The 142,151-nt window shown below is 46.7% G+C and overlaps 4 protein-coding genes across 15 annotated transcripts in view; 3 read left to right on the top strand and 1 right to left on the bottom strand.

The window, feature by feature from the left end:
* rbms3 (RNA binding motif, single stranded interacting protein) overlaps window positions 1-14,923 on the top strand; it is a 253,173-nt gene extending 238,250 nt beyond the window's left edge. For 4 of the 8 annotated variants that reach the window (XM_076011886.1, XM_076011893.1, XM_076011890.1 and 1 more), the window contains 4 exons: window positions 3,699-3,809; window positions 11,714-11,803; window positions 13,216-13,328; window positions 14,205-14,923. In XM_076011886.1, the coding sequence (XP_075868001.1) occupies window positions 3,699-3,809; window positions 11,714-11,803; window positions 13,216-13,328; window positions 14,205-14,268 (378 nt within the window). In that variant the 3' untranslated portion in view covers window positions 14,269-14,923. Of the gene's footprint in view, window positions 1-3,698; window positions 3,810-11,491; window positions 11,676-11,713; window positions 11,804-13,215; window positions 13,333-14,200 lie in introns of those variants that run through there. The other 4 variants (XM_076011888.1, XM_076011894.1, XM_076011887.1 and 1 more) reach the window with 3 other exon arrangements.
* Window positions 14,924-30,321: 15,398 nt separating this feature from the next.
* tgfbr2a (transforming growth factor beta receptor 2a) lies at window positions 30,322-52,905 on the top strand. Of its 2 annotated transcripts, none has more exons than XM_076011885.1 (7): window positions 30,322-30,433; window positions 38,728-38,869; window positions 39,961-40,151; window positions 42,671-43,449; window positions 44,561-44,702; window positions 51,086-51,210; window positions 51,868-52,905. In XM_076011885.1, the coding sequence occupies exons 1-7, from the start codon at window positions 30,427-30,429 to the stop codon at window positions 52,045-52,047; spliced, it is 1,566 nt and encodes a 521-aa protein (XP_075868000.1). In that variant the 5' UTR covers window positions 30,322-30,426; the 3' UTR covers window positions 52,048-52,905. The 2 variants fall into 2 exon arrangements, with proteins under 2 accessions (XP_075868000.1, XP_075867999.1); XM_076011884.1 differs by lacking the exon at window positions 30,322-30,433 and adding an exon at window positions 35,344-35,611.
* Window positions 52,906-67,946: 15,041 nt separating this feature from the next.
* Window positions 67,947-133,440, top strand: LOC142905032 (dolichyl-diphosphooligosaccharide--protein glycosyltransferase subunit STT3B). 2 transcript variants are annotated; one of them, XM_076051492.1, is made up of 16 exons: window positions 67,947-68,520; window positions 93,316-93,424; window positions 101,611-101,898; window positions 107,598-107,663; window positions 112,369-112,468; window positions 113,743-113,841; window positions 116,215-116,361; window positions 120,013-120,061; window positions 120,696-120,850; window positions 122,897-123,108; window positions 124,463-124,650; window positions 125,490-125,661; window positions 126,388-126,561; window positions 127,010-127,123; window positions 128,729-128,935; window positions 130,733-133,440. In XM_076051492.1, the coding sequence occupies exons 1-16, from the start codon at window positions 68,252-68,254 to the stop codon at window positions 130,805-130,807; spliced, it is 2,424 nt and encodes an 807-aa protein (XP_075907607.1). In that variant the 5' UTR covers window positions 67,947-68,251; the 3' UTR covers window positions 130,808-133,440. The 2 variants fall into 2 exon arrangements, with proteins under 2 accessions (XP_075907607.1, XP_075907608.1); XM_076051493.1 differs by lacking the exon at window positions 67,947-68,520 and adding an exon at window positions 69,037-70,177.
* A 1,417-nt stretch (window positions 133,441-134,857) lies between these two features.
* The window catches only part of osbpl10a (oxysterol binding protein-like 10a), a 51,025-nt gene continuing 43,731 nt past the window's right edge, over window positions 134,858-142,151 (bottom strand). For all 3 annotated transcript variants that reach the window (XM_076051495.1, XM_076051496.1, XM_076051494.1), the window contains 5 exons: window positions 141,294-141,792; window positions 139,365-139,551; window positions 137,369-137,551; window positions 137,128-137,281; window positions 134,858-136,414 (listed from right to left, as the gene is read on the bottom strand). In XM_076051495.1, the coding sequence (XP_075907610.1) occupies window positions 136,370-136,414; window positions 137,128-137,281; window positions 137,369-137,551; window positions 139,365-139,551; window positions 141,294-141,792 (1,068 nt within the window). In that variant the 3' untranslated portion in view covers window positions 134,858-136,369. The remainder of the gene's footprint in view (window positions 136,415-137,127; window positions 137,282-137,368; window positions 137,552-139,364; window positions 139,552-141,293; window positions 141,793-142,151) is intronic.

The following is a 142,151-nucleotide window of genomic DNA, read 5'->3' as shown; positions in this document are numbered from 1 at the left end:
CTGCCGGAAACTGTAGTGGAGCCCCTTGTCGGATTCATTTATTTATTTCACAATCTTTTCTCACAGCCTTATCTCTCAGTGTGTGTGTGTGTGTGTGTGTGTGTGTGTGTGTGTGTGTGTGTGTGTGCGCGCATCCGTCACAGAGTTCCTATCAGCATATTTAACCAGCCAAGCTGTGGGTGGGGGAGTTTGTCTGCCTCCTGTCTGGTTCAGGGATCAATATCTTTTCCGGTGTGTTGGGTTCTTTTCCTCCTCCTGGAGACTCGCGTGCACGGAGGAGACGTGCACACTGATCATCTCACCTTGATGTACAGCGTTCATTATTTTTTTCTATCCTTTTTTTCCCTCTTCCTGGAAGAGGAGGACAAATCAAAACGCCACATTCTCCATTTGGGTCAAACCTCTCCCTCATTTTTCTTCTCCCTATTTTGTCCACGAGGCATCGGACATTGAAGGGCCACGCGCACACACACACTAATACCAACCGCTCCCCCGTTCCTCACCCTCCTCTCTCTCTCTCTCTCTCTCTCTCTCTCACAGCCACTCAGTCTCACAAACACAGAAAATCGAAATCACAAATCGGCTTAACTCTCCCTGACACGTCTGTGAATTAAGCCTTTCCGTTGCTCCCCCTCTCCCATTATACAGGCATTGTCAGAGGCTGAATCGCTAACAGGTAGCCTGCAGCTCCCACCGCTTCCTCCTCCCCCTCCTCCCCTTCTCCCCTCCCCCCTCTACCTCCTTTCCTCATCTCCCTGCGCTTCCTTTTGTCTTTCCCGGCTCTTCCGCCGGCGTGTCCTCTCACGCTCTTCGCACTAATTCGCTCGCCTCTTCTTCTTCTTCTTTTTTTCTCACCGCGACCTCCATCGGCTCTCTACTTAATTATCCCATCCTCTTCCTCCTCGTCCTCTTCCTCCTCCTCTTCTTTTCCTCACGCAGTCCCTCCGTCCATCTCCCCGTGCTCTATCCTTCTCCCCTTCCTTCTCTTCCTCCTCCTCCTCCTCCTCCTCTTCCTCTTCCTCTTCCACCTCCTTCCCCTCCTCCTCCCTCCAGCCGGCGGTGAGACAGGGCTAAGTAGCGGGTGTTTTCCATTTTCTGCTGCTTTAAGCTGAAAATTTGCCCTCGTCTCAGTAGGGAAATAGTCCATTTGTTGCCTCACTCAATTTAAATGACAGCTACAGGCGCTAATTACTTAACGCATTCAGGTTCCCACTGAATCAATAGCGTTCAAAAAGACTTATTTCTATTGCCTCCCTCAGGATTTGGATCGAGGTGTCTAAGATTTCCTTAATGCCGCACTAAAGCTGTTATTAAGTCACAGAAATAAATTAATAAATAAATAACACCAGTGACATCAGGTTATTCGAAAACTTTTCATGTGACCTTTTTGTTAGTCATCGTCTCAGCCTCATGATGTCAGAATGCGACCACCAAGAGGTTTAACTTTAGATACAAAGTGGGACTGAAACAGTCGCAACATTCACGAGTCAGAAACTGCGTGTGTCTTTGTGATTTTTGCCGTCAGTCACCTCGTTACATAGAGAGCAGCGTGTCGTGCGCGACGCACTGAAGCGCTGGACGGTCAGACAGCTGCATGGAAAAGTTCACAGAAGGTCAAATTAAATTCACCTGTAAAGGTTGCACTGCGTTTTAGCCGCGTTCTGAAACCTCCGAACGAAAGCCGAATGTCCCTGATTTTTCTGCGAGTACTGTGAGTACATATGTGTGTGTTTATATATGTAGATATACTGTATATATACATATATCTGTATATTTGTCTAGTGTCGTATCTTTTTTTTCTCCCAGAGCTGCAGATCTAAGTCGCTAACAAGCAGCAGCCGCTCGGCTTTTTTCTCACCTCCTCTGACGGCGGCACCTGCATTCTCCCCCACTGTGCATCTGTCACAAAGAATCAGCGATCGTAACGAGCCGCGTACATTTTGATCTCGGAAAAGCTCTCGCCGGCGCCGCTGCAGTCCCGCCGCCAGGCCCTGATCTCGGCATTGCGCTCCCTTCCTGTCGAGGTTGTAACTCGGGGAAGGAGGACGCTGAGATTGCGAGCGGAGCGGCAGAGCTCCTAGCCGAGCGCTTCTGACAGGCTGCGTCTGCGCGGTTTAGTTCTCCAACCCGCCCCACACGGTCGTTGGCGGTGGGGGGTGCACACGTGCACGCTCATTCGCGCCCGAGCCTGCTGTAGGCGCAGCGGCGCCGGAACAGGCTGCTGCTGCTGCTGCTGCTGCTGCAGCACATGGCGTCGCTTCCAAAGGAGGCTCACCTTCAAAGACAACGTCAAAGACAGTAAACACACACACGTGCACGCTTACGTGCACGCACAAAGCGAAAGAAAGGAGAGGGGCTCCTCCCGAGGCGTCAGCGCTGCAGAGATGGAGGCATCGTGACAAGAGATGAAAGAGCAACAACGGTTTCCATCGCTCCGCCTCATGTTCCGCTGCACACTGGAAAGCGGGGGGCGGAGTTGTGAGGGTGAGGGGGGGTGACGGGAGGGGGTGAGGCGGCATCCTTTCCCAGCATTCAGTGGGAACAAGACCGTCGATTCATCGGCTGCAGGCATCGATCGTTGCGCCTGTCGAGAGACGCGGAGCGGATCGATCCTCTTCCTCTTCCGGCCGTCCGTCACCTTGGATTGACCACACACACACACACACACACACACACACACACACACACACACACACACCCCACCCCACCCCTTTTGTTTGTAATTGCTTTTCTTTACTTATAGTTTGTAGCGTTAATTCAGCTGGATTATTTTCTTGCATCCATCTGGTTTCAGACGGCAGGGAGAGCGCTCGGAAATGAGAGAAGGCTATTCCAGGGAGTGAAAAAAAAAGGGTAAATAAGGACGATTGGACGAACATTTGTTCACTCACGTTCCGAGTGGAGCGTCCAGGTTGTTGCTGGCAGGCGGCTCCAACTCAGGGCCTCCTGCTGATGGATGGTACGTCTGCTCGTCGCTGCCCCGCGGCGAGCCGCTGTGTTTAGCAGGAGTATCCACAGTGTTGTTTTTTTTTTATCGTATGGATGTTTCAGCCACCAGGAAGCTGCATTTTGGGAGCCTGAAAGCACCATTAACAAAAAAAAAAAAAAAAAAAAAAAAAAGCCTTGACTCAGAGTGATCAAATGTTCCTGGTTTATTTTACACAATCCCATTTATTGATACAAGGGCATGTTTTCTGGAAAGCTTCTTTAAAAAGCTAAAATAAAGTATTGAGTGAGCAAAAAGAACCTCAATTGCTGTTTTTTGTTAGTTTTCAAAAGTGAAAAAAATATATTTTGGTTCTGTTGCTAATCTCTTTAACAGTAGCTAAGTTTGCAGTCACTTCCTGTGATTCTTCTTTGTCTTCTTCTGCGGTTTGCAAGGATGTCATGGGTAGCTTGTTCACACCTAGATGGCCAGTTATTGTTTGCCAAAGACCAAGACTGAAAATGATTCAGATTTAGTTCTTCAACAAAGTTTTTTTTTTTATTCATCTTCCACATATTGGTTTCATAAGGAAGCTCCTTCCATACACTGAATTAAAAAACTTTTTGGGCACCTTATCTCGTGATTACGAGATCTTTTCTCGTAATTACGAGGTGCTTAAAGAAATGTTTATCCAGTGAATGCAACACGCAGGCACGATGAATTCCTCTGTGCCCAGATTGAAAACAGGCCATTTCTTCTCTGTCTCCACCAGGGTGCAGTGATCACGCCATCCATGGACCACACTATGTCCATGCAGCCTGCCAGCATGATGGGCCCGATCACCCAGCAGATGAACCATCTGTCCCTGGGCACCACAGGAAGTGTGAGTACTCACAGTTGTGCCTTTTTTTTCCCACCAAAAAAAAAGGCTGCGAGCAGACAGGCCCAACTCGCCTCTCTCGAGAAAGGAATTGAATATACAAGCTTTTTCTTCGTTGTCGACCTTGTGCGTGACATTGAGAAAAGCAGTTCTCCAACGTGTGCTGGGCCCTGCAGTTCAACTCTTTTAGGTGCTTGATTTGGGATTTGTAAAACAAAACATTTTTTCACGGCATTACTCACTCAAAAAAAAAAGAACTGATAGCATCCAGCTGTTAGCCGCGAGCTCATATAACACATTAGTGAAGCACTAGAACACAATCAAAGCTGCCTGTTCTCTCTCCAACATCCACATGCTCCAAGACAACCTCTTCCCTCACATGTGTGACAAAAGCTGCAGTTTTGAGATCACTGGTCATGTGACAAAAGTCCACATGTTGTGGGGTTTCTGACCAAAGTGTGCGGACGGACGCGGCAGCTACGTACTCAATAAGTCCATCGTCGCTAAGTGCTACAGCACACAAAGATATTGATTTAGGGAAAGAAGCACTTCAAGTATTTTTTGCTCACAACAGTCCAGTAAGACCTGATGAGCAGGAGTCAGTGTGTCTGGTTCCTCAGATCCTGGCTGAGAGGCACCAAGAAGAGGCCCGCTTGGTCTCCGGGGGGGGAAACATCACACACATTCAGCTCGGAGCCAGTCGTCCTCCCTCCTCCCTCCTCGTGCGCTGCCACACTCTTATTTCCTCCCTCCCTGATCTCACTGACATTAAACAGATTTCCTGGCCGCCTGCAGCTTTACGGAGCCCTGACGGAGCGCCGCCTCCTCCACCTTCCCTTTCCCCTCCTCCACCTTCCCCTCCTCCACTGCGCTCTTGATCTCCGTCGCGCGCCCTCTCGCCCGGCCACTCCCCCGAATAGCTCCATCACTCGATCTGATTCCACACGCGCTCACGTGCACATGCACGCGCACGCTCCGACGGGGAACCCCCCCCCCCTCCTGTTGCAGGATCAAGCCGACTTAGAGGTGTCGCACGGCTCGGAGGCTTGACTCGGTGGCCTCGCCCTGCTGCCCCGGGGCCACACCAGCAGGCAGCTTTGTTGTGACACTGTGTTTGATCTGCCCGCGCGCGTGTGTGTGTGTGTCTGTGCTGCGTCTGCCTGGAACAGAGCCGTATTGTACACCCTCCCCACCACCGCCACCACCACCCCATGTGTTTCCAGGTGAGCTGTCAGCGGCGCTGACGCCACGTCGGCCCCGTTAGGAATAACAATAATCTGCCCCAGCTGTGCTAACAGGCGGGATTAGAGGCGGGCTAATCTGCGGCGATGGCTCCTGATGTCTGACGGCTTTTTGTTACAGTAGAAAGTGGGTTAAGGCGCTCTCTCTCTTTCTCTCTCTCTCTCTCTGTCTCCCTCCCTCTCTCCTCCTCCCCCTCTGATTGCCCACACATCCTCAGGCGCTGCGCTCCGTAGCGTGCGCTCGACGTGCCACACTCGATCATCTCTGGGAACTGAGAACTTTGCCCCTGTAACCCTCTCTCTCTCTCTCTCTCTCTCTCTCTCTCGCTCTCTCTCTCTGTCTTTCTCTCTTTTCAAGCCAGATGTGACGGTTTCGGTTCTCGTTGCCTGATTCAGACCAGGTTTTTTTCGACAGGAGCTAAGAAAAACAGCTGAGGTCTTTCCTCTTTTCCAGGCTGCAGTCAGTTGAAGGCACGATGACACACACCAGGAGCAGCCCGGGTTAGACGTCACGAACTGGTGTGTGCTGTTGCATGTTCGAGCCGGGGGGATCATCTGCATCGGAATTAGCTTTTACTAGCGAAGTTTGCACACGCAATCAGAGGATTTGACTTTGACAGTGATACGACCTGGCTTAACGGCCGTGCCAAAAAGGTGGAAGAACACGGTTTAAGAGTTTACAAAAGAAACCTTTTTGTTTATTAACATAGTCAAAACTAAACTGAATGTGCAAGAAATGTGACAAGTCCAAGGATGCTCCAATCAGCTCAGGATCTGAGGAGAGAGAGAGGGAGAGAGAGAGACAGAGACAGAGACAGACAGACAGACAGACAGACAGACAGACGGACGGACAGACAGGCCCAGCACAGGAGGGGCTGTGACAACAGCATATCGGCTCTTGCCTGCAGTGTTTGAGAAAGCAAAGTACCAAATGAATAAGACAGGATTCCTATAGAAAGGGAAAAAAATGTGCAGGTGCAACAACAGAATCACAATTTCCTGTTTGTACATTAGGATTTGGGCTGGAAATGCTAACCACAATGTTGCACCAGATGCATGTGCGTTGCCTTCAGGGGGCAAAAAACAGAACAGAAACGCAGGACTCCTGTTTCTGTGGGCCCGTCGAAGCGCAACGCAACAATTTGGCACCAAACAGATGGAGGACAACAGGATGTCAGGCAACCAGACAAAGCATCCGTTTTATTTTCAAGAATCACGCAAGAAGTGTTCCTCCTGGAGAGATCAGACGCTACCAACACATCAAATCCATGAATAGTTGGGAATTTATCTTAAATAATGCAATTCCCTGCGGTGAAAGTAAAAAAAAAAAAAAAAGATCAGCAGCAGAAACTTTCCCTCGTCTGACCAGAAAGAGCATCATCATCAAAGGCGGAACCAAGAACCAGGAACCGCTGGTGCTGCTCGCACGCGGCATGGCCTTGTTCTCTCTGTTCTCTCAAAAAGAGAAAAAGCATGTGGCCGTCTGGTGGCCGTCACCAGTTTGGAATGTGGCCGCTCCACCGAATACAACACGCACCAGCCATTTGGACCGGGACAGCCCGGAAAAAAGAGGCGCGGCGAGGAATTCCTGCCCGCAGACGGCGCCCGTGAACACGTCGGCCGTCACATCGCGCTGCTAATTAGATTTACCGTGTTTTTGAACGCACCGCCTTGTTAGAGATTTATTAGTATGTTGGAGCCGCCGCCCCTCAACCGCAGCCCATCTGTCATGTGCACATGCTCTGGCATTTTGGTCTCTTATTATTATTTTTTTTCCCTACCCTCTCTCTATTTGAGCGCGCACGTATGTGTGTGTGTGTGCGTGTGCGTTTGTGTGCGCAGCACTGTTTGACATGACAAGAGGTGACCTTCCCGTTGCGTTCCCGGTCCTATTCCTGTCGCAGCACGTAGGAACCAGGTTCTCTCTTGTCATGTGACAGCGCTGATTGACATCTTCTCTGCGGCTCCGAGACAGATGTGTGCGTGTGTGTGCGTGTGTGTGTGTAATGTGCTTTCTTCTTTTAACTGAGATTTTTTTTTTTTCATTTTGCCTGCTTTTGCAGTGAGGTTACAGCCTACAGTGGGTTTTGGGTTGTTGCTGTTTTTTGGCACGTTTCCATGAGTGTGCATGGTTGTGTTTAACCTTTACACACCCCAGGTGAATTGGTTGAGCGTGTACTTTCTTCTCTTGTTGCATCGCAGTTTGTTTTTTTGTTTTTTTTAAACAAGAAACACATGTGGGGGGACTTGGGAGCCGTTGAGTCTTTGCAGCAGCGACGGGCTGATTGTTGTGGCTGGATGTTTGAGATGCCGATGAGGAATTTGTTAGTTTTGAGGTCCAAGACTTTTAAAGGCTGCGGCAATCAGCATTTTAATTTGCAGTCAGGTAAAAGCAGCTCAATGAAAGTTCAATTTTGTCATTTCAGCGTCTTTTCTCACTGGTTTTTTTCTCTACTATATTTTAACAATAGTGCATATATATATATGTTTTTTATTATTAAAGCGCCTGCTAGTTTGGAAATCGGAAATCAGGCCTCCTGATGTTGCACAGTAAGCATCTGCAGGAATTACTGCTTACTGCACTGCTGTAACTGAGTCTTCTGCTCCTGTGAGGTCGTTTCCTCCCAAAATCCCCTCCAGAGAAAGATTAATGCTGCTCTTTGCATCCATATTAGAACACATTTCCTTTTCCTATGGAAGATTTAAAGCGTCGGCCTCTCGCTGTAGCCTGCGTTTTTGCAGGAGGGCCCGTACACTGCATCGCCTCGCATCCAACACGGCACAGTCCGTTTTGCTCTTTCTATCTTGTGGAAGCAGCTCCGACCCAACAGGTTACACCCAGAGGAAACAACAAAGACGGGGAACCCTGCGGATACAAGTACGTTTTAAGCGATATGTGGAAGATGAGGCTGATTTAGCCGGGAGGTCTAATCCCCCACACACCCCCCGCAGGCGGGTTCTAACAGAGCCTCGAGGACCAATACACAGGGAAGGAGGGGAGGGGCCTTTTTTTTCACGGTGAAGTGATTCACGGCCTTCTGCCGCCGCTGGAGCCCCACAGCGAAGATCAATAGTCATCAGAGCTCATCCCCCACGCCGCTCGGCCATTAATAACCGGCGCCGAGTGGCCGGCCGGGAGCTCCAGCCTTGGCCAGCTGTTTATCCTCCGCCTCGCAGCGCGGGGGCGACAGAGCGGAGCGGCATGTTTAGCGCTGGACGGATGGGCAGCGGAGCCGTGACGCCGGCGTGATTTATTTTAGCCGTTTAGACGTTCGACAGTCACGACCGTTGCCAGAGAGGGGAGGGGCTCGCAGGGTCAGTTTACCCAAAAACTCAAAACTCCACCTGCGCATCGCTCACTGCGGCACTCTTGTGCTTTTCCATGTAACCATTCAAGGGTTTCACAGACAGAAGGAGCTCAACCCAGTGGAAGATTTTGGTCGTCGAAGCATCCGGAAATATTCAAGGTTCGTCTTGGAACAGCAACATTGACGCAAGGTGCAATTGGCAGGGACTCTTGTTTTGACCATGAAGCTGCGGAATTACGAAAAATAGTCCCGGCTCAAAAGAGACCTTCACAGCGTTCACAACATCCTTAATGGCGATTCTGGCAGAACGAGCCCTTTAAAGCCGGCCGCTACGTCATGAATCCTCTTCCCGCAGCGCTGGCCGAGCTGAAGTTTGTTAAGTGTCACCGAGAAGCGACGGCCGGGGACGAGACTCGAGGAGTCCTTTTTGCACCGGCCTCGTTAAGGAAGCGTTCAAGTCCTGCTTTCATCTAGCATACGCGCACGCCATCTGTTCCGGGGACAGGTGCCCTACGCATGTTCCTGAATATGTGTGTGTGTCTGTCTCTGTGCGTGTGTGTGTGTGAGGAGAAAAGTGAATTGCCATTTATTACCAATTAGGGATGCTTTCTATCAGCCCAAACCTGTCCCCCGACCATATTAAAAGAGCTGGAATCGGGCAAAAATCATCTTCATCGCCATGGCAACCAATCACTGTGGTGCCTCCCAACCCCCCCAACCCCCTTGAAACTTGCCACCACGGCGACTCCAGAAATATGCCCCGCGCACCGCCTGCCACATTAAATAGGTTAACTAATGGTTACGGTAGGAGGAGAAATCTTATCTTATTAAATTTCCCTGTTAAATCTAATTTGAATTCGCCGGGTTCTGCCCTGCCAGAGGGATATAACATTTCAAATGGACAACTCTCCCTTTGACAAGGGGGTGGGGGTGGAGGTGGGGGTGGGCGGAGGGGATTTTGATATTGCTAATTATCTCCTCCTTCCCCTTCATTTGCTTTCACGCCGGCCCTCACAGGTGAGCGGGCTGAATAAGTCGGCGGTGGAGGAGTGGAGGAGGGAGTGGGGGGAATTGGTATGCACGGATTAGATTCGCCGGGGAGAAGGTCACTCCGACAATCTGATAGGCCCCTTTAGACGAGAGCAGGTCGTGGGGGGGGGGGGGGGGGGGGTGGCGAGCGACGGCGCCCAGAGGTAATGCGCCAAACGTGTCAGGAAGTCTGGACGTGTCACCCCTGGATGTGCGATAACCCTCAAAATTGGCCGTCGCGTGAGCCTGCGTCAACATCCATCCTGTAGTGGGGGGTTCGGGGAGGGGGGGGGAAGGATGTCTTAGTCTTCGGGCCTCGTGTAGTGGCGGTGGCGGGGAGACTTAATCACCCGTGTCCCTGGCCTTTAGCTGCTCTCATTAGCGGCGAGCGGCGGAGCCGTACCCGATCCATTAGCTGCGCTGCCGCTAATGACACTTCGCCGGCACCGTAGGGCCCCGAGCCAAGAAAAAGGCTCCGGCACGGCCCCTCCATTACCGCCTCCCACTGCCTGTTTGCCACCAAAAGGGTGGCGGCAGTGGTGGGTGGGAGGGTGGACGAGGAGGCAAAAAGAAAAAGGATAAAGGATCGTGCTTCCCCTTTTATTGGTCGGTCCGGAAAAGCAGCAAGAAGACGAGGAGGCAAAGAAGAGGAGGAGAGGAGGAGGAGGTGGGGTGGCAGAGGAGAGGAGGAAGAGGAGGATGACAATGAGCAGAAGCAGCCTGGTGGCTTTTATCTGGAATCACATCCGCTGGCACGGCACTGCAGCATTATCATTGCAAGCCTCTTTGTCTTTGTCAGTTCCTCTCGCACATGCACGCACGCACGCACGCGCCTTCCCAACACTTCAGCTGCACGCACGTGCGCCACGTCCTCCTGCACAGTTGGACGGGCAGGTGGTGAAAGCGGGCGTTAATTAAAATTTTTAAAAAAAGAAAGAAAAAGGAAGCGCGCTGGAAAACACGCGAGCGCATCGCTCTCACAGTGGCATGTGTGTTCACTGACACACACACACACACACACACACACACACACACACACACACACACTCCATTCAGCGGCAACTCTGACAGAAAGCCTCTCACACTGAGTGTTGCTGCATCCTCATTCATGTTCCACGTCAAAGACGCCCGCGGTGGCTGCAGTGACATGTGAAGGAACTTGTGTCGTGTTTGTTAAAAGAGGAAGAAGAAGAAAAAAAAACGGAACCGTGGAGTGAACAAGTGCCACCGCTGAGGAGGGAAAACAGAGGTTTGGAGGCAGCGGACCCCCTGTTTTTTCCTTTTCCTCTTCCTCTTCTTCTTTCTCCCTTCGGTGCCTCCGGCTTTTTATCTCCCTCTCAGCTGTGGCCCGGTAACGTCTGAGCGCCTGTGAAGTTGTGCAGCAGCAGCAGCAGCAGCAGCAGCAGCGAGGTGTCTCCTTCCTCTGCACTGCTCTGCTTTGCTCCGTCTTGCGCGCACATGTATACTTTTAGCGCCCTCTAAAGGATAGCGAGGGCATAGCACGCCACCTCCACAGCACCTCTGTCTCTTTTCATGAAGGTCTGCAGTGAATAAGTGGGACGTTGGTCGAGGTGCGATATGTCCGGGTGAATGTAATGCTGCTGTGAGCAGATGGCAATGGGTCAAAACGGAGTAGAAGTTTATTTATATTATATTAAAATATTTATTTTCGAATTCATGTTTAATCCATATATTAGTTTCAGTTTCTCTCCAATTTACTTTTAGATTATATTTAATTGTACAGTTCATGCAATGAGAATAATAAATTCTACCAGTCTTATTGTTTTTAAGATGAGGAGAGAAGAAATGCAGCTAAAGGGGCTTCATCTGTTATGGTAGTTATATTATCACACATAAAGTTTAAAAAAAAAAATAGAAACACAGAAACTGAGAAACCCATACTAAACAAAAAAAAAAAAAGAAAATAAAGCCTCACTACTCAGTTTTGATGGTGTTGGGGGGGAAAGCCTCACACTACGGCAAACACTTCACTCTTCACTCCGTAATGAGCGGCAATTAAAAGGAAATTGTTAAATCTATGTACCTCCCTGCCCCCCCTCCCTGCACAACCCTGCACCATATCATATCACCCTGGCTGAGGTTGCAGGGTGGAGCTGGAGGAAGTTGGAGGATGGCAGGTGCACAGGTCGAGTTCTGGGGTGGGCGGAGTCAGCGCAGCATGCACCAATCAGAGTCGAACTGCAGGGAGGAGCTTGAGGAGCAGCCTGGGGAGTCTGCATCTGTGTGTATCTGATTTGTTTGTTTTTGGTGTATGGCATCCCTGACCTGTGTGTGTCTGCCTGTCTGTCTGTGTGTCTTTTTGTTTTAGTACATGACTGCTGCAGCTGCCGCGGCGCCTATGCAAGGGACCTACATTCCCCAGTACACTCCTGTGCCTCCAGCAGCCGTCCCCGTTGAAGTAAGAGCCACACCAGCGCCTCACCTTGACAGTGAAAACAAAAAATGTATTATAACAAAATAATAACACAGTAACAATGATAATAATAATAATAATGATCATAATAATAAGCTGGAGTTTACTGGCCTGATCACATCATTACTCCTAACAGCTCACTCGCCCACTCGCTCGCTCACCAGCTCTCAGTTCAACCGTCCCTAAACATGCTGAGCCAAACATTCATTAACCAGGCAGATTAAATTTGAAACGCGTCGTAAATCTCCCTTATTCTTCTCCAAACTAACGGCTTCGCAGCAGCAGCGGCCAGTAACAAGGTCGGTAAGCAGGGGTGGCATTTGCCAGCGAAGCAGGATGAGTCACAAGTTCTACTCCGATTTTTGTTTTTTCTTTTTGCTAAAGACATTGGAAAAATGTGCAGCGGAGATTGTCGCATTTTCCCGTTTTTTTTCTTTTCCCTTTTTTGTCTTTTCTGCTGGAGCTCCTGTCAGGAGTTTTGGGGGAGGAATGAAAGGCAGACGGACAGATTATCAGTCGCGTGTCAGCCAGCGGAAGTGAGACGCAGCGCTGTAGCGGTGTAGCCGGAGGTGGCCGCGCACATCCTTCAGCCGCCGAGCGCCGCTTCGCACCGCGGGCGCGCTCGGTGACAGCCTGCGCCGTGACAGGCCCATTAGTCCCGCCTCCGCCCCCTCGTGAAGATGGGGGAGGTGGGAGTGGAGGAGGAGGAGGAGACGGAGGAGGAGGAGAGGGATGTAGCTGCACGGCTCGGCCACAGGGCCGCATTCCATCCTGGATGCCCGTCTTCCTGTCAGGGCCGGCGTCAGTGGGAGGGGCCTACATCCTAGAGCAGAGGGAGGGAGGCAGTGGGGGGCCGCTGATTAGATGAATGGGCGAGAGGCTCCGTCCTTGAGAGCTTGTTAAAGGTGATTGAAACGCCCTCCGCCGGCAACAACAGACGCTGGTGCGGAGGCCAACAGGTTGCGCTGATGGATTCCGTCCACATTCAATCCGTGGGCGACTTTCAGGTGTTTTCAGTGCGCTTTTTCTTTTTTTTTTTTACCTTTGACACCAGCGTTTCTTGGCAAGTCTTCCCGTCCTGATCCCCTCAAGTTATTGGACTGCTAATGATCACGTTTGAGCGGATTACCCAAAGATGGAACTGCACGAGATTTCTCTTTTAAAACTCGCCAGTGATCAAGATTTCTCAATTTTCAATCATTTTTCAGCCAAGTTTTAAAAAGGCCTTTCAGTGAAAACAGCATTTTGGCTTCACAGCGGATTGTTACCTGAATCAGGGGAAATTTTTATATTTGTTTATTCAATAGTTTATCTCTGTGCCCCACCATGAGGCCTTTGCTCAAGGTCAATTCGCATTGAGGGTCGTGAGTTCATTTCCTTTGCGTGTGTGTCTTCAGGGAGTCGTGACTGATGCCTCCCCGCAGACGGTGGCGCCCTCGTCACAGGAGGTGACTGGCCAGCAGGTGGACGGTGCTGCTGATCACGTTCCTGCTTACTCATACCAGTCCAAGTAAGTCACACAGCTGAAAGGATCAGAGCTCTGAAACCGCCACCGCGTATCCATGGAATTCTTTTTAAGAAGTGTGTTTTTTTGAACAACGTTATGGAACTTATGGGACTCAGCCCCGATGTGATGTCACAAAGGGAGCTGATACCTCCCCAAGAACTCCCTTAACCCAAGGCCTACTATTATTATCATATGGGATCTTTAATTGTTTTATGTTTGAGTAATATTTTTAATTTGTGAATTTTTCCCCAGATTTATTTTTTTCACCAATTTGAAAAAGTAGTTTGTGTTTCTTTGTGTTGTGCCCATTTCTTTCATTTTGGGTCACTTTCTCATCAGACTTCCTCCAAAATGTGAATTATTGAACAGATATTATCACCCAGAAAAAAACCAATTTTCCTTCTCCCACTCGGAGCTGCGCTGGATTTCCTCTTTGATTTTCCACTTTGCTTTAAGCAGTACACTGCAGTGGCAGCAGGAAGTGGGGGGTGGCGGGGGGGTGACATGTAAATGTAAATGAAATCAAATGAGAGCCGCTCGCTGCGGCAGGTGTGTCGTGATGAAATGAAGGGAGCGAATCTCGGCTCCTGCTGTCGCTCTCTCGTCATTTTGGCAGCTTTTGTTTTGGTTTTGGGTTTTTTTTGTTCCCTTCCTTTTTTTTCTTTTCTGACCTGATCAAACAGTCGTAACGTGCTTCACTTTGCCTCCGTCATCTCAACTGCGCCGTCAGCTGTCGGCTGCCTTTTTCCCTCTGTTTGTAATATCGTGCTTTGATTACAACTGCAACCCCCCCCCCAACTCCCCCTCTTCTCCTCACCTCACTTTCCACCCCCTACCCCCACCCCCTCCTCCCCTGTTCTCCCCTCTTTCATCAGATAGCAACGGCCTGAGCGAATGTTCATGTGACAGCGTTGCCTTGAGACAGAAGGTGGCTGCACTGTGAATGTGAGGAAAAGAGAAAAGAAGGAGATTGCTTCCAGATTGCCCAGGCACCAAAAAAGAGACACTTTTTTCATTTCCTACCTGGCCTACGAGAAGAAAAAAAAAAACAGAAAAGAAAAGAAATGCAAGACGGAGGTAAAGTGTGCTGAGGATGGAGCGGAAGGGGAAATTGTTGCTGGGCGCAGTGCAAAGAAGTGAAATTGTTTTTGGAGGGAAAGTCTGGGGGGAAAACCTGCCTAAAGGGCTGGGCTGAAGCTTGAAAAGTTTCTCAAAGAAAAGCTAAAACAAACTAGAAAAAAAAATATATAAAAAAAAATACAAATACAAAAAAAACTGAATAAAAAAACACTCATTGAATGCGCAGGTAAGGGGATGAAGTTTATTTTGTAATTAGAAAAGAGTCCAGTTTGAGATACGCTCTGAGATTGTCTTCCTCAGATATTAAGCTACAGTTTCTTTTCACTCTTTTTTATGTTCTAGTGTTGAATTTTTAGTTTTCTAGATATATTCAAAAAACAAAGTGTTGTCTTTTAGTTTGTTGTTGTTTCTGTTTTTTTTCTTTATTTTTATTTTTATTTTTTCAGAATCTTCATGGCCTTAATTTGAAAGGGCGCCAGAAACTTTTTACAGAGTTTAAAGTCTGACGTCTGGTCCGGGGTGGGGGGCAGGGGAGGGGTCGGTGGGAGGGGTGGGGGGGGTGATGTGTGTCTGGGGGGGTTCAAGACTGGACGAGCGGCTCTAAAGAGGAAAAAAACGAAACAAAAAGAATCTATCACATAAGCTGTACAGATTTATTAGAGAAGAGCTTTTTTTCTGTTTCTTCATTAGAAGAAAACTTTGATAATTATTATGTCAGAGGTAACTAAGTGTCAGAAGAAAACAAAAATGTCTGTTGGGGAGAAAACATTCGGGGAGGGTGTGTGAATGTGTGTGTGTGTGTGTGTGTGTGTGTGTCTGCGTGTTTGTGTGTAGGAGTGTGTGAGTGAGTGTGTGTGTTTCGGGGTTGGGGGGGTGTGGCTTTGAAGAGATTTTTCACAATGAGAGAAAAAAAATTGAAAAAAAAAACATGAGAAAACATGCTGCATTGTGGATGCAGTCTGTTGCAAAATGCTGAACTTGTTTTTTTTTTCTTATTATTGTTATGATCATGATTATTATTTTACATGCTGAGGTTTCTGTCAACCATATTAGTGCTTTTTATCTGCCACATTTTACCTTTTTTATGAGCTTTAAGATGTTTTTAGCCCGCTTTGCTTGTCACACTGCAAAAAAAAAAAAAGTAGAAAATTTTTAAAACGAGCAAAAAAAAAATTAAAAAGAAAATAAAAACATTCTGAAAAAAAATCTGGCAGTGGAATTTAAAAATCTGTAGATTCAGTAGGAGCTTACGGTTTTAAACCAATCAGTGCAGAAGCAATAGAAGAAATTGTTGACAATTTCTGTAGTCTTTCCTAGTCGTGGATCAAATGCAGCCCATGGACGGCCATTTTTATACCAAAGATGAAGAGACACTCTGAAGCAGAGTTTTTGTTTTGTTTTCGAATTCCTTACCATTTCTGGGTTTCATTTCCTCGTTGTTGATGTTGTTGTCGCTGATGATGTTACCGTTGATATTGCTGTTGGTGTTGTTGCTGTTGTCGTTGTTTTGATTTGACCGTGACGGCCGGACCAGTCCTCGCGAAACCTTCTCCACACACCTCCGCCACGCCCGTTTTAAGCTAGCTTTCCACGGTTGTTACACACACACACACACACACACACACACACACACAGTGGCACAGAAACACTAACTCACATACACACCCAGCAGTATTTCAACCAGTGGCTGCCATACCAAAAGTCAGCTTCACTCTTCTCTTTTCCTATGTCCTCATTCACTTTACGTCTGGTGTTCACACGCCGTGGGCGGTGCGCGCCTTTTCTCGTCAGACAGTGCAGGGAAAATATATATTTTTTTTTTTGGAAACGATGTAAGGATTGTTTCGATGCTATTGTTTCTGTCTTCAGTCTCTTTATCTCTTCAGTTCAACCACAACAACGCAGCTGTTCCCACAAACTGAGCTCCAGTGTTGAGCCTAGCCATTTGACCTCATGTGACCTCTGTCGTGTTCACTCCCCTCCATCTTTGTCGCTGGTTTCAAGCAGAACCAGATGAGTGATTTATTTTGTTGTTGTTGTTGTTGTTGTTGTTTTGTTTTAGTTTTTTTGCTGCTTTTTACTGTAGTTTCATATCATACATGTTGACCCAAATCTGATTCTTGGCATTTGGAGTAATGATTGCATAAACTTCTCACTGTACTTGCTGGCAAACCATTCTGTCTTCTTTTTGTGCGTCAGACAAGTAAATTTGGCGCTGAATGCTTGAAGCTAATTTGTTTAGCTTAGCACAAAAAAAAGCCTGAATGACTCAAAGAAAGTCCACCTAGCTGCCACTCTTAACGTGACCATGTGACATCAGCCCTGTTTGGTCACAAATGAAAACTTGTAGGGTTAGAAATATGAAAATATGGCTGATGGTTAACCAGCAGAGTCTTTCAAGTCGTGGCTCAGAAAAGAATTGTCGCAAAATTCCCAATTGCTCGTTTTAAGGTGCAAGTTGAATCCAGAGTTTATTTACAAGATGGCTGAGTTGCCATTTAAAATCTGAAAAAAAAAAAAAAAAACGTGAAATCCTGGATCGAGTCATGTCATGCTGCGCCCATCGAGCGACGTAAACCTAAAACACTGCAGTACATTCAGCTCTGACGAGGACCTGATACGCACTGAGGAGAAGATCCTGCTGGCTCTGATGAGACTGAAGGCCGTCGGGAGGCGTCTTCATTTCTGGCAGCGGTCCGTCTCTCTGCTTGCCGCTCGCTTGCACCAGCTTCCGCTCCAGTTACGGACACGAGGAACAGAGACGGAAATCTTTCCTGTTACTGCCGACGACGGCCGTGAGGTCGAGGACAGGGAGCCAATCCCGCTCGCGGAGTTCAGTCACGACTCCCCCAGTGCACCGTTTTTCAAACAGACAACAGTTTGGTAGTTTAGCTCTGCAGCGGCGATCCTGGACTTCGCTCCGCGTAGCTTGAATTGGTGAATCGGTGTTACAATGTGAGTCAAGATCCGGTGAGAGAACAATTGCTCACCTGGATAACTGGTGAGACCTGGCATAAACTGCCACGTCTTGGAACCAGCAGACCATGCATGATAGGAGCGTCTTTAAAGCTGGGAGTGACAGATTCAGACCGCAGTGGCTCAAACTGCCACCGCCGTCGCTCTCCAGGCTGCATGAAGCCGTCCATGTTTTCCTGTCTGAGCACAGCAGCCATTTGTGCCCCCCCCCCCGCCGTTGAGCTGCATGTGTTGAGTGTGTGTGTATTCACCTTTGTCTATAGAGCTCTGCAGACCCCCGCCACGCTCCTCTGCTTCTCATTTTCTCTTTTACCCGCCTCTTCCGACTGAGGTTTCCTCTCTTTATTGTGCGCCGCGGAAGCAGAACCGCAAAAAACAATTTCAGTCATTCTGCCAATGAGGCTTGACAAGGCACAATTTGTCTCCCTCTGGGGGCAATAGGATCCACTCCAGCGCCGCCCCCCAAAGAAAGGGACCCTTTTCGGGTTGGACGGCAGCGCGTTTGACGGCACGTCGCAGCAAAACAAGCAAACCGTGCACACTTGGAGTGCCTTTATAAACTGAGCTTCCAAAGAAAAGATCCCAAATTAGGCGTCACGCTTTAATACACACGTTCAAATAAAGCACACCACCCTAAATATAATACTACAGCCAATTTAATGGTGCTAATGAGTAGGCGGCGGCAGCTTCAGGTTTGTGCCTTCACTGAGTTGGCCGTGGCCACCTGTCCACTTGGAGTGAAAGAATCAGGAAGAGCAATGCTGCTCTCTCTCTCTCTCTCTCTCTCTCTCTCTCTCTCTCTCTCTCTCTCTCTCTCCCTCTCTTAAAGCCATACGTCCTCTCCATCCTCTTCCTCCACCCAGTGGTAGTCTCCAGAAGAGCCGGGGTGGATGTTTCCCAGCAGCTCTTTAGCAGTCGTTGAGTGGCCGAGTCAAGGTACATAGTCCAGTCTGACACCCATAGCCTGTTGTGGCTGTGGCTCCGCCCCTCTGGGCCAATGGCAACACCCTGAAACCGGACTCACCGCCACCGTCAAACAACCTGTTTTTCCGACATTGTTGAGGGAGGTACAAAAATGAGAAAATTAGACTGAAATTGAGCTGCTTTTAAACTAAAGTGCATCCGCCACGTTCACACGTGAAGAGTGGTGTCACAGATGCAGCTAGCCCTCGAGACCTTTGTTTCATGGAGCACACAGGGATGGGGTTTGTTTGACACTCGACAGCGTCAGTAATGGACGAATCGCACGTCGGTGAGCGAACGCCGCGTCCTACAAATGGCCTGAGATCCGATGGTAACGGCATTATGGGAAACAGGATTACAAAGAGCCAAGACAGGGGAGGAAGGGGGTTGGGTGGAGGGGGGTGCACGACAACAACAGCTCTATTTGGCTAATGGACGTTCAAGAAAGAAAAAAGATGTCGGGGCAGGTGTTTGCTACTACCGATACATCACAGATGTGAAAGATTACCCCACTGGGAGGAAAACACACAGAGAAAAATGGTCTTCGTCTTAACAGCACAAGGGCAAAAACAAAAACCACTACCTTTTTGGAATATCAACTCCTTTTTTTGGAGGGGGAGGCGGGTGATTCAGGAGGCGTGGCTGCGATTTCTGCATCAGCACAGAACAGGAGTCTGAGGAGTGGGGGTGAATGACAGGGATCATGATGATGATGATGATGATGATGATGAACTCAAGATGGAGTCTGTGGAAAAGCGTCTCGTTCGGCTTTTCGGCGAAAAGGTCTTTGAGCCAGAGGTCTTTTATCCTGGTGCTCTCTCCCTCGCGACGGGACCGTCTTCGCTCTGTGAAGAAATTTGACAAAATCCTACGAGCTCAGCGGGAAGTCATCCTTTGTGACAGATGGCGCTTGCGTCAGTTGTCGTCGTCCTAATTGTGTGTCGCCTTCCCAGTTTTGCGTTCATCGCAGCCGGCGGGTTGCATCCACTCCGCCAGCAAGAACCTCCAGACGTTTATGCAATCATAGCTAAAAAAAAAAAACAAACAAACACAACGGTGCAAATCTCACTCATCTGGATCCCGAACGGAGCCTCCTCAGTTGCAACGAACCAGTTGCCGTCTTTTATTTGAGGAGGGCGCTCCTTTTTTGTTTTTTTGTTGTTGTTTTTTTCTGGTCAACCTCCTTCAAGCTGCTTCACCTCCGTCCTCCATCAGGCATTTTTTTCAGTTTCTTTTTTTTTTTCGTCGTCCCATCTCATGGTGTCCACTGCCATCCTCCCTCCAGCCCAAAACATGACTGTGTGTCTCCCAGAGAGTCACTTTGTGCAGTGTGTGCGCGACTTCCCCCGCTGTGGCAGGAGTGAACTCATTAGACGTATTACACGTCAAAGGCAGCCTCGGCGTGGCTCTCGTGGAGCTGCGGCCATTAGCCATCGATTGCAGTGTGTTGGAAAAGACAGTAGTTCAGGGTTACTCACAGTCCGCCTCCCGCCGAGTGCAGAGGAGGACCGCGGCTCAATAACTCATCACGGGAGCAGCACATAGGCACTCACACACACACACCCTAACACACACACACACACACACACACACAGCCTCTCCACACACTTAATGCAGTGGGAAAATTGCTCACACCGTCCCTTCCTCCCACCCCCGCCACCCCCACCGCGAGAGCGAGGCCCTGCGCTTTTTAATTGATGCTCCGCTCCACCTTTGATGAGAGCTATCGATTGGCCACACAACCCCAGGAGCGCAAGTCGTCCAGCGCCGGCCGGCCCAGCGGAGCCGCCCGGGCGGAGTTCAAAAGACTCCTGGAGGAAATACAAAATCCAACCATAAGCAGGAAAACGGCTGAGCAAATTGTTTAGAGATACGCGGGTAAAAAATAAAAATAATGATTTTTTTTTTCTCATTGTGGGAGTCATTTACCAGATCAAAAAGAAGAAGAAGTATTTATTAGGACAGCAGAGCGGTTTTTAATTTGATTTTTTTGTTTGTTTGTTTTTTTAGGGTTTTTTTTAGATTTCTTTTTCCCTTTGGGTTTGTTTTTCATTTTTCTTTGGGGTTTTTTTAGCGCCGAGGAGGACATGGTCACGCCTGGCACACACGCGCACACACTCGGCTCGGGTGTGTGCGTGCGATCTTTGACAAAGCTTATCTGTACATCCGTGGATGTTAGATTTGACTTGGGTTTTATGAGTTGTTGTTTTGTTTTTCTCTCTCTCTCTTTCTCTTTCTCTCTTCTCTCTCTCTCTCTCTGATGAAGCTTTCAATAAAAAAAATGTGGATTTAAAAAAAAAGCACAGATGAGCTCTTGTTTTCCTTTCATCTCCTGCCCAAAGATGCTGAAAAGTGTTTCGCGCCAGCTCATTGAAGACCCCCCCCACACACACACACACACACACACACACACACACACACACACACACACACACACACACACACACACACCCTCCCACCCGTCCTCGAGTCGTTATTAAGGAAACATTTATTATGCAGGGAGCGTCCTCGGAGGAACACTGGCGCGCACGCAAAACACACCCTCCCAGCCCTATTATCCATGTGGCTAAATTGCAGTAGGAAGTGAAGAGGAAGCCCTGTTATTACGATGCGCTGCCTGATGGCACCTGCTGCGGCTTGACCTTGGTCCCTCGCATCCCCCCACTCATAATTACGGCCCCTTGCAAATGGAGCTAATGCCCCTCGATGGGATTTCCCCGCCCCGCCTCCCACACATCACGGCTTGCGCGCACTTGATTGGGCGTAAAGTGGTCATAATCAAGGATGGAGGAGCCCGCCGGAGGGAAGAGCGGATCGATTGCAATCAATCTCTCGCTTCGCTCTCATTTAGGCCCAATCCATCGGCGTCCTTGTCACCTGTTAGGGGTCCGCCTGCGACGTCGATACCAGAGGCCGCGCCGTCGCCAAGTTTCCCCGCCGCCCGCAGGATCAAGGCAACATGCTGGTTCTGCAAGACAAAGGACGTCTTGATGGAGAACAATTGACTACCTGGCTTGGACCATGTGTGTGTGTGTGTCTGTGTGTCTGTGTGTGTGCGTGTTTAATCAAACATGCATGCTTTTGCCAATCGGGACTCCCAGCATCTGTGAAAACACACACACAGGTTTAGTTCCCGAAATTAATTTTATTCTGTCTCCGCAAATGCACTGCATGTCTGTGAAAAATCTGGGGGGAAATGCAGTGGATTCCTTTATCAAGTGAAATGCCACCGATTGTAATCTGGTTCCCTCGGAGCTGGGCTGCCTCCTTATCTGGACTTATAGAGATATAGCAGCTAAGCACCACAAGGGTGCAGCATACCAACACAGATGTTATCTGGCTGTGTTTATTTCACACAGGAGCGGGAAGCCCTCCTCACACACACACACACACACACACTGGCATCTTCCCTGCACCACTGCCGCCGCCACTGGATAGAGATCAAGGACATCTCCACTGGGTGAGACGCGACATCAAGCGTTTGCCATCTGCTGAATGCATGCCGAGATAGAGAGAGGTGGGGGGGGGGGGGGGGATAGCTAGGACAAGCAATGAAATATATCCGTTTCACTTGCAATACAAATTTCGATTTTGATGTGCATTTATATCGGACAAAGTTGCTCTTTGAAGCCCCTCCCTCCACAGCAGCATTTGCTGGTGATAAGGGAGGCCGATGGTAAATCCTGCCAGGAGCTTCACTTTGGCATCTGTGAATTATACAGCCAGAGATAAATCTTGCAAGTGTGCCTATAAAAGAGGGTGGATCCAGAGTTTGGCGGCGCTGAAAATGACAGCCGGGGAATTGCTCCACTCTGGATGAATATGGCCGATTCGTTCTGCCCGGAAACTTATCCCAGCCCCAACATACTCAAGTCATAGCTATACACATGACCTGAGCAGCGCAAAAGAAAATAATAAAAAAAATAATACCTGAATGTGTGTTTGCCTGCAACAGATAATATTTACAGGCACCTCTGGGTAACAAGGTTTCAGGCCCCGGCTAGTTGAACATCATTGATTTTATTGCGGGACCGGTGCAAACAGAGGATTCAGTGAAATTGGCCTGATTGGTCCTGGGACCTCTAACGACCCCGACTTACCAGGTGCAGACCGAGTGCTCTCTCTCTTTTTTTTTTTTTTTTTTGCATCTAATCAAGAATTTGTGATCGTCAGCAAGTGTAAGACACATCTGGTGCTCCCTTATTAGCTGGCGCTGCGCTAAGAGAGGCGTAATTATGCCAAGGATGGCTCCGCATTACAGGGTTCCATCTCAATAACGTCCCACGAGGGGCCCCACTGTGTTTTGAGAGGGCGGATTTATTATCTCTGTAATCTAGTAATATGCGAATGCAACATTAGGCCTCCAAATCTTATTATAAGAAGGTAAATGTGGATCTCTCATTAGCGGGGAAAATGCATGACTCCTATTTCTAAAACCATCTCATGTCATTGGATTACAGCCATTTTACATGTTGGTGATGTGATCCCGTGTGTTCCTGGATGTAAAACATGTGTTGGGATAATGGTGTTATCTCTATCATTTTCTTATTTTCAAAGGGGCCCTTGTTATGGCCATTTCCAGATTTAATGAATTCATTTTGGTGGTTTACTTCCAACAATAAACACGGTTTGGTTGGTTTGAGCTGTGAAGACCATATAAAACACTCAGCCTTCCCCCGTCCCCTACATGTTCCACGCTTGGCTTCACCTTGGAAGTAAGAACATTTTCAATATAATCTAACTTGTAGAGTGATATTACAGCTCTGCTGTCTCTCAACTAAGTGACCCCAACTGCTAATATTGTTTTTAATTTCCTTTTCATCAACATTGAAAAAGAAAGTGTGCTCTTATCAACTTCCTTGAGCCTTTGAATCAATTTCAGGCATTCTGTGGAAGTTTCCAAGCGCCAAAGTTTGAAACAATCAAATAATTACCTGTAGTGCCTCTTATTCCTGTTGCATCAAAGGCTGGACCAAATGTAGCCCCCTTTAGCACGTGTTGCGAGACAAAAGTGTAAACATCTTGGCCAGATGCGTCCCATTCCATGAGAACAAGTGAAGGATACAGATGTCTCGCCTTGCATCCACAATGGAATCCCCACGGCAGCCCACTCGAGTCGGGCACTGGCTCCGTTTCAATATCCCCATGATGAATTAGCGCCATTGTGTTGCAGGAATTGGGAGCTGAGCCAGAGCAGAGCAGTTGTAGTTTACTGTGACATGAGGGCGAACATTTGTATCACCCCCAAAGATCCCCGGAGGTGCAGCAAGCAGGTTCATTGTTCCCCAGGTGGCACAGCTGCGTGTCCGCTCCGAAAGGTCCTGCTGTGCTCTGCACATTATTAATGTGTAGACGACCAAAAGTGTGAGATGAGGATGTTAGAAAAGCCAAACCACATTGTTTTGGACTTCCTGCCAGGAACCTGCTTGAAACAAGTCGTGCTGAAGAATTTCTTCCTTTTTTGTTGTTGATTTTACCAGAAAAACTGTGGAACAATCTTACCAAATCAGTGGAAGACCTAAATATTGATTGAGGAAATGGCAGAGAAAGATTTCCCCGTTGTAGGACAATAAAGGCTCATCTTCTCTTCTTCTTCTTTAGGCTTATTTTCGTAGAAACTCACTGTTCCTCATCACGTCGGTTGAATAATTTACCAGAATTAACGCAAAATGAAAGTCTCACTTCCTGCAGTGGTGCATTCGAAAAAGTTTTTTTTTTTTTTAATGGTGTCGCCTAAATGAACATGCCGAGCTGTTCAGAAGTTGTTTGTTCGGATCCCTCGCTGATCCACAAAGTGGCAGCAAGAGGAGCCTCGCCAGTCTTCATCTGGCACTGGCAGCAATATCTGACAGGCCAGCAGAGACACCCTGGAGCTGCCAGAGATATTTAGATAGCAAATCTCACTCAGATTATGGGAATAATACGATTTGGACAGCTCTTGTACAGTGAATAAATCTGGAGTTTTCCCAGCAGGCGGAACTGCACGACCGACTGTCGCACTCTTTCCCACTGAAGCTGAATTGGTTTCAGCGTAGAGGGGCTGACTTTATCATTCTTTAACAAGCTTGGCGACATAATAAAAGACCATCCTGACCAAAGGTCACTGTGCACCACCAATGGTGCTTCCGATAACTGAGGACGCAACTTATCATACCTTCCTTTTGGGTCAAAAGAGGTTACAAGGGCTAACCGCTGCTAGCCAAAAGCTGTGTTTCCAAAGAGTAGAGATAGCAGTGGGTGTGGAGGAAAGAGAAAGCAGGGGAGGAGGAATTTAAACAGCAGCACCAGGAAGTGGGGGAGAAAAGGTCCAAAAACAGCAGAGCAAGAGAGAGAGAGATAAATAAAGTAATAATAATAACAAGAGATGGATGAGAGAAGGAGGAGGAAAAATAAAGAACAGAGAAGGAGTATTTCATTTTTCATCTCCTCTCCCGCCCTCTCGGCGGAGCCCTTTGGCCTGCAGGACAGTGCTCTAATAGCAAACGATGGCCTGCGGGCCTGGGAGATTTGATCTACCGCCGTTCCCCTGGTAACAGGACCGGGACCACACAGGCTCCAGGGACCCTTTGCCCCACCGCCTGCCGCAGCAGCAGATTTGTGGGGCCTGTAATGGGAACGTATGTAAGCTGCGAACATATGCGGTCGTATAAAACACCGTCCAGATGTGACCCCAATGGGTTTGTGCGTAGATCCCCGGAGAGCCGTGAAGACCCTAATCGAGGTAAATATTGAATGATTTACATTTTAACGTGCCGGCTATGGAGGCTGTACGTACATTTTTGCTTTGTCACTTGGGACTCGTCGCAGAGTCAAAGGCGGATGTGTGAACGACACTCCTGTTTGGACTGTGAAATCCTGGAGGTCAGTCAGCGGGGGAAAACGCTGCCAAGCACAGCAAAGAAAGGGCATTTATAGAATCTGCAAACGGGGCAAACTGCTTATTCGGATGTGTCGAGACAGACCTGAAACAGGGCAGACGTTGTTTACTGAGCCCATATTGGGATCTTACACATCATAAAAGTAGCTGCTAGATGCACAAATGTACAACTTGTGCTCAGTTTTCCGCTCTTCGGCCTCGCTAACATAATGCTAACGTGCCTCTGAGTCGTTGATGTTGTTGTTGTTGTTGTTGTTTCTTTAAATGAATTTGTCCATCAGCTAGCTAACCCTGGCTTGCCCGGTCAGGCTGCATGTTGTGACAGCGTTACTCAAAGAATGGTCCCCCAGACCCTCACCCCAGCCGGTACTATGAAAAATGTCATGCCCCACTCTGGAAGGAACAACAATAGAAGGTAGACTTTGGTTCGGGTGAACAAACAGGGGAAATACCACAACTGGTGCTGCCACTGAGACCCGCCGACACGTTCTGCTGATTTAAAAGGCCTGCGAACAGACGGGCGTGCTTGCTTGTTTGAGTCAGCCCCGAGTTGCCCTCAGCTAAATCTGATATTAGTGCTCGGGCGGCCGGGCCTCTTTGTTTTCTTTCCCCCAAAAGTTACAACCCACGCGCTGGGAAGAATGTTTGAGTCTCTCTGGCCGTGATGGCGCATTGCGTATGTTATGGCTGCTGCTCCGGCCCCTCAGAGACTCCACTCAGGTGAAGCCAAAGTCAGCATGGGGGCCCTCCAAACTCTCTTAACTAGTCCCACATGTGCTGCGCTGCGCGAGTATGTACGCTTTTTTGGCCAACTATTGTTCATGGATGCATGTCAACAATCACAGCGCACTTTATTTCTGACCGGAATGAACGATGAAACAAGGTCATTAGTTTGTGCCTGTGTGTGTGTTTTCCCTGAAAAATTCCCACCACAGAGGGAAATTCTGACCGACAGAGAGAATATATTTAGTCAACGTGGGAATGTTTCGGCGAGTTTCCTCTTTTTCCTGACAACTTTAATGTAATAATTTACGGGCAAGGTACGAATTGAGGTTCAGGTTGAGGTTTGGGTTAAGATCTTCAAAGAAGTCAAGGAAAGTCCCTCTCTCCCTCTCTCTCTCTTTCTGTGGAAGTCTGTCTGTCTGTCTGTCTGTCTGTCTGTCTGCATCTGGATCTGAGCTGAAACTGAAGTTGAGCAAGCAAAGCCGCCAACAGCACAAGTGCACAGGAAGGCTCGTTAACACTTCCTGTTTCAGTCTGACTCCTCTGTCGTCATCTCATCTTACACTGAATGTCTAAAAAAAAAAATCCATCCCTGAAAAAAATAAGAAATTTTCAGAAGCAAGAGAGATCGAGAGCAAGAAGGACGGTGAATCCATGGGACTTTGCCAGTGTGCAGCACTGGCTCTCGGAGTGCAGTGATCTTTTAAATTTAAACACAAGCCTCGGCCCTTCAACTCCGACAACAACTGGAGATTCGCCAAGAGCCCCGCTCCATTTAGCAGGTCATCCGAACCCGGAGCTCGAATGAATAATGAATGAGCCGCGCGGACGGTGAAGGTTCAGCCGAGCGTCCGCCGTTTGCCCCGCGGCGGGAGCTAAAAAACATCTGTAAATTATTTGGGAAAAGCGCTCAGAACTCCTTTGTCTCCCATCGTCTTCTCTTCTGTTTTGATCTCGCCTCAAAGCGAAGCTGCAGCCACATCAAATGGAATTCGCTTGAGTGTGGCGGGATGGGAGGGTGGGGGGGTAATCTGATATCCCCCCCACCACCACCACCACCTTCCCTCTTGTCGCTCGGTGAACGGCTAACAACGGGAGCTGACGACTGAGTGTCTCGGCCAGAGGAAAACACGGCTTCCCTCCTTCAGCGCTCTACTTTTGGGTCCAGTCTGGCATTTTAATGCCCACTTTATTGCTTTCCTCCGCGTTGGTCGAACTGATTTTGTGCGCGCGGGCCTTTTTTTCAACCCCTGACACCGTAGCAGAGGTCTGCGGCCAAGTTGCCATAGCTCCGGCCGGAGATGAAGATGTGTGTAGTGCTGGAGGTGGTGTTTGGAAGGGAAGCGACATCTTGAGTGTTGACTTACAGGTTGTTTTTTTTCCAGGAAAGTACACAGGAAGGACAAACATAAAAGCACTATTTAAGCCGTATATATACAAACGGGAGAGTGTGTGACAGGGAGACGCAGCGTCGGTGATTACTTTGCTGAGAGTTTGAGAGAGACTTTGATTCAACTCGGCAGTCGTCCAGTAGAAAGTCAGGGAAGAAAAATGGACCGGGTGCTGTGGTGTTGTTGTTGTTGATGCATTGTTGATATAGCATTGTCAGCAACATTTTGTTGTCACAGCAAGCGTACAGTTTTTTAAGACACGCTGAAGAAGGGCTTGACGCATCCCCTTTGTGGATGGGCCTGTGAACTGCAGGCTGCGGGAGCGTCAATGTTAGGACCTTCTCTTCTCTTCTCTTCTCTTCTCTTCTCTTCTCTTCCACTTACATTAGTCTTCCTGGCACCTTCTCACACTGTGCAGCTCATTTATTTTTGTTTGTTGTGCATTTCAGGTGAGCACTCTCTCTCCACAGGCCCTGGACATCATCTAGCCAGCAGCAGCAGCAGCATCTACAGGCTCCCTCCAAGCACAGCGCATCCACCCTGCAACACACAACATAAAAACGTTCCTATTGTTTACGCTAGATAGCGAGGGGGCTGTGCTCACTTTTTGATAACACAATAACCACTTTACACAGACGTCAGCCAACTCGCCCGTCTTTGCCAGGCGGCCTTGCATTGTTCCACATCTTCACCTCCTTCAACAATGTGCTTGAAGTGACCATCCTCCTGCCGTGAAGGGGAAGAACCCCCCCACCACCACCACCACCACCACAACCCCACCCCACACACACACACACACACACACACACACACACACACCACCAGGCTGCCGAGCTAAAAAACAAAGCGCTTAGGCAGCAAGTTGAGGTGCGAGCTGAGGCACGGCGGCAATGCATTTTAATGAGGCTGAGCCATGGGAGCTGCCCTGGAAATGGAGGCGGCGTGGTCCATTTCCTCCGCACATTCTGAGAACCGGGTCGACATGCATGAAAATGGGCTGCTGCTGAGCAGGAGAGGCGGCCTTTCAAAATTCCACGCCTGAATGTATCCCGAAACGCTGCCAGTGTGGCTTTGCCCGCTTGCACAGCTGAATGCATATTGAAAGAAACGTATTAATATGGGTGCATCTCACACTGACCTCGGCTGTGCATTTTGTTTTTCAAACTGAACCTGCCCCTGCACCTGTTTGTTGTTGTTTTTGTTTTTGCTTTTTGATGCATCTCTTTCTTCGTTCTACAGGAGAACTTGTAATCAGTGGCAACTTGAACGAGCAAATCTCACAAAGGCAAAGAGAAGCAGCTCTGTTATCTACGTCAACAAAAGGCCAACACACCAGCGGCGACAGGCTCGGCACTGTGCTCGCACGCAGCTGTGTTGCTGTGTCGTAGGGTGTTGCTCATCGCTGTCTGTCTTTCTCCCCTCTGTGCTCCTTGGTGACGGACGTGAGCAGATGCACAGGAAAATATTGGGAATTCATGTTACCTGGTGAGTTTTGAGTTGTTTTTAAATTAACAATAAAGATTTTTTCAACTCACTAAACATAACTGAGTAAATTCAAGACAGCCAGAAACTAATAACTGTGATTATAAATGGAGATACAAACTCAGCGGGAACCAATCATCACACTTATGCCTGATATTTTTCTACGATATTTAAATCAGCTCCTCGTCAGAGGAGGCGGCAGGAGCTCCAGTCAGGAAAGTTCATCCAGCGTGAAATCTAGTTTTGTTTGGGCGAGCACGCTGGGATCTGGCAGAGGGTAAAAGAGTTACTGTGCTAAGCTCCAACAGACCTGGTGAGCAAAAGTGACATTACTGCACATCGCCCTCTGCAATCCCTGGTAGCACGTATTCACTGGAGAGTCAAATATACGATCCGCCGCCTTTGAGCCTCATTAGCTGCCCTGTGTGCGACCCCCCCGACACAGCCAAGCGGAGTCGAGCGAGAGCAGCGACGCCTCCGGTCGACGCAGGCTGTAATTTGCCTGTCATTGGCATGCTGCGCCGATGGACGGCGTTCAGCCGTTTCGAATTCTCGTCGGTTCTCGCGCAGTTCGCTGAAAAGGCAGACGAGGGCGAGAAGCAGGTTTTCTTTTCTTTTTTCTTTTTTTTTTTACTCCAGTGATCAAAGTCATTGACGCGAGCTGAGCCAAGTCGTGGGCCACTGATGTTCACGGTCACGCTAAATTTACAGACTGGTCAGGGAAAGTGACTGTTCCAGCTGAGGAGTAGCTGGAGGGTTTTGGGGAGGGGGCGCTTACGAAATGAGGCGTTAAATCAAATCCATTTGGAATTCAGCTCAATCCCAAAAATGTTTCTCACAGGGAGCGCGAATGATGAGCATATCACGGAGCGCTTGGCTGTAAACAATATTACTGTGTTTATCTGGTCCATTTTCCACCATCTATTGTTAATTGGAATGTATTTAAAGAACTGAAGCAACACACTTGACCGGCCGCAGCGAGAAAACCTCCTGCTTTTGCATTATAACGCAAACAGTCTGAAGTGATGGAGGATTTATTAGTTGCCGATTTATTCTAACAACGTTTGGTATCCGGCACGTGTGAGGGAGTGTTCGCTTAGTCCTGTGCATTATCTTAGACATCCATCTGGAAAAAGCCAGCGGTGCGTGTTTGCAAAAGACAGGCAAAACTTCCAAATTTTTCATTCTGTAACTCAGAAGCAGACCAATCGCATGAATTTGTGTCTCGTTGCAGTTACTAGATATAGCTCCAAGTTCAAGGCTTCCTATTGGTCCAAATTAATCTGCATGTGACCGCTCTTATTGTAGTAACAACCCCAAACAACAAAGAAAAGATTTGACTGACTTTTAGTCTTCCTCTTTCTTCCAGTAACGGTACCGTACTTTGATTGGAAATGCCACCGCTGCAAAAAAAAAAACGTTTTTCTGTCCTGTTTTTCTTCCTCTTTGAGCTTCGTCGCCTGCTCGCAGCAGTCGCTTCCTCATTCTGCCGTGACCAAACGCAGCCCACTGGTTGCGGAACCTACGGAGATTCAGAATGTTCTCTGCTGGAGGCCGGCAAGATGGATGAGCGAGGCTTTCTGGCTGAACTCTGAGTCAACCAGTCGCCATGCAAGGTTGGAGGAACTCTTTCTTTCTCTCCCTAATAGTATTTCTTCCCCCCCTCTCCCTCGTATACACAAACACAGAGTAATATAGTGCCTCCATTGTCAGGCGTCATTTGCCACATGGCCGCGGCTCAGCATCTTGCCCTTATCTGTGTGGGGTCGTGGCCGTGTTTCCTGCCTGGAACAAGAGCAGAAGGTGGCACAGGATGAGTGCTGTTTCCTGCGCTGGCACACCCAACGTCTCCCCGCCTGTGCTCCGACCCTCTGCGCCGCAGCCAGAGGAAGTGAGGGGCATGTGAAGTCGCTCCTCCACCCCGGCGTAAAGCTCACGTTTTTACTGCTAATGGTTCGGCACATCTGTTCACCACAGATCAAAGATAGAGCTGCACGGTGCTGCTGCTGCTGCTGCTGCTGCTGCACTGGCTGTTAGCGAAAACCAGCTCATTGGCAATTCATCCGATGTTTACTTGGGTAATGGGTTTTTTAATTTTTTTACGCATCATAAAAGGCGTTTGCATTAGATTGTATTGGAAATAAAAAGAAGGGCGTGAGGTCAAATAAAACTTTCCGCCAGGAGGCAAAAGTGTAAATTTATGCAAATACGCAGTAATGCAAAGTATCTGCTAAAGTTTAAAAATTCTATTTGTTGTTTCTTTTCTCTCTGAAAAGGAGAGTTGTTTGACAACAGTTTAACCCATGATTAGATGTCTGTGATGCAAGAGACACATTTGTAAAAATAAAAATTGCCAGTAAGCAAAACAAATTCTATCTCTGCTTCAAGTTTCATCAAGTTTTCGATGGAAAAACTGGCTGTACAAAACTAAATCCAATACATGTAGATGCAAACTAATCCATTACTTCTACTTTGTCCGCAACGTGTTTTGACATGTTGTTTTAGCGTTTTTCATTAAAGCTCCGCATCAGGTTCCAACCTCTCCAGGGGTCCTTGAACGTTGCTCTGGGAAGAAAGCGTTCTTTGGCCAACATTAAAATATTGCCTTCCTCCGTGACATATTTATTTTATTTTTTTCGCTGTGGAAACCTTGTTTGGCTCCATCCAGCCTTTCCCATGGGAAAGACGAGGAGGAATCTTTGGTCTCATCAGGAGCCGAAGCTGCTGCAGATGTTTGCAAATGCTGCGTGTGGCTGCTGGGCCCCTGCGGGGACTCACCCTTCAAACGATCCAATGCTGAATATTTATCAGCGGTGGCTTTCTGAGGAGGCAGGGATCACTGGGCTCACTCACTGAACATACTTGGCACACGGCCTCCCGTGTGTCATTGCGGATTGGGTTCTTCTTCGGTTCGCCCATCGCCTTCATTCCCCAAACTCGAGGCCCAGCGTGAGCCAACTTTCAAGCAGTTGATGTCGTTTGTGTACATGAGCCGCGCAGACGCCACCGACGGTTTTACTTCTAAGAAACGATGTTGGCAGCATTTCCATTTCTATTTATCAGAGAGGAGTCACAGAAGTGTATTCATACCGGGGGATATTAAATATATTTCAAAGTGCTGATTTGTACACATGGAAAAAGTATGTACGTGAATTTAAAGGACTTTATGGAAACAGTTATTTTAACTTGGTAGCTCACAGGAAATAATTTTATATTACCTTTAATTTAACAATAAAAAAAATTAATAGATATGACTTTTTAATTTCTAATTTACCGATTTAGTACAAATGTTTAATGAGGCCTTCTTAAAAGAAATCTCCCTTTGGGCAAAAATATTGTTCTTATACTTACCACATTTTTAAATCATGCATGTGCAAAGTGTCACCAAATGAGGCTACAAGTGTATTCATTAGGTGTCATCAGAGGTTATAATAGTTTCTTTAAAATAAATGTGCCTTGAGGTCCTGTTCTGTCCGGTCATTTTGCCAGGACTATCTTATGTCTCTGTTTGTGTGTGTGTTTGTTTGTTTGTTTGTTTGTTTGTTTGTTTGGTGGTTTTATTTCATCATCCCTTACCTGCAGGTGTCAAACATGTAAATATTTGAATAAACCTCCAGCTGGTTACTCTCACTGCACGTCACTTCAAACAGGTTTTTCAAAAGGATCACTTCTGTGGCTAAGTCCTATATTTATTTATTTTCAAATGCGTCCATCCTTTTCATGGTGCCTTCATCTCTATGATTAACTATATTTACTTCCCAGAGAACATGAGAAACTATTGATTTTGGTTTGTGCAGGCTGCAGGGTCCTGTGAGAGCCACGACCACCATCCGAATTGTGAGCCTCTCTCCCAGCACATTTAGAAACTCTGGTGAATCTGTGGTAAGAGTTGCTGGCCTGGCTTTAAAAGTGGCTTTTAAACATGATCTGAAGCGGAAGGGAAATCGCTTTTGCTTTGCGGCCATCTCAAACTTTGCCACTTTTAACCACTTGATGCAAAGTGATTTTCTCAGGCACACAGAACTCGTCAATCAACCTTTGGAAAGTCCATGCACAAAGGTGCCGTGCACATGGTACCTTGTCTCTTTCATCAGATCCTCACATGAAGAAACAGGATGTTGTCAGTGAAGTCATATGGTGCAGCGTTTTCTCACATGTCAACTTCCCCTTTTCAGTGTGTGTTTCTTTATTATTATCATTATTATTATTTTTGACAAGTTTTGCTTAAATGTAGACACCCATCAGTGCTGCGGCACAGAACAATGGCCCCAAAAGTTTCTTGGCCCCAACAGTTGTGTCATAATCTGGCTCAAAACTGAATTTCATTTCCTGCTGTGTTTCACTTTCACTATTTTGTCCTTGTAAGTGAGAAAACGTGCGACAACGGCGTGCCCGCTGCGGAGACCCCCGAGCTGCTGTCTATTGTGCCACAGCGCGATACTTGTTTGCAATCGGCGTTATCGCCGCTAATGCATCCGTCCACAGATTTGTCATCAGGACCGACTGTTTACCTTTCCTGACCTGAGAAGTTTACTGGAACGCCGAGCACCTGCTGCTGAGCATAATGCCACTCAGGATGTGTGCCTGCCGCTTGTTTATCTGTGTTTGTGCAGGGATTTAAAAAGAAAAAAAGACGGAGAAGAAGAAGAACGCTTGAAGGCAAGGAGGACAAACTTGTGTGGGCAAAGAGCTAAAAAAGTAAGAGTGAATAAAGAGACGAGTGAATTTACACTGGTATGATGGTGTTTAAATTAGCCTTGTCTGGGCAAACGGTTTCCTGTTGGGAGCGAGGCAGATAAAGCACAGCCATAAATGGGTTTGTTTGGATGATGCGGTCAGTGAGCAGGATGTCGTGGCCCTCTGGGCGTCGGCGTGTGGCGAAGTCCGTGAGGAGAACACCCCAGGCGTGCGCCGCTGTCAGATCTCCACCTTGTGGCTTGCAGTCTATCGCACAGCAGCGTTCAGATCACACACACACACACACACTCACACACACACACACACACACACACACACACACACACACACACACACACACACACACACACACACACATCTATACTCAATCTTCCTAAAAGCCAAAATTAAAAGCCACATCAGCAAAATGAACTTCTCCTCGAAGACGAATTCCCAGTTTTTGCCTGTTAAAACGCTTACAAATTAAAATAAATGATGCCAAATGAACTGCTTCAATCAGCTCTTTTTTAATATCAGTTTGACTCCAGTACTGGATCTTTTAAATACTGGCCCACTTTGACAAGAATGACTTTTTCTGCAACACCCTACACAAACACGGAGCCCACGCCTAAAGCAATACACCAGCTTTTAATGACGCTCACAGAAGAGGTGGCGCATGAAGGAGTTGACGTCCTGTGTGGAGAGATATAAGCTGTGCAGTCTCAGGGCTGGGGCCCCCGAGAAAGCCTGACATCATGCCATGAGAATTCAGAGCAAAAACACATGTCTGCAAAGACCCTGCAATAGTCAGGTAATTTACGGCCACTAGGGTGGGCCCAACCTCCGGAAAAAGCTGTGAGATATGGAGTGGCTCTCATCACTTCTTTTGTTATCTTTGATTAACTGAGAGCCTGGATCACGTCCAGAAAAACAAGAAGCTGTGTGCCTTGTAAGGTCATATATCCTGTAAAATTAAAGTATTCCAATAACAATTTTTTTTCTGTCTCAAGCTACTCAGTAACGCCCCAGAAATCAGAAAAGTCCATCCTTTACTTCAGTCGCTTTCTCCGCTTATCATAAATGTATGCTAATACATCCAGTTCAGAAAAATAGCCCTTTGTGACGTCACATATGCCACAGATACTTCTCCCAGGTTGAGTCAACACACCCAGCCAGGTGTTGGTTCCACCCTCTGACACTGCATAGGCATGGGAGGTTCAACAAAGTCTTCCTGGTTTTAACAGGAAGAGCAAAGAAGGCAATTTGGCCGAGGGCCTGTAAGATGCTAAAGTTTTTTTGTGATGTCACAAAAGGCACTGACACTCTCCTTTTTAGTGAGCCGGGAGACTGTGCTGCCTTTGAAAAAGTGTTGTAGGCACAGCAAAAGAAAGCAAACCTTTCAGCCAAAAAGCAGCTGAATAGTGTGTTTTGCTAGTACCTCTTTAACCACGTGGAGGGGAAAATCTACTTGGGAAAAAAAATCAAGTAGAGTATGGGGCCTTTAAATGGACATTTAAATGCCAAACGGGTGGGGTTCATATTCACTGAAACGTGAGTGTGGGAGCGTGCATCAGACAGCTCAAAACAACAACCTCAAACGCAAGAGTCTCGAGTCCCTCAAAAGTCTTCGCTGATGAAGTGAAGCGCTTGAGAGAAAAAACAAAACAAAAACTATTTTGGAAACATATCGTTTCGAATCCTGCCCTGCTGGCTCTCGCTCAGCCCTGTTTTTAATGACATGCTTCAAAACTTTGTGAGTTGGATGCCTTGAGAAGAAGAAGGAGGGGAAAGAAGAAGAAGACGGGGAAGAAGAAAAAAAAATTGTCCAACCCCCTTTTTTAAAGATTTCCTTCTTCAGACAAAAAAGGAGCTCACGGGGCAAGCCCTGCCTGCCTGACTGCCTCCCTCGCACAAGTTGCTGCTGCCGCCGCGGAGACGTCGTCGTCCGGGGGGTGGAAGCAACAGTGTGCGGACGTCTTAAACCTGCCGGCTCTCGGCTTCAGCAAATTAATGAGAAAGAGGGGAGACTACGGGCCGTTCGTGAATGGAGCTACTTCGGTTTTCCGTTTTTTGGTGTGGAACGATACTCTTTGGTAGTATCCTGCTGGAGGAGGCGGGTGAGTTGAGTCGCTTCGTCGTCCGGGGGGGGGAGAAGCGGGGACGAGGAAGCCGCCGCCGCCGCGCCGACGCACGTAGAAGCAGCCGCGCAAATTGGCGACTATTACCGTTAAGTGGCGGCTTGTGTCGCTTGTTGTCGAAATGCCCATGAGAACAAAAGACTGAACGCAATGCAGGCCGGTAAACGCCACGACGTTTTAAGAAACTTTTACTTGCCAGCAGTGAGGTACTTGTAAACATAATTTACATGATGCTAATTAGCGCCTAGCGAAACTGCGTGTGAGAGCAGCTGTTGGGGAGAAATGTCAGCACAATTTGAAAATGTTTGTGGTGTTGTTTTTTTTTTTTTTTTTTTTTTTTTCGTTTGGGTGTTTGAATGTGTGTGTGTTTTGCATTTTATTTTATTTTTTTTAATATGGAGGATAAGAGGAAATGGCATCTGCTCATAATGCGAGGAGGGTGTGAACATCGATGGTGTCACAAAAGTGAAGCGCACATGAGGTGCGCTGTTGACGTGCAGTTAGGCTCTGACACACACAGTTTGTGTGGCCAAAGAAAGCAATTTCGTTGTGCTGCTGACTGGTTCAAAGTTGTTGTTTTTTCCGAGTTGGTCTGATGAAACACAATTGTTTTGACTATGCTGCTGCTTGTTGTGTGAGACTTATAAGTTTAAAACAAAAAAGAAACAAAGTCGATAACTTCCATGTCATGTTCTATATCTCTCTGGTCCAAATTACGGCTAAATTGGAATATTTTTTTCTAGACTCTAGTTAACTGACATTTTATTTAAAATAGTTTATTGAAATTACAATTGGTTGTAGGTTCTCTTGTCACAAAGGTCTGTTGTGCTAATACTCTGAATAGTAACAGGACTTTAGTGCATCTTTTTCTGTAAGAGAACAGCAGTTTGTTTGTTTTTTTTAATAGGGATCAAAATAGATTTCTGGATTTCTAGATGTCTTGATTAGTGTTTGACTCTCTAAGCATCATAATTGCCTTGTTTACCTCTGAAAACACAGACACTTCACTCAAAACCCAGGCCCTTGCGCCAGAGTGATGTGGAATCACACGCAGCACCAGCAGGTTGGGAGGAAAATGTGTTTTTGGATTTCTGGGGTTAACTGTCCCCGTAATATTTCCTCTCAGATGGGTCAGCGCCACTTTGATGTGCAGTTTGCTGGCAGTGTGCACATCAAAGATGGAGCAGTGTTTTTACTTTCATCCGTCTCAAGACTCCGTCCCAGCGGCACCGAGTGGCTTTGGCTGCTGCTAATCCTCTCCCCCTCTCCCTGCAATTATACGTAGCCCTGGGTGACAATTACCACCATTCATCCCTCGCATAGCCCGCCCCGTGGGTTTAAATGACATGCTCTTTCGGAGGAGTTGCTCTAATGATATAATTATTTCGGCTCAACCGCCTCCCCACTACCACCAGCACTCATGCTTGGACTGTCCTCTTTAATGCTCATTTACTTAAAACAGCTCATTGGTTTGTCAGGCCAAGCTTGAAAATGTTCTGCCACTTTTTTTTAATCAAGACATCAAATATATTGCACAGTATGTTGATGTTTTTATATCTCCTTAAAGACAGAGGCAGTGCGTGACTGCAGCGTCCTGTTAGCTTGATGCTCAAGTATCTCGCTCTGCTGACTGACTGAGTGACAGCAGGAAAGGGGCCTCAGCCTGCTGTCTCTGTGTGCAACGTGCTAGTTTTGCTGCTCTCTCAGGCTGTAGGCTGTACTGTATTTCTTCTGCTGTAAACCACAAGGCTGACTCCACCCGGCAGAGTAGGTGAAATGACACTGTAGCCTTTATGTGGCGGCCTCACCACACACACAAACACACAAACACACAAACACACACACACACACACACACTCACGCAGAAAAGCAGGCAGAGATCACACCTTCTTCTTGCGTCAGGGCTAAACAGACACTGAAGTCTCCTGTCTGCTTTCACTTCTCAATTTAAACTATTTTGTCTGACTTGAAGTCATGTGCTTGCGTCAGTTCAACTAGGATCTGACAGCTGGTACATGTTTTCACATTTCTTGGTCTGGTGCAACAAAAGATGCACTTCCTGTGCAAACTCAATATCCTCAGCAGAAACTCAAGCCTTGGCTTTCTTTTTCCTTGTCAAATGTGGTTTGCAATTACGAGCGAATAAATATAGAATTACAATTTTAAAGGTCTGTGGAGGGAAAGAGTATTTGTAGTTGGTGCACGAGTGCACGTATCACTCAAACGATGTCACCATGTAACATGTGAGCCATGGCGCCAACACCATGGCGCAAAGCTTCCCTGAAATGCGTTTAGTTTGACGATGATTGAAAGTGATTTAATGCGGTGGAGATGATAACTCAGATTAGCTCAGACTCATCATTTTCGGCTATTCAAATGATAAAAGAGGCAACTGCAGAGAGCAGTTGGAGTAATGACCAGTCCACCACAGGCTTTTATTCCTCCCCTCACATTCACAGACACTGATGCATGAGTTTGCCCTTGCCCCTGCTTCTTTTATTATTATTATTTTTTTGACATTCACAACCAAAGCTGCCACTACACCTCCCGACATGGGGAGCCGACTCATCGGCTCGACAAATTAGAGACTTCTCAGCATCCGTGTTTCCTTGTGTTTGTTGTTTTTGCCTGTCTGGCTGCGGTCTCCTCTGATGATTATCAAACCCACAGGCACTCATCATCACATGGCGCTGTCTGTCTCTCACATTTGGATCTGCCTGCCGGCAAAGTCAAGTCTGAACAAGACTTTCGGAGGTGGATGCCGCTGTGCTCCACTTCTATTGTTGACTTCACAGGAGAGGGAGGGGCGGGGGGGTTTAGGGGGTGGCCCTGTTGAGTAGAATGGATTTTCTAGTGCACATGTCTAATATCTGCTCCTGCTTATTGAAACATTCCAAACCTCCACTCTTGTGATGACAGTGTCTGTTCTGGCATGGTTGTTCATTTTAATGCCTTATACTTTCTCATTTTTGATTGTTTTTGGGGTGATTTAAACTTCCATCCACTATTTATTTATTTATTTATTTTTTGCCGCTTCTCCTGCTCTCAAATTCAAATTCAGCATCTGATTTCTCTTATTCCCTTCTCTTTACCAGAGTCCTCGAGAGTGAAGATAAGGAAGCTGTGCAAGTTCTGCGACGAGCGGGCGACCAACTGCACTGGAAAGAGGACCTGCAAGGTGGACTGCGAGATCACGGCCATCTGCCCTGACGTACAAGATGTGTGCGTCACTATCTGGTGCGTGTCTGCTGATTGCAACATATTTTTTTTCCCATCCATATTTCTTAACGCAGGGCACTTCTAGACATGAACGTACTTGCGTGGGCTTGATCTGGAGCGGCAGAGAAAACTTTCTCACCCGATTGCGCAAAAGTTGTGCCTGAAGGCCGACGTCGCACTTTTGACGAGTTTGTCGCTCAGCATTCTGCGAGAGCCATCTGACTGAATTATGAGGACGCGCGAGGGCCGAGCCGACCATCAGCAATAAAGGATGGATGTGAGATGCAGCAGGGAAACAGATTTGTGCTGGTGTTAAAAGCTTAAGGCTGCGCTGGTGTTTCTCGTTATATCAGCCTCATACGCTGCACGTACTCTACGTTCACGAGCTGAGGTCAGCAGAAACGGACAGCGGCGCCTCTTTAAAACGTTTCTCATATGGCAGCTCAGCGAGGAAGCGAAATTTAAATACGTATATAAGTGCCGCTTCGGTTTTTTTTCCTTTCCTCGCTTTCTGTGTTTTTGTAATTTTGTATCGCGTCGTGGCGATGTCCATATTGCTGAGGCTGTGGAGAGAGACAGACATGACTTAGACTTAGACTTAGACTTTCTTTATTGTCATCATGAAAGAAACACCGCAGTGGTTCAATTCACAATGAAATGTCGTTGCCCAGGTCCAGAATACAGTAACTAACTAAAATCTATATACAAGCTGAGATAAGTACAGGATATAAAAATATGGGAAATATGGGAAATCTGGAGGTAGAATGTTGGTGGTACATAAATAATAGAGCAAATGTACATATCAACAGTATAAACAGCGATGGAGTGTCTAAACAGTGGTGGAGTATAAACAATATGAACAGAGTAACAGTGACCAGGTGGAGGGGTATGTATGTTTTTAGGCTGTACATGTGTACATGACATTTTACACTGCTGATTTATCATAGTAGAGCTGGGGGGGGGGATTGCATTATTTGCAAAGTACCTGTCCTTCTGCTTCCTCGAAGAGTGTCTCTGAAATTCATCTCCCTGTTGCCACGAAAGTATCAGTGCAGGCGCTAATCCTAATCCACCGCGTGTCTTCCGCGTGTGTTCTCCCTCCCCGCAAGGCGGAAGACGGCCAACAACACCACCTTTGATACGGTGTGCCACAACCCGGCTCAGAGGCTGCACGACTTGGCCCTGGAGGATTACAACAACAGCAAGTGTGAGATGAAAGAGGTGGTGGGCATGGGCTCGCAGTTCTTTATCTGCTCGTGCTCGGAGGAGGAGTGCAACGAAAACATCTTTTTCCCTTCCGGTATGTACAAACTAAGGCCCCTCCGCAAACCATCTGTAGCACGTATGACTTTTTTTCACTTCCCTCCCAGATGGCAAAAATAGTCAGGGAGGAACGTACACATCCGTGTTTGTGATCAGCCGCAAGAGCTCGGTTAGTTTTCCGTCTTTATGCTAAGCTAAGCTAAGTGGCCATCCACTGCTGAGATGGAGGATTGGAAGAGTCTTAATCAAAGGAAGAGATGTGTTGTATCCACACTGCTCTATTAAAAAAAGAACTGCAATATATTCTAACAGCTGCTCTGTTTGAACTAGAAGACTCCGTTGCTGTTGTTGCCATTTTGAAGGTTAAGTTAAGGCAGCTAAACTCTTTTTTGCTATCTTGAAGACCTTTCTACTCATCCGTTTCTACTCAAAGGCTTGTTCAGTGCTGAGAATGGGCCTCAGACTTGTGGATGAGAACAACAACTAGTGCAGTTGCATTAACTTAACCTTCAAGGCTGTGATCATCTGGACAACCGAGAACCGTCACAGACACTTTTTGGCCATGTTTAATAGTCGCACGCCAGTTTCCTGTAGCTTGTGCTGTGCTCTTGTTGCGACGCCGCTTCAGCAGATACACTGATGATTGAACACAGAACTCTTGGAGCGTGCGATTCTCCCCACCACTCCTGGAATCGTCTCCGTTGTTGCCGCTGCATCCAGGCAGCAGCAACAGCGAGGTACATTTCCGGGCCCCGGCTCCGCACACAGGGCCAAATTGAAAGCATCTGCATGGTGCGAACCACGTGACGGAAATAGATTGTGCTGCTCTGGAGAATGTCTGTCTGTCCGTGTGCTCGCTGCTGCTTCCTGGCTCCTCACATGGGACAGTGTTGTAATGGCTGCGCTCAGAGAGACGAACCACAAGTTAACCGCACCGGTACGTCTGGGAGATTATGCTCCTGCCCCTCAGCTAGTGAACTGAGTCAAGACTGACTTTCTGCATGAAGTGTGGGGTTCATTGAGCTCAAAAGTGAGAAGATTTCAGTTGTATCATCTTGCTATTTGTCTTTCAGATAACTTATCAGACTCCATCCTCCAAATTAAAGTAATTTTCAATCTTCGCAGCCTTTTGGGCGCTTTCATCCAGGATGTCAACAGTTTTCAGTCCTAGCTGCGCAGGTCTGCGAGGCACAGTGACAGGTATGTTGTGAAAAACAGCTTCTCACCCCAGGAAAATAAAAACAAACTAGCTGAGGCCGTGCAGAGGTTTTCAGACATGTGGTTTCCTGTTTGGTGAGAGGGCAGTCAGCTCGAGGACCCCTCTGTTCATCTTTACTCCTCGGAACAACCTCCCTCCGCTCCGCACTAACGCAGGTTCTTGGGAAACGAGTTTCTCAAGCAAAATGTATTGTGTTTTTCTGAAGTGGCAGATTTGGAGTGTGAAAAAAGAAAAAGAGGCTGTGGACCAGTCAGCAAGCAGAAAAAAATAGTTGAAAATTACATTCAGAAGTTACCAAACAGTGGAGCAGTTGTGACAAGATTTTTTTTTCTTCATTTTTTCCTGACTGCAGCTTAAAAGCTTGACGGTAAATAAGGCGCAGCCATAAACTTTCGCTGTTTGTCCAAACCATGGCAACTCCCAGAAACACCGCGTCCTCCTGAATTAGAGCGATCAGACGCGCACCCTGAAGAGACACAATATGCGGTTGAGCGGCTTGGGGCTTTGGAGCGGTTTGCCTTCCAAATCTCAGACGCTAAGTTTAACTTCCTGGTGCTTATAGACATTCCTGAGGGATGGCTCACCCTCCTCTGCTACGCTGAGGAGGTACTGAAAGATCAGTCTGTGCTGAGTGCTGATCTTTCTGATGGAGTTCTTTTTTAAATAGTTTTCTAGAGGATGTGCACCTTTTTAATCACTCTAAAAAACTATAAAGCCTGCTGAACGAAAAACTGGCTGAAAGTTCAAGGAAATTCAACAAATATGTTTTTTTTTTTTTTGTTTTTTTTATTTAGATCTTGGGTTGAAAGATTTCTGAAACGCCCAGCAGGGCTGGACAGTCAGCTTTCAGCTGTAGTCTTGGCACCAGTGCACATTTTTCTCTTTCCATGCAGGACATGGAAGTCAAAACCAGTCAGCTGACCCAATCGAATCCATCTTGGTTGTCAAGCAATTTCTCCCATTAGACGATCTGTTAAAGGCAGATTCTGTCACACACGTAGCCCCGGATGCACCGCAGCCACTGTGCTTTCCTGCTGCCAGCAGAACACATTCTGCCTCCAGTCACTGAGCCGTTGAATTCACAGTCTGGCCGGTGAGGTGGCTCTCAAGTGGCTGGTTGAGAGCCACAGTAACTCTGCCTGGTTAGAGCAGAGCCAGCAGCCCCGGGCCTAAGTGTAGCATTGCTTGCACTAAATGGTTTAATTGATGAGGAGGATTGCAACGTGTAAGACTGAATGACATGAATTCAAGTAGATTTGATCCAGCGGTGCAGATGTGGGTGTTTAACAGGCATTCTTAAAATTCTTTCTGCTATTTTTCTCTCCTGCCCCCCGTAGCCAAAGAGGCCCAGGTGGTGGCCGTCATCATGGTGAGCCTGGTGCCCCTCCTGGTGGTGGCCGTGGTGGTCGTCACCTTCTTCTACTTCTATCGGGTCTGCCGCCAGCGGAAGGCCCGCTCCAAGTGCAAGCGGGGCCCGCCGCTGGACTTTAGCGACGCCCACGCCATCATGACGGACGAGGAGGGCTCGGACAGCAGCTCCACGCACGCCAACAACCTCAACCACAACACGGAGCTGCTGCCCATCGAGCTGGACGTGCTGGTGGGCAAGGGCCGCTTCGCCGAGGTGTACAAGGCCAAGCTGAAGCAGGGCTCGTCGTCCTCAGGCGGCGAGCAGGCCTTCGAGACGGTGGCCGTCAAGATCTTCTCCTACGAGGAGTACGCCTCGTGGAAGAACGAGAAGGAGATCTTCTCCGATGCCGACCTGAGGCACGACAACGTGCTGCACTTCCTGACGGCCGAGGAGCGCAAGGTGCAGCGGCAGTACTGGCTCATCACGGCCTTCCACCCCCGGGGGAACCTGCAGGAGTACCTGATCCACCACGTCATCGACTGGCACGACCTGTGGGTGCTGGGCAGCTCGCTGGCGGCCGGCGTGGCCCACCTCCACAGCGACCACACCACCTGCGGCCGCTACAAGGTGGCCCTCGCCCACCGGGACATCAAGAGCTCCAACATCCTGGTGAAGAGCGACCTGACCTGCTGCCTGTGCGACTTCGGCCTCGCCCTGCGGCTGGACAACTCCCTGTCGGTGGAGGAGCTGGCCAACAGTGGGCAGGTAAAACCCTCCCACGCCGGGCTTTGAAATATTGGAGTTGCGCAACAATCTCTAGCTATTTGGTAGGACGTTCTCGAGGTCCTGATTAGAGCCATTCTGTCAATCAAACCTTCAGGACTCACTAAAACTGTCCAGGACTCCATACTTCCTCTCAATTTCTTTTATTATTTTGCCCCTAAAATTTGAGGAACTTTTAAGTAGATTTTCCATGTACTCGCTCAAATGCAACCAGTAAATTTGACGGGTTTTTTTTTTATTATTATTAAACAGATTTTGTCCTTGACAAACTTCTGATCTATTTGCCGATTAGAAGTTTGTGAATTTGAAACATTTGAGTTTCTGCTTTTATTATCAGAAGTATTTAGCAGTAACACAGTAAACATTAAAGGAAGTGTCAATATTCACACTTTCTAACAAATGAAATAGAATCAAATTTTAATTTGGGGGCCTCTTTGTAGAAGAAACTGCTTCTGAATATTTGGCACAATTTTCATTGTGACGGCAGATGGTGAATGTTTGTGGAGGGTTTTTTTTTGCAAGTGTTAGTTGTTGTTGTTGTTGTTGTTGTTGTTTTTATTATTATATCACACAAACGGGGATTGATGGTTTCTTAATGGACTCACTAGGTGGATGTAATAGGCCAGAGTCCTATCAGACGCTCTCATGGAAATGAGTCATTACAGAAAAGGCCTCAACCTTTCGCCGCTGCAGCACACCTAATGCATTGTAAAGTCCTTCTCGTGTATTTCCTGGGAAGGCTTCAGCCGACGGGGCCGGCGAGGTGATAATTACATGGCGGCGAGCGAGAGATGTTGTCGAGCTGGAGCGATGCCTCCCTTTCCATTTTTTCCAATTATGTTCCACATCAAACGTCTTTTGATTCACGCGCTGAGATGTGACACGAGGTGCGGCAGCCTGCAATTCGATTAGTGCTGGTAAACAAAACGTCAGTGCCGAGTCGCTCCGCTGAGCTTTCACCACACGGCTGCTGGATGTGCGGCTCTGTCGTGCCTTGTCAGAGCAACGCAACGCAATTACTTTAATAACGCATTTCATTTATCTCTGGCATCATCTCCCGTCCCCCCCTCCCGCCCTGCCTGTGTTTTCCTAGGTGGGCACGGCCAGGTACATGGCCCCGGAGGTCTTGGAGTCCCGAATCAATCTGGAAAACATTGAGTCCTTCAAGCAGGCCGACGTTTACTCCATGGCTCTGGTGCTGTGGGAGATGATCTCCAGGTGCAGCGCGATCGGAGGTAAGATGAAGTCAGGCACACGTGACCTCAGGTTGTAATGCAGTTGTTGCAGCTGCAAAGCTGATCCCCAGCGCTTTCTGTGTCTTCTGTCACTGCCAAAGAGAATTGCATCACACTCAAATTCAGGTATTTTGGCTTTATTTAGTCTCGCGGTTTCCTGAAATCATTAGATTTGCATCCATCAGTGTCAGTCAATGGACTTTAAGTAAAAAGATCGGGGTCACCTCAGAGCATGTTTTTTTTTTTTTAGATACAGCGCTGACTAATAGCATGGTTTCCCTGCCGCATTCATGCTAACCATCACTTACAGCATTAAGTTCAGTGGAGGACAGCAATAATAGTGTTTCCGTCTGCCCCGGTCACAGATTATCTTGGGACAGTGCGTGAAGAGGAAATCGATAAAAGCTTGAAGTGATGAAGTGCCCTTTGGTGCTCGGGTAAAAAATCTCAAGTGAAAAGAGATTAAAAAAAAAAAAGAAAAAAAAGTAGCTTCAGCATCTTGTTTGACCTCAGAGGAATAAAAAGCACATTGACCACTTTGCCAATTAGGCAGCAGCCCCGTGTTGACTTCACTCACTGGCTGCCAGAGACTTCACACCCGGGCCTCACATTGCGTGCGTGTGTATGTGTGCGTGTGTATGTGTGCGTGTGTATGTGTGCATGTGTATGTGTCATCCACGGGCCATTAATCACTGTGGGAACAAAAATACAAAAGTGTCAAACACGCAATAAATCTGGCTGGCAGCCTCAAGGATCGGCCCTCCGCTTCACTAAACGCGCTGCTGCTCGTGTTTGTCATCCTGCCGCAAAAAAAAAAAAAGAACAAGGCCAGGATATGTGCAAATAATAGAAATGAGCGACTCCGAAGGCGAACCACCCCTGGGAGGGTTTCATGTTGACACCCGGGCGTTTGTTTTCGCTCCCACCACCACCACCACCAGTGTCTCAGCGGTCCGGGCCCCGTTTCTCCTGACGGCTTCTGTCTCCATTGTGTCAGAGGAGTGATTGAAAGGCCGGTTTGAGCTCCGGCGCTTCCACTCTGCCCTTTTCCTGTTTTGCCCCTCCCGCCCCCTCGCCGACCCTCCCCGGAGGGCCTCCTTCAAGTTTATCTCGTAGTTATGCTGCCCCACGACTCCGCTTAAGACAGAAAAAAGCCCACATCGCAGAGTGACCCACAGTCACCACCCCTCCACCTCTCCACCTCTCCACCTCTCACCCTCCAGCTCTTTCCTCTGGAACATGCGAGCCCTGTGGCTGCACCTTTTTCAAAAGCCAGGACCATTTCCTGTTTTGGAAAAAAGGGGCGCCCGCTGTCTCCGAGACGCGTCACTCTCGGGGGCGAAATTGCCCGAAAATGCCCCAGCACGCGGGGATGTTTTGTGGCTAAAGCAGACAGGATGCGTTCCGCTGAAGATGGACCAAATAGAATCCAGACGGCCTGGTTTCCTCTGGAGGGATTTAAGCGGCAGTGGGTTTGTTTCTCCCACTCGTCCTCCATCCATTTTTACCCATTTCTACTTTCCTTTCCTGTGCTTTTGTTTTCTGCCACCTGCCTTTTATTTAAAGACTGCAAACACCGTCCGAGACTCTGAAGACACAACTCAGTTTTTCCCCCCTTCCTGCGTAGAAAGTCTGTGTCTCTTGTTCTTCCGAGCCTCGGGCTGCTGAGGAATCGGTTAATCACAGCTCTGTATTATTGCAGACGCCCGTCTAGTTTTCTTCTTCTTCTGCACCTCAGACAGGGATAGCAAAGATTTGCTGCCAAGAGAGAGTGGAAACGGAGACGTTCCCGTCCCTCCCTGGACCAGAATAGAGACATAAACATGTGAGATAATGTGGGTTTTTTTCCGATGCAACCCTGTTCCTGCATCAGCGTCTCTGAAAATGTGTTCTCTGAAACTCAGCTAGCTTGTGACCTTGATCAAAGACGGAATGAATGAGCGGCATAAATGAGACACCGCGATTTGCTTCGGCGGATCCCTCGGAATCTCTCCGCAAATTGTTTTCGGGCTGAATTCGGGTATTGATCGGGAGACGGGAGGGGCCTGGAGAGCACGGCTGACTTGTTTGCAGCGACTTTGGCGCTTCAGTCAAAGTTGCCAAGTTGTCCTCGGAGAGGCTGAGTGAGTCACTGATGACAAGCTCCACTGCTCACTCCAGTTGAGACGCAAATTAAAGCATGTGTGCGCAGACAGAAATGCAAAAACGGTTTTGTCCCCGGGCATCTTTTTTATATGCATAATAACAGGAGTAAAGCTTTGCTCTCCCTCTGTCTCTCATGCCACCTCTGTGTGTGTGTGTGTGTGTGTGTGTGTGTGTGTGTGTGTGTGTGTGTGTGTGTGTGTGTGTGTGTGTGTGTGTGTGTGTGTGTGTGTGTGTGTGTGTGTGTGTGTGTGTGTGTGTGTGTGTGTGTGTGACAGACAGATGTCTGATCAGCACTGCTCTGCAATGCGGCGGCAGGCAGCCACAGAGCCGCTCTGTCGCAGCTCCCGAGGCTGCCGGTCTGATCTGAGATCTGCTAGGCAGCAGCCGGCGCCAGCCACAAGCCATCGCTTTGCTTCCTTCATCATCACACCTGGGAGGGAGAGAACCCAATCAAACCAAATGTATTTAGATAGCACATTTTAAAACAACAAAGTTGACCAAAGTGCTGTACGAAAGTAAAAAAAACAAACAAAAAACACCATTAAAACAGATTAAACAGCAAAATATAAAAATGTGAACAGAAAGCGAGAACCTAATGAAAGGAGGTGAAGTGCTCCAGAGCTTTGGGGCTGCCACAGAGAACGCTCAATCACCCTTGCCCTGAAGCCTAGAACGTGGGACACACAGGAGCTGCTGGGAGGAGGACCTGAGGGGTCCAGGGTTGGGGAGAGGGCAAAGGAGATCTGCGAGGTAAGGTGGCGCTGGGGGTGCTGGATGGGAGGCACGGGGAGTCTCTTTCTCCGTCTGTGTTTCCCTCTAACCGGCTCTCCCGTCTCATTTTCTCCAGTCCACATTTAGGGCTCGGGAAGAGCGTGAGGGCGTTCCTCAGGCAGGCGGGGCTACGTTATAGTTTGGGGGGCGGGAGGAGTTAATGGTGGTGTGGTGTTGAATGTAGACGGAGGCAGAGAAATGCCTTTGGTCCCCGGAGAGGGCGTGGCCAGCCGGCCGAGGCTGCGGAGGAGGAAGAGCTCGGGGCAGCTGCTCCCCAGATGTCGGACCTTCAACTTCTCTTGACCCGCCTAGATGGTGGAAAACGGAGAAAGAAAAACTGCAATTTTTTTCAGATTACTAAATGTGGGTCTGCAGTTTGTTGGTTTGTCGTCTCCAGATTCCTTGAGAGCGAGCAAGTTCAGACGTCACGTGGTCGCCCTGCTGCGAAAGCAACAACCTGGCTGCTACAGTCCCATATGGTTCAGTTTGCTCCTCCCACCTGTTTTTTTTCCCCTCCCTTTTGCTGCACTTTCATCTGCTACATGCATTATAGCACAGAAGCAGTTCCACTGTGTTAACGGTCCACTGCGTGTCTAAAATCACTTTGCAAACACTCATTATTTTTTAGGATAAATGAGGAGAGAGGTGACGGGTGCGCTTGTTTCGCTGCTGTCCTCGTGGCAGCCAGACGGCAACACAAACACGACAAAACTGCATGTTTCGGCTCCTGTTGCGCTAATGACGCGGGGGCCCTCCTCCCGCTGCCGCACGGCTCCGTCAGGTTTTCTGCTGCAATCAGAGGTGCCCGTCCATTATGAGTAACTGGAAACCCCGGTCAGTGCAGTTTAAGTCAGACAGTCAGAAAAAACTACCAGGGAAAAAAAACTGGAGTCTGGAGCCCAGGGTAAGATGGAGGTTAAGGTTTCCTTCAGGCCAGGGGACACAAAATTAGGCTCGGCTAATATGAAAACACGTGTGCTTGAGGATTTTTACAAGCTGCGTTGAACACTAACAAGTGTTGGAGCCGCCGCAAGCCTGATGAGAAGCAGCTGAGGACGCTGCAGCTGCGCAAAGTCGCCGAGGTTCGTTCGTCGGCCACTTTTGTTCGGGCCGATTCCTGGAGTCGGACCACGACATGGTGATCCCAGAGCAGATTCACGTCCAAGTTCCTGTCAAAACAATCCGGATCAACTGATTTCCTCCGTTGGCGGTTGAGTCGGCGGTCAAAGGACGCTGCGAGTCGCTCGATGACATCATTGATCATATTTTGCATATAAGAGGGGGTTGCATAGGAGGAGAAGTCTCTCAGGCACCTTGTGCACAAGCGGGGAAACCTGCAGGGTGAAGTCAGCCTCAGCCACGCAGAATTATAGGATATGTAGGACAGCGAGTCCAGGTCCCTCCTGGTTCCTCTGCCAAAACCTATTTTCCTCCACAGGATTCTTGTCGCCTGGCAGCCTCCGACATTCCTCCCTTCCACACCCTGTGTTGCCTTTCCAATAGCATTTTGTTTGTTCAGAGTGAAATTATGGTCTGCCTCCAGGAATTAAAAAAAAAAAACAGGGTTGTTGTTTTTTTTCCTTTTTAATTTTGACTTGGTCAATCTTTCCCCTTCTGGTCTGCACAGTTAAGCGCACATACACACACATACACACACTCAGGTCTCAGTAGTATTTCCTATTTGGGAGCCATTGTTTGGAGAGGAGTGTGTAAACATGTTTGCCAGCGGTTTAGAATGTGGATTCAAATGCTGTACACACTCCATCCCGCCTGTCATAACAGCCAGATATCCCTCACAGTTTCTCTTACGTTCCGCGATTGACGGGCACAATGTTTATACACAAAAACCCAACCTTGTGTGTGATGATGGCACTGTCTGGGAAAATGGGGGGTTGGTCAGCTAAGTCCCTACTGCACAATCATGCACATTCTTTTTGTCTTTGACTGTGCGATGGTTGTTGCAGCCACATTACAGCGAGAAGGTTGGAAGTTTGACTCCAGCTACAGCCACAGTCCGAGGAAGTGTTAGATTTTCACACATTTCTCGTCGAAGTTTTTATCCGCATTCATTTCACACGTTATCATTTACACGCCGTACAATTGTGTCCCTGCTGTTGAATAATCCAACAGTGTGGGAGCTTTGCAACTTACTGTAAGCACTTTGTCACGTCCCGCCAGACTGAAACATTACACCGTCATCACAGGACTTGTTTTCATTTTGTTTTTTATAGCCGTAAATCCTCCAGCAGAGTCGTCATTTGACCCACAGAGTGTTTGGACTGCTTTTGTTCCAGTCACGTAAACTTTGTGTGGGGGAATTATAGACAGGAAGAGCGCGGGACCAAAGTGCACCGAGGATCAGGTTTACGTGTGTTTGGAGCCACTTCAGTGTGTTTTCTAGCAGCGGCTCATTACACAGTGACTGGAAGTGCCTTGTGGCTGTTCTGCGCAGCTTTAAAGGGAGCAGGCCTGGCACCGGGTCTGAGAGCTAAACAGAGGGCAGAGAGGAACGCCGACTGATGAAAACAGCGTCACACATGAACTGTGACATTAAGCAGCTGCTGCAGCATTGTTCCAAGCTGCAGTGCCGTCATAGCGCCTCCTTTGTTTTTAATCAGCGTCTGCCAGACCCGACCTGATGGTGCAATCAGAGCGCACGCCGCTGTCTGAGTCCTTTCTGGAGTGTTTTAAGAGTTGTTTTAAAACTGTCCGCAGCAAAATGCAGCATCAGAATTTGTAACCAAGCTCAGTCAGAAGAGGTCGATGTCTTGCTTAGGATTTTCAGGGTTTTGTGTGTTTTTTTAGGTTATTATTTTTAAATGTGAGCCCCAAGTTTTATCTGGTGTTTTTTCTCGGTTGGGAAACTGCCTGATTGCTCACTTAAGCGATTTGAGCGGCTTCTTTTGCTGTTTCCGCCCCGCCCAACAAAAAACATGCGTTTCTTGAGCACAATGGAATGTGATTTGTTGCTTCTCCTCCGAGGATACACAAGTTTGCGTGAGATAAACGGTCTTTTGGAAAGTCTTGACCCGCAGTGCCGGACTTTATCCTCTGCGCCGGGCCGCTTTGAAAATCTTCGCCCTGAGTCGACATGGTGGCGGCGGCAGCTAAACTGTTTCTGACAAGCAGCCCTGGATTTGGTTGTGCAAAAAGGGGGGAGCCGACACAAAGCTGGAGCCGTGTTGGTGAGATCCCTTAAGCTCCGTCACGCTGAGGGCAAAAATGTGATGATAATAATAAGTGTTTCTCCTCAGCAAGTCTTCACGGCCTTCACCATCAGCGGCAGCAGCAGCAGCCACAGCTCGGCCGGCCGCGTGTTCCGCTTCGGTTTTAATGTCACTCCTCTGAGCATCTTTTGCGTCTTGCCGCGCGCACGCTGGTCTTCCAGAGGGCTGTCGTCTCTCACCGGACTGTCTTCCCAGCTTGACGACGTCGCAGGCTCATTTTCTCGCGCTGTTTTCTTTCAGAGGTGAAAGAATACGAGCCACCGTTTGGAAACCTGAGGGAGAACCCGTGCGTGGAGAGCATGAAGGACAGCGTCCTGCGAGACAGAGGCAGGCCCGAGATCCCTGACAGCTGGATCAGCCACACGGTGAGACGCGCCACACGTGCACGCCAAAGACACAGCGGAGCCTTAAATCCACTGTGCCGTCGGTGCTCTCGCCTCATCTGGCAAAACAAAAGACTGAAGATCAGAGCGTTGACGCATGAAAAACACAGTATTTGCAGAGGAGGAAGCCGAGACCCGTCCCCTCGTGGGTACAACATTGTTGCCTGTGATATATTTAAGTAAAAACACACATGCTGAGGTGTATTGCAGGCCCCAAAAAACATAGATGGCAAAGAGTTGTTGTTTGAAGTGGTGCTGAAGCAGTTAATAGCATCTGGGTGCGTCTGCAAAGTTTTTCATCTTCACTACTAGTTTGCAAGACCAGAAGATTTTCCTACTTCACTACTTCCATGTTTTCATGGCTCACATTTCAGCTGCAGGTATTTTTCAAATGCACCACTTGCCTCCCCTGTTTCAAGAAAGTTTTACCCCACTTATTCAGAAATACAGCATGAAGGCCAAAGTTGGTCTTGAAGGTCGTCTTCACTTTGCTTCATCGCTACCAAATTTAATAAATGTTTGTTGTTGTTTGTTGGAAGGGCTGAATACCCACACACGTATGCTTGGATACTCCAGGCGACAAACTCTGCAAGTATTGATGTGCAGTACTGTGTTTTTTCTCCACCGCACCCCCTACAGGGCATCCAGATGGTGTGCGCCTCCATCGTGGAGTGCTGGGACCACGACCCCGAGGCCCGCGTGACGGCCCAGTGCGTCGCCGAGCGCTTCTACGACATGGAGTACCTGGACAAACTGTCGGAGTGCTCCGACTCGGAGGAGAAAATCCCAGAGGAGATCTCTGCCGTGGACGAGAAGTAAGAGAACTCGGAGGCAACGACGACCCCCAGAGGGCAGCGGAGGAATCGCGGAAGTCGGAAATCCATGCAAATGCATCATCGCATGACCGCCGAGCGAACTGGAAAACTGGTGCAGGTAAAACAGGGTTGATACAGTGACGGACTTCCCTGGGAAGGTAAGGACCAGCACAACTGTGCAAAGCAGAGGAAGACTCTTTTTTTCCTATTTTTTCCTCCTCTTGGAAAACATCCACTTCAAAGACTGGATTAAGACATAAAAGGGAAAACTCTGCTTCCTCTTAAACCAAACACTGTTTGCACTTTAGCAGTATCTATGCACACCAAATGGGTTTTTCGTCAGGTTTTCAGGCAAAGGAACTAAAGGGATCGACCGTATGTGGGGAAAAACAGAAGAGAGTAAAATGAAGATAACACTAATATACCCCTTCTATTCTATATTGGACTTTATATTCTTCTTCTAGATGGGACTGGATGACATGTGCAATGTCTTGTGGTGCAAGAGTTTATTTTGTGTGGCATGAAATGGAAAATCGTCCGCGGCATAGCAAATAGGAAACCTGTCGTGGAGGGGCGGGGGGTGTGCAGGGAAAATCGTGTTTATTCTCAAGGAGGTTAAAATAAAGTAAAAGAGAGAGAGCAACAGAGGAAGCATGAGGGAGTAGAAATGTTCAGGTGTGTGCGGTGGTTATACTCTGATCCAAAAAGAGTGACAAACACAAACAGAAATAGACTGTAAACTGGAAGCTCCTGCTTGCTGTCTGTAAGATTTTAGCTTTTCTAGACATTTGCTACTTTAAAAAGGGAATATAACCTTATTTTGTATAAAAGAGTGACGCCATTATTAAAATGCTTACAGCACTCCATGCCTCAGTTTGGTATCGTTGTTATGTCTTTTTTTTTTTATTCCAACATTCACATGATGCTGCGCTATTTTTAGCTGCCCGTGAATAGTTCTCCTCAGGCTTTTATACGTGATGATTACAGGGTTGGATGTGACGTCGTGAATTGCATTCATTTACAAAAACAATACGTATGATTTTCTTCCCGACACCTGCATTTACAATCAGACCGGCACTTAGTACCTATTATTACATTAAAGATGCGTCACGACTTCCATGCTGAAAACTGTGCCTTCATGCACCACATTTCTAACTGCATATTGCAGCGCATTGAGAGTCATTCCTAGACTGATTATGATGCGAGAAATGTATTATTATAGTATATACTTTTTTCATTTGAAGGTACCACATTTGACCTAATTTGAGGTATTTATTTCGTCAAGTCAAGACACCTATTTAGCAGCCTCACTCAAGAAATTTTCAAAGCAAAAAATATTTTTCCTATTTATTCCTCGGTTTTTAGGCTCCTGACTTTTAGCTTCATGCCAGAACTGAGGATTTGTTCGAACTTCTACATGCTTATAAAGGGGACGAAAACAAGATGGTGTCAGATGTGGGAACCAATACTCAGCCCTGTGTGACATCACCATGGGCTGATTTAATGCACATTTTGAAAGGGACCCGAGCCTAAAGTAGAGAGTGAAAGATGGATTTTCACTCATTTCTTCAAAATTCATCAATAGGCGAGAGAATCACTCATACATGTTGAAGAGAATTTTCCCATTTTATGAAGAACGTGCGCTTTCCTCCATTCCTTGTCATTATTCCTGACTGCACCCTCGTGCACGAGCGACGTCATTTCCATGGGAATCAGAATCATCGGTGCAGAGCTGCAGCTCGCTGCAGAATAACAAGCGTTCTATCATGCTAATTGCGGTTGCATGTCAGTTGCTCTGGGGCTTGGAACAGGAAGTTGCTTCGTACATTTTGACACAGTTCATTTTTATCTGTTGAAAATGAGCACACATGGGTGGCTCCGGCATGTGCTGTGACGCCCAGCGTGTGCACAATACATTGGCACGCTCGTGGTTTTGCACAGAGTTGCATTTATAGATTTCCAGTGGTGGGATTTAAAAAAAAAAAAAAAAAAAACTGCTCAAGCACAGATACGCAAAGATTGTTATTCACATTGTGGGTGTTCCAGAAAATATGGAGAACGTCTCTGGGGTGAATGTTACAGATTTCTTTCCCTGCTTAGAGAATCCAAGGCGAGAAATTCACTGGATCTCCTCACTTCCTGTTCCTGCTGGGTTTGAGGCTGCAGGATGTGTCATCCTGATGTTGTCTTTGATTCAGACATAAGCACTTTGTTAGGATGTACTACTCAGGATTTTTTTTTATTTTTTTCGGACAATAACATGAAGCAAAATGAGGCTGGTGGCCACTATTGATCATGAAATTCTCTTGTTGCAAGCCAGTGGATTATTTAAATGCATGTCTCATACACTGACTTTTGCAGTCATTTAAGAGACACTTCAGATTTCAGTGTCATTTGCTATATTGTTCGGATTATTGCGGTTTACCACTGCAGCTTCCGTCACATCCCGCTGTGACAATTGGAGTGGAAATTCCTTCGTGAGTGGTTTGACTCTTGACCGCCGCTGTCGGTGTCACACCACCGATCGATAGAGCCACAAACGAACCACAAAACAGACTGTTTGCTTTTGCCTGAGCTGGAGTGAAAAAGTGTAACAGCTTTTGTAAAGAGTCAAGACAGAGGTGACTGAAGAATTCCAGAGACTAACATCGTGGGAAGCCTTGTGTCTTGCATCCGGTCACTGTCTGTTTCTCTGAGACCACCAGCTGAGCACCGGTCGGTGGGTCGATGGCGATCCTCCTCAGATCAATCGGACCGTCCCTGCTCGCATGTTTGATTCCGTCCACCGGGGTTCCACCGCTGCTGGTTGCCCATCTGCAAGTCAGTGGCAGCTTATTTTCCCCTCGTCTTCAGCTTTCCACAATCTATTGGGTGCTGCTGCAGATGGTGCCGGCCACGGACTGCACCAGGGCTGGGCAAACTTTTTGACTGGCGGGGGCACATTGGGTTCTACAATTTGATAGAGGGGCCGGAGGAGGAGCAGATGTATGGAGTGTTTCGGTGACCCTGTACATATCTACATGAGATATGTAGAAAACATGCTTCAATGTCAACTGAAAATGAACAAAAGCAAACTTATAACAAAATATGTCTTTGAAGCCCCGCAGTATTTATCTCTTTATTATAATGACTCTTAAAACAATGAAAAATGAATGAAATACAGTTATTTTATTACTTCCTAATAATATAATTTGTTCAAGTTCAGCAGGCCGCATTAAAAAGCTCAACGGGCCGCGTATGGCCCCCGGTCCACTGGTTTGCCAGTGCTTGAACTAGACCTTCATCAAGTCTCCAAACACGGGAGACTGCAGAACGTCAGAACAGTTTGAACCCGATTAGGGTCTTCATCTCCGAAACCCCTGATCCAGTCCATCCTGGTCTGAGACACGTCTTTCCAAAGAGCGACCCTCCTTTACATTTCTATGATGATATTCTTTACATCCAGAGGAAATACTAGCCGTGGCCGCCACTTAAGTGTTGAGCCGTGGGGCCTGTCTGAAAACGCCCGTCTGCAGCTGTGTTTTTGCACTGGAGATCCAGATGCCAAACTTCTCATCAGCCTCCCAGCCGGTGCGTAAGAAGCCGGTCTTCACCATTAGGTAAAAATGACACCAAAAGCGGCTCAGGAAGAGCAGTGTTTAAAGCAGGATGGGATTTTGCAGCACGTCGTCTTTGCCTTTGTAGTCGACATATTTTGCCTGTCTCCTCTTTAATGTCGAGCTGCGCTGCTGCTGCTGCTGCTGCTGCTGCTGCTGCTGCTGCTGCTGCTGCTGCTGCTCTAGGACTCCCGTCGAGATGCCGTTCTGTGATCAGGCCGGAGAAAATAGGCGGGATTGTTTTTTTCTTTTTTGATGCAGAAGCTGTGAGAGTGGGTGAAATGTTAAACAACAGCGCTCACTAACTCGGGAGTAAAGTGATTTAGCAGCTTCCGTGGGCTGAGTCGTCGTCTCGTGGGGGAATTTCAGTTGCCCTCCCCGCAGTTTACACGCTCTATTTACATAAACTGCACTGCAGGCTCGCTCGGTGTGGGCCGCGCTACAGATAAATTGGACAGCGCTGCAGGATATTCACGCAGATGATAAATGATTTATGATTTTTTCATTGTGAGCGGATTGCCACGGCGATGTCAAGTCCCAACCCAGTTGCATTTCTTTGCCGTTTTTCATAAGCAAACAATTGCGGCGCCAAATGATCTGCAGTGCCTCGAAGGTCTTGCGCTCCTCCGCAGCTCAGTGCCGGTTTCAAAGACGGTCTGCTGGGGCACTTTTTTTTGTTTATAACTAAAGCATAATGCAAACAATATTCACATTTAACCCTTTTTAATAATGTTTTATTTTGGTTTCAAATCTTCTTTCAGCATATCCACATCCTGGGCTGGAATGATATGGGCTGCCTTATGGCAAATGAACCTGGAGTTTTTGGAAATGAAAATGCTTATCATCAGCAAACGAAGGCACGAGTTGTTTAGTTTTAGCATCTCTGTCAAATTAAATACACACACGTGAAATGAATTCAGTTTGAAGCCGACAGATCATTTTGAATGTTACAAATTGTACTTTTGGCTCATTAAGCCAGACCTTCAGGGAAGGCGACAGAATTAAACGTCATTCATATGGCACATTCATATCTTATGTCTCTAATGCCAGATTGTGTTGCATGTAGCAGTCATGTGCCAGCCGCGAGGGTAGTAATGCCTTAAAGACCACCTGCATTTTATCATTCAACCAGTAGAGGGCGTGGAAGTTCTTCTGGACACTGCGTACAAAGGCGTCGTTTGTAGCGGTTCAACTACAAAACGTGACGCTTGGTGCGTGGAGCCAAGTGGAGGCTCGAGTCGTCATTTTTGGGTTTTCAGGATAGTGAGAAACAAAAACAACGAAAGCGTCACACTGCTTTAAATTTAAGGGGCCGAGATGAAGAGTTAACACGTTTTTCCATCGGAGTCGCACTGAGTCACACAAACTACTCAAACCAGACACTGCAGCCTGTTTGTACCTCGGCGGAGCCCCTTCTGCATTTAAACAGCTGCTGCTGGCGAACTTGACTATTTTTTCACTCCTTTGCATCTGATCCACTGTGGAGTCTCTCCGCCTTCCTCCCTCACAGCGCATCGCCTGTCAGACTGCATCACAACATATAAGTGCGAGACAGACAGCAGCCTTGGATTAAAAATAAATAAATAAATGCTCCACCTGCGGCACTGTGTGTGTGTGTGTGTGTGTGTGTGTGTGTGTGTGTGTGTGTGTGTGTGTGTGTGTGTGTGTGTGTGTGTGTGTGTGTCACCATCCAACCCCATTAACACACACCATCCAACCCCATTAACACACGCCGCCTGCTCGCAATGCAAAGGGGAAGATGGGAAGAAGCAAAACTCCCGCAGACTAGAAGACCGTGATACCTGCCGGCTCAGCGCGGCGCTCCCACACAAGGCTGGGCTGTGCGGCGGTGCTGCCTCGACTATCAGTCAGAATATCGCGTAGGAGGAGGAAGAGGAAGGAGGTGGCCGCCTGGCGAGAGAGAGCCCTATAGAATATTTTAAGCGCCACCCCGTGCGGAAGCAGTGACAGGCGAAATAAATTGCCCTCAGCTTCTTCTGTACCATCAAAGCACGTCGTCTCCCCCTCATCCATCCATGTTGTCTACACAAGGACAACCCCCCCCCACACACACACACACACACACACACACACACACACAACACTACCGATGTGAAAATCTGTTCATTTGAAAGACGTCAATCAATAGAATCAGTTCACTAAAAATATTAGTTTAAAAGACTTCAAGACTTGTAAACGGACTTGTTTAGTGCCTAACAGAAGATCTGACTGCTTAGCGCATGCTCTCTGACTCGCTGAACTGATGGGAACAGCCCATTACTCCGACTAGTGTCCATTGGTCCGACCTCCAATTAGGGTTAGGGTTAAGGTTTGGGTTAGGCAGTGGTGTAGTCTAATTTATTCTAGTGGTTATACTCTTCTTTTTTTTTTTTTTCTCCTCCCAGCCTCGTACACATCTGTCCAGCAGCAGCTTAATAACAACACAAAACAAGAACCACCAACAGGCTCAATGATGCATAAAGTATCCAGCATCCACATATAAGTGAGATCATGAAAGACTGATTATGGACTGTCTACATGTAAATGCATTGTAAGCAACATTAGATATATAACAGTCCTTTACAACTGGACTTTAATTTACTGACATACAACAGTCAGGAGACAAATTTGTTAAAATAAAGAAAAATTAATAAATAATTAATACACTTATAAATACATAAAAGGTTTCCAGAATCAAATGTAAAAGTGGTGCAAACACAAATCAATTCTCTAAAGCAACACTCAAGCAATGGCTGACTCTCAGACAGATCAGAACATAAAATATCATTTTAATCACATTCTAAACAGGAAAGTGAATGTTGCATCAAAAACATATTGATATGTAGCTGATAAGTAACCTGCCAATCACAAAGAGGGTTAGGGTTAGGGTTAGCGTTAGGGTTGAGTTAGGGTTAGGGTTGAGGTAGGGTTGAGTTAGGGTTAGGGTCGAGTTAGGGTTGAGTTAGGGTTAGAGTTGAGTTAGGGTTGGGGTTGAGTTAGGATTAGGGTTGAGTTAGGGTTGGGGTTGAGGTAGGGTTGAGTTAGGGTTGGGGTTGAGTTAGGATTAGGGTTGAGTTAGGGTTGGGGTTGATTTAGGGTTAGGGTTGAGTTAGGGTTAGGGTTAGGGTTGGGTTAGGGTTGAGTTAGGGTTAGGGTTAGGGTTGAGTTAGGGTTGAGTTAGGGTTAGGGTTAGGGTTGGGTTAGGGTTGAGTTAGGGTTAGGGTTAGGGTTGAGTTAGGGTTACAGTTAGGGTTGAGTTCGGGTTACGGTTAGGGTTGAGTTAGGGTTAGGGTTAGGGTTGAGTTAGAGTTAGGGTTAGGGGAGGTGGGACCAATGGGCAATTGTCAGACTAATGGGAAGTCGGAAAAAATGCCAAGCTCTCGAAACTGATATGATACCCCCACCCCACAATGGTTGAGTCCTGAAAAGATGCCATTTATCCTCAGAAGTGTAAACATTGTGTGTCAATCTCGACACAATGAAATCATCCAAGTGTTCATAGCCGGAGAAAGACGCAATGGTGAGCACGAGTTTTCTACTTAACGTTGCAGCCTCCGTTCCAACGGGTATAATGACCCTAAAGATTGCGGTGGTGGCCGGCTGATTGGAAAAGTGTTTGCAGATTATGATTGACCACTGTCTAGTTTTCTGCATTTTGAAAATGGGAGGGGTAGGGGGTCCTCAGGAGCTCAGTTATGGTGGGAAATGGCAGTCAGGTCTTCACATGTATTTAAAAACTCACTGACTGATATCAGATTTCTCATCACCTCAGCCGTCCTCCTTGATAATAGTGGACTTGACAACTCTGGTTTTATTTCCATTTCACCTGTGTCATTGCATCCCCAGCTGGAGGCAGGAAATTAAGGGAAAAGAAAAACAGGCCGTCAAGTACAAACGCAGCTCTGTCATAAATGTCAGCGTGTTTTGATTGCAGTGTGTTTGGCCGGGGCCGGTTGTATTAAGAGAGTTGTTTGCTCACATTTAACAACACTCGTGTTTTGGCAGGAGCGCTTGACAATTCCCCTCCAAAAAAACAAAGCAATAGAAAAATACTGAGCTCATTCGATCGTTCCGCTAACAAGGAGGACGCCTCCCCACTTCATTGCCCTGAAGTGTGATGATGATTCAGGATTGATTTGGTTTAGCGCTTCATCCTTTCATTTTTACTCCCTTCTAATTGGACTGTTGAGGTATACAGCTGATGGATTGCACTTCTAGTAAATGTTCCAGGAGAAGCTGAGGCAAGCCTGCGTGGCAGCGTTAGCGCAAAAATCTTACTGCTGTTGCTTTCTTTGGAAAACCTCCACCGCTTTCATTTAATTATTTCTTTTGTTTTGTTTGTTTGTTTTTTTATCTAAAAGAAATGTTGTATTGGCTGAGCACAACAAAAGAGTGGCGAGCAGCCAGCCAGGCTGTCCAACTCCACTCTCAAACTCTTTTGACTGGTGCATTCCAACAAGCTAGGTTTTTTTGTTTTAGCATAGATTTCGAGACTCTGGAGGCTCTGCTAGGCATCTTTTCCACCTCGTCTTCGTGCCGTTGAATTCGACTCCCTACAATGCAGATATGAGAGCGAGATCTCTTTTAGACTTGGCAAATACAGTGTTGAACAATTTCTTTGAAATATTTGCTACATTTTTTTTCCTCTCATATCCACGGCCAAAAACTGCTTTCCTTATATGCATTGTACAGGCTTTGTCTCCCAGCAGCAGCACTAAGTGGGCTGCAGCTGGCTCCATCTCCTCACCATTATTCATCCCTCTCTATTTAATCCCATCTTCTCCATATTTATTGGAGAATACGGCTAAATTTAACTTTATCTCAGAGGCATGAATTGTGTTCTGGCAGATGACCGATTGTGGGCATCCAGAGGGAGAATCGATTGGACAGGGCTGTGCGAGATGCACAGTCCTTTACGAGGGGGCCAGTTGGTATTGAACCGTCTTTACGAAGTGCTTCAAAAAAAAAGAAGAAAGGAACGTTAGGACATTTTTATATCTTATGATACATTGAAAAATACAAGGCTATGCACCTTCCAAACCTGGAATAAAGAAAAAAATCCACCACTGGCAGGATCCCTCATAAATGTTTCATCTGAGTTATTTCAGAAGAATTGTAAACATGCTCTGACAGCACAGAAGAAGAAGCAAGCGCGCCACACTATCAAATTCCACTGCCTTTCATAGTTTTCAGAGCTGCCGCTGGAGCGATATCACATAAATTTGTTTTCTTCTGAATTGAGACGAGCCCATGTTGGCCACTCAGGAAAGTGAAGGAGGGTCATTTGTCACGCTGAGGCAGCTGAGAAATCAGGACTCGTACTTCATTTTTCCACACCAGTCATCGCCCCCACTCTCCCCTGCGAGGGTAATGCCAGAGCAAGATTACACTATTTTTTTCCCACACACTTTTTTTCCCTGTATTTAATTGCAAAGCCCCGCCTTCGTGTGAGATGATGCAGAGGCTGCTCCAACCATTCTGAAGCGAAGGGATGCTGGTATGGCAGCTGTTATTCCGAGGAACACGTGCCAACTTTCCAGTCCTACATTCTGTCTCCTACACTTGTACTTCATCCCTCTGTCCAAGCGCTGCTCCAAATCAACTGCAACTTTCCTCCAAACCTTTTTTTTCTAGAATGCCAACCGGAATTTGAGGCGCCACTGCAGTCGCATCCATCTCCGCGTCGACAGGTCACAATCGATCTTGATGAATGTGCCGAGCTGTGGGCGTCTGCGTGCAATTTTCTGCACGGATATGCTTTTGAGACATTAACTAAAAGGATTTTTTTTCTCCTCCCCTACCCCCCACCCTTCTTATTTATCTGCACAGCCTGCATTATGTAATTAGACGTGAGACGATCTCATCCTCGTGATTGCACAGTTTATTGTAAAATTTCACAGGATAATTATTGTGATTAAAAGCCCGATTAAAAACTAAAGCCAAAGATGGCGGTATTTTTGGAACCAAGGCTCTGACTTTTATCCACATCACATCAATAATGAACACACACATTTTTTTCTTTAGTTGGCAACTCTAGAAACTTTCATTGGCAAACACTGATTGCCTTTCTTTCTTAGAGGTGATGTAGCAGACTAGCCTACTATTATTATAAACAAATTTCAGTTTTCATTCAAAATCTGTCATTGCCTCTACAGCTCACAGCTTATTTGAGAGACAAAATCTTTCTTTCTTCTCCTCCCCCTGGAAAATGACAAATGAACACATCAAATGGAATCCTGGGGCAGATGCAGTCGTCTACATCCACTAAAAAGCGCTCCGATCTCTGGGATGATGCATCAAACCCTGAACCTCCCCCTGAATTTAGTGCAGCAAAGAATGTCCGCAGTAAGCATTCCATACATCCGGATGAACAGCCAAGTAACATAGCCGTGGGTGCTGGGTGGATCATGTGACTTTAACATGAAGACTCTGATAATGGATCGTCCTCCGTCACGGCTTGGATTAAAGGGCAGCTGTAGTGCATCCTTCACGTGTGTGAGCACGGAGTGAGAGTCATGTTCACAGCTAATAGATTTAACTGCCGTCTTTCAACCCCATTGACTTCTGAAGAAAATGAGGCATCCTGAGGTTGCGCGCGCTCTCCTTCAAAGAGGCCCAACATCGTAGATTAATGGGTAACTCAGAACGCTTGTTCCTGCCTTTGTTCTTTTTTCTTTATGGATGCAGCCACTCGCAGAGTATGAATTCACCGTTTAACCACCTGCCGCGGACAGGAAAATACAAAGCTGCCCACAGCTGAAAGGCACAGTCTGTTGATCAGTGTCTTTTCTTTAATTCCTGCATTCCTGTTCGCGCTCTTGGAGCAGAAAGGTGCAGGCGGTGCTGGCTAATAACCCTGTTGAGAAGCACAGAGATGCTCCACGATTCGCCGCAGAGCTGACCCGAGTAGTTACGGAAGTGTCGGAGTGGAAAAACACGCTGTTCCGTGCCTTGATTGACGCGTCAGCGTACGTTGCATGTGAAGTCAATTAACGCAGGGAGGCGTGAGGCTAATTGAGTGGAAGGCGGGGGAAGCGGGTGAAGCATCCAAACATATTCATGATGTCCTTTGCAAGCCGGGGGAGCCGGCGAGTTAATGACGAGGCAGGTGTGCACCGGATCTGTGCGGCATCCCAGTAATGGATTGGCGATCAATGGAGTGAGCCGCGGCGCTCCACCCACTGCATGCTGGGAAAAGGCTGCAGCCCCTGCTAATGACCCTAAATCACACTGGAAAAAGAGCCCAAAATCATTGATCGTTATTTCTCTGCCTCCCCCTGGTAATGATGCCGCCGGGGTGTCTGGGGTTTGGGAGTGCGACGCGCTTCCTTCTAAGACGTCCTCCGTCACTGCGGTCTGTGCCTTTAAAAGAAAGAAAACAACAACAAACCACAAACAAATCGCACCCGAGGATTGTATATACCCTGGGCTTGATGAGCCATCTGCACCATATCGGAGGATCCCATACGAACGCACGCGTTGCCAGATAGCATCATCACTTTCTATCAGATACTGCGTGTTAACACCGTGCACGCTTGATTGAGAGATCTGGGATGGCTATGCATCTGGAGACAAACCCCTGAAAGCAGCTGACGATCGACTCAAATCCTGTTTACTGCATCTGGAATTTTCTCTTTGCAGCATTTTCCGCAACTTTGATCTACAGAAAATACTAAGTGTGCACGTGCATGTGTCTGCATCTCTCTGTGGCTGTGTCTCAATTCAGGTTCTGCACCCTTGAGACCGAGTGTCCTCCGTCTGAAGGAAGCGTTCTTAGACTTCCCAGCCTAGAAGGACGGACCAAACCCCGCCTCCCTCGGTAACCACACGGGACGGTCTAGCCTTCGGCGTATTTCCTCGTTTCGTCACCGCCATTCCCTCCGGCTGGCCAACCCCGGAAGTGATGTTTTTATAGTATCAAGCTAACCATTGGTTCGCCATCTAACGATGCTGTTGGATGATCAAATAAATAAAATCCTACGTTAAAAACTGGATACTTTATGTGAAACTTCAATATTTAGATTTATATGTCGTGTCTTAACCAGTACATGCCGCTAATTTCAGCTGACTTCCCAGGATCCCACGATGCTTTGCAGCAGCACGCAAAGCATCATGGGACGCACAAGTGCGCGAAGGATAGTAGCGGTGTATCCTTGGAATCGGCTAAAACTAGTGCGTATTTCCGAGGGTGCATTTTGAGCGTCTTAAGCATCCTCGGGAATTGGGACGAGCCTTCGCGCAGTGCTATGACGCAACTTCCTTCCAAAATGCGCACTTCAAGGACGCAGAACCTGAATTGAGACACAGCCTGTGTGTGCTAAATTTCAATCATGATGACCGGCTGTGACATGTCTCTCACATGTGTTTCCAAACTCTCTCTCTTGCCTGCAGTGAGAGCACGGAGAGAGAAAGAGAGAGGGAGAGAGGGAGAGAGGGAGAGGAGGGGAGGGGAGGTGCAAAAAGTGTTTTTATGCCAGACGTCTCTTTAGCACGACCGGCCTTTGCCACCGTCGAGTGTGGGCGCCTGAGAGTGCCAGGCATTAGCGCGGCAGGGACCCGCAGCGATGAGGACGGAGAAAGAGAGAGAGAGAGAGACAGATAGAAAAAGAGAGAGATAGAGTGAGGGGGAGACAAAGCGTAGCTCAAACACTCGAGTTGGCCTCTGGAGAGGGAGGAACGGTGAGGCAGGCCTGCCTGGCAACACAGCTCATTTTGGCCGCCTCTCGTCTGGACTCGGCCCCTCCGACAACAGGAGAGATTGAAACAATCTTCGCCGCCTGCATTTCTATTTGTCTAAAAGGTCACCCCCCCACACACACACACACTCCTCCAGCCCTTACCCCCTGCTGCAGAACGTGAAAGTAGAGGTGAAGGGGCAAGAGCGCTTGTCGTTGCAGCCCAAGTACGTTGAGATAAATGATAACGTGTGTGAGCGGGTGTTCATTAATGCGAGCCCGGAATATTTATCAGTGCTCATGTGCTGATGTGTGCGTGTCGGATTGTAATGTGTCTTTACTAGGGATGGGAAGATTAACCGATACGTATCGATACACGGACACGCGCGGGCACGATGCGAGTGCATCGGTAGAGCAGCCGTGAATCGATGCAATTTTGGGATTAAATCTAGATGCATTTTTACGTCTGTCACAGACCGATACAGCGCTGCACAGCACAGCGCTGTTAAAATAATTAAAAAAAATAGACCACACGCCGAAACGATAGCTGCGCGAGCCGGCCACGGAGGTGCGTGCCGCTTCAAGTCTGGCGTGAACGACACCATCGTTCAGCGGCTATTCGTGGAATGATTCTACAGCCAAAAGTGCCCAACAACAAAGACCGGACTCCTGATTTCTGGCGCAGCGGAAGGAGTGCTGTGCTGAAAGTTACAGCACAGCGCAGTTTGCTTCTTATTTTTTGCTTCTTATTTTCTTTGCTACTTATATTCCTAAAGAAAAACCTTAGAGTGGAACATGTCGGTTGAATAATACAGTATGGAGTGAAAGTGACATACCAATGAGTAGTTGCATTGTGCACTAATGTTGATTGAGTTCAAGGAACCATGACATTATTTTTTTTGAGAATTTGAATCTTTTTCTGTCTTCAATTTCTCATCACAGCCAAGCTATTTCACTGTCGTGACTGTTTTATTATGACAGTTAGGCTGGTGTCTGTTTACAGCAACAGCAAGAAGAGTTTACATTTATTCCATTTGTAAGCAATAAGGAAAGGTTAATTTATTGTTCATAAAGCATATTGCACTTGCCTTGTTATTGTTGATTGTGAACCAGTTGTTCACAAAAGACCTTTAAATTTAAATTGAAAAATACAGAATGTTTGTATTTTGGTGAATAAATAATCAAACTCACTGAATTGCATAGCATCATTCCTTTGCATTGGAGTCTCAAATCAAATCACATTGTGTTGATCAAACTGTGCTGAATCGCACTGCATCATATTGGGGGAATCGTATCGTATCGTAAATATACGAATCCTATCGTATCGTAAATATAATATACGAATCGTATCGAATCGTTGGTAGTGTATCGAGATCCGTATCGTATCGGCCACAGACCAGAGATGCACAACCCCAGTCTTTACTAGCTGGCAGCCTCCACGTGTGTGTGGGTGTGTATATGTGCGTTGACTTCTGGTTGTCTGTGTGACTGTGTGTGTGTGTGGGGGTGGGGCCATGTACTCTCCCCAATGATACCCATCAGTTTTTATAATCATCCATTTACTCGTCTTTATTATAAATCCCCCCCCCCACCACCACCACGCTGCACTCTCGCCTCGCCTCTTATGTCCCACTCATCTCTTCAGAAGATAGCCTCGATCCAAAACTGTGCTGAGCCGGATCAAACTTCAGCACAGTTCCTCCACATGAATATTCAATTTACATGTTTTACATTAGGCGCCAAATGGTGACAGGGTGGCTCTTAAAACACACTGCTGACTGGACGGGATGCCGAAGTGTTGAAATTAGCGAATAAAGAACCTTTTTTTTTTTTTTTTTAAAACCGAAGTAGCTTCCATTAGCAAGTTGTAAAAGCATGTATGTATGTCATTATCATTCATTCATTCAGCTTCTATAACCGCTTATTCCTATTCAGGGTCACGGGGGTCTGCTGGAGCCTATCCCAGCTGTCTTAGGGTGAAGGCAGGGTGACACCCTGGACAAGTCGCCAGTTCATGGCAGGGCCGTATGTCATTATAGAAATGATAAAATATGTTAATAATACTATAATCATCTTTGTATTTACACTTGTTGTGTTTAAATGACCTTAGTGTGTTGATTAAGTGTGTGAGCCAAGGCCACGCATCTTCTTCATAATCTTCATCACTTGGGTATTCTCTGTACTTGATGCAAATAAGCCATTTGCATCGAAGTCATCATTTCCCTTTTGGGGCAGCATCTCAGCACAACATGAAAAACAACAATAGTTTCAGGCCATGAGAACAATCTCAACTCAGAAGATAATGACATAAACTGTGTTATTGCTGCTAAATGGGTCACTGGATACAGAATCATTTGGTCCTTTTGAAGAGCTAGGAGACTCATTGAGGAGTTGCTCGAGGCTGCGGTGCAGGCATCTTCATTGGGTGGAACTGAGGACAGAAGTGGTACCCTCAAAAGGCATCACATGACCTTGAGGAGCAATCTTTATGGGATGGAGCAGAAGGTACAGAACTTCTCAGCTCAGCTCAACGTCGGAAAACTTATATGAAGTATGTTAACTCATTACCATCTCTAAATGAACAGTCTAAATGATGAATAATAGGCGACAACAAAATCACAATGTGAAGTCTTTTAATTGGCTCGGTTGAATCAAAATAAAAATTAAATGTGTTTTAGAGGAAATGCTTTAGTAGAGTTTGGTAGGTTGTTCTTTTAAGGTACATGGACCTTTGGTTACGGTAAGTGCAGGACATGTAAATGTGCTGTAAACTATAAGCACATTACCATTTATACCATGCATACGAAATGCATGTCAGTGGCACAGTAATGCTGCCTGTACAGAAAGCTGTTGCAATGGATGTACAATGCTAGAAATGCAAGCCTTAAATGAAGCACCCAGCAGGAGGTTAGAGACCCAGTTTCAACACCGACAAGGATTTTTAGACTGTTATTCTTCCTCCCCAAGGAGAGAATCACATCTCAGATAAATCAGTAACACTGCATGCCTGCCTGTGTAAAAGACTGCGCACACAATGGATGTACACTAGGAAGAAGGGTGCTAGTATATAGGCTTTTGTGGGCTTGTGAAGTGGAGAAAGTGTGCCCTGAATTTAGAATGACGAATGTCGTAATCCTGTGTGTTTGGGGACATAACGATGAGGTGCACCAATCAGCCCAACAGCTAGTCCAGAACATCCAAGAGCACCAAAATATTTCACTCACGGAGAGCCTATAACTCAAATTATTTTTTTCTAATTATTTTAAACATTAAGGGAGCGGTCAAATTATTTTCCATTTGTTCATCTTAATTTAAAACAAACAAACAAACAAACAAAAACATTTGTATTTGTACGCATTTTAATTCTCTTCCTTTATTTATTTCCTTCAATTTCCAAGAGCGCCAGACGATTAAATTTTACATTCGACAGGGATAATCATCGCTTTAATCAGTCGAAGCCTCGTTGAGTGCGCTTCCATTGGTGGATTTAGTCGCCTGTTTATCCAGTCCTTATTCCTGATTGGCTGTGGCGCTTCAAACCCCTCCCACGCGTGCTTGTCAGTCTCTGAAAGGCCGCCGGAGCTGTTCGACGCCACACCCATCCCCCCCTGGTCCCACCCCCTTTCCGCCCGGCGTTCAATCGAGAAGCGAGGCGACGGTTTGCGGGCTCGCTATGTGGCGCATGAGTGTGCGTTTCGGGATCTGTCGGATATCCGTCGGAGTAAGGAAACTGAATTAACACGATACGCACATCCGGAGGACTCGCAGCGGTGGTAGTGGTGGTGGGGGGCGCTGAATTCTTCTGGGAGGCTACCGCGCCGCGCACGAAACTAGCAAAAGAGGAGTTTGACGGCTGTTCCGGAGTGGAGGGGGGAGACACCGGAGCGTTGGTAAGGAGGGACGCCCGGCCAAGAGGCAGCTGACACCGCGCTCAGAAATGGCGGAGCACCACGCAGCCACTGACGGGAAGCACAAAGCCTCCACCAATTCCGGGGGCTCTGCTCCGGCGCAGGGCAACAGCCGAGCCGGCCCGGCGGCGGCCACGGGAGCGGGCAAAGGAGGCCTGTCTGGCGGGCTGTCACAGCCGGCGGGCTGGCAGTCCTTGCTGTCGTTTAGCATTCTCTTCCTGGCCTGCCTGGCCGGATTCAGCTCCAGACTTTTCGCGGTCATCCGGTTCGAGAGCATCATCCACGAGTTTGATCCATGGTAAGCTAGCTAACGTCTCCCCCTCTCCCTCAAGCACTCACCGGGAGCACAGACGCTCTGGTGTTAATGTTGGTGTTAACGTCGCGTCTGGTGGTGGTGGTGGTGGTGGTCGGGGGATTTTTAAAACTTGCTCATGACATTAAACATGTGACTGCTAAAGTCTGAATGGCGCGCTTACTGTTTTTATCCCACATGTCCCATTAAGGTTTGTGTCCGCCCTCTTCTAATAATATTATTATAAAACACGACAACACAATAGCTGTTAAAACAAGCGCAGCAAATTTTCCTCCTTGTCAGTGGTGTTGTGTGTATGCGTTGAAAATGATTGTTCAGGAACCTGATGTGCAAGTCCCATCCCCACTGTCCCACCAGCTGTATGCATGTATTCCACCAGCCGTACCCACTAGGTTTAACATTTACCCAACTCTAAATAATAGATGCACTGGGCTTCACCAGCAGGATTCACTTTATTTAGGAGGTGGGAGGAAGTGTGGACAACCCCGGAGGGGAGGCACCGCACGGCACGGCACGGCACGCCGGTCTCGTGCCGACCTGCATCACAGTAGACCTTTCTTGTAAGCTCATTCCTCATTGTGCAGACAAAGTTAAAGCAGTTGCGGTTGCCTGTCACTGTCTGCTTTGCGCTGTTGGCGATGATTCAGCCTTTTGTTCACTTTACTTCCTCTCACATTGTGCGAGTTGGCGAGCGGTTGAAAGCAGCATCGGACTAACAGGTTGTTCTGCCTGATGAGAATGCGCCAGTCGATCTTGTCTGATCTGTCTCGCCGCCGGGCGCCACCGTGCAGGATCGCTCCACAAGGTTCTGGGCTCATCACACGGTCTCAGTTGTAATTCAGCCGTGTTTCCTCTTTTGCCGACTTCCTCCCGCCGCCTCGGCCTTCAGCCAGACGGCGGCCGCAAATGATGCAGTCATTTATTAATTTTCAAGGACAGGTGCTCCATCTAGCTCAGGGTGACGCTCGCCCCTTCAATTATGTTGGTAACTCGATTGCATATATAGCTGTAGGGCCCGAGACACGGAGCAACGAGAGATCCTCACGAGCTTGAACCTGCTCGCGGGAGGAATTAGCACCGAGGGCTGACCCCGGCACCGCGACTCTCATGCCAGCGAGTGCATTCTTCCTTTAAAGCCGTCAAGTATTCCATTAAGAGCCTTAATTTGCACATATTTGGTGCTTTCAAATTGTTGCAACCCTAAGTAGGGCCCCAGCAAGTGGCAGTAGTTTCCACAGTTGTAGCGCTGACAAATGGTCCCATCAAACATGTTCTAAATACGCTTTGAATGATTTCAAAGTCTCAAAGCCCTTCAAAGACGTTCACACATTCCAGGCTAATGTGCTGTTCAAAACAATCCCCCCAAAAGGCGCATTACTTCGATGCAATCACTGCTGTTGTTTAATTTGGCAATATTTTGTGTTCATGCTGCAATACAACAATTCCAGACTGTCATAACTATCAAATTAGCAGGCAGATGTTAGTTCCATGGAGGGATATTGAGAAATGTTGCAACTCTTTGCTTCTGTCCTGCTGTCTTTTGACGCCTCTCTATCCTGCCCAACAAGTACGGAGCCCAACCCTCCATTCAGTCCTTGGTGCTTAAAGAAAAGCCTAAAGATTAATGCATCACCTGACCACAGTGAGTGCTCTTTTTTTTTTTTTTTTTTTACTTGGTCACCTTTTGTGAAACCTCTTTCACATTTTGTCAGAGTTCCTTTATTATTTCCTCAGCTTTGCAGTCGTTGGGCATAAAGATGAATGAATTTCCCCGCAGCAGGATGCAGATTCCAGGCATAGATGGGATCGATGTTGCCCTGTGAATTCTGCCCTTGGTTGCTGCGGAACTGCGAATCGCTTCCAAATTATCTGCACCAATGCATTATATAAATCACGTCGTTAATTGGAGGAATTGAGACGGAGTGCACCAGGTGGAAAATGTAAACGTCATTCTGCAGTATGTAAATACATGCAGCAGTGATTTTTGCACCCTGAGCCTCTGATTTGTCTGTTTATATTTTATTTCTTAATAATGAAGGAGTCTTGTCTCGGTTGTAACTTGCAGCTGTCAATCAACTTGTGTGAATAACATCTTCATAGAAAAATAATTATGGTTCAGTAACCACATTGCACTATCTGAAGGCGCTGCTGGGTCAGATTCACATGCTTTTTTTTTTTTTTTTTTTTTTTTTTACATCTGTTTTTATTGTTTATTTTTGGAAGCATGAGCTGCTGCTGCTGCTGCTGCTGCTGCTGCTGCTGCTGCTGCTGCTGCTGCTGCTGCTGCTGCTGCTGCTGCTGCTGCTCGTTGCGATCTGTTCCCGCTACCTGACTTGACTTTCATGCTTTATTGAATTATTGGAAGGAGAATATAAGCAGAGTGAAAGCTGAGCGGTGATGCGGGCACATGTGTGTGTGCTTGTGTGTGTGTTTGGGAGCAAGGCTTTCCACCCTGGTTATGTTAGGAAATGGATGCTGCTCTGACAGCAGAGTGAGGGGAGAAGAAGAGTCGCTGACAGGCGAATAATGAGGCGGATTCTCCGGCGGAGCTGCGCAGGGGCTCACGTTTCCTCCCACGTTAGCTCCCACTTTGACTTTCTCCCTGACCAGCTGGCTTCAGAACTGCTGCCGTCTCACATGACTGGAGCCTTGTTCGCTGTCTGGATGGATGTTCTCGGCGTGCCACCACGCGTGTGAGATCGAAAAAGGCACCAAAAGTCTGCGGCGGTGCGTTTCAAAAGTAGTGAAACTAAAAGGTGACGTCGTTGTTTCTGTACCGCTCAGGTTTTAAAAGTGAGAGTTGGACTGCGTGCTGCATGGCTGATGAGACTGGCAATTTAAATGCGTTGAACTTTTTTGTTTGTTGGTCACAAATATGGCTCCATTTAACTACAGATAACATGCTGGTTGTGCATAAAATGATTGTTAGTGTGCCTTTGAATTAAAAAGATGGCAGTGTGATACAGCCCAGTTTTTAAAATCGCAAACAAAGTTCTTGCAGCATCACAACAGAAAAATAAGTATTTTACTCCGAGTGGGAATAAAAACTGTGAACATATGAATATGCAAATACTTTCTATTCTGCATTCTGTAAGCTGAGACTTTGAGTGCAGAGGAAGTAAGCGGTTAGAAACAAAGGAACGTAATCAAACTGGCTGTGTGCACATTTTCCCCCTTTTTCTTCTCTTTTTCTCAGAATAAGATTGTTAGCAGCAGAAGTCTTGAAACAGTTGCGATTTTAAAGGTTCAGTTTAAGGTAAGAGGCCGCCGGGACTGTTGTAGTGCCATCTGCTGCTGTTGTGCCATCTGCGTGCGTGCGTGCGTGCACGTGCATACAAGCAGTGTTTGCACATTAAGAGAAGATTATTTTTCGCCCATGAGCCTATTGGAAACCTGCCTAACCTGCTCAGGCCTCTCACACATAGACATCGTGCTTTGCCATCCTCTCTCTCTCTCTCTCTCTCTCTCTCTCTCTCTCTCTCTCTCTCTCTCTCTCTCTCTCTCTCTCTCTTTGGGGGTGAAACAAATAAAACGGGTGACATTACGAGGGGTTCCTCACCCGTTTCAGAGGACGACCTCCTGCTCCCCGCCTCACCTGGTGTGCAGCCATGTGCTAAAACTGAGAATCGCCTCCCGATTGATCTCGCCACCAGACGGCGCCGGGGCAGCGATCCGCACCGCTTCAGCCCAGGTTGATTGACTCCATTTCCATGTGAGAAATATTCAGTGCTGAAATCCCAGTTTGCCGCAGTCGCAGGAATTAAATGGCCTCGTCTGTTAGGCGCCGACTGACTTCTTTTTGGTTTCCCGTTTTTTAATTTGCCGTAAAAGATCAGAGTGGCTACCTATTAGCCGTTTCACTGCACCGCTTCAAAACTACTCACTCTCCATTTCAGCGTTTCCCAGAAACCCCCCCCCCATAAAGTCGCAATCTTTAAACGATTGTGGATGAGGAGAAAAAGAAGCCAACACGACACGTTCAACTTCTCCCTCACAGAACTCTCTTTATTTGCCGCTTCATCCTCGGTGAGGGGACTCGACGTCAGGCCCACGATGATGAAGAGCCACTCCTCTGCCCCTGCTCTCCCGGCAGACCGGCGTCAGGCATAGCGATGGGACTCCCAGAGTTCAAGGTGGCTGCGCCGTGACATCTGTTCCACTGTGAAGATGTGACGTGCGTTTCCGAGGGAGGGGGAAGAGGAGGAGAAGGTGCCTCAAGGCGCTGCTGTCTCACCTTGTAAATGAACGGCGTAAATGTCATTGGTTAGAACGTCCAGTTTCCACTGTGGACTTCTGGGGGTTTGTGAATTTCTTGAATAAAGACTTTTCTCTTCAGACTTTTGCTCCGTCGACTCTTCGTCTTGTCTCCAAACTCTTCCGAGTTTGGGCTCGTACGCGGCAGCGGAAGACGTGGAGAAAAAATACATTTTTGCCGAGCTGCAGCCATTCAAAGTGGCTAATGTCGCTCATCATTTGCTCGCCTGTCAAGTTCAGCAGATGCGAGCAGTTTGCGTGCGGGTTGCGTCAGAGCGCTCATTGTCCTGGTAGCAAAATATAAATATGGCCCTCTGCCACAAACAAGACACGCACAGCGAGGGCAGTTACAAAAGAGGAAAATGAGGCTCTGTGGCGGCGGTTAGCTCGGGGTTGTAAGTGGGGGGGGAAGAACCCTCAGGACATCTGGCGGCATCAGAGAGGGATGTCTAAACACTAAATGAACAGCGCTGACCTTTTGGGAATTAGACTTTTTTTTTTTTGCCTAATTTACTTAACATGGGCTGTTTTTCTCTCGTGGTTAAGTTGCGTCACAGCAAAGAGAGGCGCGGAGGCAGACATGATTTCATTTTTTCTCTGGGAATCAGAACGATGGATGATCTCTGCTACACGGTTCTTCAGTGCGTCAGGCCCTCAGGAATGTTCAGAAACTGTGCTGGGTGACTTGTCGTGGCAGCAGCGGGCGATATCCTGTGAAAACGAGAGAGGCCGAAGGACGGTAATGAGGTCGCAGTAGGTTTTTGCCCAACGTTTGCGGCACTAACAGGAAGTGCTCGTCTTCTTGTCAGCTCTGAGGCCAAGCGACTTGAGTACGCCGTGATGTGAAGATAATGGTGCCCCATTTGTTAAGGTGATGAATTGCCTCCGCTGCGCAGTTGTGTTTGCATGCTCATCTGCACATTACGGCCTCCCTGCGGCGTCTGGGGCCTCGAAGCATCGCTTTGATTTTGAAATTTGATGGTGTTAAGACACTCAATGACCAGCGTGTCTTTCCTTACCAGTAGAGCAAGTTGATCCACCGAGTGAAATGTTCCTGCTTAAGTGGAGGACTATTTCTTTTGAGTAATATTTCCATGCCTGTACGTAGATAGAATATATTGAACATCAACAGGAGGAAGATACTTTTGATCAAAACATGTCACAGCACTAACTTCAAAGTTTCCTTTTTTTACGTGCTTGCGTGCTGTGACAGTGTTGCCGTCGGGTTGATGGACTGTATGTGAACCACAGAAGCAACTGCAGCGCGCACTCATGTCAGAGGTGCTGCTTGCCGACAAATCAGTCTTCAAAATCCTTTTATAAATCTATTCAACAAATAGAAGAAACAGAATAAAAAGGAAAGTTTAGAGAGGCTACAAGGGTTAGGCCTTAGAGAAATGTTGCTGTGCCATAACATTGAATTGTTCTTTGAGCTGATGTACTTTGAGTTTGATATATTCCTTTTTTTTTGAAGTCTTAGATGTTTCTGTACGTTTCTACAGGGACTGACAGTTAGACCAGGTCAGTTATTTTGTGTCCTTCTCTAAAATTCTGCAATTTCCTGCAGAATCTGACATTAGATATGCAAGTCTGTGTGTGCCAGGCTGATGCCCGTACTGCAGAGCTGTTGCAGTGTTGTCATATAGTCTTTGATGTGATTGTGTGTTTTACGACCACCGCGCTCGGGAGCGAGAAGTCACTTTGTCAGTGCAGGTCTGGGACTGCGTCATGACCTTCGGGAGGTAAACGTGTGCGTTGTCATAGCTTTGCATTTTCCCATGCAGCATCTCCTCCTCTGCAGACATCGCTTTAGTTTCTCTTGTCTCCCAAGATGTTGTTGGACATGGAACACAAAGTTAACGCCGTTTTTTTTTTGTCAGCTGTTGGTAGAGAGGGTGGAAATGTTTGATTTTTGAACACATTTCGTTGAATTGAGATCAAAAGGCAAATAGTGAAAGACACTGGTGATGCAAGTGCAGTGTCAACGGCAGTGAGCCTGAGAATCTGCGGCATCTGTGGAAATAACAGGTTGGGTATTGCCATGAAAGCACAATCAGTTGGTGGGCTTCTTCGTACAACGTGGGATTTCCTTTAGCTCGGAAGTGTGTGCGGTATCAGAATGGGGGGGGAAACAAAAATCTTAAAAGCCATCTACATCTTCAAACATGCATGTCAGTCTCCCTCCTTTGAACTAAATGAATCAAAGGCGACAAGACACGCCTGTAGGCTCTCCAGTTAACCGTGGCACAAAACAATATTCCCACTTCTAAGAAACAGTCCTCAATTAACAAAAAAATAATAATCAAAAATAATGAGGAGGACTAGGGCTGTTCCTGACATGGAAGCTTGCCAGCCAGTTATCTGACGTTGGTCACGGCAGTGTTCTTAAGCTGCATTCAGACTGCCAGCCAAAATCTGATTTTTAGCCCATACAGATTGAAACCGGACGGCTCTTTGGTAGTCTGAACAGTCACAAATCACAGGAAATCCGATTTTTGGATTTGAAATTATCTTGGAGAGGTCGTTTCAAATTGCATTTGGACTGATGCGTCTCAGTGTGAACAGCTCCAAACACACCGATCGGTTTTCACTGTTTGTGACGACTGACCATTCCAGGTGTGGAGCTGTAACGTAATGGGGCAGACAGAAGAAGTAGAAAACAGCAGTGCCTGGACAGGGGAGGAAACTCATTGGCTCATCAGTGTGTGGGGAGATACTGTAGCTCCATTCATGCTGAGCTTCAGGCCATGTATCGCAACAAGTCCATTTAGTTTATGCCGCTATCACAATTATGACGTCACACACTGCACGTTATGCTGGACGACGCCTCCGCTCCGGCGTCGTTGCTACAGCAACCTCTCAGATGGGTCAATAATGAACAGAGTCTGAACAGAGCCAGATCCCATTTGGACACTTGCTAAAAACAGTGGGGACAGTCAGCCCGGATTTGAGAAGGAATCTGATTTGAATCAGATTCCCCTGCACTCTGAATACAGCCTTGTAACCGGAGCTGCTGTATATTGGCATGGCTTTACCATGGCATCATAATGAGGCATTCCTCAGCTCGTTGTTTGTTTAGAAGAGGCAGCTTGTTTGCTGGCTGGTTTGGCTCTGCACTGGCACTGGCACGCGTCTCAAGCGGGTGTGATCGGTTTGATCGCAACAAGATCCTGCGTGTGTGTTTGCGTGTGTTTGTGTGCTCTGTGGTGCATTTGAATGCAGCTGGGGAAAAGAAAAAACACGCAGGAAGGAGGGCGAGTATTAAAAATATGTATGAAATGCAGTCAGTGGTGGGTCACCATTTCTTAGTGGCCGACCACCGAAGACATATGTTGGCAACAAGGTTGCCTTGACTCGCCGTCATTGGCCAATGGGTGGTCAGCGAACCCAGCCCGCCTCCTCTAGCCCCTCACCTGTTATCTCGTGTCTGCTTTTTGAAGCGCTCCTTGATGCGTTCTCAGCGTCGGTGGGGTGAAAGTGCGCCAGGGGTGAAAGTGAGGGGATTTGCGCTTATCATACGTCCCTATCCTCTCGCCGACAGGAGTCGGCAGCACGCGGCTCCGTGGGCGAGAGCACCTGCATACAGAACGCAGAAGAAAGGACGAGCAAGCGCAACGGTGCTAGGATGGTGGGAGGCAGAGAGGGAGAGAAGAAATTAGCGCCTGCAAGGCATCCAGTCTCAGGGAGGTTTTGGTCATTCAGCCAAGAAGGTTCCATTGTTCTCCACACCTCTTCTTCACTTTATCTGTGCCTGCACATGCATAATATTCATGCTTTATTTTTAGTGAGCAGTATAAGCTCTTTCTATCTTTCCCTCCCCCATTTGACCATTTGAAGGTCTCATGGTACATATAGAACTAACTTCAGCTGAAAAAGAAGTAAGCCACCTAAAAGAAGTTTAGGTGGCTTAAATGAATTTAGTCCCTTTCAAAGTATATTTTCTCCCAACTGAGAAAAGACACATCTTTTTCTCTTTTAATGTAAGCCTCTTTCAAGGCTGTGGTCAGTTTGAATGGGTTAGTTTTGGCCTCCCTTTCAAAAAAAAATTCCCAATGCCATAAATTAAAGTGGTCAATTAAAGCCTTTGGCGTTAGCGAGCCCTGTTGCTTAGTGAAACTTCATTGAACCTCATTTAATTTGCTCAAAATTGTAACACGGTTTTGTTCTCTCATCCAGAATCTGTGCCATGTGGTCCACAGCTCATTCACTCTACCCTCCTATAAAATGAATATACTTTGATAAACTGTTGTTACTTATATATTTGAGCGTATTCCCTGAGCGTGTTGTATTTGTTTTGGCTGACTTCCAGCATTGCTTGAAGGGAAGTAAAGTAGCCATCCAACCCAGCAGAAACCCGATCATCAAATGTAACATATTACCCCAAGGGCCCGACACTGGGGGACCCCACTGCCCAAAAATGAAGATCAAAAGTGCTCCAACTGTATGTGTGTGATGGGAAAAAGTCAGTCGCAATTACTGATTCCTGCAGATGTTTTGTTAGATCAGTCCATATGGCAGTATTTCATCTGTAAAGATGAAGCAATATTTGAGTGGCTTCACTAGAGATCTTTTTTTTTTTTAAGGTTTTTGGGTAAAAAAAAAAAAAAGAAGAAGCAGCAAGACCTAAAAACACATTTGCTTCCAGCTCCTCTTCTGAATTTAAAATAGATCAACTATTTGTAATTTTTATAGCTATGGATGTATTAATTTAACCTTTTTGTGTGAAAAATGACACATTAACGAGCACTTGGAGGCCCTGCCAGCCAGAAGGCATGCTTTTATTTTGCAGACACCTGGCCCTTTGTTTCACTGGCATTGTTCGATGCTGAGCTGTTGTCGGGTTTTACTGCCAGCTCCCCCTTTTGCAGGGGATAACTTAATTGTCACAGCCTCCCCCTGCTGGCGAGCCAACCTGGAGGGACGTTCCAGAGCATTAGAGTCTCGGCCCACAGCATTGTTTCACGGTGTCAGATCAGCTGATCCAGACTGGGACACATCTGCCACGTGCTGCTTTCTTTTTGTCGTGGGGTAGAGCCGAATGGACAGGGGGGACGAGTGGGTGGAAGAGGGCCTCGGGCAGAGGATGAGAAATGACAGATGGACCAATGGAGTGGTGTCAAGCAGGATGAAGTGACAGCTGGAATAGCTTGTCAATCTGTGACTGGTCCGAGAAAGACTGGCCTGTCAGGCGGCTGTCATATCATCTTCATTATCAAGAAGAGCAGCTGCCTGCTGCTGCGGGAGAGAAACGTCACGCCATGGATCGGGCTGGAGTGCAGAGACAAAGTTGGACTACTAATGAGCTGAAGGGTCACTGATACGGTGACCACAGTGTGAACGCTTGTCTTGGAATTTCTTTAATCTTCTGTGTTTTGGCCACAGCAGTAGTAACATTTTTTCAGAGTGCTGTGTGAACCGCGTTGTCATTTCCAATATGTAGAAAGACCACACTGAATTCCCTGGAACGCTGCTTCCCCCTGTTATGGTGTTTGGATCGGTGTCATTATTTAAACACCTTACACTAGCTCTGTGCCAAGAGTCCTGAGTGACCACAAGGCACGGTATAAATTTGAGGGTTTACTGAGACCGGGTTCTCCCCCATGGACACTGGTCATTGTTGCCACACAGCTTACCTGCTGCTATAAAAAGTCCTCAGATGTGCTTTGAGAATAGCGTGACTCATTGTGGATTCAGGGAAGTCACAGCAGGCGTCAGCGCATTTGTTCCTTTTGGCTTCCAGACATCTCTGATTTAAGAGGCAAACTCTTCAGCTTTTATTCAGGGATTGAAGGCTTATCAGAAATTGCTTTTTAACCCCATGTGCCAGGAGAAGTTACCTACAGAAATGTTTAATCTGGACACACCTATTTCGTTTTATCTGTACCTCTGGCCAGTCACTGCTGAAGCAACGTTTAGATACAGCTGGCAATTGTCAAGTCTGAGCTGTGCCCACTCTGAAGGGGACTTCAGATGCACTATCCTCAGGCAACTGACCTTTTTGGTGCTTTACTTCTACTGGAACTGCATAAATTCTTCCCTAGGATTTCTTTCTTTCTTCTATTTATTTAAAAAAAAAAAAAAAAGAAAAAAAAAAAAGAGCAACTGTTACAGTTTTTTTCTATAAATAATGAACTTTTGCACAACTTTAAAGCCTTTGTCTTGCTTAAAATATAGGGTGTCCCAAAACATTTGACATAATTTTAAAAGCCATTATCCTGAAAACTAAGTCTAGCTTAATGAAATAGAACAGATCAGGTGGTGAACATCATAAGTTTATTATGGGACCTATTTTGTAAGTGTTCAACATGTGCACTGTGTGCAAGCATATTCCAAGACGCAAAATGTCTCAACCTGAAAACAGAACAACAATAAAACATTAAATATTAAATCTTGATCTGATTTAATACATTCTGTGAAGACGTGAGGTTATTTCAGCAAGAATAGTCAAAATTATTGGCCTGCGAAATGATGTCAGTTTTTTGGGACACTGTATATTATGGGTTTTTATGATTAATATTGGTCTTAGAAAGTTGATAAAGACCGCATATGTTTTTTCCCCCCCTTGAAATCTTACATGTCTTGTCATCACATTTGGTCCGCCCTCAGTACTTCCAACAACAGGAGACAATGTCGAGTAATCTTGTTGGGCGATACACTCCTCAATGAACACAATGAACTAGGATTTCCGAGCTGAATCTTTTGTTGGTTTCTCTGGATCTTGTGGCCTACTGTCCATACGCTCCAATCTGGACATCATCGTCTGAAACTCTTGGGCTCACAGTTTACATTTTGTTGACTGGTGAGAAAGAGATGTAAAACAGCAGTTCTTGGAGCCTTGAGTCACAGCAGCAGGTTTGCTGGCTTTCTCAAGATTCGGCCTCCATATGGGTGAAAATTTGGTGCCAACACATTCCTCCCCCGAGCTTGTCTTTTTTTATTATTGGGGAACTTTGTGAAGGAGCCAAATGTTTGGCTGCTATCGGTATATACTTAAGAAATACCTGTTACGATAGTCTTTATGAATATAGTATTTACCTGTGTACAGTTTCTCTGTATTAACAGAAGTGTTCCCATGTTTGTAGCAAGAAGTATCGAACGTTGACTGGTGTTACCTGGAGGTTTTAGAATTTTTGAATTGTAAATTTAAATGTTTCAGATCCATACAGGGATGTAATAGTTCTTCTTCCTACACAGGAAATGATAAAGTGGCTGCCTCATTACAGCAGCAGGCCAAAGGATGAATGGGGTGACCATGAAGTCGCAATGGCCTGGCCTCGCTGAACTCCATTCATGCCATGCCACCTCTGCCAAGTCCTTCTAAAAAAATGAATGTATTAACCTTAATGTTCTAGACTGGACTGCATCTGTCTTATCCACTGTTTTTGTTGCAGCTTGTCTTCAGATTCTGCAATAATTTTGTGTTCCATTCTATCGTGGCTTTGAAAAAACAAAATAAATCAGCAATTCAAATTCAGCAAATACAATGACTGAGGGAAACATCCCCCTTCATGTTTATTACAACTATAGCTCTTGGGAATTATTTAACTCGTATAATTCTGTTTGCAGGTTTTAGTTAAAGATTCCCATTAAGTTTACTAAGTCCAATTAAAGTGTCCCATAAATCTTTATTACTATTAAACCCTTTCCCCCCTATGGTCACTGGCATGTAGTTCCCCTTGCAGTTCTGCTTTTTGCTCTGATATTAAACAATTTTGGGGAAATTCAGGCGTGACTTTTTGTTTTGTTTTGTTTTGTTTTGTTTTGTTTTGTTTTGTTTTGTTTTTTTGGGGGGGGTCCATCTTGCCCTTTAATGTTGAGCATATTTTAAGCAGATGCAGCACAGCTGGAATGATCCAGCTGTGGGAGAGTTTTTTTTTTTCTTCTCTTTTCGGGAAGGTGCAATCATCAGAGCTTTATTGCAAAATAAAGAGATCATGATCATTAGGAACTTGATATGGCTTCACTCAGGAAAGATAAGTGACCTTAGTCATCAACTTTTCCATTGCGCTACAGCTTTAGCAGTCTGGCAATAACCACCCTCATTAGAGTTCCATTTACCCTGGCAGCTCATTATGACCTTGAATTATACTGTTTTCCCCAAACCAAGGGGAAAACAGACAAATATGACATTCTCTGCCCTTCTCGTCCTTATTGACCAGTTTCTTTGTTTTCTGTTATGTGATGCTTTCCCTCCCCGTGGGCATTTCTTTTAAAAGGCAGAGACTGGCCTTGCGCTAGCTCTTGGTCTGGTTCCAAAGTTTAGCTTCAAAGCAAGATGAACTTTTAGAGGCGCTGCGCAGTGTCGCTCAGGTCTGAAAAAAACAGGCCAGTCAATTGCAGCTGTAAGCACATTTACATTTAGCTTTTACTGTTTTTCTCCCCCTGCATTGATTACGTACTAACTGTCAGCAGCCAGTTGGTGTGCCAGTGATGCTGTTAAGGAATATTATTTTTGATGACACTCCCCCTGATGCCATCTGGCATATTAGTTCCTGTGGGATTTGCCTGCCAGTATGCATCAATATTCCCCAATTAGGTGTTTTAAGTGGTTTGGCTTCTAGAGTGTAAAAAAGGGCCACACCTGTTGAAAACGGTCTGGGTTTTTTTTTTTTTTTTTTTTTTTTAAAGTATTTTCTGTGTCTTTTCAGTCAAGCTTTTCAAAAACATTTCAGTTTCAGTCAATTTCGATTTGTCAATTGGTAAAAATACTAATAGATATGATTATTTTTATCCTCTTGAATACTGTGAAAATCAAATGGACAATTTCAAACTTTTTCCAAAGACTTCCACTCCACTTCCAGGTTCAAAAGGCCAATTTTGGCACTGATACATGAATACATATAATGGCAAAGTCGTACTTCAACCCTGTAAGAAGACTCTGGAGACTTCCAGGGACGATTGGTTCAGCTCATTGACGGGGATGACTTGGGCTCTTTAATCCAGAGTGCGACTATATGAGCTGTTTCTGCATATAGCTGAAGGTACAGTGTGTAGCTGTGATTCTGTACCTCTTTATGCGACTCTTCTTTATGAATAAGAGGAGTACAACTGATGAAAGGTCTCATCTTTGCACAATGAAAACTTCTAGACTTCTACTGAGGACGTACCTCCCCGTGTGTGTGTGTCTGAGAGACTCAACTAGGTCTGTCTGCAGCGGTATCTTTCACTTGCAGAGGGAGAATCAGCGGGACGCCAACTCTGCCTTCTGCATCTCTGGGCTGCATTTCAATCCCGAGAGAGTCAGTTTCTTCTTTTCTTTTTTTTCTTTCTTTGTCGTCGCCCTCTCTGTTCTCTCACAGAAATGCACAGACGCACTTAATGCCATCTGCAATCGCTACAGCTCATTCTCATGTTCCCCACGAATGTTCTTCACCGTATTTGATGATTTTGTGCATTCACTTCTGACTTTGACTCCAAGTGCACTTCGGTTCGACCTCTTGGAATCGCTGCGGCTCAGTGCACAGTCTTTTCACATCCATCCAGTGCAAAGTCTTCATCCAGGACGAGCTCATTGTTGCCTTTTATGTATTCCCACTACACCAAAGCCTGTCTTCTTCTACAAAGACGCCATCATTGTGCGTTTCAGAAACATTTCACTGAGTGCTTATCCTGCCTGTCTTTATATCTCCTGAAGTTGTCCTGGCTAAACCTTTTCACCGTGGAAAAGTAATGAGATGTCTGCTCACCTGTGATTTGCATTGCTATCGTTGCATCGTTCCGAGGGTGTCACTGCAGACTGTAATTTAATAACACAGATTATTCACGGAATGACTCCTTGACTGAAATCCTGTTTTTTGGTTCCATGGAGGACAAATTCCAGGAAGAATGCAAGGATGAATTTTATCAGTGCATCCTCTTTGCAAACAGTGGTGGCATTTTGGAATAACTACCAGCAAAAAAAAATAAAATAAAATCTTATCCCAAAATACAGAGCTGTTTTAGAGCTGACCTCCATGTGTTTGTTGCAAGCTGTGTTTCCATCAAAGTTTTTCGCAAAATAAAAGCGATATTTCTAAAATTAGGGGTAATGGATGCACACAGATTTGAAAAACAATGGGACAAAAAATTAACTATGAGCAATGGTCATGAAAATTAGCAAAAATGGGTTTCAGAAAAAAAAAAAGTCTTCGGGCTGCTCTCAATAAACCAATATGGGTGATGCAGCTGCTGCAGCATGGCCAGACTTAAAGGGCTGGTGTAGCCGTGTCTTTAGTCGGGGGGTGGGAGAGGAGAGCTTTGACCTCAGCTACACTCTCTCACTCTCATCTCCGTGGCCAGATCCATTATGAAGGCCCCGACCCTGAATTATCAGTGGCCGGTCACACTCAGCCGATACGGAGGCGAGCGGTTCTCCGTCCTTTGGCAGGGAAACGCAGCATGTCGCAAACTCCCGCTCCCTGCTTTGACTCGTGAAATAACAAACGCCTGTTTCTTCTCTGTATCTCGGAGAAATTAGCGCCCGTCGAACCCCCCACCCCCGCACCACCACCTCACACGCGGGGGGCAGATCTTTGCACGCAGACACTGTGTTTTATGCGACGAAAGCTTCTCCCAAGTCCCGCGAAGGCTGCCCCCCCCCGGCGGCGTTTTGACAGGGTTGCTCGTTAGACGGCTCGAATCATTAAGGCTCGCTACATCAAACGGGCCATCTACGGGTCGCCTGCGCCGAGCTCACGTCGCTCGTGTCGCCAATGCTCCTTTTCGAGCCTTTTGACGGCAGAGGCCCCGGCCGACATTGAACCTTCCAAGCCACTTAAATGTTGCGTCTGCTGTGTGTTTGAAAACGCAGGCAGTGGATACTGATGAGAAATTTCAAAGAGGGGATGGTGGTGGTAATAGGAGGTAAAAAAAAAATCAGATTTACAATTTTTTTTTGTGCGTGTGTTTGTTTCCCTACAACCTAAATCCTTGAATTAAGCATCAGGTTATTTTGTCTGGCTAGTTGATTTTTCATTTGAATGGAAATGAAGTGGCGATAGCGCTCGCCTGGGATGGAAAAACGGCAACCACTTCTTTATTTAAGTCTTGACTCATTGCATCAGGAGTCCGTTTGCCAGCCAGTTGTGCAGTGCAGAGCGTTGCCCGGCTGGCTGGCTGGCTGGCTGGCTGGCTGGCTGGCTGGGAGACGGAACCTAATGCAGCAGCACTGCGTTGCTCCCAATCTCCTTGTGTTTGTCGTAGGCGGCAGTTGTGCTGTCAGTCAGTGTCATTCTCCCACTGCTGCTGCCACTGATGGAGAGTTTGCCATCACTGTTTTATTCTTTATAAGAGAGAGACGACTTAAAATAAAATGTTGTGACCAGATAAATAAACAGTTGTTGTGGGTTTTTTTTTAATGGACACAGATGGATGACAATGGCATTGTGAGTTGTGTGAGTGCAGACGGGTGCTAATCGCTGTTTTTAATCTTAACAATGCAGGACTGAAGCATTTATACGCCGACAGATTTGATTTTGTTTTTTTAATCATTTATTCTATGATGACTTGATTGTTCACATATTATTGGCTGTTTCTTTTCGGTCTTCATGCAGGCTTGACAGTATCCTTAAATGAATAACTCACTGAATGTGCATGTAAGTCCCAGCGGAGTGACTAACACTTCTCAACAAGTCCTTCACCGAGAGTTCAAGTCGTGCCACAAAAGCTGCTGCTCAGTGTTTTGGCTGCTACTCAATTCAAAACGCAAAACGAATTAGAAAGAAAGAACATATTTGGCACAGCAAGCTGGCCAGTCAGCCACATATCGAGATCAGAAACTTTTTTTCTGTGTTGCCTGAGGAGGAGACACAATTTATTCCTCCTCGCTCTCCCCTGCGGACGCCCGACACGTTGCCTCGCCAGTCGCCCGTCTTGGAGGAAAAGCGAAGAGAGTGAAAAAGAGAAGCGTCCTCCTTCTTCCTCTTCAGAAACGGAAAACGGTGACAGCAGCACGGCCCGTGTTGGGGTTAGGGTGGGGTCGGGGGGTGTCGCCACAGCCGCGCTCCCAGCCGTGCTCCCAGCCACGCTCCCAGCCGCTCTAATTGCTTCGGCCACGGTGGTAGAATTTGAGCCCTGCAGGATGGCGGGAGCAGTGCTGGCACACCCGTCCATCCATTACCACATGGTCCACTGCTGTGATTCAGCCACTGTGAATTAAAAGTCTTGAGTTGGCAGTCAGAGGGAGGCCGTGCGGTGTTGCTGACTGACTGTGGCGTTCATGTTTATGCCAGTCAGGTGGAAACATCTCCCCGCCGGCTCTCGCTGTGCTTTTAGCCGCAGCAGCAGCAGCAGCACCACAGCAGCAACAACAACCTGTTCTCCCGGGGAAAGTCTTGTACTGTGTGTAGTCCACAGCTGCAAGTTTTAACATTCTCTTTTATTATTTTACTCCCGGATCATGTCTGGGGTTTTTTTTCTTCCTCTTCTTCCTTCTTCTTCCTGCTCTGCGGCAGCTGGTTGGGATGAAGAGAAGATGATATTTAAGCCGGCGATGTCTGTGGCCAGCTGCCCTCAGTTTACCCTCGCTGCAGGATTTTCAGCCCGAAGGCCTCACTTTGAGGGATAAAGTTGTCTGAGGCTCCAGAATGCACTGAATATACTTTCAGGTTTTAAGGAAAGTTCCCTCACAAGGGGACACACACACACACACACACAAACACACACACACACACATATGTACACGTATATATGTGTGTGTGTCTATACATGTGTATATATATATATTTGTGTGTGTATATCAAGAGAATCAAGAATCTTTATTGTCAATATGCAAGCATAACAAAATTTCTTCCAGCAGCACTCGGCACGTGAGTGATTATTTGTCATTTGTTTAACTAGGAAGTGTTGGGCCATCCCATCCACACGTCACGTGCAAACATTCAGATGTGAGCTCATTCTTTTTTGTTTTCCTTTTTATTTTTTATTTTTTTGAAGAAAGCCTTCAATAGAGATCTCAGTGTGTGACGATTAGGCCTGTAATTAGTGCTGCTGTTTGTCCTGGCTGTTTGTGTTTGTTTGTGATAGCCGATTGATTAGATGCAGATATGACAGCAACGCTCTTTGTGTGCCAGTAATTACTGCCTGTTCTCTGGGATTTGCTGCCGCCTGCTTGTTCCGCTTGGCTCTCCCAGTACCTCTCCCCTATTTTTGGTTGATGGAGACAGTGGGTTTCGATAAAAGCAAAGCCTCTGCCCCGGTGGACTCCTTGGCTAAATGCGGAATTGGCATGCCTTTCATCCATTTCCTTTGATTCTCATACCATACTTGAAATACAGTGACTTTTTTTTTGGCTCTGGGGAACATACATTTCCTCCCTCCCCTCTTCTTACCTTTTTAAATGGACTTAAAGTACAAATCTTGAGTTGCGTTTGAACCACACCACCCGTTTCAAAGGCATTATTAAAATTCTAAATCTTGCATTGTGTATAGCCGAGGGTTGTAAGCTTCCTCGGGCCTGCCGAGAGTTAAGGGACTGGAGTTTTCGTGGGCCTTGAAGGGCTGTTTTTTTTCTTCTTCTTCCAAATGTAGCAAGAGAAACCTTGAATAAGACCTTTTTTAATTTCCCTAAGCCCCTTTTGCAAACCCGGCTCAGTGTGGGCCTGCTGCGCCTCGCTGTCTTCTTAAACAGATCAGGGTGAGAGGTGGAACGAGACAGTGCTGCCATTTTGTCAAAGTGTCATCTGAGCAACACGCTGACAAGAGATTCATTAGGAAGAGCCGTTCTCATCCTGGAAAGCACCTCGTCAGGGTTGCTCTTCATATTTAAACCTGTTGCTGGGCTTCTTTGGCAGTGGCTCTGATGTGAAGGGAGTGTATTATAGTTCTAAGTAGGTATGATAAGAATCTTAAAATGGACCTTAAAATGAGTAAATGCATAATAATTAAGAGGCCCAAGAACTGAAGTTATTTCCTATGTGAAATGCTTACCTGCCAGTTGAATGAAGTCCATCAGTCAGTGCTGTTTGCAAACTGCTGATGCATTGCTTTTATTTATCAATTAAGGTGTTGTGACATTCACCCAGTCACAGTTTAAATGTGCAACAAAGTGGTAAAAAAAAAAAAAAGATTGATTTAGCTGTTTTCTAAAATGTTCCAATTAATATGGTCCTGCTTTCCATATTTTTCCATTTTGCTGCAGACCAATTCCTGCTTGTGTGCCATGAGCTCAACGAGAAAACTGCTTTTTTCCTAGCTATGCTCTTTAGTCTGGGAATTTCCACTGAGAAAGGAATGAATCGATATAAGGTTTTATGGTAACACACACACACACAGACACACATCCACACGGCACTCTACGAGGAGCTTAACCTCTTAAAAGACAACCGGTTCGCTTTGAACCTTGACAGATTTGGCAGAATTTTTTTTTTCTTTTCCTTTTTAGTCATGCGGTGGAATATTAAGCCGTGAATGATCAAGGTAACACATGTCAACGTTTCCTTTTGTCGAGCTAGTTAGGCTTTTCTGCTTTGGAAGGATGTGCTCAAAGATTGCTCCCTGCTCGGTAACTGCCATGGTGTATTGTTTTGGGTTCTTTTGCTCTAATAATTGTGACGTATGAACCGAATGTTAGGTTACTTGTGTGAGACCCTTCCACTGTACAAGTGCTGCACAGCACCTCTGGGTCTTATGCAACAATTATGGCTTTGAAAAACATCGAACAAAAAGGTGGAAGCATAGATAGATAGATAGCTAAATGATAAATGAAACTGTCAATCTAAGTCCCGCCAGCCGACCACTGAATATTGACCAATAACCTTTGGTGGCCATTTGTCATGAGATGACCATTTCTTTCCCGCACACTTTTGGCAAATCAATCAGTGAATTCCTGCCGCAGTGAAGAGGAGTTAATATCCAGCCATCAAAGTCATTTTTCTACATCATATTATAAAACTCCCGCTCCTGTTCAGCATGGAGCTGCCCTAATAAATCTGTCAGCTACTTGTGGTCTTGCTTCAGATCCAGTTTGTGTAACAACAAAATTTGAACCCTCAAAATTGGCTAGGTGGTTTCTTTAATCACCTCTCATGTTTGTAAAGCTTCTTTTTTTCCCCCAACCCAGTGAAGAAAAATAGTGTCATTTCAACCAAATGATTTTAAGTGGACCCAAACGTTGTGGCAGGGATTGCAAGTCTATAAAAGAGGCTTTGTGCCTCCTAAAAGTTAATTAGTGTCAATAATGGCGGCTCCTATACCGCCGCAACTCCCCGAAAGTCCATTTCAGAAAATAAGGGTGCATGGATTGATTTCTTTCAAAGGACCACAACTTGCTGAATTAATTGTGAGCGTGGCCAAATGTACCCAAAGCTGCAAGCTTCCAAGCAAAGTATAAGGCAGAAAAGTCAACAAATAGCGCACAGATACTGCGGCTTATCGGAATTGAATTACTCGACTCCCAAGGTTGTCTTGAAGTCTTTTATGTGGGAATGTTTATCTTGACTCAACGAGAGGGAAAAAAAGAAGCCCCGCCTTCCCCCTCTTCCCCCCCTCCACACACACACACACACAACGCTCATATATAGCTGTTCCGTGTCAACTGGGTAATCTCAGTTGGAGCCGTAGCCGCAAATGTGTTTGGAAGTCGTTCCCCAAGACAAATCAATATTTATACCATTGTGACTCGTTAGTTGGAGTTTCAGTGTCATTTTCACTCGTGATTCATCAGTTTCAACAGGCTGCACTGTGACATCTGTGCAGATGTGTTTTTTTTATATCCGCCAAACGAGCAACAGAAGCCATCATCAGTGTTTCAATGAATTGAGATTTCTTGCAAAGTCGAGTAACACTGCTTCACAGTGAATGCAGTTGTCATTATATTGTTTTTTTTACATGAACAGCAAGTGTCAGAAAAAGGTTTTTGTTGTTTTTCTTTCACCGCCCTTTATTTTCTCATCCGAAATGTAAACCAGAACCTTTTTACATCAATTATTTGTGAGGAAAAGATAATTGAGAGTAGGTATTTTCACCATGTAACACAATTTCACTGTTGAAGCCACATAAATGAATAATTAATGAAGATTAAAAATAGGTATACGTAATTATGAAATAAATATATCCACTTAATCATTTATAAGATTTATTGCAGTCAAAAGAATCATCAAAGCATTGACCTTAATGCAGTTAATTAAATCATACCAGATAACGATTTTGAGTTGCTCATATTTAAATTAGTCACAGCTGTATGCCACATCTGTGCTGTAAAATGAGTGTTAATTTTTGATGAGCTCAATGAAGTTTTCTGGCATTATTATAATTTCTTGCCCATTTGGTGTTTGTGGGTTAATTATTAAGTATATTGTGGATGATTTGTTTTTTTCCAACACCGGAAAAGAGATCAAACAGCCCTTCCTAGATCTGCATCTAGAAGATGAGCACTGTACTAGTAAATTTTTTTTTTTTTAAGAACACTTCCCGTGTTTACACATTGAAAACAGGATAACCTTTTTTTGGCTTGTGTGAAGTTTTGGCAGTACAATCCCACAGTAATACTTCTAGTGGTTTCTGCCTGTTCTCAACATCCAGTGGGACGATACTCCAGTGAACCCACTGCCTGTTTTGGCAGAGCACTGCCATAATCACAGCCACTGTTTGTTGTAACATCTACCAAGTCATCTGTTGCTACATGCGAAGGATCCAAGAGCCCAATTTCCTTAGTGGGTCAGCGAGCGAGGTCATGCACAGCAGCAGCATCCACACGCTACCATCCTTTGAATAGATGATTCCGAGGCTGGATGGTGCGCCAAGTGCTTAATTCCTTCAGGTGACAGCCAACAGCATCCCGTGGAACTCGGCACCATGAGGAATTTGGCTGCTGTCCATTTAGCTGTTGGGGGTGATCCTTTCTGACTGCACCAAGTTTTTTAGCTTTGGATAAGAAGTGAAGCGAATTGTCGGTCATCATTATCCAGGTTTCAGGTCTTATTACTCAAAGACTGTCTTGTGGAATCGGATCATTTCTTGTTGGAAAATGGTCAAGAATTGTTGAAGCCATGGTTCGTACCTCGCCAACAACTTGAATGATATTTGCCGTGGGATCTCAGGAGGTTGTGATATTATTGTGACGTTACACCATAATCGTCTTCCCCTGATTATATCAAAATGACCGCCATTGTTGGGACCAGCGTTGGGAGACCATGCATTGCTTTTCAACGAGATCTTGCGTCAATGTCTGGTAGTGGTTCTGTTGTTTTCAAGTACGAAGTTGCGTGTCTGACTTATGAGAGTAGTGCGTCTCCTTTGTTAATGTTTTTGTTGTGTTCTTTTTTTTAATAATTAAGAACTAATTGGCTTCTTCAGTTTGAGCGTAACCCTGAGTTGGAGAGATTAAAACAGTAGGCAAATAAAGCTTGGGGTCAGCACTTTTCTCCCGCATATTATTTTCTTAACAAACATTCCCATAGAATAACTAAATCCTGCGATATCGCCAGTGCCAAATGTACCTCTGGGCATCGCCCAAACCTGCCGATTGGATTGGACGGGCGTTCTGTTGCACAAGCCTCGGTTGCAATCCCATGCTTGCCTTCCTGCGATCCTTAACCAGGCTGCCCGATTGAGTTATTTATTCAGCGAGCACGGGTAGCTAATTAGCCAACGTGATGATTACACCCCTGCAACCAAAAGTGGGTGTAGACATTCGCGTATCGCGAGCCGGTCGGGGAAGCAGCATGACGCATCTGATTACGAGGTCGATGCTGAGCAAGGCATCGCAGTGGCTTGCAAACAACGTTGCTGCCCACTCACTCACTCGTGCCGACGGTGATCATCCTGCCTCGACAGAAAAGCGATCATCAGTGAGGCGGACCGCGGTTGGAGCGAGCTGCGCCTGCGGGGAGCTGCGGCTATCTAAACGGCACCCTATTCCAAGTTACCCCAAAATTTTGCCACAAGATATTATCTAATCTGCGTCTTTATGGCATTGCCGAGCCTTAAACGGACTTGCTTGAGGCTCTAAGAGGCATTAGCGACGCCAGTAAGCCTGGTGTTTTACAGCCTGGGACCATATTGCCAGCTCGGCATTAAATCGTTAATGTTACTGGCAGCGCTACATTATCTTCCCCATCAAAGAGACAAGGGCAGGAATAAAACGCCGCACATAACCGTCCATTAGGTAGTTGGAAAATGGCTTTTCTGGACGTGGCTTGTTAGGATGCAGAGCTGCCTCTTTGTGCAGCCCCTGCACGGCTCTGCGGCAGATTAAGTCGGCCGGTTCTCGCAGCATTGCAAGTCAAACTGTGGTTCAATCGTGTGTGTGTGTGTGTGGGTGGGGGTGTGTGTGGGGGTGGGGGTGGGGGTGTGTGTGTGTGTCAGCTCTATTGAGTTTTAAGTCATTGCGGCTCTCTCAGGTGAACCCTGGAAGGGAAGGCGGCATTGTTTGGACCGCCATCTCATTCCAAGAATAGATGGGGTGACTTGTTTAAAATTGCGTGCAGTTAAAATGACTTTTCTCTTCTGTAAGAGTTGTAATAAAGGGGAACTGCAGAAACCTTCTTCACTGAGATGCTTGGCTAACATTTTAAGCACAGAGCTGAGAAAGTCCAAGGTGAAGGTATCTTCGAGCTATTTCTTGTCTGCCTAAATTAGACTTTTTTTCTACCCTGTTGATCCCTGCCCCCATTTTCTTTTTGAACAAAGACATAGAGAATATTGCACCTGCATCATCCCATTAAATTGCTGTCCCTGACTACAAAACTGCTTATAGAGGTGCCTTATTAACGCTGGTAATAGAATGACTTACCTGTGGACATTCTGTGGCTTATTAATCCCTCCTGGAACATATTTTTGTGTCCCTGCATCAGGTATATAAAACCTCTCCTGCCTCGTTTGAGTCGTAGAAAGCAAAATATTTAAAGGTTTGTCGTATTTTTGGAGGACTTTTTTCCCCTCTGGTGAAAATTGATCTTCTTTTGCCTGCAAGTATCATTCCACAGGATCTTAGTCAAAGACCCTCTAATCTTGAAACTGGGCTGATTGGTCAGACAGATGTGGTTACAAACACTGGGCCACTCAGCTTTGTCACAGGCACAGTGTACACGCCAGGTACATTATGAGCCTCTGAACATACCTTAAAACAGCTCCTATTAATGAGCTCTGCAGCAAAGTAGGTGCCTGTGAAAATGTTTGCTTCGAGCTCCTTGGCAGCAGTTTTCTCAACGGTGTCAGCTCTTTTGCTCTGCTGCTTGACAGCGTTCCAACTTCCTCGGTCCAGTACAGCGTCTATGTGAGTCACTGCCTTTCTCGCTGTTGTTTTCCTTATATTAGAGGCTGGATAATAATAGAATTACTAAATCTGCTCCACCTTATTTAATTCTAATTGAATTTTTAAAATATATATTTATATATTGAACACAATCATCTGAGGGTTGTTTTTGCCTGTGAATTGAATGCCCTAAAATTTCAATTTCAGTTTATTTTCATCTGTCTGAAATCTGAACTAAAATTTCACGTTGCTTCCACATTTAAATGACCAAATGTGGAGGTCGACTGGTGGGCTGTCGCCACTGGGGTGATGATTGAGTTTGGCAAGCAATGATTTAAAATACTAGGTTGACTTAATGAAGGAACGACAGTGTTTTAGTTGACGAGTAACGTAGGAACATTGATTGTTTTTTTGTTTTTTGTTTTTTTAAACCTGTCAAGTTGTAGTAATTGTTGTAAATGGAACTGAGATGTTATATTGTGAGAGTCTTCACTGGTGAAGTTAAATTGAACCATTAAAATATAGTTGACAACACAATCCCAAATGAGGAGTTGCTGCTAGTGAAAGATGAATTGATAATTAACTTGATGAATGTTTTGTCTGACTTTGTAATAAATAATAATTTGAGCATTTTAATGAGAAAAAATGAACTTCCCCTTGGTGGAAATCTCCAAAACAAAGATCGATCTCTGGCTCAATCTGTTGTCCACCTTTCTCAACGTTTGCAGCACTGCTCTTCCAAACTGCTATCTTATGCATAGCTGCACAATGCTACGCTCCGTGCGTGTTTGAGAAGCTGGTCCAGAGAATGGCCCAAAAATTCTGGCGCGCACACACACACACACACACACGCAACATCTGCCATAATAATCGTTGTGACCCGATTATCTGGTTTTTATGGGGATGGAAAGCCAAGATTGCAATTGACATTGAAATTATTAGGTAAGGTAATTTATACAGTTTCACTCCAACATGTGCCATTGGTTACCGTTGGATTCATCCGTTTAATAAATGGGCTTTGCGCTAAAAATGCCACAGTATATGTGATAGCAATTCATCTTTGTTGTATTATTTAAATGAAAGGCTGACTGAAGGATGTCTCACTTGATTTGCTGGCTCACTACAAAGTCTCACAGATTGAATGGATTCCTCATTCATGCTATTCAAACGGGGCAGATTCACTGAAGCCCTCGCCAGGCTTCTTAAAGTCTGGAAATTAAATAAGCTCCTCTCACCTCGAGTCGAGTGTTTTCAGTCTTCTAGCCGCGGCAGATAAACAGAACTGGAATTGAATGTGTCCGCGCGGTTGTTCCCCTGACTTGCGCTCAGCCGGCTGTCTTCCCTTTCTGTCTCAGGTTCAACTACAGATCAACGCACCATCTCACCACAAATGGCTTCTACGAGTTCCTCAACTGGTTTGATGAAAGGGCCTGGTATCCCCTGGGCAGGATCGTCGGCGGCACAGTGAGTTTCCTCTTTTAGCTGATGCTGTAATTCTCCATGTTTTACATAAAGGCAGAGTTATCTCCTTCCAGCTTTAATAGGGTGGGAAGGAGGAGCAGTGACGCTCCACTTTTGACTGGATCCCCACTTCTTTCCTCCTTCAAACCCTCGTTATATTTTGCAGGAATACTAGAGGGGCTTCGTTATTGTTGTTGCTGTTCCTGGAAAAGTTTTAGTGTTCCCCTCAGGATGCAGTCCTAAGCTATAAGACTGTGTGAATATAAGACTTGGAGTCCTCTAATGGAATTCAAGTGTATGTATGTAGGAAGCAAAAAAACAACAACAAAACAGAAATGGAGTTCAATAGGTGCTAAAAAGCAAAGTTTCTGGACTCCGTCATGACTTGTGCAGAGTAGCAATGACGACCTTGACATAAACCACCACTAAATCAAGTGGTGTTTCTAAATCATGCATGTAAACTGAATGTAAACAAGGCGTGGTTGATAGTATGACTGTGATTAAGCATTAATATCCAACTACCCCCAGTGCTTCTCGTCTCTGCACTCCATCTGCTCTGCGACAGCTCTGTTCCTGCACCAGCAATCATCTGATGTGGCAACATTGTTTTGATGCTGTGCTGGAGATGCACCCCTGTGTAGGAACTAGCATTACATGCCTCTACAACCCCCCGCCTCCCTGCCGCACTTTGTTTCCTTTTTAAGAAAAAATTACATTTTATTTCAGTTCAGTGAATGTTTTCAGTCAAAATAAATGAAATGAAATCAATAAAATTACTTCTAACTTAAAATTTCCTGAGACACACAAAATGAACCTGTCCATTTTAGGCTGTGACGGTTTACTGAAAAAGAGGTGAAAGTATAAATAAATAAAAGTAAGTTATTTTTTAGGTTAAATGTCTTAACCATACAATAAGCCTTACTGACCCAATACACTGCAAACTAAAATGAATAGGCATGTGATATGGCAATATGGTAATGATATGGTAATCTGTTAATGGCAAATATACACACTCACAACGTATGTAATATTTTTTTTTTCCCTCTTCATGACCCATTTTTTTGACAGATGCAACTTATTTTACGGAGCATACAGTCGTAACTTTCCACCTCTTCTTGGCGTCAGTCATAATTCCTAACAACAATGTTTCGTGGACTAACGCGACGTTGGCAACGTTAACGTTTACATCATGTATTTTATAATGATTTACCTTGTCTCGGGTCGTCCGTCAATCGGATGTGTCCTCTTGTTTTTGTCCTGAATTTTTAGTTTGAAGTGTTCCCAAACCCTTGACTGCTTTTGTCTCTTGAAACGCTGCTGCGTTTGTTCATTTTCATTATTGTCGCTCTCGGCCTCTGCCATTCTGTCAGCTGGGCTCGCAGGCACCAAAATACCTCTCTCACAAGTTGACGAAAGACCGCAGCGCTTTCCTCTTCTCCCGCTTTCCAGAGGCGCATGGCCTGTGACGGAGGCACGTTGTGTCACACTAAAGAGTCCGTGCAAAACGTGCGCTTGAAATTTAATTAAACGACGCTTCGAGGCAGATAAAAAATCCTCGATTATTTTTTGTAATTGATGTACTGAAGTTACTCGAAGAATCGTTGCAGCCCTCATTGAATTGGTTGAATAATTGTTGTAAATTGTGATCATGCCAAGTACTCTGTTTTGTTACTTAGCCTTAGCGTACATTTTCTGTTGTCCTGTTTAAACTTTAACTATTTTACATCTATTACACATCCTGGGATTTTAAGGCTACATTTTGCTGGCAGTGCACAGGAACTGGAATACTTAGCACTTGACCTCTGTGGTCATCATCAAACCGTGGACTCAAAGTTCGGTCAGCAAGTTCTAAGTGCGAGGACATGCAACTTTTGGTTGCTGGCTCTGGTCAAAAACTGAATATTATTATTTAGAGGCGTGATTGAGACTGGGGTGGATGTGAATTGTGGGTCCAGCTTCTTGACCGTAGAGAACACTCCGAGGCAAAGCTCTAAATTTGATCTCTGAAAGTAAAAGTCAAAGCATTTGGTTTTGAAAGGAAAAGAAAGGACACAGCCGGCTTCATTGAATTTCAGGAGTGCAAACGGAGGTTCTGAAACGTCCCATTTTATAATCAGGCAAATATATTATACACACTGGAGTATCGTGATGTGATACCACAGCTGTGTTTGTCGTGGAAAGGTCAACTGGGACGCTTCAGGAATGAATACACACTCTCACACACGGCTCCCTGTGGAGATGGAGCCAAGTTATCCACTTGGGAGAAGATGGCAGTCAGACTCAGGACATGGGGAGAAATAAAGCACTCATGGGATTCCTCAACAAGTGCTGCACAGAAAGAAAAACAAGGCCTTTACACACAGTCATCCTTCTTCAGGGCTCCAACGACAGCCTCTCAGTGAGCTGACTCTGCTTCTGCTCATACGCGACTCCGCGGCCCGAGTGCGATTACACACAGTGATCTGGTGCTGCCAGTTTAAATCTTCACATGACGATGACTACTATCGTTCATCAGTTGACTTGATGTTTAACTAGCAGGAGGTCTTTAACCGCAAGGTCTTACTAGTTGGTCATGTGGCAGTAGCCTTATCACATTCCCCGCCCATCTGACCCCACCCCACACCACCTTACCCCAACTTAGCCCCCACTCAACTCATCTAAAATAACTACATTCATCCCCAAAGGGCAATTTAGTTTCCACTGTCCACAGACCACATATAGACACACTGCCTCAATCACAGTACCAGAGGAACCAATTATGTGACATGCAGTAGGAGATACATGAGTACGCAGAACAAGGCAGACAGCAGATGTATAAACTCGAAACACTAAAAACAGAAAGCTAACAGCTGCCGATAAATCTGAACTGCTGCACACAAAAATAATAGAAAGTACAAAGTAGTGACAAAATAAATAAAACCTGCATACGAGTGCATTGCACTTAGAATTCCGCTCAAGTGGAGCGATCGAGGGGAATGTGCAACCGAAGAATCAAGTCGAGTCTACGTTCAACAGCTCAAAGTGGAGAATTGGTGCAGCCATTCATGCCTCCCAGCTGGGTCTGAGCCTTGCATAGACAACCGCCAGCCAATGAGTGAAAACCCAGCAATGCCACTTTGAACACTCGGCTGCGGTACCGCAGTTACCTTGACATGTCTGACGGACAGAACAAAGTGGAATGTATTTTATATAGTCCGCCCGCCCTCACATCCGCCGGTGACTTTTACAGATTTGTCTTGAGTTTGTTGTTTAAGATGGACGTTTTCTTTTTCAGAGTAACGTAAAGGGTTAATGTGCCAACTCCTAGATCTTTTCTTCCCATTCATCCCCCGTCTCCCTCTCTTCCTCAGCACTTTTCAAACTCATCCTGTCAGTCCCACACGCTCTGAGGCCTCAGTAAAGAAAATAGAACGGTCCTATTCACAGTCTTGCCGTCCTTAGCACCTCAGTCTAACTCTTTTCCTTAGTCAAAGGTTTATGGAGCCATAACTTGTGCACTCGGTTCTATAATTGCATTTGCTGTTAATAAATCACATTACATAATCCAGGTCTTCAGTGCCAAATGCAAGTGCTACTGTCTCCCAACATGTTCCCATTATTGGGGCCAATAGAGAAATGGGGCAGGAGCCTCGCTGCCTCGAATCTCTGTCCTCGTTCCCGTCTGTGTACTCGGATGAGAGGACAGGGTTCTCTGCAGTTGAGACTGAGAGGCCTGTTATTTATTTAGCTCCTTCCTCTTCTCCTTTTTTTTTTGCATTGTGAGATGTTGTTATGATAGCAGTCTGGAGCAGATGGCACAGGGCAGACGCTGTAGCCACGCAGCATGTCAATGTTCAACGACAGTATTCTCTACGGCGCGGGAGGCGCACACCGATGAAATTTAAAACCCATCCATCAGCATTCGTCTGTCACAGGCAATTTCTATCAGCCACCGCTTAATTGCGTTGGAAAGATTTGGTTTGTGTTAATGGATTTGCTGGTTACGTCACGGTACATGCGTACTGGGGTTAGGCCTTGTAGCCGTGGGTGACACTCCCAAACTCGTTATTAAACTGGTAATTGGAATTGGAAGGCGTGTAGCTCAAAGGTGATTTTCCAATGTTTGGAGCCTCTTGACTGCACAACACGGTATTGTGCGTCCGGAATTGTCGGGGTGCCACTTTGTTTTGTTTGTCTTTTCACCAACAACCATAACGGATATTTATCGAATGCAGCACATCTAGATACCAAAGATCTCTGTGGTTGCTTTCAAGCGATATTTCTTTTACAACAAGCAAGGTGAACTTGGACTTACAATAGATGATACTCTGTACAGTTTCTGATGGAGAAATTGTGTATGTGACCATTGCCTTTTTTGTAAGGTAACAGTTATGTCATTTCCCATTCAGGATCCATATATTTCTTGGTAACATAGAATAGAACAGAATGAAACAGACTGCCCTTTATTGTTATAATTCTGTGCATAATGAGGTTGCAGATCAAACATCAATAACGTCTCATTGCAAGCAAGTCTTAAATGTCACCTAAATTATTTGTATTATTTGTAGAGTCAAAATTGCTTGTTAGGTTTACCTGGATATGAAAAACATTGTCCAGCATCAGAGATTCAACATGAAAGACATATTCGTCTGGAAAACAATAACCGACAAAAAGAAACCCCATTTAAGTATCTGCAGGGGTACTACATTTTATATAAAATATTTGTTTCTGAATTTTCCATTCATATTATCCTCTATACATTTTTCTTTTTCTCAATGGTCTGAACCCTCAAGGACATGTTTGTGTTTTGACATTGTATTTGTTCCGTTTGGAGTTGGCGTTTGAAGATCGTCGAGGAATCGCTGGGATTTTTTTATGTCAGTAAGCACAACATCAAATTGTTGGTATATTACACATTTGCAGTCAAATTAAATAATCGTATTGATCAAAGTAACTAGTACTAAATATTACCAAGAGAGAAATATCTATGAGCGATAATTCTCTCATTAGTAATTCTACTTCATGCCATTAAGGAGGGAGGCGCACCTGACGGATTCATATACGGGGAAAAACAAATGACTCAAAGACGTTGAGCGCCGCAGATGGTGGCATCTATGGGAAATCTTGCCAGTCTGTCACAGTCTCCACTCGCCACCAGCCCACAATTAACTTCCAAGAAGTTTCTTGCCAGATGGTAAGCCACAATCTGTACATTGGGCTCGCCAGCCTGTTTTAAATAATAACAGGCGGGCGGGGTCACTCGCTTGGCCGTACTAAATGCAAATGCATCTCCGCTGCTGCTGCTGCTGCTGCATTGTGGCTCCAGGAATTCTCTTCAGAGACAGGATGTGATGTACAGCAGCTATCAGCCGGGTCAGTTTATTCGCACCATCCAACTTATTTTCAGCGAGTAAGTGACTAAGCAGAAATCGGTCGCCGTGCTAACCTGGCGAGTCGCTAAGCTGGGCCTCCTCACGGTCGTTGCCGGGGTAACGGGAAGCCGCTCGCTACTCTGCTGCGTAGGTTAGCTGTCAAAAATCCCACTCGTCTGCACGACTGAGCTGGATCGTTTAGTGAGCGCCGAGGCAGGACTCGAGGGCCAGGGCATTTTGTTTACTCCCACGCTGCGTTCCAAATCACAAAACAGATGCGCAAGAGCACTTATTTGCATCAAGCCGGTGCTTTTGAGAAGGGGTCCACGGGGCGCGAACGAGCGGCGGGGTTCATCTCGTGGCGGCGCGCTCCATTTCACGGCTGACGGCGGCTTTAATTTGAAAAGCGAAAATAGACCGGTCGTCTGCTACTTCCAGTTCTTGCCCATTTTCGAAAAGCCTTCTCTGGTATTCCGAGCCTGTTTTACTCTCCTCCATAGATGACTGGTCTTTGACCTTTTCTGGCTCCCACAAAAAATGATCTTTACTGCCTTCTAACGTTCAGCCTCTTAACAAAAGCCTTTTTGTCTTTTATCATCCCTCCTCTGTCGGCTGCTTGTTCAGTCCTGCGTTCTTTTCTCTCCCTCCATTTTTTTTTCATCCACCTACCTGTCACCTTTTTGTATTAAAAATCAAATAGGCGCTCCTGACAGTTCTCATTAATTGTGCATGATGGCGTGAAGTCTCTGGGCAGTCGCGGAGGTCACGCCGTGCGGAAGACGGACGAGCCGGTATGAGTTTAATGTGACACCGAGGTGCCTCTTCTGCCGAGACCCGTCCAGCCGCCCGAGCCCCTCCCCTCTTATCTCCCTCTTCACTCCCACACTCCGCCGTTTCCCCTGAGCAGGACTGTCACTCGCGCTTTTCTACGGAGCCATTGATAAAGAAAAGGAAAGGCTCCTAATGTGACAGTCTGGAACAACAATGGGCTGTCAGGCCAACAAACCGCTCTTTGTTGCCGTCGGGACAGCGTGCCGCTTCTCTCCTCGCTCTCAGCCGCTTGTCAGGTTTAGTTGATGATATTTTCATAATGAACCGGCTATGTAATGCTTTCTCGAATGCCAATTAGAGAGCGGGTGTGAATAAATTATGCACAAAGATCTCAATCCATCAGGCGGAGAGGAAAAAAAAAAAAAACTCCAAGGGCTCTTGGCTCTGATTAAGAAACTCTGCCGTCTTTGTAATATCCTCGGGGCTCATCTCATCCGGAATGGGTTTTCAATCGGCGGAAAGCTGTGGCCCCAGACTGGGTCCGTCACAGCCATGTCACTGGTTTGTTGCAGGTAGTTGGAGGAATGAACGACTCTCAGGGGGACGTTGCTCACATTCTTCATTTTCATCCCAGCAGCAGAAGGCTGAGAGTCGTTAGAGCTGAAGAGCGTCGCTACCTGGAGGGAATGTGTGAAATTTTGATTAGAATTCCCACACTAGTTGTTAATGCTATTAAATAAACGATGAAAGTCAAACTATTGTCTGCTTCACTAAGTATTAACTTACCTCGTTGATTGTTTTTATCTCAGAGGTAGATTTTTTGCAATGTATTTAACTGCGTTTTGGGCCCCCGAAACGGTATTTTTTGAAAACGGGTCCCAGAGTGGGAAAATCTGACAACGCGGTTTCGTCGTTTTGACATCGTTACCGTCTGGACAGTGAAAACGTCTTTTCCTTGTAAAACGATGACGTCATCCTACCGTCACTGTCATGTGACTGGAAAAAACAGGGCATGCAATGCGTTAGCAGCGGCACAAACAACAACGATAGCGGCCAGCGGAGTTGTCTTTTTTCGACCCCAGGAAAGAAAAAAAAAAACGGCAACGTTCCCGCGCGGACAGGGCCTAAGTTGCTGTTAAGAGGCAGCTGTGGCACTTCCACCAGCGTCGGAAGCATTTCCAGTATCTGAGCAGGCTCCCATCTCATGCAAGGTCACCGAGTCAAAAGTCTTCCTCGGATATCAAACTAGATTTGCCGACGTTCCTCTCGTGACTTTTCGCCGCAAACCAGATTATTTCAAATGATGTCAAATTCAAGATTTCTCACATGAGCATGAAGAGGTCATCCATTCACCTGTTTCTATATCCTGGTCTTGGCTGTGGGGTTGCATAGCATTTGGATCTTATTTGATATTAAAAATTAAAGTCACGTACTGGCAGACCTTTAATTTATTAAAAGAGACGTCAGCATTGAACGTCTCTTTTTCCGCCCTGCAAAGATCTCACTGCAACTTTTTTTTCCCCACTGAAAGAGCATAAAAGTCACAAAACTTGATTTTTTAATGATTTTTATTTGCCTGACATGAGCTGACATGTCACAGAGTGACACTCTGATGAAGGCGGAAGAATATACCCAAACATGTCAGGTAAATACCTTAAAAATCTATGTCTGAGATAAGAAAAGCCAGAAGGAACTTAATTCAGTCCAGTATTAACATAGGGTGAATATAACAAGGTAGATGATAGAGAATTGCAATGTGATCTGTGTTAAATGTCTTTTTCCATGAGCTTCTTGTTTGGTTTTACCGCTGTCCAAAACTGCCTAAAAGACAAAATCCCAAAATGTGATTAGGAGCAGTGTGCAATATTGGTTTTTGCAGTCATTAGAGATAAAACATCCGCAGAATCACAAATCTAATAAACTGCAGCCAGCAGTATATTGGCCCTGCAGCTTCATCGTAATTAGGATGAGTTGTTTATCAGTTTTTCACACGGACAAATCATGATTACCGTTGTCCTTCCAGGCCGTGACGTTTTCCTTCTCCCCCCTCTCCTTCCCTCCGCCCAGGTTTACCCCGGCCTCATGGTGACCGCCGGCCTCATCCACTACGTCCTCAATATGCTGCACGTCACGGTGCACATCCGGGACGTGTGCGTCTTCCTGGCGCCGGTGTTCAGCGGCTTCACCGCCATCTCCACCTTCCTGCTGACCCGCGAGCTGTGGAACCAGGGCGCAGGGCTGCTGGCGGCCTGCTTCATCGCCATCGTGCCCGGCTACATCTCCCGCTCCGTGGCCGGCTCCTTCGACAACGAGGGCATCGCCATCTTCGCCCTGCAGTTCACCTACTACCTTTGGGTGCGTATGAGAGGGGAACTCCTGCTGCGTGCTTTGGTTTTCGCTGGATTGAAGTCAGGATGCAGGCTAAGCTGTTTTCTTTTTCACTTGATCCAAACAGTTGGTTCAAGCAGAGAAAAGTTGGAAAGGAAGAATTGTGCCTCTTTGGGGTTTTGTAGGCAGAAGTTTGTTTTTAGAGGTCTACATTTATCTTGCCAGAAACAGTTTCTCGACCTGTGAATTTCAACAACTCATCTCGAGCTGTATGAGTAATTTTTTTCACCTCTAGAAGGAGACATTTCAGAAGCCTTTTTTTTTTTTTTTTTTTGCGTCAACAGCTGCCTTACCAGGCTGCAGCTATCTGACAGTAAATGGCCCTCTTGTGTGAACGTATGCTTTGCAGAGGCAAAGTGGAGTCTGATACCAAGATACTGTACTCAGTCCTTTCCAATCCATCCAACTGAAACTTGCCCACTGGGACAACTTTGCTCTGTTCTGATTTGGATTCCATATTCGCACTCGGGCTGTTTATGTATCACAGTCCGGTCGGCAGTCATGTCTCTGCCCATTCGGACACTAGCGCAAACACAATGCACTGCACGGCGTCACTCAACCCCAGTGCTGTGCCTTTGTCATCATTCAGAAGAGGAAGAAGAAGAAGAGCTTTGGCCTTTTGGCTTCTTTTTTTTTTACATTTACTGAATGAAATTCATTCATTTTTATTATTCATCAGACTTTAAAAGATTAGTGAGTGCGTGTGGAACTGAGAGCTCACCACCAGATTCTCCCCAGTGGGCCGCCAGGGCACTCAAATGAGTTAAGAAGAAAGGTTGAAGGACTATTTGAAGGGTGTGAAAATCAGCAGGAGGACAGATTAAAGAAGATTAAATCTAGATTTCTGCATATTTGAATTGTTTAAAGTTTCATTTGGGCTTTCAAGCCTGTTAGAATTTCCTCCACTTCCCGGAGACTGCAGTGATTACAGTGGGAGCAACAGGTGAAAGCGGAGCACTTAGACTAAACTGTTGCCATCATTTCAATGGGGACCTTTACAATCAATACATATTTAATACCGTACACTTCTTTAATGTATTATAGAGCAAGCAATTAGTTAAATGGATTCACGGACATAATCTGCAAACCGTGACTGTGGGCTTCTGAAGCGAAGCGGCACAAAGAGCCAGCTGCCCTCCAGCCGCCTGCCCTCACCAGGAGGCCTCGCCGCAGTCTGAAAGCTGACAAGAAGAAATCTGAACCTGTCAAAATAAATTCACTGAGTTTCCTGCGGAGCGCGTTGGCTGCAATAGGGCCTCAGCGATCCATCCGTTATATGACAGTATCACAGGCGTCCGCGCGGAGAAACCGTTGTGTGTACTTACCTGCGAGCCGTCTCCTTGTGGGCCTTTAAACTGTGGATATTCACAGCGTTTCTGAGCTCTGATTGGCACTTAGGACATGATCTCCCTGATCCGACCTTAAGCCGAGACTCTTTGCACATTATTATTCCTCTCGCTTTTCCTCTTTAAGTCTGAAGTCTGGAATCTTTTTTTTTTTTTTTCAGTTTTCCAGTCGCTATATAAATATTTTAAAAGCGCTCCCCCAATTTGCATATATAATTCAACATGAATCTATTCCTATCCGCTCCTATTCAGTCATTTGTATTCTCTCGCTTAAGTCCCGCAGAGGCATAAATTGGCTGAATGGCAGCGGTGCCCTGTATTAGACAGACTGGGGGAGGGAGGCTGGTGCGGCCGTGTAAGTGAGCAGAAGAGGCCCTTTCATTGTCGCTGCCACGGGCGAGCGCTAATCGTTCTTCCCGGGCTGTTTGGCCAATTTTTATTTTGCCTTCAAGGTGTTGATCTCCCTTTATTCCTCGGCATAAAGCCGTGAGGCGCAGCAGGGCGACATGGAGTCGATAGCGAGCAGCAGCCGTGCAGGTTTCCCCCCCTCCTCTTCCCCCCACACCTCTGCTGTGGCTTCTGCACGACGTTACAAGCTCTGTCACCGAGTCGCCGCAGGGAAACCTTCACCGTCCGAGGATGCAGCCGTCGCAGTCAATGCCGCTCTTGTCACATCACGTTTCAAGGTAGCACGAGTCACCGCGCCAGAGTCGCCCACGGCCACTTTGGCCATTTTGTGAGTCCCGTTTACTGTCGGCGATCTGGCAGTGACCTGCAGTTTTAGCATCCCGGGGGCGGCTCTGAGTGCACCTGTTGTGTCTGCGATTTTATATCCAGATACGACACACCTGGCTCTAGTGTGTGTGTGTGTGGCTCAGCAGAGTGAAACCAAGAAGCTCACTGCAAGGGGAAAATCTACATCCTTGAACGTTCAGATTTTGTAGCCAAACACTGTTTGTCTTTTTAAGAGCCAAGGCGGTAGGTAAGGAGTGCAGGCTTTTATACTGGCAGAACAGTGTGAAAAGGCAGAGTTTAAGGTCCTGTTCACACGGCAATGTTTTTTGGTGGAAACGGTAAAGTATTTAACCGTTACGGCGTTTTCTCCATATGGCAACGGCGTTTTGGGTCCCCCGAAACTGTATTTTTTGAAAACGGGTCCCAGAGTGGGAAAATCTGACAACGCCGTTTCGCCGTTGTCACATCGTTGCCGTGTGGACAGTGAAAACGGCTTTTCCTTGTAAAACGATGACGTCATCGCACGGAAAAAACAGGGCATGCACCGTTCCGTTTCCATCTGCCAGCGCGTGGACGCCACTTTTTTCGACCCCGGGAAAGAAAAAACAAACGGCAACGTTCCCGTGTGGACAGGGCCTAAGTTGCTGTTAAGAGGCAGCTGTGGCACTTCCACCAGCGTCAGAAGCATTTCCAGTATCTGAGCAGGCTCACATCTCATGCAAGGTCACCGAGTCAAAAGTCTTCCTCGGATATCAAACTAGATTTGCCGACGTTCCTCTCGTGACTTTTCGCCGCAAACCAGATTATTTCAAATGATGTCAAATTCAAGATTTCTCACATGAGCATGAAGAGGTCATCCATTCACCTGTTTCTATATCCTGGTCTTGGCTGTGGGGTTGCATAGCATTTGGATCTTATTTGATATTAAAAATTAAAGTCACGTACTGGCAGACCTTTAATTTATTAAAAGAGATGTCAGCATTGAACGTCTCTTTTTCCGCCCTGCAAAGATCTCACTGCAACTTTTTTTTTCCCCACTGAAAGAGCAAAAAAGTCACAAAACTTGATGCAGGTGCGTGAGAAGTACTTTTCCTGCCTAGAGAAGGCAGCCAGACCCGGGAACCATAGAAAAAGGTGAACTACAGGTGACCTTAGTCTGTGCAAAAAGCCTGGAATGTTTTCAGTAAAGTTTTGACTGTTTTTTTTAGACGTATAAACTTTGCTTCTTTTTGTTTCATAAAAAGTGAACAAACTTTGATAGGCATTAACCGAACAGTTTGCTGGATATTCCTGGCCTGTGTGGCTCCCTGTCCAGAAGAGGCACCTTGCCCAACCTCCCTGCTGGCTGTCTGTCCGCCCGCCCGCAGTCATTTCTCAATCTGCGGCGCGCTCCAAAATTCCACCCCCATCTATCTTGACGGGTCTCATCCAGGAGCTGTCGGCTGCCATTTGTCTCTCTTGGGGGTGGTGGTGGTGGAGAGGGGGGAGGGGGCTGCAGGGGTGGTGCGTTATGGACGTCTTTCTCTGTCTCTGTTTTTTTTTTTTGCCGTCGTAATGACCTCATGTCACCTCGTGAGGTTTTTGATCAATGCCTTCCCTGGTTTCGCCAGACGCCCCTCGCTGCCACCACCCCCTCCTCCTGCGCCGTGATGTCATCAGAGGAGCAACAGTGCCACAGAAAACACACACACACACACACACACACACACACACACACACACACACACACCTGTCGGTGTTGACGTCCTCTGTTCTATTTGGCAAGGGCCCCGAAAAACAATCAGCCAGGCCTTGCACCACTGCCTCCCATTATCAGTCTCATTTACCCACATTTGTCTTCGGGTTTTTTTACTCCCCTCTCTCTCTCTCTCCCTCCCTCCCTCTCCCTCTCCAACTCTCTCTCTCTTTCTCTCCCTCCCTCCCTCTCTCTCTCTCTCTCTCTCTCTCTCTCTCTCTCTCTCTCTCCCTCCCTCTCACCCCCTCCCTCTCCTCCTCGCCTTCACTCCATCTCGTCTCCCTTTAATTGTCATTGTCTTCCTTTGTGCCCGCCATTCTTTCTCTCCCCCATGTTCTGCTCTATCTCTTCCTCCCCGCTCCGTCTGCCTTGCCCTCCCCCCCATCTCATTATTCCCCCCCCCCCGTCCTCAATTCTCTCCTTTTCCTCCCCCCACCAAAATGGCAGAAATCCGCTCTCAAGTCTCAGCCCAATCTTCATTATCCGACTCCTTCATTTTGTCCGCTAATAACCCATTCAACTCTGCTTGCTTAATCTGCACCCCTCCCTCCCCCGCCCCGGCACACGCACACACACACACCCTTCCATAATCTATAATTGAATCCTTTCACACTCAGGAGAGCTCCTCGTTTTAACACCAGAGCTCTCCGTAACACGAACACACGTGCACGCACACAGTGGCCGCGCCTCGCTTGCCCCTCGCTTGCCCCTCGCCCCGCGCTCTTGCCACATGTTCAAACAGTAATTCCGCTCTTTCAGCGCGCTTTTAATTAGCTGAGCCGGTGTCACAGTCAGTGGCTCTTGGAGGACACCACCAGTAAGACACTGGTTGCATGCCACACACACACACACACACACACACACACACACACACACACATGAGCGATGTGGACGGAGCAGGAGCCCTTGTCATCCTAATGTGTCACTGTGCTTCTTATTGACTTGTGAACTATGAATAAAACATACTTGTTTTCACAGCCTAGTTATTGGCAGTATTCACTTGTTAGCCGAGGCTCAGGCATTCATCAGAGTATGGATGTTATTTATCCGTCCGTCCATCTTCTCCCGCCTTATCCGGAGTCGGGTTGCAGGGCAGCAGCCTCGGCAGAGACCCCCAGACTTCCCTGGTCCCAGTCACATCCTCCAGCTCATCCTGCGGGACCCCAGGGCGTTCCCAGGCCAGCCGAGAGACATAGTCCCTCCAGCGTGTCCTGGGTCTTCCTCGTGGTCTCCTCCTGGTGGGACATGCCTGGAACACCTCTCTAGGGAGGCGTCCAGGAGGCATCCCAACATCTGAAGGAGGAGGTTCTTTATTTATTTTGTGAGCAGTTTTAGGGTCAGTGGTAGGATGAGAGGATGGTGACATTCAACTGCTTTTGTTCTTAGAGGAAGAAGTTTTGTTTGTTTGTTTTTCCGAGATCCTCCACTGGAACCTTCCACTTCTTCACGTTTGCACCAACGGTGGAACGTCTCGACCCACTCGGTGTCGAACTCATCCTGGTAACCGTCCTGTCTTGAGTGCCGCCACAGATTCACACTTGATGTGAGGTCGCTCGCTGCTGTGTGCCAGATTAAATCTTCCTCTTGATTTTCAAACTCTACACTAACTGGAAAGCGGCTGGAAAATGTTCCGCTATTAAAAATGTTAAAAGGCAGAAGAATCTGCTGTGGCAGGTCTTTCAACACAGTCAGTCCTCCGCCCAGCATCTGCCAGTACTCATCAACATTTAATGCATTGATAAGTGAAGCTCATCAGTGTTTTGGATATGTGTGTATATATTTTTAAAAGCAGCTGTAATCTGAGACTATCTTGCCGTTCTGATGTTGATCTTCTCCTTCTGCGCCTGCAGGTGAAGTCTGTGAAGACGGGCTCAGTATTCTGGACCATCGGCTGCTGCCTGTCGTACTTCTACATGGTAAGAACAACTCGTACTTCTTCCCACTTGTCTGCCTTCGTTCCTATCGTTGGCTGTTGGTGTACAAGCCAGTAGCGTTTGGGTCAAAGTTGCATTTTCCATCAGTGCCGGTTCAGATTGCGCCTCTGCTGCTCATCAGCACACGCATCCATTTGCTTGGGAGTGCTCAATCATAAAAATGGCTCTATACGTAATGAGCTGTTATTTTAATTTGAGATGCAAGATTTGTCTCACTCTGCTAAATGTCTTTTAATGCGATTAAACCAGCCGCGTCACTACAACGCATATAATACTGAACAAACACACAGATTATGTCGTTATTAGGCTGCCGGAGGAAAAGTGCAGGGCAATTAAACGGTTCTGCAGCGCTGCTTAAAGGGCAAGTGAGAAAACGTTTGTCGCTGTCATGCTGCGTTATCGCTTTTTCCTTGTAACCAAAATGATAAAAATAAAAAAAATACCATGTTGTCTTCGCCTTGGTGATGACCTGCTCTGTTCCAGGACTGGTCTATCCCTTACGCTTAGTCCCTGAAAAGCAGATTGTCCAGATTTTGAATTCTAGCAAAGTGAAGGACGCTGCACCAGTCCAGAACAAATGATCTCTGGCTTGGTTTTGACTTCAAATCTCTGTCTCTCTACATCGAGATGGAAGCCTAGTACACGTCCGGTCAAAAGCGCCTGCCTTCTCTCATTTGAATTCAAGGTCTTGTTGCTCCTGCTGACTTGTAATGAGTTCTGCTTGTCTTTTCCATGATTTGAAACACTCAACACAATAAAAAGTCTAACCTTGGAACCAACTTGAACCAGATCGAAGCTTTTTTTCCCACCAAAGAGCTCTTCAAAAAATTTGTGTCTCACTATAAACTAACAACTGTTTTTTTTTTGTTTTTTTTATTTTAAAATTGCCCCAAGATTATCGGTTGGATCGATTTGGAGCTCTTTCTCTTTATATATTATATTTATATATATATATATCACATCCCCCTCCGTCTGGCAGGAAAGAATTGCCATACCGGGAGAGATGGGAGAAGCAGTTCAGCTGGAGTTTTCTGCATTATTTATGAATTCGGGCACAAACCCATCAGGAGTTTGATGAGAGAGAGATGAGATAAAAAGATGATCCAGGCACACCGCCTCATCGACAGATTTGTGTGTGTGTGTGTGTGTGTGTGTGTGTGTGTGTGTGTGTGTGTGTGTGTGTGTGTGTGTGTGTGTGTGTGTGTGTGTGTGTGTGTGTGGGGCCCGGTGGCCCTGTGAAAATCTCCAGCCCCTTGCTCATTTTTGCCCTAATCTCTGAGGCAGCCAGCGAGACGGATATCAAATGAAACAGATTACCGAAATCCAGCTTCATCGATTACACAGAGCCACATGATCGCGTGGGGGGCGAGGCGGAGGGGAGGAGGAGGAGACTTAGGGGGGTGCGGCGAGGATGTGTTGTGAAGGCTGCCGCTCCTGGTCAGCACTGAGGATTCTGTCTCTGCACCCTCTGCTTTTTCCACCACTCTGTCTCGTCCCTTTATCCACCCTGTTTAATCTGGACATGGCTGCCGCAAAGCCCCCCCATCCCCCTCGTCCAACCGTGGCCTTATTCAAATCTGACACATGTTAAAACAGCAGATACGGAGCCGGAGAGGAGAGGGAGAGTGATCCCCTGCATGCTTATTGGCACAGCGGGGGCGGAGAGGACGGACGGCGAAGGATTAAGATGGGGATCGGACGGAGCTGCGGGGAACCTGGAGGGCTGAGGCCAGAGCGTGCAAACGTGTCAACGAACTTCAGAACGTCTGCCGTCCCCTCGAACGGATAAGGGTGGAAACATGCAGGGGAGTTTCACAGAATCTCCCAAAAATATTTTCCGACCGTATCTGGCCCTTGATAGCATGACGCCGCGTTTCCACAAAGCCCATTAGTGCACATTAAGGGGAATTAGGAGGTTTTAAAGTGTTTAAGAGGGTGCAGCTCAGGGCACCGTGTGTCTCAATCTGAATCGGACTCGTTTCCCTCGCCGTCATTCTGTCCGAGTGCAGCTTTTGCTTTGTTTGACTCTCCATATGTCCGGCACAAACTTCAGCAGGGCCGTGTTGGCGTCTCCTTGGTTATCAGTTGCCGTGCACCTTTTAAATAAGAGGCTGTGAAGGTGTTGCTGCTTATAGTGGTGTGGGCTAGAGTCACTAGGCTGCTACAAGAGAGTATAAAGAATAGGATGTTTTATAAAGAATTATCGGAACATATTTGGTTAATGTGACTTCTGTTCACAATAAGAAGAAGACGACCTTTTTTGATCCCACAGTGGGGAAACTTTCATAATTGGAGCAAAACTGTGTAGTGCAAAAATATGGAGAATGGTATTAATAGTATATTAGATAGATACTTTGGGTAATTTATTTGTTTTTATACAGTACCTACATAATGCAAATGTAAACTCATCGTGCCATGAAATAAAAGTCCTACCAAACACACAAACTATAAAACAACAATATAAGTAAGTAATGGGAAATATAAGACTTTGGACATAAAAGCTACAGGCCAAAGCTCATATCCACAAACAAACTAATCTTATTTCCTGTTTCCTGTTCCTTTGTAACGGCCCTGAGGTCATCCCATAAATCTGATCCGAGATGTGGAGCCCAATAACGAACAAGTGGGAGACTTTGCAACAAGCGTCTGCTGCCTTTGCTGCCTTTGCTGCCTTTGGCTTCTCTTTATGTACAAACAGTCTAAACTGTGTGTTGTTGTGCGCAGAGCTTCTCCACACGAGTTGATATTCGTTAAATGAATTGTTAGCTTAATTGAAAAATTGCTTTAACTCTCGGATAACATTTAGGTTTTAATTGTCACCTACTTCTTGGGTAAGCCTGAATGAGTAGGTTCACCTCACATCTGCTATTGTAAGAGTTTGTTGATTCTTGTCTTAGGGCAGTAAATACAATTAACTGTTGAAGTTTTGTTTTTATCCAGCCACTATGTGAACAGCAGGTGTTTCAGGTATCCAGTTAGAGTTTAGAGGACTTGAGGGATGGTGAAATAGTTTTTTTTTTTTCCCCAGCTTGCCAGCTCTTATCGCACCGTCGGCGCAGCGCTGAGCCTCCCACACTCGTGATCCGAGGGGAAAACAGCCACTGCAAAAACATGCTGTTGACTTTGACTCCGTCAATAACGCAACTCGGCGCGCACTCCAGACGCCCGGCTCAGAGAGATTGATTTTCAAGGGACTTTTCTGCTCGGCTCGTGCCCTTTTAAACACGTTCATTTGCAGACCTTCGCGAGACTGAACACCAGTCGAAAACCAATTTTAGTGGAGTTCAGTGACACCGTTCCTCTGGAGCAGCGCTTTACACTAAAACTCTCCATGATTGAAGATGTGAAGAGAAAAGAGATGTAGAGTGAACACATATCTTGTCCTGCTGGGTTTGACAGCGACAAACCAATTTGTCCTCGATAATGTTTTTGTCACGTTGTGTTGACAGTATGTTTTCAGTCCCTATCAAAAAAAATAATAATTTATGTAATCATATGCAGCATTTGTTCCAGTTGACATGCCACTAATTGGCTGCCACCACCAGGCAGGCGAGATGCGCGGCGGCTGCCAAAAGATAATTGTTGCTAAGTGTGCAGCGGCTAACAGCCACAGAGTTTTGTCTTTCTCGCTCTCTTCCCCCCCTTTGCGTTTGCATAAAAACGTTTTCATCAATTAGATAGTGCACGCTTTCCCCCTTTTCTGCTGCTGTGATTCAATGAGTACCGTGAATGCTCTTGTGTTGTACCCAGCAGCAGGTGCGGTGGGGGACACCCCCCTCCCTCCACGTTTTCCACGTTTTCCCTCCACGCCCTCACGTTTTTTCATTTTTTGACAAGCGGCTGCGAAAGAATCAAAAAGAGGAAAACTGGGTTTATGCAAATCCCTTTTATGTTTAAATCACTTTGTCCTCTTTCTCCCTTTTTCACAGTCAAACTCCGGCACTTTTGCTCTCCGCCTGTCTCCGCCCGTCCTTTTCCCTCAGTGCTCTCACCGCTTCCCATGTTTTTCCTCTTCTCTCTCTAGTGCTCTCACCATTTGCCCTCTTAATGTAGTCAAGTGAGCACAATTGATAACTTGACGACTTTTTTTCTTTTTTTTTTGCGTGTGCTGGTGGAGTCGTTTCTATCACCAAAAACGTTTCGCCTGTGCCTCTCGTATTTTTTTTATGCCAAAGCTGTAAAATAAAATATGAATGTTTTATGCCTGTTTTTTTTTTTATAGATCTTAAAAGTCAGTTTTTATGGCTGCTTGCCAGCAAGATATTTTCAGACTATGAACAATATTTAAAGATGTGATGCACTACGGGGATGATAATGATGATAATTCTTACGGAAACTGCCCATTGGTCCACAATCCCATTACGCCGACAAATTGCCCATTGGTCCGACCTCTCATTACAGTTAGTGTTAGGGTTACGGTTAGGGGAGGTCGGACCAGGGGGAAGTTTGTCGGACTAATTGGAGGTTGGACCAATGCCATGCCCGTCGCTTTGGCCTCCTGCATTGGCTGGTCCATTTCCTTTGCTTGCTTGTCCTTTTAGGACAAAGCCCTCTTTTTGTTGAGCTTCATAGTTGAGGAGAGAAGGTCTTCAGGGGCCGTCGGTGTCTAAATGAATGGATATTCACACAAGACAAAGTGCTCCGTGGAAGGCTTGATGGGTTTTCTTTGCCTTGTGTTTGGTTCCAGGTGTCGGCGTGGGGAGGCTACGTGTTCATCATCAACCTGATTCCTCTGCACGTCTTCGTGCTGCTGCTGATGCAACGCTATAGCAGACGAGTGTACATCGGTAAGACACACACACACACACACACACACACACACACACACCATTAAACCAGGCGACATCTTTGGACACTGGACTCGACAGTCGAAACTCTCCCACAGAGCCGAAAATCAAAGTGTCCACAATGGGGGTGGTGGTGGGGGCTTCTTCCTCTCCTATTGTGTCTCCTCACATCCTCACACAATCATTCAGACCTGCAACAACACCCATTTATTCAGCTTTCTTTTTTCTCTCCCACCTCGCTGACGGCAGATGCCGAGGGAGAGGACGGTCTTGTTACCCCCACAGAACACCCCCCCCCCCCCCCCCAACCCATCCCCCCACCCCGCTTCAGTCGGCTGCTCAGAACGCCGGCGGCTCGGAATCCTCGCTGCAAACCTCCCCCTTCGGCCCCCCTCCACCCGCCCGCCCACCTACCTACCCACCCTCTGGGCACTTAAGCTCGGGTCAAGAAAAATTATACCACGTCAAGTGTCATTTACACATGATTATATGTTGAACCAATTCCAACTGCGGAGCTCAGTCTCGGAGAGCTTTGGAAATAAGGGACGGGTCCCGCTCGCAGCGAGAGGGGTTTGACCCGCGTCTGCTTCACAGTTGGTTCTGCACTCGAGTCCATTGCAGCGTCAAATGAAGAGGAGCCTTTTTCAAGCATCACCCGGGTACCGCGCACAGCGGCGGTGAAATCTCTGTGAAGAATCTATGTGTTCCGCAGACGATTGGGACGCTTGTACCTTAAAGAGCCTCGGCCGCACGGCCTCTCTCTGTCAGATGCCAGTTTATTTTATTTATTTATTTTTTGTATGTAAGAAGGAGGTTGAAAAGCAGCGAAAATGTGGTTTAATTAATTTTCTCGCGGCCTGCATTGATTCCCTTGCAATTGGCGCTTCTCTCACTCTTGAGTCAATAGCAGATGTGTGAGAAGGGGGATCGCTGAGGGCAGTCGCAGCTACTTCAAAAATGAAGCGCACTCTTTAGGAAGAGCATGAAATCTTAATTAAGCTGCTGCCTCTGCAACCACCCACCACCACCACCCACCCCCTTCACCTCCCCCACCACCACCAGCAGCGGTGGGAGTCGCTGCCACCTTCGCACGAGACGTCTCCCATTTTCTGCCTTAATGATGTTCGACTGGGTGTTTTATTTATTTATGCCCGACAGGGAAATATAAACAGAGTGTAACCGCAGTGACGTGGGGTAGTGGGGTAACACAGTCGCGTTGAAATTGGAATATTTATTTTCTTCTTCATAGTTGAATCTTCTCTCGTCTCTTTCAGCTTACAGCACCTTCTACATCGTGGGACTGGTTCTGTCCATGCAGGTCCCTTTCGTCGGCTTCCAGCCAATCAGGACCAGCGAGCACATGGCAGCTGCAGGTGAGCCTCCACCTCTCGGAACACCCGCTCCTCCGGCTCTGACCCACTGGATCCTGTGTGACCTTGGGGGGAAAAAATTGTCACATATGTTCGAATGGCTGTGACTGAATTGGGGGCGGAGTCTTTTCACCTCACACACTTGCTGATTGGAGGCGGTAGCCCATCACATGCTGGTCATGAGTCCTTACTAGGGATGCAAATTATCGATTCATTCATTAATCGTTAGTTGATTGATCTCATCGATCGGTTAACGATTAATTTATAAGCGAACCTGAAGAGAGCCTAAATTTCACAATGAAAAATGTGTGAGGAACACATTTAACCCTTAAATAATGTTGAGGCTCCAGTGTGACCCATTTTCACCTTAGAGAACAGTAAAAACACCCTCAACATTGATCCTCTGACTTTAGGTTGACTTCTAATGGGTCACATTTCAACTTTATTTTTAAAAAAATAGTTTAAAAGTAACTTGTTCTAGGTATATTGTGACCATCACAGTATCTACAGGTGAATTGCACTTTCCTGCCACTACACTGTAATAATGATATTAACTACCTGTATAAAAAATGTTCAATTAAATGTGACTAATTTAATTTAATCAATTAAATTCTTGATCGACAATTAATCGATAATCGATTAGTTGTTGTAGAAGAAATGGCTCTCTGGAGAATTTCACCATGATGCCATTCAGGAAGGAAGGAATTCAGAATTCTCTGAATAACGGCCAAATAATTAAAAGTTTAGAAACAAAAACATCTCTCATCTGTTGCCTCCTTTCTGTCATTTTGTTAATACTTCTTATTTATTTATTTTTTACAACCAATTAATAAAACCAATAGTTACTGGTCTACACAGTGATTGTGTTCAGTAGCCAAACAGACCAGTGTTTCCCTCTGGGCTTGATTTGTAAATATTTAACTTGTTTTTATTTGGCAGCCCGCGAGTCAAAACCAACAGTGGTGCAGCTGACGTTCAGCATGTCAATGCTGAAGATTGAAGATGTAATTATGTAGGCTCATGCAGCTCTCGTACTTTTTATTTTTATATTTGCCAGCCCACGATATGAATCCTTTTTGTCCAAAGTGGTGTCCGGAAACTGTCCAGCCCAACTTAATTTAATCACGGTTCAGTGTCGCAGTGAGCAGTTTGTCCAGAGCCTCCGCTGACACCCGTGCTGCTGCTGCTGCTGCTTTTTGTGGCTGTCAAAGATTTTGAAGCTAAACCTTCAAAACAGCTGCTGACCTTTTAGCTCCAATGATTCCTGCAAAATGACAAAATGCTCAATTTTGTTCTTTGCCAGACAATTATCTAAATGATTATATCACTGTGATTCTGCATGAGGCAGATCCTGTGCCCAGTCAAGATCAACATTAATCCATCATTGTCAGATTGTCCCTGAGTGGACGTGGGTTTCAACTGGGTTTTTATTTGTCGGCCGCTACGTGATGCAGCGGTTGCCGTGTTGAAGCAAAGCGCTTTCCACCGCCGCGGCCGTCCACACGGCAGAGTAACTCTGTTCATACGTGGATCCATGAAGGAGGGATTTGCCCGTCTGCTCTCACCCGCCGCGCTCATCCTCATCCCGCCGACAAGTTAATGCTGCGAAACACCTGGGGAGCCCACAGAGGCTGAGTTGCTCTAGTCCAGGTATTAAAGGTGTGACTTTACATAAGCCACCTGCTTGTTATCCAAAGCACCTTAAAACGTAGCAGGAAGCCTCCCGCCTTGAATCGGTCCGGTGGAGGACAGGGAGAGGGAGAGGGGGAGGGAGATGGAGAGGGAGAGGAGGCGGGAGGGAGGGAAGGGGGGGAGGATCCGATAAACAAGTGCGCAGCCTCGCGTGCCACCTGTATGGATTGAGCTCCGCCAGGGCGTCTTATTTTTGGCTCCTTTCTTTTGTAGTCGATGGAAGCTTGTTCGCCTGCTCGCAGCCCATCTGCTGCTCGAGTCCACGTGCTGCTATCCCGTGATTGGCTGCAGGAGGTGCACCTCTAGATTCGCGCAAGACTGCTGGAAAAAACAGGGGGGGAGTTGTACAACCTCCAAAATAATCATCCCCGGCCACCTTTTCTTCTTCCTCCTCCCGCCTCGTCTCCCTGAAGAACGTCTCCGCATCGTCGGTGCTGCAGCAGCTGCACGCAACATCTGGCGCTGCTGGCTATCGGGGAGCGCGGCGGGACAGGAGAGGAGAAGCCTTCAGCGCCTCCAGGAGGCCGGGCAGGGCACTGCAGAGTGACAAGCGCGTTGGCAGGATCTCCTGTGTGGGGGGTCTACACAAGCGGATGCAGCTTCTTAACCTGCACAAACCTTCCAACCCTGTAGCATCCACTGACTGACTGACTGACTGTGGCCTGTTTGGTCTGGTCCCCTCAGGTGTGTTTGCGCTGCTGCAGGCCTACGCCTTCCTGCAGTACCTGAAGGACCGGCTCACCAGGCAGGAGTTCCAAACCCTCTTCTTCCTCGGGGTGTCCCTGGCTGCCGGCATGGTCTTCCTCACCGTCATCTATCTCACCTACACAGGTACGTCCTCCCTTGCCCATCGCATTATGGGTTTGCTCAAGTTTTTGTTTTGTTTTTTGGTGGGGGGGGGGGGAATCCAATCGACCTTGTTTGGTTTTTGTTGTTTTTCGTCCTTTTAACGGACCTGAGTATGAAAAAATGCCAACCAGTGGTTGATGGAATATTCCTCGGAGCGCTACAGCCGGTGACACCTTGCTGGATTGCACCTTTCTCTTTTTTTATCAGATGCATCCAGGCTCAGAATCTACCAGCGGTGGATTATTATCAGAGCCCCGCGGTGTGGACAGTAATTACAAAAACGCAGTCGGTGCCTTAGGCACCAGCGCGCTCACACGACTCCTGCAGTTGTTGTTGCTGCTGTTGCCGTGGTTACCTCCTCCCTCTTTCTTCTTCCCTGAAAGCGGTCGGCGGCATTCTGATGCATCGCCGCAGGTGAGGCCGGGGCGGCCGCAGGGGCCTGTTTCAAACGTCCGACTGCTGGTCGCAATATTGCAGAGTTTGTCTCACCAAGTGCGAGTCTGTGTTTGTTGAAGTCTTTTAAGTTGCACCTAAAAAACCGACAGATTATAAGTAAACTTTTACAGGGTTTGTCATGGAAAAAAAAGCTGCTGAGTATAAAATATTTAATGACATTACAAATTCAATATTTACATTATTTAAGGGTTATGTTTGAAGCATTAATTTAAGATGCAGTTTAATTTAACCCCCCCTCCCCCCCCACCAGGGAAAATCAGGGTAATGAACTGAAGTGAGCGGAATCCCGCGGGACGTCTACAAGCTTCTGATGTTCCTGCGTGTGTCTGTTTTACACGCCGTGTGTTTACGCAGCGCAAGCAGAAGGGAGCAAGCGGGTCGTGGTAAATTTCCCGTGACGTCAAAAACGTTTTGCTGCGACCTTCAGTCGTCTCCCAGGGACTGACGCTGCAGGCGCTCAAAGTCTTTTAACCCGCTCACGTAACTTAACCAAATTGAATGTGTTACCTTTACGCAGAGCGCCACGGCGACGCTGCAGCTGCTGTTGCCCCATGCAACAGCAGCATTTGATCCCTCAGCTGCAGCGTTTTGCTCTGCAAACGGGCCTCTGTCATCTTGGGTGGAGTTTTCGGCCCAGTTTAACAGCCTATTAACCGTGGTTAATTGTCAGATCTGTTAAATGCTGCGTTTCCGATCAGATATCACTCGCTATAAATAACTTTAAAGCTGAACGAAATGGCTCCATCTGTGTCTGCGTGTGTGTTTATTAGAACAGTGGGTCAGACACCAGTCAGTCTGGCCAAGGTTTGGGTGTCTGGATCAGTGGACTGGGATTGGACGCCGATCCAGATCTGGGAATTGGGCCATTTCCTCTTTTGTTTTGAATGTTTTTTGCCAAGTGGTGTCGCTCTCCTCACTCGCCCTCGTTCCTCTCAGCCTTTTCCCTGCCGGGCTGCTAGTAGTCTTCACTTGGTGAACAGATTTAAAGCAGTATGACGGCCACGCAGCTTGTGTTGGAGACTTGTGCGCTCCCCCGCTGTCTCCTTGTGTGTGTTGGTTAGAACGGGGACGTGCGCTCCCTCTGCTGTGACCCCCCACCCCCCCAGCATGGTTCAACTTTGTCCTCTGATACTGTTTCCTTCCAGTTTGTAGCCCCAGTGAACACATTCAGTTTTCGATAGGTAAATGAGCCCTTTGTGATGTCACAAAGCACCGATGTGAAGGTGTCACAGCCACCTTGTTGTCTCGGTCCAAATGCGTGGAAAGTCGGTCATTGTCAGTAGGAAGCTATAAAACAGCTTGTTTTTGCAGGTGGGTGTAAACAGAGGGCTAAATGTGCTGCTCTCTGGAGATCTGGACAGATGACTAATCCTGCCAGGCCGCAAATGAAGACCTGGAAAAAGGCTCTAATGTAGCAGCAGTCGTTGCTGTTGTGCTGAACGAGGGAAACATGTTACATTGTTACATGTTACACAAGTTAAAGTGAACAAGCAACAGTTGGTTGAGGTTTTTTTTTGATACTGTCGCTCTGATTTTCTCACACTGCTGGATAAAGGTTGCAAACTAAGGTTCATACAAAAGGTGGTGATGTTGTCGTAATGGTGTTCTCCAATTGGCTGCCTGCCAGCTCCAGAGCTGATTGCCAGTTCAACCTGTGGGCTCTGAGGTGTTTGACCCCGGAGCTTTGGGAGTCGGTGTCTGGGAGCCTCCAGTGAGAGGAAACCTTCAGCAGCCGGAGCCTCTCTGTCTCTGTCTCTCTCTCTGTCTCTCTCTCTGTCTGTCTCTGTCTCTGTCTCTCTCTGTCTGTCTCTGTCTCTCTCTGTCTGTCTCTGTCTCTGTCTCTCTCTGTCTGTCTCTGTCTGTCTCTGTCTCTCTCTGTCTCTCTCTGTCTCTCTCTCTCTGTCTCTCTCTGTCTCTCTCTGTCTCTCTCTGTCTGTCTCTGTCTCTCTCCGTCTCTCTCTCTCTCTCTCTCCCTCTCTCTCTCTGTCTCTCTCTCTCTCTCTCTCACTCTCTCTCTCTCAGAGACTTTTTCATCTCCAAAGGCTCTCCGACACGGAGCAGCCAACACTTTTTTTCCCTCCGCGTCTCGAGCGCTGAGCCAAGTATCGATCGCCCGACATCATTGTCATTCTTTAAATCACCTCTCAGTATACCGCTGTCGTCTAAGTTTCCACTCGCTCTCCACGTCCGTCTCTCGCCTGGCGAAGCAGCTGCTCACTTTAATAAAAGGCCGCTTCTTCACGACAGCGGTGGCGGCGGCGGAGTTTATTTGTCTTTCATAAATCCACCAGGCAGAAGACTGGAGCAGCGTGAAAAGGACACAGCGCCTGCTATATGTCGGCGGCGAGTGTCTCGGAATTCTAGATGTGAGGCTTAACGCCTTCGCTGGGAGCTGTGTGTGTGTGCGCGCACGTGCACGCCGCTTCGGCTGGCTCTAGGCGAGCGTGAACGCGTTTGACATCAAAGCCCCGCCAAAATAAGACATTTGCATGCTCGCAGGAAATGCCCTGTGTGGCCTTATTTGCAGCTTAAATGGTTTTGGTTACATTTGTAAACAAGCCAATTCCAGTAATAAAGTGGCAGCAATTGAATATATTTGCAACATTTGACACACTTTCTCTTTTTTCCTTCTTTTTTTTTTTTTTACCCTTGGGCAGAAAACTGTTTATATTTGATGCATGTTCCGTCGAACCAAGCGGCTCTGGTAGTGAGGGAGACGCAGGAAGTGATCTCTATATGGCGTCTTTCTATGTGCAAAACATTTTGACGGAGCAGTTGTTGTTTGTAAAGCGTTGAAACGTCCACGTTGGACTGCAAAACTGTGAGTTTTGCTAAGCGTGATCTCTCCCTCCCGTTGGTTGTTCTCCCCTGATGAATATTTATGGGCGGAGAAATAAGTCGTATCAAAAAGTTTTTCCGAGGCCTTCGGAGAGGAGAGAAAATAAAAATGCACATTAGCGCACGTGAGGTTTAGTCCATCTCGGCCCTCTGGCAGTCTTTGCTCCACATTTTCTAAAACGCCTCCAGGTCAGACGCCGTTTGCTTTCCCACCCCTTAATTCAAAGCAACTCGGTTCGGTTTCCACGAGCCGACCTGCAGTAACCTCTGCCTTCTTAAAATGATGTGATTACGCTTCGGTAGTTGGATGCTGCTATTGATTGTCTCTTCCTCCTCCAGGATACATCGCTCCGTGGAGTGGTCGTTTCTACTCTCTCTGGGACACCGGGTAAGAACCCCCATACACACACACACACACACACACGCACGCGCGCGCTCTCACCATCCATGGAGATCCTGCTTAATGGAGCACGTGTGGGCCGTTTTCACGGGCAGACTCCCAGCGCCGGCCCCCTGAGCCGCGCTGCAGGAGGAGCGGAGGGAGCGGCTGCAGACTCTGCCTGCCTGCCTCCTTAACGCGCCGCCGCGTGCTTGGCAATGCGGCGGGGCCGCTATCAATCCGCCCCTCCGCCTGCTGACGGCAGCGGTGCGGAAGAAGGCTTTTCGCCTCGGCGTCCTCTGGAGGCGGATAATGATAATTTCCTTCATGTGCCGTGTTTTCTCCGTTTTCTCAGCTGTGATCACGGAATAATTTAGAGGGAAGTATTACAAATGTGTTGCGTGAGAGCTGATGAGGGATGGGGGGGGGGCGAATTTGGTCTGGCGTTATCGCAGTCAGGCTGAGAAGCTGATATATCTCCTTTCTCTTCATTATTCAGGAGTTAATCAGGAGGATCTGATGTATAATTTGTCCACAACGCTCCCAACATGACTTTACATCCCGTCTCCCTCCTCCTCCTCCTCCTCCTCCTCCTCCTCACTTTCTGTCTGTTTTATTTTTTCTTCTTTCATTTCTTTTGCAGCTACGCCAAGATCCACATCCCCATCATAGCGTCCGTGTCTGAGCACCAGCCAACCACCTGGGTCTCCTTCTTCTTCGACCTCCACATCCTGGTGTGCACCTTCCCGGCAGGCCTATGGTTCTGCATCAAGAACATCAACGACGAGCGAGTGTTCGGTGAGCGGCGCCTCGGCATCGTCGTCGTCATTGATTCCCGTTTCTTTAATCGCTTCACAAGCATTTCAACCCATTGACGGGGTAAAGTTTTGTTTTGTTTTTTCAATAACCACCCGTTCTGCTAATTATCATCATTTCAAAGATGAGTTCTCGAGATAAAAGCTGTTGGCGCTCTGGCCGGGCAAAGTTGAAAGAACCACAAATTTGACTAATTTTCTTTTAATCACTCAATCATGATTAATATAAATATGGCCAGACCTTTCACTACCAACATTTTTTTGAAAACAAAGAGGCTCCAGTGTTAAGTGGCAAATGGAATAAAAGACTAGAGAAGGAGGTCAATGGCAAAGATGCCTCCCCTTCGTGGTTTGCGCCCTGCAAGTCACAGTAGTTGAGCTAAAGAGTGAAAATAATTCTCTTGTCCTTTTGTCACTAATTTCTCTAGCTCGCCGGTTCTTATGGCAAATATAAAGAAGGCAGTGGGCTTTAACGAGGCTGCGCATGCCGGCGGCATTTCTGTGGTCGCACGGTTTTCTTAGCGACATTCACTGGGGGACGATTTGTTTGAATAGCCGCTGGCGTTGACGACCCACCACTATTATACCCGTTGACGGAGCGCAGAGCAACGCCGCTGCGACTCCTCGTCTTTCCCGCCCTGCGCCAACCCCCCGGCATAGCCGAGCTGCTGGGATAAAGAAAACAAACTCTGCTTTTACATCCACCAGAGACGAGTGCCGCCGCCGCCGGACTGCGAGCCTCTGATTAGTGACACACCTGTTGGCGCCTCTCAAGGACGGACGGATGGCAGACGCTCAGAATTTGATTTGCGCTCTGCCGTCGCAGACTGATTATTCTGCAGTGTTCCAACGACTCGCCTCCGCACTCACCTTCATGTTTTTTTAATGTCTCCCTCGCGCTCTCCGCTCCCATTTTATGTCCTCTGCTTTTCAATCACACGCTCGGTCGTTCCTCTCACCTGAGCTTTAGGACCCTTACACACCAAGACGGTATGTCTTTTTTTAAACCGATCATTTTAAAAAATAAAAGATAAATACATTTTAAATTAAATTGTCAGAATGCGCGCACTCACACACAAAGCCCAAGCACTTTAAATTGCACATAGGTTTTTATCTTTGTTGACTGATTTATTGCTGATATAGCAGCTTCTATTGGCACGCATAACTGTTACTGTCTTCTATATCCACTGCTGCTGTAACACCACAAATCCCCCCTTGGGGGATTACTGAAGTTTATTCCATTCTATTCTAAAAGGATTGGTTAAACAAATTGTCGTTAAAAAAAAAATGAATTTAGACAAAGCCATCTCCAAAAATATCTGTGCTTAAACAAAAATTAAAAACGCTGCAGTACCCATGCCAGGCCTTCTGTGGCGCTGTAAGTTTACTGCTGCGTGTGACTGCTGACAAAATGACAAAACTCAAAGAAAACATGGACCGGGAGCATGGATGTATCATTAGAACTGGATACCGGACTGGCAATATAGCGGTGCAGCAACTTTTCCCAGTTGAGGGCAGTTCCGTCAAGGTACTGCCGCAAAAAAAGTCCCATGGGCCCAATGAGAATTTTTCCTATAGACCGCATTTTTATTATGGCTGACAGGACGACTGCATCAAATCTTCCTGTTGTAGATTTTTCAGTCATGGTCATTTAGTCGTTGATAAAGGCCATAAAATCACCAGAAAAGAGTTTATTCCCAGCGTGACCGATGTGCTGCTGTGTCCTGACGTGTCTGTTAGTGACATTCTCCAGAAGCGTTCTGATTGGCCAAATAGACCATGTGAGTTAGAGAGGCATGATGGGAATTGACACTAATGTGGAAGTCAAGAACTTTTTCGGCGTATGCGCTGGGTGAACAACTTCATTGAAATGAATGGGCCGCCATCCTGGCTTCTGGTGGCCTGACCGGGAGTCGTGCCAGTCCAAGTGCCCGGACGTTCCGTTTCCTTTTGCGATATCCGACCCAGCAGTGCTCTTCTCCGCCCCTCCTCTCATTGGCTGGGGTTTGGCTTCTTCTTTGTCCTGCAGTGGCGCTGTATGCCATCAGCGCCGTCTACTTTGCCGGAGTGATGGTCCGCCTGATGCTGACGCTGACGCCGGTGGTGTGCATGCTGTCCGCCGTGGCCTTCTCCAGCGTCTTCGAGCACTACATGGGCGACGACACCAAGAGGGAGAGGCCGCCCGCCGAGGACAGCAGCGACGAGGACGACAAGAAGAGCTCCGGGAACCTTTACGACAAGGTCGGTTCACAGCAGCAAGGGGGGGGGGATTTTGATTCACTCAGAAAGTCCAGTGTTGTGCAAACTTCACTTGAGCAGCGTTTACAACCAATATGTGCTTCCTGCCATTCAGCTCCCTGGAACGAAGAAAAAAATCATTGATTCATTCATGATTCATTGACTTATTTATTCATAGTGGGTGTAAGTGCTTTATGATGTCATAAATGGCACTGGCACCTCTCCCATGTCAGTGACAAAACCTCCAGCCGTCTTCCAACCGCAGAGAAGGTCGAACAAAGCGACTCTTTCAGCTGGAGGCTGCAAACAGAGGGCTAAACATGCTGTTTTGGGGGCATCGTTAACTATTAAACATAAAAGTTGAAAAGATGACGTATGCAGACGTATGCAGACGTGTGATCTCACCCATCAAAAGGAATCAGGGCAAAAGCTTGGATGCAGTTTTTCTGGAATATTTTGCAGTTTCCTCCTCGCCGTTTGTATTTATGTATTTATCAGTCAAATCGTTTTTTTCTGCTTCGCTGCCCGCCGGTTTTTCCCGCCTGTTTTGCATAAACTGTGATTCAGCTCTGATTCAGCCGCTGCAGCCGTTTGATGCCGCTGCCATAATTTTTTAGCCGTCTCGCTGCGGAGGAAGCGAAATTAGATCCTGGCTGCTGTCAGCTGGCAAAAGCACACTGTGGCAGTTTCTCTTCCAGGTCACCTGCCAGTCGCACTTCCTCTCTTCTCGCCGCCTCACATTTCATCCTCATCGGTCTTGTAAACATTTGCCTTCTGACTTATATGTTCAAGCCGAGCCAAGCGGAGGATTTTCACTCGCGGTGCCTTCAGTCCAGCCGCACCAGTTTGGACTTTCTTCTTTTGCTGCGTTTTAAGACGATCTGTAAATTGAGTAGTCACAGGTGAACAAAATGACTCATCGCAAAACCGCTGCCGTCGTTTCAGCGACACCGTGCAGAAAGTGATGCTCAAAGCGCATTGTCTGTGCCACGTACACTGCTGGAAAAGGAGGCAAAGGATTTGTGTTTCATATAAAACAACCATAAATGTCAGAGTAAAAGTGAATAACTGGCGGTTGTGCAGAGGGAAACTGTTGATTGGTGCAGATTTCCTCCACTGCAGGTTGTCAACATGCAACTTTAAAAGCAACTTTAGATTACTCTGTGATACTTTTCTCCTTTAGTAGACAGACAGACAGATAAGTACTTTATTTATCCAGAGGGAAATTCAATTTCTCAGCTGCACAATCAGTCATCAACAAATCAGTTCATAATCCATGTAGTATTTAATTTCAATTTGTAATTCCTCCACCTGAACAGACGGCAGCCTGACCGGTGACGTTTGTCTCCCCCTGCAGGCTGGAAAGGTGCGCAAGCACGTGTCAGAGCAGGAGAAGGCCGAGGAGGGCCTGGGCCCCAACATCAAGTCCATCGTCACCATGCTGATGCTGATGCTGCTGATGATGTTCGCCGTCCACTGCACCTGGGTCACCAGCAACGCCTACTCCAGCCCCAGCGTGGTGCTCGCCTCCTACAACCACGACGGGTACCACCACCTCACGCTTCAGCCGGAAAATACCTGAGAGGGAGTCGAGCTGAACACAGGAGGGCGGCTCACTCACTCACTCACTCACTCCGCCTCGCATGCAAATGCAAATGCATGCGAGGCACGTATGCAAGGGAGGGGGGAAAAAAACCCTGGCAAAGCGGAGGAAACATGTTTATTTCATGAGAGTTTTTTTTAGCGGAAATATTGACTCCCTTAAATGCAAAAATGATTCCTTAACTTAGTCGTTTCTAGGTTGCTGAGGGCCGTCGCTGAATTCCCTCTCTCCTGATGTATTGGTCTCCCGGCGCCCCCCACCCCTTATGCCATTATTCTCTCCAAGCATTGAGGGAGGAAATATTAAAGGCCAGACTAAATGGCACTCATGCATTAATTAGTAATCACTCGGCTCTTCTAAGACAACGCTTTAGCCTTCCTGCAGGGAGCAGCGTCGCTGTCACTCTGCCCCCCTACCCACCCCCCACCTCTCTTGGAAAAATCCACACACACACATGCCTGCATGCACAGGCATAACATGATTACCACTCCTACAGTTAATTGGCTGCCTGGCTTTATGTTCTCTCCTCTCTCCTCAAGGTAAATTTAGGACACTGGCGCTGGAAGTGGGAGGCGTCTTCTATGCTTCCATTTGCACGCGTCGGTCGCGCCGCTCTATTTTCGGCTCTTGTTGCCCTCCAGAGCCGAAGCCCGAGCTGAAAAATTAATACGGGCGCTCCCACGAGCCCGTACGGCTGTCAGCGGCGTTACCTGTCAACCTCATTCTTTATTTTCTTGTTGTATTATTTATTTTTTCCCCCCTCTTTCCTCCTGGCTGCCAGGACGCGGAACATCCTGGATGACTTCAGGGAGGCCTACTATTGGCTGAGGCAGAACACCGACGAGCACGCTCGCGTCATGTCGTGGTGGGACTACGGCTACCAGATCGCCGGCATGGCCAACAGGACCACGCTGGTGGACAACAACACCTGGAACAACAGCCACATCGCGCTGGTGAGCCGCCGCTCAGTCTGCCGTCTTCACTCTCACCTCAGCTTTTCTCCACATTTCTCCGCTCTCTCTTTTGTGTTTTTTTGTATCATGCTTGCACCCCCAGCAGCTCCCATCATCATCGCATTTGATTAGATTAGATGACATTATTTTATTTGATAAAGAGGGACAACATACATTAATAGACATTTATACAAAAAATGTAAACGTTGCCAATTCTAGCATAAAGCTAATTAGCATTGTTAGTCCCCCTGTGGATCAATAAAAACACACATTAGAATGTATGACATAATATTCCATTATCCAACTATAGTACAATAAAAATTATTGTAAGTTGACCCAACCCTGTGGAGCCCAATTCTACCAGAATAGTTCAAAGTTCTTCCCGTCAATCCGCCACTGCAGGGGATTCCAGTGAGTTGCTGGCAGGCTCTGTGGGTTTGATGTATGTCCTTGCCACACACGGAGGAATATTTGTTGTCTTTTAATTCCTTCAGCTTTTTTTGCCTCCTGAAGCAGCTCTGCAGACTCACCGCTCTCCCCTCGGCACTGGTCCACCTGGGATGTAATTACTGCGGCTGCAAGATGGCTCTTTGTTGAATAACTCCTTATTCTTTTCTTTCTTTTTCTCTCGCCACACATTGAATCATCTGGTCTTGTTTCACTTGCTTTCGTATCGATAAATTCTTGATTTTATTTTTTATTTTGTTTTTTGTTTTTTCTTCCTAGGTTGGCAAAGCCATGTCGTCCAACGAGAGCGCCGCCTACGAGATCATGCGCTCCCTGGACGTCGACTACGTCCTGATCATCTTCGGCGGAGTGATCGGCTACTCGGGAGACGACATCAACAAGTTCCTGTGGATGGTGCGGATCGCCGAGGGAGAGCACCCCAAAGACATCAGGGTGAGCGCGGGAACCTCGCCGCTTAGCCTCTGGCGCGCTCGGGGGACGCCGGCGCCATTTATTCCACTTTCTCTCAGTCGCGACGCCGGGGAGCTGCAGCCTTGCATCCCAAACGCCGTCTCCGTATTTTAATGGGAGAAAATAGCAGACCAGAAACCTTCCGAGTTCCTGCGAGAGGGTTTTTTTGTTTCCTTTTTTTTTTTTTGTCTGATGGAGGCTGCACAGCACGTAACTAGAAGTAGCAGCCGCTCAATAAAAAAACACATTTAGATGTTTTCCTGCACTTAAGAAGTCGAACAAAGCACCTGTTTTGAAAACTTGTCTCAGTCTCATCATTCATTGTGTGTGTGTGTGTGTGTGTGTGTGTGTGTGTGTGTGTGTGTGTGTGTGTGTGTGTGTGTGTGTGTGTGTGTGTGTGTGTGTGTGTGTGTGTGTGTGTGTGTTCCAGGAGAGTGACTATTTCACCCCTCAGGGAGAGTTCAGAGTGGACAAGGCCGGCTCGCCGACTCTGCTCAACTGCCTCATGTACAAGATGTCCTACTATCGCTTTGGAGAGATGCAGGTGAGGAGAGACGCGGCAGGGAAAAATGAGAAACTCTTTGTGCTCCTCACTAACTGACGGACTCAGGCAGCCTCCAGCAGAACATTGCGCCCCGTCTCCGCAGGGCCTTTATTCCATCTGCAGGTGTGGACCCCGGGCAACTCAGTGAGTCTTGCCCGGAATTTAAAGAGAAGCGGTCGAGGGTGGGTTATGATCCCATTAGCGGCTACAAATTAGATGTTCGAGCTCTGAGCCAGGGATCAGAACAGTAACGAGCAGCTGCACTCAGCAAAGGCTGCAAAACCTTCTGCTGCTGTTGCTGCTGCATCTCAAAGGCAGAGCTGCCAGCGGATGGAGGGTTTTTCACAGAGGGGAGAAAAGAAAATCCCCCGCGGGAGCTCCTATATAGTCTCTGCTGTGGCCAGCGTCCGGCAAGAGCCGCTGCCCCGTGTAGTTTAACGGGAGAGTTAGCGGAGGAGACAAGAGGAGTGAAGCTAGCGGGAGGTGATGGACGGCAAGGGGAAGCGAGTTGGAGCGACGCTGGCTGGCGTAGTTCTGGCAGCAGGAAGTAACAAGGTGAAACGGAGCCTCGGAGGACATCGGGGGGAGGGGAAAAAAAGTTGGGTGACTCAGACGGAATATTAGAGAGCCGTTTGTGGATATTACTCTAAATGAATAATGCATGCGGGGACTCAAAGTGGGTAAACCAAACAGTTCTGATCTCAACAAAAAAGGGAGGAGGGGGGAGGGGGGGAAACCCGGCGGCTCGGCTTTAATAAATACGAACCCGGAAGCTAAACGGTCGTGACGGATTACAATTAAACTCCTCGCCCGGCGCGAAGCGTCATCTGAAGCCGGCAGCCCTCGAGGCGTCCACGTCACGCCGAGCTGCTGTACTCGTACACGGCTCTGGTGTGTAAGAGCGAGCGTGATCTGCCGGGGAGCCCAGAATAAAGGGAGGATGGAGAACGTGCGGAGAACGAAGCCGACAAGGGCAAATAGACTGCGTGAAGGACGCGGGGGGTGGGGGGAAGTGGAGGAGTTTCTGCTCTCACAGTGCTGCTGTTAGTCAGTGCAGTGAGGCTGCTGTGCTCCTGCTTTTGTCATTTCTGTGATTAGATGCCTTTGTGAGGCGGCTCGTCACATTGCGTCGGTCTCCTTCAACTGCTGACACAGAGCAGCCGGCATCCAGCAGAGCACAGTCAACTGAACTCCATAGCTCCGCATTAAGCTTCTTACTTAGCCCGCTGTTTGCAGCCGTCGGCTGAAACCACTGCTTTGTTGGACCTTCCACATGTTTGGGAAGGGGAAGGTGGCAAGTGGAGCTTTGTCAATTACCTGGAAGGGGCATTTGTGAGGTGTCGTGCCCTTTGTGACATCACAGCAGGCTGGTTTCTAGAACTGCAGTTGGATCTCAGGTCAGATTGTTGGAAAACGCTGAATTGGTTCTTCTCAAGAGAAGTCAAATCCAATTCTACTTGGAAATCGAATTCAACTTCTAACTTTAACCTCTAACTTCTACCTTCCAAAAATAGACAAGCACTTCGATTCTTCCTTTTTTCTCGACCTTCAAACGCAACCAGCTGCTCCTCCGTGCTGAAGGATCGTCTTCCCTCTCTGTTCCAGCTGGACTTCCGGACGCCGCCGGGGTTCGACCGCACCCGCAACGCCGAGATCGGCAACAAGGACATCAAGTTCAAGCACCTGGAGGAGGCATTCACCTCGGAGCACTGGCTGGTGAGGATCTACAAGGTGAAGCACCTGGACAACCGGGAGCCGCTGGACCACAAGCCTCGCAGCGTGGCGCCCAAGCAGAAGTACACGTCCAGGAAGGTAAGAGCACATCAGCCGTCATCAGCGCGTGAGCAGCAGGGCCGAAGCAAAGTCACCCCAGGGAGAGAGAGACAAAGAGAGGGAGAGAGAGAGAGAGACGCTGCTGGGCTTCATCAGAGCGAACGGCTTCGACCGGCGCCGGGAGTCCGACTCTCTGTCAACAGCAGGAGAGACTCGGCTCTCCACCAGCGTCGTAAACAAACACTCACTTGTGCGCCAGACACTTAATCCTCCTCTCCAGTCCAAGTCTGCCGCCGCTCTTATTTAGATTTAACCATTTTCAAAATAGGCCAATTTAATTTGTTGGGTTTTTTTTAAACCAAATAAGCCTATTTGTCAAACTAGATGTTTTTAATCTTTTGGGCTGCTGGAACGTTGCACATGCCTGAGCTCCATCAGAGCTTTCCTAATGTTTGTGTCTGAATTAACGTCACTATCAGTTTTTTATTTATGTTCTTAATCCAAAACCCTGCCAGTATTGACAATTCTGACTCTATTCTCAGCATCATTATGATTATTCCTCTTCCTTATCCTTCCCTCCAAGCTTTTCTCTGCAAATAATGGAACAAAGCTCGGTTCCGGGCAACCCGGCAATCAAGAATAAAACGTCATGTAAACACAAAGAAATGAAAAGGGCTGTAAAGTGTGTGATGATGCCTCAGCGTGGCGGTGCCGTACACACCTGGGAGAGGTTAATCCCTGCAAGCTGAAGCCATGAACACCATCCTGTCAGCTAGTTTGTCAATCTGCAGATAACTGCAAAAAAAAAAGAAATTGCTGCCCAAAGAGAAGAAAAATAGGAAGGCACTAATTCAGTTAGTGTAGTTTACAGCAGCACGGCAGCAGAAATCAACAAATGAGGAAGACTGTGGAAGCCCTTCAGGCTCGGCTGCTGTGTCACTGTGGAGCAGCGTCCACACTGCGTGTCAGGGTTCTCTGGTCACTGTGCCAGTGGGAAGAAACTGTTGATGTTCAGGTTGGTCTACTCCACCTGGCTCTTCTTTAACTGCTTCTCAAAGTAAGAGTGTAAGAGTGCATATTACAAATGATTATTTTTTTCCCGCCAGAGCCATTGTGGTCTTTAGAATCTTCTTCATTCATTCAAATTTGCAAATGCGTGGATTGTTCATCGTAAAACTCAGTTCCTCTGTCAGGGAGTCAACCGCTGTTTCAGCACCGCTGCTTTGCAGGAGAGTTTATTCCCAGACTGCCTCGTCTTTCTGGAATCCACGATAAGGACGAGATCTGCTCTCCCGCCTCTCGCCCAGTCTGATCAACGCTTCCCGCGGTTCTGCCTCACATCCTTTTTGCCATCTTTGTGTTTTTTCCGTGTTGTTACATCTGGGTTTTTAAAGACCCCACATCTAAAAAAAACACCAGCCAAACAGGCTGAATGGAAACTCATTTCATTAGCATGAGTTTGACTGGTGGGGCCACACTGGGTTCTTGAATTTGAGCAGCAGCAGATGGATGGAGTGTTTTGGTGACCCACTTCATAGGAGAACAAAATGAGATGTGTAGAAAACATTAACTTTCCTGTAAAGCCAAAAGTATTCCAACAAAATCTGTGTCTTTGAAGCTCTGCCCTATTAAACTCTTTATTGAAATGACTATTAAAACATTGTTAAAAAAGTGATGAAATACAACTATTTTATGACTTTCTTACGATTAATATTATTGCTTCAAGTTCGGCGGGCAGGATTAAAAACGGGCTGCATATGGTCCCCAGGCCGTAGTTTGCCCACGCCTAAGTGTGACCTTTCCTCCGCCTCTCTGTGTCTCTTTATGTGTGTGCAGACGGCCAAGAGGAAGCGAGGACACATCAAAAACAAGCTGGTCCTGAAGAAGGGCAAGAAACTGCAGAAAAAGTAACAATGGTGACAAACGCTTCTTGGAAAACCAACAAGTGCAAAGGAACCTGGAGCAAACGATGATGATGATGATGATGATGATGATGACGTTGAAGATGAAGATGAAGATGAAGATGAAGATGAAGATGAAGAAGAACAACAACATAAACAACAGCAACACAGGCGCCATTAATCTGGCTTTTGGTCTCAGGGCCTTGTGATGAGAGGCGCCCCCGTGTGTCAAGGACATGGAAATGTCCCAGAACTGATTTATTCTGAGGATGTCCTTTATTTTACACTTTTTCTTATTTTCTTGTGTTTTCTTTCTTTATGTTTTTCTTTTTTTACTTTGTACTTGAATGTGTGACAAGGTTATAGGGCTGTCTACTGCGTCGGGGAATTTGTGGTACTTTAATGAACAAGTGTGGAGGAGGAGGAGGAGGAGGAGGAGAGAAGATTTGCACCAAAGACCCACTGACCTTGCTCCATGGCACATGTGTGAACTCATTAGTGAGTTGAGGGGAAGAGCGGAAGTTCAAGCTGAGGACTTCCTGTTCCTGACTCGTGTACAGTCGGACGGTATGCGGTATGGAGGAACGTCACCGTCGAGGCACAGCTGATCTCAGATATCAGACGTTTCCTTTCTGTTGACTTTAAATCATCGTTGGCATCTCCTCTGTGTCTGCCTGGCTCCCCAAACACCTTTTGGTGGGTTGTTTTTTCTTTATTTTTTGTTGTTGTTGGTTTTTTTTTAACAAATCCTTTCAGAAAAATATTTGGCCTAACATGTACATAAGTTATGTAAAGAAAATGTCTAAAAGGATGATAATATATTGGGTTTGTCTTTTGTGTGTGCGTTTGCGTGCGTGGAGTTTTTTATTTTATTTTTTAAACACAGTTTTCCATTTCTATTTCTTTTTTTTCAGCTTTTGTTCTATAAAATGAAATAGATCAGTGAATGCAATAATTCTGTACAAGAAAACAGCGGGGCTGGAGGTTTAGTTCCAAGGATGAATGTGAATTTTTACAACGTTCACGCAGCCCCTTCCTCTTTTTTTCATGGAATTACCAAGATTGTACAATTGCAGTGGTTGGGGGGTTTATTCGAGGGCGGGAGCGAGCAGAGCAGATTTGTGCTCAAGGGGAGATGGAAAAAACAGTAGTAGTGTTTATACATGAGGCCTCCCTCGTTGCAGAGGGCGCTCTGCTGTTCAGCGTTAAAAGCCTAGTGCCTCATCGCGGGCCGGCGTCCTCCCGCCGCTGTTTCTCCCTGCTGGCTTTGTTTTTTTTGCCCATATGGATGCAGTGGGCGGGGCTTCCTGACGCCTGGAACCATGGCGCTTAAAACTGGCGAGCTTTGGAGAGCCGCGTGCTCCCGGTGCACTACTAGTTGTATTTAGACTATGTTTGAGCTGTGTCCTAATTCCAAACTGCAAACTACAAGCTTTGAAGGAAAAGTGATTGTGTCCTTTATTAAAAGTGTAGAACTTATTAATAACAATAATAATAATGGTAATTATGCTGCAGTTGAGTCCTGTTAATGTTTTTCTTCCTTGTTGGGTACCAAAACTCATCTCTAATCACTGATTTATGAAATTTAAATTTGTAGGATTTAAAATTTTTGAGGTAATAGTAGAACTGGGATCGTTAAGTTTTTCACAGTGAGTCAAATTTTCAGTGGAGTCATTGAAAATGTAAAATGTCCAAATCAGGCAACATCCCTAAAATAGTTGCGAATCTTAGTGGTGAGACACATTATGGCTAATATGATTTTGTAGTTAAAAAACAAAACAAAAACAAAAAGCAACGTGATTGGGTAGCTGAACATCTGAAGCTCAGAACTGTTTGCATGGAAAATAATGAAAGCTGTGACTTGCTTGCAACAAGTGTGACAAATTGACGATGATTAATAGTCGGTGATTAAATTCCTCACTGTTTTTTTTTTCCTAATTGTTTCGGCCGAGGCATTTTTTTGGTCCTTGCAGCAGAGTTGGGACACAGCTTTGATGTGTTTTCGACAGGCACTGCTCTCCTCTTCCTCTTTTCTTTCCTTAGACACCTCCACGAGCTTCTCTTCCTCTCATGCGCTGTTTCTTTTTATTTTGTACTGTTTTTTCCTTCCAATCAAACAAGTGACACATCAAAAGATGAACACATCATGCGTCTGTGGCCCGTTGTCAAATCTCAGTATCACAGTTTTCTGAGACCTACTCATTTTTGTTTTTTGTTGCTCTTTTGTTGGTCGATTTCTCATATCGTATCGTTATTTTCTGCGTTAATCATCTATATAATGGAGGAGGTCACGACCCGAGGTTACATTAAGTTGCAACAAATCCTGAAACTGTGTGGTGTCCTCTGGAATCTCATTGTCAGCAGAGGAGGGAAATGTCAGATGAAGCCTTAATGTGTTGTGCAGTTTGTTTGACCGATTGTGTTTTGTTTTTCCCTACTTTTTTTTTTTGTTTTGCTGTTGTTGTGTCACTCCGGTACAGCTCCTGCCTGAAGGATTTCCTGGCTGCTCAGTGCCGTTTGATCCCACATTTATGTTCAATGAAATGAATCCCTTCTTGAAATTTAGAATTTACATTTATTTTTCTTGCTTTTTTTTTTACGAGGTTCTGTTCAATCATCTTGAAATATACACCTAAATCATCACCTTGGACCCTGTTGTTTTTATTGATTCATCGTCGGTCTCATCATCGTGCAGCGTTATTGTTTTACAGCGTATTTAGTGTATTTTTTTTTAATCAAGGCTTTTTGAGTAAACAAACCACTTGGTGGCAGCAGTAGCTTTTGTATGAAGATATGCAGTCTCCAGTGTTGTACGAATGCAGGACTCATCGGGCAATATTAAATGAGGAGAGAGATCGTTGTTAGGAGAATATTGAAAGATGAAGAATTAACAATAATAATTAAAAAAAAAAAAAAAAAAAATTAACCAGTTCTGGCCTTTACGGTTTTTGCCCATGTTAACATTTTTCGCTCTAGCCACCTTTTTAATGCTTGAGGTGTTGAGATTGCATTCTGTCACTCTTTTTCATGCTAACTCATCATAGAACAGTCAGTTTCAGCCAGTTTGCGCTGAAAAAAAAGACATCACTTTGTGCATTGATTGTTTTTCATACTAAATTATTATAGAACAGTCATACCACACTGTCTCAGGCTGGACATTTTAAGATTATACTAGCTTTTTGCTTTTTTCAGGGGGCAAAAAATGAAAAGCACCATACTACAGTTTGTTTTGTTTTGTTTTTGCTGGGACAAAAACACTTAAAAGTTCAGAACTTGCTCTTCTTCTTCTTCTTCTCCTTCTTCTTCTTCTTCTAGATGCAATTGTAGCTTTACCGCCGCCCTTTGGGTTAGTACGATCCACCATGGCTCATGGAATGATACATAATTCAAAATCATGGAAAAAGAAATAGAGAAATATATATATTTTTTTTTTCTCAAAATCACTGACATGATTCCACTGGAAAAGTGAAGGAACAAACACGTCTTCCTCTTGAGGTGAAGTAGCTCCTCACTCACGTTCATTTCATTGTCCAGTCCCGTAAAAACTGACTGGTGTCAGATACATCTTGCCTCAAACTATCTTAAAGGTACAGTGAATACATTTCTGCCACACACTGTAAAATTCTTCCATCTAGTGGTCAGATTTTAAATTGCAGCGCTCAACCGCTAACCCTCCCTCCCCAAACTGCCAGTGAACGGTGGCCTGCGCACACAAACCTGGACTCTCGCTGAAATGACTGTTCTATCATAATTTAGCATGAAAACGAGTGACAGAATGCAAAATCTCAGAATGACTCAAAATGGAAAAACGACTAGAGTATAGCCTTTGAAGAAAATGGTGACTGGTGAATCACCAGAAATATTTGGTCATCCATTTAAAAAGAAAAAAAAAAGTAGAATAAAATTGCAGGAACCGACAGTTAAGGCAGGGGGCTTTTCTTGACTTCAAGTGAGAAAACAGCATTGGTTTATTAGTCAGTGGATCATCAGAGTGTTTAGGAGATTTTTATAAGTCATCTTTGACTTGAATGTTGACTTGAGGTCATAAAGGAGACACGGCTCAAGAGAAAGAGATTTTTAATTTAAAAACGGCTTTAAAAATCCTTCCACAAGCTCATTTATTTCATCATGACATACAAAACTGTTTGCTGAATGTGATTCAGGTGAGTTTCTGAACATTGACAAACACCGTTTTCTTTTTGAGTGTGTATGTGTGAGTGTTTTTTGGTCTGATACAGGTTTTCTCTCCACTTTAACGGCATCAGCTACAGATAGGCTTCTGGTAAATGCGGCTAGTCTAAAAAATAGGAATATGGCGTGAAGGATCAAGAGAATAATAGAGAATATATTTCTTTGTAACATAGAGATATTACCAAAAAAAGGAAGTCAGAAGTTGATTCTCAGGAGGTTCAGTCTTTATCGTCCCTCTTTCAGCGTCTGGGGGGAAAACCAACTGGATGTATTTCATCAACCTACTTTGTCAGCGGCTCGTTACTCCAGCAGAGCTTCCTCTTCACAGGGACGCCCTTCCGATGAACCCTTCCGCTAAGAAGCGAGAGCGTGGTGTTTTTTTCTTCTTCTTCTTCTTCTTTAAGCCGCCCTAATGCATATTCATCACCACGGGGCTGTGTGAGGAGGGAAAGCGTTGACTCCGAGGGAGGTGTCGTCTCCCGGCTCCAGGACACGCACAGCAAAACGGCGGCAAACCACCCAAAGCCGGTGGGTGGCGGCTGAGTCACAGAGGTAGTGATGGACGTGTAAGTCGTGTGACGCGGAGGTCGAGCAACCCAACACAAATACAGAGGGGCGTGGCTAAAAAGTAAATGCAAAAAAAAAAATGACCAAGCACGACAACTATGAGTAGTATCAAACTATCAACTGTGTCTAAATTACATTCATTAGTGCAGAACAAAACAATCAGGACCTTTTTCTCTCTAGTCGCTCGCTGCAATATACTGTGTAATAATATATACTGAGGCGTAATCTGATGCAGTACATGTGTAGGTCGGTTTCAGTGGCCGAACGTCATGTAAAGCTCTAAACAGACCACCCTGATTGGTAGAAGCCATCCGTACAAAATATTACATTTATTTCCTAAAGTGCTTTTTTATAAACATGTCTTTTACAGCTACAGTATCATGAGTTACGGGAGGAGTCGAGTTATTCTAACGCTGCTGCTTCCACAAAGTCAAATCTCGGAAAAACCGAACACTGACGACGTTCCAGATACTGATCGTCACAGAAAGAAGAGAAGAAGAAGAAAAGAAAAAAGAAAACACCACCAGTGGCAAACGTCATTACTGTGCATGTGCAAAAAAGGCCTTGGCAAGGTGAAAAATAGAATCACTCTAGTTTGAATAACTATTTACTGTATATAAAAAATGTATTTGTGTCCAAAGGTCCCCCCAGCCGTTGTCTCTGGTTCTTTTTTTCTGCTTCTGAGTCTCTGGCTCAGGCCTGAAGGTCCCTGGACCTCACACCCTCGGTCACTCCCTGACCTCTGACCCCCTCAGCGTGGAAAGGCAGGAGCTCCGTCGGTGTCCGCCAGGAGGGGAGCGCTATTCCGCAGCCGTCAGGTGGACTTCCACAGCGGCTGGTTGTAGATCCAGCCGTCTCCCTGAAAGTGTGGACGGGACAATTAAAAGAAGATCGCAGCTTCAACTCTCACCATCCAAACATGACGGGAGCCATCGAACAGTCTGGTCATCTTTGGAAAATGACTTGTTTCTTTGTGATGGCAATAACAGTTACAACGTATTTGCATTTCATCTTTTAAAAAATGACAGGTTAAAACCACTTTTTGAAGGAAAGATTAGACATCCCTTCCTTATTTTCAATGTATATCTATCTCTCTGCAACAACAGCTGTCATTGTTCCTGAACTCAGCCATTGCATCTTAATTTCATTTTGATGCAAATCTTAATGACAGATAAAGTCTGTCTATATCTTCTATTTATGTCCGCTTTGTATAAAAAAAAAAACTTATCTAAATTATTCACCGCATTAGGAACACAACCTTGAAACAGGTTCTGGTGAATTCTGCAAGCAGCAGGGGGAATAACAAAAACAGTTTCCTTCACATATTTCAGGCACGCGTCAGAAACTGAGAGGAGAATTTTCCACTCCAGCAGCAGAGAGGTGAGAACAGTATATTTTCTCCCTTTTTCTTGCTTGTCAGCTGTGTCCCATTCACGAATGTCACGGCTCTTCTCGGGTCGCTCTTCACTTGCGTAAAGTCCCAAAGGAGTTTCAAGGGCTGAACCGTGTGCCGGCGGTGAATGTGGAACTATGAGTAAAGAGAAGTTTTGTTTTTTTTTTTTGAAGTTTTACCTCTTTCATGAAGTACTTGGGCGTCCAGGGTTTGTTGTCGGCCGCTCTCTGCTTCTCCTCGGCCCGCTGCCGCTCCTCCAGTCGGTGTTTGTGCCCCGTGGCCTCGTCGATGTTTCCGTCCTTCAGGGCCTTGGTCACATGCTGCCACAAACGCCTGCAAAAAAAAAAAAAAAAAGTCAGTGTCGGGTGAGTTGGCCAGCCGGGGGTGCGTGGAGGGGTGCGAAGGCCTGGTGTGTCTGACCTGGACTCCGTCCTGCCCTGCCGCTCCACTGTGCGCAGCTGCTTCCTGGTGACGGCCAGCTTGGCCGTGTCGATGACTTTGGTCTCGCCGCTGCTGTAGGTGAACTCCAGCGTGCCGTTCCACTCGCCCTGCGCCTTGCACACGATGGTGCTGGTGGGGTTGTGCTTGACCTCGGCCGTCACTCTGAGTGGGTCAGATGTAGTGATGTAGTCAAGACCGCACAAACCCACGCCAAGACATTATCACAATCGCAATCAGAAGCACGTTCATTGGCAAGTTAGTTTTACACTTAGAAGGAATTTGCTTTACTGTAGTTGGTTCTTGATAACAACAACAATATAAAAAAACAGTTCACTTTACTAAGTATATGAAAATGTAAAAATATGTGTGCAGAAGAGATAAAAATAAGGAATTGCAAAAAAACAGAAATAATAAAATCAAGACTACAGAGTATCAAGATTGAGACAAGACCAAGACTGTATATATCAAAGAAAAATCACAACAAAACTGAATAAATGTCCAGTATCTTTAGATAAATTGAAGTTTGCTTCCACATAAATGTGGAACAGCAACTTTCAAAAAACAACTTTGCTTCATAAATTAACAAGAAATAATTCAAATGAAAATGATTGCATGCCAAGCATGAACAAAATGCGTGACAACCCCTGCTCAACACTTAAAATACACTCATCTCACTCATGGTGGTTGTGAAAGACCTGAAAGTTCTCCATGGCTCTGGGGATGAGGTAGTAAAACTAAACCTTTTCTGGATTTTTAACCATCCTTGATCAAAAATCCCGAGTCTGAGATGAGACCCTGACCCTTAAAAACTGGTCTGGAGACCAACCTTGAGTACTACAACACTAGTCAGATGGACTTTGGATCGTTGAAAAATCTAATTCTGGTTGTGAGAATGAGCACATGCGGGCCATTCGGACCATATTGACGGGGACGCGTGGCACTGTGTTTGACCCAGTTGTGTTGCTCCAGTTAACAGTGAACGATTATGGATCGGCCGAACGCAAATAGTAAATATGTCACATCGCTGGTGACTCTGCCGCTATTTCAGCTGTTCCTCAGCAGCTGTGTTAGAAATGTCAGAAGATGCTGCGAAGACTGATAGAAAAGATGATCATTTCAGTTGTTGATAGGAGAAGATAATGAACAGAAGGTGAAGTCGTTAGATCAAGTTTTAAGGGTTTTTTTAAGTTAAGTTTTTGTTCCATTTTTTTTAAACAGTCAAAAACCAGCCCTGCTGGGAGTATTCTTACTTTAAGGCCTTTTAAGGGCTTTTCCCTCATAGTCGCACGCTGCAGCTCCACTGTGGCGCGTCAACACTATTTTACCTCAAAATCTGCTGGATTGCTTGAGGAGACCAGACAGGATGAGGGGAACCTCTCTGCACGTGTACAACATTTTGAAAATGTTGCCGAGGGCAAATAAGTCGGGTCATGGACAATTCCTGTTCCCCCATCAAAGAAAAGCAGTAAAGTCATTTCTGACTCTTTGTCTTTTTTCTTTTACAACTCAGGTTTTCTGTTCTGTAAACTATAGTGAAGTATAGTGAAGTAGAAAAGCTTAAGAGTTCAAGTCTGACATCACACCCATCTTACCAAGCTGCAGTCTAAAGTACTGTCACAGCTTAATAAGCCTTGAACTGTAGCTAAACTGGCTCAACTGGCATGACAAAAAAGTAAAGTCCAGATACCACAAGGCTCGTCCAATCACTTTGCAGTTTTTCTTTGAATTTCTGAGTTTCTCGTGTCAAGTTAGGAGTTGCAGCAGATTCATGATGCTGAGTCTTAGGGCAAGCGCTGTGCATTTCTTGTTATAGTTGAACAGGAGTTCCCGGTCAACTCACCGATGGTCAGTTTGATTTATGAACAACAGGAGACGGATGGTCGAGCGCCTGATTCGCCGACGACAACATCCGCCTTTTTTCCAGCGTGCCGTCACGCCAGACGACTGCATCGGCAGAGAGGGGAGGAGCTCTCACCTGTGAACCTTCCCTCCGTAGAACGGCTTGGTGTGGAAGGTGACGGTGGCCGAGTAGCCGCTTTTGGCGCAGCTGATGGAGACCTTCCCGCCCAGCTCCACCCAGGGCACGGTGAGGATGGAGCGGGCGTAGGCGCACGGCAGCGTGAAGACGTACTCCTCGTCGTGCTCCAGGAGACACAGGACGCCTGCGAGGAGGAGGTGCAGGATGGGGGTAAGTGGAGGGGAATGAGGAGGAGGGAGAGAAAGAGAGCGTTGTTCAGGAGAAAGTCACGGAGAGAAACCTCAAGTCTTGAGTCACTGCAGCAGGAAAGTTGTTTGGAAAGTTGAGCTCAGCTGACTCTTCCGCTCACTGCCCGTCTTTGTCTACATGACTAAACCAATCACAGAGAAAACAAATAAATGTGTGGGCCGGACGCACATTGACTCCATGTTCACTATAAAAAGGCAGCAGATGTCCATTACGCTCACACACACTGAACATCCTGATTTAAACAGAACTACTAGTTCACAGAAAACAACAACAACAAAAAAAACAACCTCTCGGGCGGCTGTTTTGATTTCACGCCTGCTGCTTGTTAAGGGCAGAAATATCCACTGTGACAGCAGGCAACGTTACACACTGCCTGCACTGTGAACTGGAAACCAGCTCGCTGTCTATATGTGCTGTTGGCCTCCAGTGGCGGCTGACTCACGGGGGTCAGGCCTCGCTAAAGTCCACTGCCTGACTGGATCCATTTTGTCCATGAATGGCTTTGTGTCACATGCTTTCACGAGACGCTATGTGGAGCGCTGCAAAGTGCCCGCTGGGCTCGGAAAGCACGCGCGGTACCAGCAAGCTCGCTTCATGACACACACGCAGGGAGAGAGTGAGAGAGGGAGGGAGAGGGAGAGAGAGAAAGAGAGAGAGAGGGGCTGTAAACACAGGGCTAAAAATCATGCAGTCTTATGGAGACCATCGTATGAGGTTCTAACCACTGGAGTTCAGGGGAGAAACATCTGAAAAGTGGAGACCTTTAAATGTGTCCTGTTTTAGTTGTTCCACAAATTTACAATTCATAAAATAATAAAATAGTAACAATAGAATCTGCATTGAAGTAATCCTGATCTCTGGCAGGCTGATGAGCCCGTTTCTCAAAGTGACAGTCAGTCAGCTCCGACAAAGCATCACTTCTAGCGGTTAGCGAGCGTCAGCGTGTTCTCCGACGGCAGCACAATGAAGATCTGCTGCGTCACAACCTGCAGGCGGCCGTGAGGTCCGACCCAGTCGGCTCACATGTGTCGTGTTCGGCCCAGAACTTCCTGTCTCTCCGCTCAGGGTGACTCATCTCAAGTGGCGTCGCGTCCCAAGTGCAGACGGACAGGACGGGATTATTGATCGCCGCGGCAAAGGTCGCATCCTCTCACGTCCAGGACGGGACGACGTGACGGCCTGACGCAAGTGAGAAGCGAGATCAGAGCTCCACTCGACTTATTAACTGCTGACGGCAGCTCCAAAGTGTTTTCTTTTGTCTGCTTGTCTCTGTTTTGCGTGCGTGCGTGCGTGCGTGCGTGCGTGCGTGCGTGCGTGCGTGCGTGCGTGCGTGCGTGCGTGCGTGCGTGCGTGCGTGCGTGCTTTGCAAACAGGGATTGTTATGAGGACGGAAGTAACCTGGAATGTCCCTTTAATTATCCTTTAGTGAAATGAAAGGTATTTCCTGGAGGGCGCAACAAACAACCAGATCTGATAACTGCGAAACACTGTCAGAGATCATATCAGTTATGGAACTGACGGACTTAGATGGTCTAAAGGTTTAAAAATGTAACTTCTACTTCTATTATCCCTGCGGTGTTGGTTCCCCTTTCATTTAGAGAACTATCATAATGTACATCGTATAGCTCTTTTGAACATAACTGAATTTCTTGAAAAAAAACTAAAATTCCGTGTTACCTTCCCCCACCATGGAGACTCCTATGGACATCCCCATGAACTTGCTCTTGGTCCACACGTGGGCGTTGACGCACATCCTCCTCTCCCGGCACTCGCAGTAGAACCCCGACACCGGAGGATGATGGGAGACCTGCTCCGCCATGAATCTCACCCTGTAGCAGCCCGCCGGCGAGTCCTCGTCCTGCTGCGCATTGTTGGGGCCCCTGCCGGGCTCCCACGAGGGACCCTGGTTGGACCTGACCGCAGGTTTGACCCTCTCGCGGGGAACCTCCCAGGAACAGTGGAAGGTCTCCCCCAGCACCGGGTTGTAGGGCTTCTTGGCCACGGCGCCCTTGCGGCCCTCGTGGAAGGCGGTCAGGTAGTACTCCACGAAGCGCACGATGCGCTCCTCGGCCGTGGCGCCCGCCGTGATGGACAGGAACATGTCCGGGTGGGCCATGAAGTTGGCGTACATCTCCAGCAGCGACCTCTTCTCCAGGATGAAGGTCGGCAGCACCACCTGGGGGGGGCCAATGGGAAGTGTTGCCCTGAGGAACGTCCAAACTGCTGCATCGTGTTTGAGTGTGGACGATGGGGTGGTGGAGGTGGCGGTGGAGTTGGTGGTGGTGGACATGGAAGGAGAAGGAGGTGATAGGGCTAGAGGTGGAGGTAGAAGGAGGTGGAAGGAGGTGGTGGGGGTGGAGTTGGAGGAGGAGGAGTTGGTGGTGGTGGATATGGAAGGAGAAGGAGGTGATAGGGCTAGAGGTGGAGGTAGAAGGAGGTGGAAGGAGGTGGTGGAGGTGGAGTTGGAGGAGGAGGAGTTGGTGGTGGTGGAGATGGTGGAGTTGCAGGTGGAGGTAGAGGTAGTAGAGGTGGTGA

Source organism: Nelusetta ayraudi, unplaced genomic scaffold (assembly GCF_046127955.1).
Source record: "Nelusetta ayraudi isolate G7.1 ecotype Tasmania unplaced genomic scaffold, CSIRO-AGI_Nayr_v1 ptg000135l, whole genome shotgun sequence".
In the NCBI taxonomy this organism is placed as follows: Eukaryota; Metazoa; Chordata; class Actinopteri; order Tetraodontiformes; family Monacanthidae; genus Nelusetta; species Nelusetta ayraudi.
Note: the sequence above shows the minus strand (reverse complement) of the source record. Positions and strands in the feature narration are given on the sequence as shown.

Bases quoted from the DNA above. Each gene is read 5' to 3' on its own strand.
- tgfbr2a (XM_076011884.1), top strand. From the start codon at position 35,539: ATGGAGCTACTTCGGTTTTCCGTTTTTTGGTGTGGAACGATACTCTTT. The intron at 40,152-42,670 runs GTATGTACAAAC...TGCCCCCCGTAG, and splicing joins AAACATCTTTTTCCCTTCCG to CCAAAGAGGCCCAGGTGGTG. The intron at 44,703-51,085 runs GTAAGATGAAGT...GTTTTCTTTCAG, and splicing joins CAGGTGCAGCGCGATCGGAG to AGGTGAAAGAATACGAGCCA.
- LOC142905032 (XM_076051492.1), top strand. From the start codon at position 68,252: ATGGCGGAGCACCACGCAGCCACTGACGGGAAGCACAAAGCCTCCACC. The intron at 116,362-120,012 runs GTACGTCCTCCC...TTCCTCCTCCAG, and splicing joins CATCTATCTCACCTACACAG to GATACATCGCTCCGTGGAGT. The intron at 126,562-127,009 runs GTGAGCGCGGGA...TGTGTGTTCCAG, and splicing joins AGCACCCCAAAGACATCAGG to GAGAGTGACTATTTCACCCC.